The 101,348-nt window shown below is 40.1% G+C and overlaps 5 protein-coding genes and 1 long non-coding RNA gene across 12 annotated transcripts; 2 read left to right on the top strand and 4 right to left on the bottom strand.

The window, feature by feature from the left end:
• Window positions 1-371: 371 nt before the first annotated feature.
• Window positions 372-12,280, bottom strand: LOC102310370 (WD repeat-containing protein 49). The gene is made up of 15 exons (XM_005932816.2): window positions 11,880-12,280; window positions 10,733-10,970; window positions 10,401-10,547; window positions 7,954-8,076; window positions 7,704-7,875; window positions 7,574-7,620; window positions 7,335-7,487; window positions 7,001-7,189; window positions 5,846-6,037; window positions 5,260-5,727; window positions 5,005-5,154; window positions 2,182-2,366; window positions 1,517-1,656; window positions 665-813; window positions 372-587 (listed from the first exon to the last, which is right to left on the bottom strand). The coding sequence occupies exons 1-15, from the start codon at window positions 11,948-11,950 to the stop codon at window positions 372-374; spliced, it is 2,640 nt and encodes an 879-aa protein (XP_005932878.2). The 5' UTR covers window positions 11,951-12,280.
• A 1,609-nt stretch (window positions 12,281-13,889) lies between these two features.
• Window positions 13,890-42,543, top strand: LOC102307140 (myoferlin). Of its 4 annotated transcripts, XM_042225148.1 has the most exons (55): window positions 13,890-14,126; window positions 14,693-14,748; window positions 15,022-15,113; window positions 19,015-19,123; window positions 19,227-19,320; window positions 19,443-19,606; window positions 19,956-20,084; window positions 20,284-20,346; window positions 20,424-20,474; window positions 20,564-20,594; window positions 21,047-21,162; window positions 21,299-21,425; window positions 23,128-23,231; window positions 23,344-23,412; window positions 23,550-23,593; window positions 24,225-24,307; window positions 24,526-24,564; window positions 24,853-24,977; window positions 25,085-25,198; window positions 25,699-25,876; window positions 25,964-26,088; window positions 26,245-26,354; window positions 29,129-29,321; window positions 29,575-29,730; window positions 29,838-29,969; window positions 30,087-30,250; window positions 30,880-30,994; window positions 31,171-31,273; window positions 31,370-31,512; window positions 31,759-31,929; window positions 32,198-32,291; window positions 32,390-32,467; window positions 32,607-32,788; window positions 33,139-33,297; window positions 33,651-33,749; window positions 33,848-34,009; window positions 34,705-34,870; window positions 35,631-35,707; window positions 35,820-35,876; window positions 37,661-37,672; window positions 37,776-37,874; window positions 38,007-38,135; window positions 38,262-38,417; window positions 38,504-38,595; window positions 38,687-38,857; window positions 38,960-39,108; window positions 39,800-39,939; window positions 40,027-40,115; window positions 40,196-40,291; window positions 40,442-40,583; window positions 40,730-40,829; window positions 40,908-41,098; window positions 41,386-41,495; window positions 41,588-41,735; window positions 41,868-42,543. In XM_042225148.1, the coding sequence occupies exons 1-55, from the start codon at window positions 14,039-14,041 to the stop codon at window positions 41,904-41,906; spliced, it is 6,225 nt and encodes a 2,074-aa protein (XP_042081082.1). In that variant the 5' UTR covers window positions 13,890-14,038; the 3' UTR covers window positions 41,907-42,543. The 4 variants fall into 4 exon arrangements, with proteins under 4 accessions (XP_042081082.1, XP_042081083.1, XP_042081084.1 ...); XM_042225149.1 differs by lacking the exon at window positions 24,526-24,564; XM_042225150.1 differs by lacking the exon at window positions 35,820-35,876 and having other exon boundaries at window positions 13,892-14,126.
• A 4-nt stretch (window positions 42,544-42,547) lies between these two features.
• LOC102309756 (alanyl-tRNA editing protein Aarsd1) lies at window positions 42,548-48,131 on the bottom strand. 3 transcript variants are annotated; one of them, XM_042225152.1, is made up of 17 exons: window positions 47,970-48,131; window positions 47,747-47,860; window positions 47,578-47,644; window positions 47,394-47,492; window positions 46,901-46,990; window positions 46,716-46,778; window positions 44,912-45,040; window positions 44,601-44,760; window positions 44,451-44,508; window positions 44,215-44,371; window positions 44,013-44,129; window positions 43,797-43,927; window positions 43,643-43,709; window positions 43,385-43,473; window positions 43,173-43,227; window positions 42,998-43,092; window positions 42,548-42,915 (listed from the first exon to the last, which is right to left on the bottom strand). In XM_042225152.1, exons 1-17 carry the CDS (start codon window positions 48,002-48,004, stop codon window positions 42,777-42,779), a joined length of 1,665 nt encoding a protein of 554 aa, XP_042081086.1. In that variant the 5' UTR covers window positions 48,005-48,131; the 3' UTR covers window positions 42,548-42,776. The 3 variants fall into 3 exon arrangements, with proteins under 3 accessions (XP_042081086.1, XP_005932875.1, XP_005932876.1); XM_005932813.3 differs by lacking the exons at window positions 46,716-46,778; window positions 46,901-46,990; window positions 47,394-47,492; ... (1 more) ...; window positions 47,747-47,860; window positions 47,970-48,131 and adding an exon at window positions 45,582-45,724; XM_005932814.3 differs by lacking the exons at window positions 42,548-42,915; window positions 42,998-43,092; window positions 43,173-43,227; ... (6 more) ...; window positions 44,601-44,760; window positions 44,912-45,040 and adding an exon at window positions 46,290-46,540.
• Window positions 48,132-49,785: 1,654 nt separating this feature from the next.
• Window positions 49,786-56,371, top strand: kat7b (K(lysine) acetyltransferase 7b). Of its 2 annotated transcripts, none has more exons than XM_005932810.3 (14): window positions 49,786-49,985; window positions 50,920-51,070; window positions 51,167-51,415; window positions 51,526-51,608; window positions 52,398-52,481; window positions 52,616-52,714; window positions 52,815-52,925; window positions 53,181-53,372; window positions 53,592-53,681; window positions 53,784-53,924; window positions 54,030-54,123; window positions 54,260-54,406; window positions 54,979-55,085; window positions 55,333-56,371. In XM_005932810.3, exons 1-14 carry the CDS (start codon window positions 49,968-49,970, stop codon window positions 55,432-55,434), a joined length of 1,668 nt encoding a protein of 555 aa, XP_005932872.1. In that variant the 5' UTR covers window positions 49,786-49,967; the 3' UTR covers window positions 55,435-56,371. The 2 variants fall into 2 exon arrangements, with proteins under 2 accessions (XP_005932872.1, XP_005932873.1); XM_005932811.3 differs by lacking the exon at window positions 49,786-49,985 and adding an exon at window positions 49,998-50,483.
• On the bottom strand, window positions 55,993-57,566 carry LOC121815234. The gene is made up of 6 exons (XM_042225147.1): window positions 57,286-57,566; window positions 56,729-56,825; window positions 56,580-56,609; window positions 56,402-56,455; window positions 56,163-56,234; window positions 55,993-56,035 (listed from the first exon to the last, which is right to left on the bottom strand). The coding sequence occupies exons 1-6, from the start codon at window positions 57,397-57,399 to the stop codon at window positions 56,001-56,003; spliced, it is 402 nt and encodes a 133-aa protein (XP_042081081.1). The 5' UTR covers window positions 57,400-57,566; the 3' UTR covers window positions 55,993-56,000.
• Window positions 57,567-92,787: 35,221 nt separating this feature from the next.
• Window positions 92,788-93,672, bottom strand: LOC121815237. Its single transcript, XR_006054923.1, has 2 exons — window positions 93,424-93,672; window positions 92,788-92,818 (listed from the first exon to the last, which is right to left on the bottom strand). It is a non-coding gene; the product is annotated as an uncharacterized LOC121815237 (long non-coding RNA).
• Between the last annotated feature and the right edge of the window lie 7,676 nt (window positions 93,673-101,348).

Genomic DNA, 101,348 nt, shown 5'->3' with positions numbered 1-101,348 from the left:
TGACCTCTTACCCTGTGTGTATTAAACACATTTCTGTCAAGACCACTAGTCACAATAAAAATGTTATTTCCATCTACAGCTGTTTATATCTGGATGTACGGCCCTCTGCTGGGACCTTCCACCATACCATGCACAAGCATGGAAAGATGCAGAAATGAGCAGGGGCATGGGAATGCACGGTAGACCTGACATTGATTAAGTTGGATACAGCATGAACAGCATGAAATGGAGGAGGTGGGTTGCAAGGCAGATTGCAGAGGATGCAAGCCAAAATAACTCAAATAGCAGATCCAGAACCATCATCCAAAAATGCTCTCTGTAATTCTTTATGTGTTTTTTTAAATAATTAATGAAGACACAAGCCAGTTTACCTACCTATGATAAGTTCCTGGGTCAGCGATATTCCACGTCACCTCTTGCCCAAAAAACCCCACATGATTGCCGTCGTCTGTCCATAGTCCAGCAGAACCATCAACTGATGCTGTCAGGACAAACAGTCTGTCAAACACTTCAAGGACTTCCACACATATCAAAGCCCTTTTGTGAGCCCTCCAAGATTGCAGCAGTGGAGGTTGTTCACAAGTTGCCTGTATGAAGAAAAATATGTCAAGTATATGGGGATATGAGGTGCAGTGCACCAGGTGCAATCTTATTTCCAGCACACCTCAGGTTGGATGTCCACTGCAAAGGAAGAAATGTCCCAAATCTGAAGTGAGCCTGTTGTGTCACCTGAGACCAGAATGGTGTTTTTAGACTGATCTGAGTTCAGGCTAAGCACACGCTCACCTGGCTGCTCTGGAGCGTAGAAATGACCTGGAGGGAAAAAACACAGAAAAAATAGACTTGTGCTCGTAAACTCATCCAAGCATAAAGTACTAAGTACAATCTAAAAGAAATTTGCTTGTAACAATAGACTTGGATATATCTTTATAGGCAGTTAAAAAGTCTGCTGGTTCACTCAAAAGTGCATGCAAGCAAATCTATTTATATTCTGCTTTTGTACCATTTTCAAGAATTCTTTCTTCACTTCAATAACAAAAGTACTTCTGAGACAAACTGCAAACCCTTCAACAGATTTTAGTTGTCACCTGCATTCCTCTTATGTCATGATTTCAAATCCCCCTCTCTGCTGGAAGCATGCACAGACACATAGATACATATATAAATCTATACAGACATACAGTTCACTCAAATGCACTCATGCAAGCCTGTACCCATATGCAGTGGTTACAGTGCATGAATCCCACACCACTAAACACAGATGGGATCTGGAAAGAGACATAGTTGTGGGCTGCCAGGAATGGTACCGGCTGGCAGCCAAGTCGACAGTTCAGCCTAACTGTCACTGCTTGCAAGGGCTGTTTGTAAATCCTTCTTATGGGAGGAGGAGAATTAGAAGTGACGGATGATTAAAAGTTTTTATCTTAGATTAATGTTTTCTACTGCAGCATCTTTTTTTTTTAAAGGACCTCACATCAATCTCTTCTTTAAGCTTTTTCATGTGCATCCCACTCACCATAACTGTGATTGTCATCAGTGATGCTCCAAAAGCACAGCCAACCACCCTGGGATGACACTAGGACACCCTTGTTTCTTAATTGTTTCCTGCCAGCTCGATGCTGAAGGAACAAGATGCTATCCACGGGGAGAGCTGACCTGGACGCACACAAGCAGAAAGAAAACCACAATCATGAATATGTCACTATCAGCTAAGGATGCAAGATACTTGACTTCATTTATTCATCATTTAATTAACTGTCAGGAAAATTTATGAGAAATTAGTTTGATTATGTCTTCGTTACTTTAATTACTTATTCTTTTATACCTTTATCATTCATGCATGATGATAAAAGGAATACCTTTTTTGAGTTCTGACATTTTACATCTATTTGATATTTCAATAATAATCTGCATGTTATTTAAACATTTGTTAATCTAAGCTTTTATTGTGTGTTATCGTCAATAAAGACTGCAGAGAGCCAAAGATAAATAATTTTTTACCACGCCAGCAACAAAATTTGATCTGGGATACAAGAAACATGATCTAAATTAGTAGATAAATCATTAGTAAACTGATCCATGCTGATTTGTTTCGTGTCAAAACCTGCAAGTCATACACATCAAGTTTAATAGTAAACCCTCACTGACTGCAAGACAGCACTCGGAGCTGCATCTCCTTACCGTGCCTGCGTCCCTCTCTGCAGGTGGAGCATCGGTCCTTGTGTTTCCATGCTCCAGATCACTACCTCTCCATCATAACTGGCTGTAGCAACAACGCTCAGAGCGGAGCACTGACACACAGCCAAGATGTCTGATTTGTGGACACTGCTGGACTTCCAGGACATGTCTGCTCTCACCTTCAAGTCCTTCAGTGCACGAGTAAAAGAAAAATAAAGCACAGCTTAGTGCACAAGCATTTTGGTTGAAATGATGATAACTATATACCTATATACCTCATTTATAAACTGTGTTTATAAATGAGGTGAAATAACCTGTAATTGTCTCTTCTGTAGAAGCTCTACTTACTTCCCCAGGTTGCTCATAAAAAAGTGTACCATGTTGCAGTAGACTTTTTTAAACAAATTATGGAATTTGAACTTACCAGGGGCGTATATAACGTATGCATATATATATAAGTGCAATTTACTGATTTTTGATTGCCCCTCTAGGTTTTGGAAATGAAAAAAATATATAACGAAACAGACAAGCTAAGTTCTGCTTAAGCGAGGGACTTTACAGTGAGAAATATTATGTAACTGGGCGAAGGAAAGGAAAAAAGCAGCATTAAGAATCTGCTGCAGAAGCATAAATACTCAGTGCTACTACTGTTCGCTTTAACAGATGACTCCAGCCACAGAGCAGATGGCAGCTGAAGGTTGAAAGGTAAAATGTAACACAAGAATTTGAAGCTTGAGAATAATGTGCAAATGCAGACTGTTATATATTTATACACTGAGACCTGTGCAGCAGCAAGCATAGCTGTAGGTGGATGTGGGTTTGTATTTATGCGCTGAAAAGACTTTAGAGACTTTCTTCACTACTGACAGGAAAACACAAGACTTCTGAATTATTATACTGAATATGATGGGACAAGTTAGTAGTGTTACTATTGGAGGAAATATTTTCTGAGCCTAATTTGGACCACAGTCTTCTTAAGGCCAAGTTGTTGTTGGCATTCTTAAGAAAAACACTTAAATGTTTTCTGAGTCTGTACTAGATTAGTCACTATGGTGACAGCTGTTTGTGTAGGACTCATCACGCTGCTTTTAACATCTGGGAAAGAACTTGTAGCAAGAAAAAAAAATATGTCAAGGCTAAAACTCTGTGAGACTAATTTTATAGCATCTTAATATTTCTGAGCTTCTTGGGTGGACTGCATTACCCAGAATCACCTGTCAATCAAAAGTTTATGTAATGCATTTAATACTTTGTTATGTTGTTCTTTCTTGACCCACAGCTAATGAATTTTTTTCACTGCCTTTCCAATCTGAGAACCAGCAGCTACCGTCAGATGACTAAGAGTGTGGAGATGAAGGTCAGTGTTACAAATGCAGGTAAATTTAAAAAGCAAATATAAAAGTTAATCATTATTAAGTTATAGCAAAATAGTTCTGAGAACACATTTTAGCGTGTCTTTTGCTGCCTATGGAGGTTCTCAGTCATCCAGATCACAGTAGTTTTGAGAGCTTGAAAAGCCCTCACGTGCTTCAACTATTTTTCTTTTTTTTTTCTTTTGTCCCTAGCTGGCGGTCAGCAGGGAAGGTCGTCCACCAAGCCAATACGTCGCTGTGGATGCCGCAGGGTTCTCATCTTTGTCAGCGATGCACTTCCAAGACTTGCGATCTGGCCTTGACCTTTTCTTGCTTGAGGATTAGACGTCATTGTTGAAGATCGTCTTCAGTTTGCTTGATCCAAGTCTTCTTGGGAGCGTCATGCTTGATTCCCTAGTGTGTGGCCAAAACCATTGCAGTCGTCACTTCTGGATCAGCTCTTCCATCTAGGGCTGATGGTGACATTGACTACGCATCGTGCTGTTGCTGAGACGGTCACGGGGTGACACCCGGAGAATCTGATGCAAACAGCGCACGTGGAAGACCTCAAGCTTGTTGAGGTCGTGCTTGAGGATGACCCAGGTCTCGGATCCATAGAGAAGAATGGGCAATACTAGTGTGGGGTACAGTTGAATTTTGGTGATGAGGGTGACGTTTGTCTTCCGTGCTTCATCTACCACACCTTACCTATGTTTCTATATATTCATACAAGCAGCATAAGATATAGGACATTCTGCCTTCTTCTTTCAAACTCTCAGTGCTTGTTGTTCTTTACAGGACTGTTTATCTGCACCTAACCAATGCCTGATCAAACCTGATTGGTCAATACTGCAAGCCACAACAGAAAAGTTCCAGTAGCTCACATTCTGCTGTTTGCCTACAAATTCAGCGTGTTCCTGTGACGATTAGACATTACTGCTTTTGGAAAACTTACAGTTATCCCTGTCAAAACCACAGGCCAGCTGGTTTCTTGCTGTGTTGAATATACACGTTACATATAAGTTACGTTGAATATAATAATTTTAGGTGCATTTGTGAATGCTTGTCTCTCTTTGCCGTTTGCCTTGTGATTGATTGGTGACCTGTCCAAGGTGTACCTGGCCTCTCTCACCCTATGACACCTGAGATAGGCTCTTTGACCCTGAAACAGTAAAGAAAATGGATGGGTGGATGGGTGGATGGGTGTTGACTGTATAAATGGCATCCATGGAGCTTTTTTTTAGATAAAAGACAGAGCCGAAAAGGATAGTAAAACCCAGAGTACCAAGTCAATCTTAATTTTAGGATATTTTAGGATGGAAAGATAAACTATAATCCTCCCTGAAAATACGTTTTTTTTCTTCTCTGCAAAACTAGAGCGGGAAGAAAAACATTGTTTTCCAGCCTGGTGTTCAGTAACCCTTAAAACTGTATTTATGTGTGGATTATAACTTTAATGCACCCTTGATTTTACCTTGTCTCCTGCAATGCTGTACTGAGTGATGCACTGGTTCCACCCCACAGCCAGTAAATGGTTGTCATGGAGGCAGGTCAACCCAGTGACTTCAGAGTTGGTGATGGGCTCCAGCTTGTGTAAGTTTAGGCCATTTAGTAGATTCCACACCTGCTTGGGGAGTGGCCAACACTCTGATTTAAGTATTTTACACATTGATGCATTACAGCCAAATTTCTTTCTCTATATAATAATAAGTAATAAGATGTATTGAACCTTAATAGTGCCATTACGAGCTCCCGTGATTAGTCTTCTGTGAGAGGAGTCCAGTGCCATAGAGGAGAGCACCTCTTCTCCATGAGCATTTAAAATGTAAAGCCGCCTCCTTCCTGTCTCTACATCCCACAGAAAGACTGATGAGTCAGCATGTCCAGTCACCACCTGCCTCAGGGTGGGGTTGTACAAGGCACAGGAGAGGTATGGACCCTGTTTAAATTCTGTCCTGAATTCCTCATCAGTCAACCAACCACCTCCTCCTCTTCTCTTTTCTGACAGATTGAGCACTGCCAGGTAATCTTTGCAGGCCACCACTAAATGAGGTTGCATCTCATCAGGAAGAGGAGGGCTAAGCAACAGGAAGGGGAAATTTCCATGTTCTGGGATGCGACCTGGTTGCAGACAGGGAAACTGCAGACGGAGAACTTTCAAACACTGATGGGTAGAAATGTCCCAAACTCTCAGTTCCTGGCAAAAGAAGACAAATGCATCATCATTAATTCGAACATAAACAAGCTCTACTAGCATATATTCACATAAAATATACAATTATGTATGCATTTATGGTAAATCCTAATTCACTCACAGCATCTCTAGAGTAGCTGAAGATCTGCCCGACATGTTGGTAAATCGCAACATCTAGTACCGTGGTGTGGTGACCCGGCAGTGTAGCCACAGGACTTGAAGTCACATATTGTGACCACAGTCTGACTTTTCGGTCAGAGCCTCCTGTAACCATCAACTGTAGGGACGCGTTGTAGTCGAAACACTTGGCTCCCTGACATGAGGCAAAAGCATTAATATCGTATAGTATACAGAAGATGGTGTTTTATGCAGGTGAAAATATAAATGAAGTGATGGTAAATGCTTCTTTCCTTTCAAAGATACATGACTGAGATTTTTGTTTTACAATGTTCAGACAGTTATTTGGAGAGTAAACCTTGGGTTTCAAAAAAACAAACAAAAAACAAAGAAACCCATTGTGAGTGACAGGAAGCATCACCACCCAGTTTTACTCCTTTCACAGCAGCCGGTGACACTGTCTGTTTCTGCATACTGCTGTGTTTGCTCTTCTAGATAAAACTGGCCAGTTATAACAGCATTTACTACACTGTAACACTGTCACACTAGGACATTTAATACTATATAAAACTCTTTCTCACTTAAACAGAGTTTATTTTCACATGTCAACCTGCCCTCGTAGGTCTGTGTCACCCAGTCCCCAGTGCTGTGACACACAGGTCTGACTGACATTGATCCAGATCAGAAGTGGATAACTATGAAAATCACAACAAAGTCTAAAAGCCACAACATGAGAAGTTGATTTGAAGTCAGTGATGTTACCAGATCTTATAAATAAAACAATTCAACTAAAATGCAGAAGGCAAAGGGGAGGATAAGAACACATTTGATTTAATTTCTTCAGGTAAAATAAATGTAGCCGTTGAGGCCTGTTATTCAAAATAAAACAGGTAATGTTAATGAGCTTATCTCCTGACATCAACGGAGTTGACCCTGGCTTGGCTCACTCTAGCATGTAGAGGCCACATTAAAATGAAAGCTATAGCAACTGTTTTCACTGCAGATGACATATTACATGTTCAGTACTACAATAATTATGAAATATTATAAATAAATAATGCTCACAAAAGTGGTCCAACCTGGTGCTGGAAAAATGTATTTTTGAAGTGGCCAATGAGTGTATTATCAGTCAAACTGACCTTGTTACCTTGTTAATTACCTGGTTAAATTTCCAAATGTAAGGCTCCTGCTTCAATGACACATTCATAAAGACCACAGATGTGGTGTTACTTTCTGACGATGTCATGATGACATTGGCACTGGGTTCAAACATTACTCTGGTAATTGGTTCCTGGTGGATGCTGGGGATGTGTTGATAGGACACCATGTCGCTGTGTTCACCAAGATCCTGTGAGGAACGAGGGTGAAACAAGAAAAACAGTGAGTCCAAATGATGTTTAAGGAAAAGTTGTAGTGTAAGCAGCAACACTTCAAAGCTTCTTGCTTCCATGCTTCTGTAACAGAATTCAGTAAATAGAGGAGGGAAAACCTACTTGGAAAAAGATCCTTTGTGGACCTTTGTCTCTCTTTGATGGTTTCTTAAAAAGTCCCTTGGATGAGTTTAGGAACCACATCAGGTGGACTCCTCCTTTTTCATCCCCCAGTAGCAGCAGAGGAGGCTGTTCTAGACTCTTGGAGTGAAAACCCTTTAGATTGAAGTGATGCATTTAGTGCTTTCCAAATGGAGACATCCAGCTAAAACAGTAACATCTCACACAAACAGTTGTCCTACCTGCACATCATACCAGTAACACAGACAGGTCGGCACACTGCGAAACCCTGGGAGCAATTATAGGACAAAGAGTTAACAATATTTCCGGGCTTCACGTGGTTTAGTTGGTTTTTGTTAGGAATAAAAGTACCATATAAGTGAATTTCCTCCAACAAACAGTTTGAAGAAATAGTAACAAAGCGCAAGTCCCTGCAGTCAGTTGCTATGGCAATCTTGTGGACGTTGCCCATGTACACCGCATCGGTGGTCCAACCTCTGAATCTCCTTGTGTTTGCCACTTCCTCTGTTGGGTCTCCAGCAAGCTGGTTTAAATAGAAAAACGTGAGTGAGTGTGCTGTAATTCCACGTGGATATTAAAGTAGCAACATGATGTCACTCACCCCTAAAGTTTTGAGGGTGTGTAGGCTGCTGTTCCAGGCGGTGATCTGACCCCCCTTACTGACGCTAATATAGCGGAGTGGAGGAGGATGGGAAAGAGCAACCACACGAACTGTTGGCTCCCGCTGCAGAGCAATAAGTATGAGACAAGTGTAATCAATTAGAGAAAGGTTACAGGAGGAAAAAAGTAATGGTTGTCGAAAATAACATATAACTCAGGGCAGAAAAATTAAGATGCTTCATCTTTCATCTATTATAGTAATGGAACACTTTATTCATTATAATTTATAGGAGCAGCTGAGTGCACTCTTTTATACTTACATTGGTTAGATTTAACAGACCCTGATGAACTCTAGAGTTATTAAAAAGGTTTGGCAAACTGCCCTGCTTAACTCCTGTAGGGTGAAATCCAAAAGTATCGAATGATACTATAATAATATATGAGAATATCTTCACAGGCCAGGTGAAAATAATTAAAATAATGAGTTCCAAGGTCTGTTTAGCTTCTTTAGCCATTTAGTGCAGCACAGTTAGCCTGTAACCATTATGGCTGAGGCAAGAAAGTCATCACAAATCATGTGTTTCACTACTGTAACCTGTCAAAATGTCTCAAAGGCTACATTCACACTGCAGGTCTTGATGCTCAATTCCCATTTTTTGATCAAATCCGATTTTTTTGTCTGCTTGTTCACACTACAAATAAAATGTGACAGCAAACGCGCTCTAGTGTGAACCCACAAAGCGGCCCGCATGCACAAAAGAAGACGTCACACACAACGTGCTCTGTTTAGACCCAGACCAAACAATATTGTTTGACTGATGGCCCTTAATATAAAGACTTGTTTCGGACTTTACTTTTCCCAATTTTGCTTTAAGTTATAAAGTTATTTTGTTATTTACAAATGGCCTAAATAATTATCCTTATTGCTGTTTTAGAGGAGTGGTGCTTCAAAGGATAGTTGCAGATTTCTGTCAGAATCTGCAGATTATACAGTACAAATAAAATGTTCATGTTTCTCCAACGTTGTCTTCCCAACAGTTTCACTAACATCTACGTTCGCAATGTCTTCTCCGGCGCTGATAATTGGCATCTGTCTTGTGTCAGTGACGTAAAAGACGGATTTAATGCGACATGACCGTTCAAACAGCTTGTTTTTTTTCAAAAACAAGCTTTAAATAGACAAAAAAGGCTTTGTAGTGCTGCAGTGTTGATTTTTTTTATTTATATGAGTGATAATCTTTATATTGAAAGTAGTAATTTAATGCATCAAATAAATTTTGCTTAAACTAGTTAAACTAGCTTAAAGTAAGTAAAAGTGGCTTGCTGTATTGGATTTGCTTGTAAAGAAGCTTGTATATTCATCTCCTACAAATACACGGCATGCTAAAATATTTTGATACATTTTCTACTTTTTTTTACATGAAAGTATAAACAACCTATTAGAAAGCATCAAACGTTTAGGAAATAAATATAGCATTAACATTAGAGAAAGTAGCCTATAATAATGATAGTAGTATATTTGGTATCATATCTATTAATGTATATGTGTATGCCGCTGTCACTCACTATCCTTTACAATGGAGAGGTTAAAAAGAAGAAGCTAAACGACTCAGCAAAACCGATTTCAAAAAGGAGGACTCAGCTTTTTAAATATCAGAAATAACTTGTATTCATAATTTGACTGTTTAGAACATTTAATTTTTTTTTTACTCTTTTTAAATTACATTTTCAAAAAGATTTTGAAAATCTTTTAAAAAGAAAATCTTAATTCTAATTAATTGAAAAATGTTTTCAAAAGAGACTTTTATTGAGTGCTTATTGTTTATTGATTTCCATAAATCAATTTTCCATTTGAATTATTTATTGATCATATAAATATTTTTGTAAAATTTTTTTCTTTTCTTTTAAAATATCTGATAGTGATAGATAGTTTGAATGTCTAAATATACAACAACAATTTACAATTTAAGTAAGTTGTCATTGATTTTAATATATTTATACTGTAAAAATCATTTATTAATGGTTAATTCCATTTCCTCTGTATTTCTTTTTACTGGGTAGTAAAATATAAATGTTCCATTTTGTAATATACTGTTAATCTTAAAAAGTGATTACATATTGTTTTAGTTTTATGTCCTTTTCCAAATATTACTTTGGAGTCACTGACCATTTACTCTCTATAACTGTTTCTCCTTTAGAGCTACAAAATACTCTAATCCATTTGAGTTTCTTTTCCCCAAGTTTGTTTAAGTCATATTATAATGTTGTTCATTTTAGTAGCAGTTTTGCTTTGAGACTGTTTTTTTTTCTGCTGCACTCAGCTTTTGGGAGGTTTTTGAAACTTGAATTCTCTAAATGTTAATTGTGACTAGGTAGTTGCCTAATTCTGGTAAGTAATTAAAAAATGTCTAAAAATCAGACCATCTGACCACGATGCACCAGAGTTACCTTGTTATGAGAGCAGTGTCTAATCTGAGGCTGGGCCTCCAGCAGAGCAGCTGTGGGAATGGAGGCCCGCTGTCGCTCAGTGTACTCCAAAAGCAAGTAGGAACACAGCTGCTGCCATTTTATTTGTCCAGTGCAGCTGATATCTACCTAGACATGAAGAATGTAAGAGTCAAGTCAGCAATACGCCACTGTTGTCTTTTAATAGGACAGTCACTTCAAACCAGTAATAGACTGACAGGATGCTGTTTTATAAACTTTTTTTTAAATCGTGGATTACAATATAACCCGCATCCAGTTTTGTCAAGACTTAAAAAAACTTTATTACTTTTTACCTCATCAAAGAATCTCTTGCACCACGTGTCCTCAATATTTGGGCCGATGACAGACTTCAGAACATCCCAAAACTCCTCAAATGTCAATCCACGTTCTTCACTTGTACCTCTATTGCTTCCCTTCAGCTTGTGTTCCTGTGTCTCAAGTCCAGCCTTTGAACAGGTAAAAGCATTTCTCAGAAGCTGTAGGTGCTCTGGGCTCAGTTTCTCTGCAGGACTGACACCGCAGGCTGGATCACTGCAGAAAGCAGCACATCAATGATCAGTGAAACGAAAAAGCAGAAGTAGAATAAAATGTGGAGGACATTGCCAATAAGGCAGCACCCCAGCTTAACTGAGCACAAAAACATGATCATTTCTTAAGCATTAAAGAACTGTTAAGTTCAGTGTCTAACCCCTATTTTATTTTTTATTTCTGATTCTTTATTGAAGCCATTACATCACTGACAGCTAGTAAAAAGCTCACTGCAGAATGAGTGCAGCACTCCCATGTGGTAGTTTTGATATAACACACTTTTTTTTCAAATAAAGGGAATAAGTAATGAAAGAATATGTAAAGTTAGGGGGATGTGTTTTTAAGAAAAGCGCTCCCTGCCACCAGCACCTCCGGTGTGGGCCTGTTGCTAAGGGAAACTAACAATAAGTCACATGTCTTACCATTGTGAGGTATTTTCTTGGTCCATTGGGGCATGCATGAGTGGTCCTTTACATCATACACATTACTTACAATCAGCAAATGGAACAATAAAATAATTAAGTAATAAAGAAGCTGTTGTCTCTGAGTTTAAACTGTGTGGAGTGGATGGAAGAGAAATGAATGGAGAAATGTGTGAATTTAAGAAGTTATTTGAAAGTTTGATACCAGTGTTCAGCTTCTATTGACTTTTCATGAATTGTTTAAGGTGGAAAAATGGAATGAAGTACAAATAGTGAAAGTTAAAAAATTTTTTTTTGTTTTTTTTAGCTTATTAGAAAATATAGGACAGAATCAGATATAAGAATGTGTTAGCAGGCACTACTATCCAGAGGTAACGAAAATCCATATCAATGTGCAAAGTTTATTAAACAGATTTTCTACATAAAGCAATCCCTAATTAAAAATTATCTTTTATGTTTGCCAAGACCAAACAAGGGGAAAAAAACTTACCAAAACCTGCTGTGTGGCACCTCTTTCTCATAAAGTGTCCACAAATTTTTTTTGTTTCTAAAAGTATCCATAGTGATAGCCCGATTCTACCTTTATCACAGTCTGAACTCCTCCTTAAACTCTTCTTTTATGGTGAGCATGAAAAAAGAAATGAAGAAAGAAGCCAAGATTTCTGTATAAATGAGTTGAGTCGACTCCGCGATCCTGGCTGTGCCTTGAGCCTAACCATGCACAGCCGTTGTTTCTGTCCACTCCTCTCGCTTTTCATGCAGTCCTCAAACAAAGCCTGTTGTCTTCAGACAGGGAAGGAATGTCCACATCCACAGAAGCTATCGGTCGCAAATGTTTGACCACACCGACAAAAGATAGTCAACACATCTCTGAAGAGACTGCCAAGGAGACCTGAGAATTTCCAAAGTCTATTTGGGGCAACAGAGCCACAAACCCCACAGACGTGCCCTCTGTGGGTTAATCATTTAAAGAAGCAAAGTTATTCACCACCAAGAAAAGGCTGAGCTTTCTGAGCTTTATCAAGAATCTATGTATATGGGATATAGTTTCTACCATAAGTAGGACTGTCCAGAAATCCTAGATATTAAATCAGGAACATCTATATTCAAAATTAAGAGAGGGTAAAAGCGAAAAGTCATGATATGGTGGCATATTTTCAGCTATTCTTACCGTTCTTCAACTGATGTAGTTTAATCATTGCCAGGCAACCAGCAGCAGTTTTCTTCCTTATAATGAGCTATCAAAAGTGCTGTCTTACTATGTTTAATGAATATACTCAAGTCCCAGTGTTTCACAGTCTGCTGAGCAAGTCCTTGAACTTGATCTCCTTTTAGGCTTGCAATATCATTTAAAGCAACCTTCGTTTATCCATCTGATAAAAGACTCAATAACAGTCAAGAAGTCAATAATAATGAATAAGCTCAAACTGACCCACTGAGTGTTTTATAATGCACGTAAAAAGTAAAAATAAAAAGGGACAAGTGGAAATGATAACACATATGTTAATAATTATATTATTAAGTACCCCCACTTTGGTTTTGGTGTGTCCAGAATGAATAACCTGCACAGGCAGAAACTGTTAGAGGAAACATTATGTATATGTATTATATATAATTTAAAATATGATATACTGTTAGTAGACATTATTAAAAACTACCCAGAACTACTCATCCATTGTCCCTCACTCATCCTGTCAGGGACACTGGAGCTTAACACATTCACGCCAATTTAAGAATCACCAATTAACCCAACCCCACTAACTGCATACCTGCATAACTACCACCTGGACGCTCCGAAACTGTCAGTTGTACGCCTTGTACCGGTACTGTAGTTCCTTTATCTACAAGGCTTAAACAACAAGATGTTCACACACACACACACACACACACACACACACACACACACACACACACACACACACACACACACACGTAAGATTCTGAAACTAACACAAACATCGACATGGAGAATTAACTACAAACTTGTAAATAGCAATTTAGACCTCAAAAACACAATTAAAGCCATAATTTGAAAAACACCGATGGACTGACCTATGAAAACTACTCACGTATTCACACGTTTGATCCCGATTTTTTTTTTCAGTTAGGTTAAAATCCATAAATACATGAAAATTCGTGTCCAATAGACATTTCGTGACTATTTCAGGGACTGCTGAGAGACCAGGTCGTGCATCCGGGTACTGCCACCAGATGGAGCCAACCACGGTTGCAATGATGATCTTGGCTATAAGAGCTGGATTTTTTTTTTATTTTATTTTTTTTTATTTTTTAAAAGACACTTGCGAAACGTTTTTAAAGATTTATTTTTTAAGTTATTATCCGTTTCTTTTTCAGGAATGTGAATTCACTTTTGTAGCCTATGAAACAACTATTTCCCAGTGAACCGTTTTCCAGCTGCGTTTTCTCTTTTCCACTCACACCAACAGAAGGCAGCAATAGTTAAGGCTGTTGCTCAGCATAATTATAGACCCGTGATCCGCCCTTGTTCCTGAATCCTGGAGCTAGACTTTGTCAGCCCTGCCCTGACAGCTTCTGTGATGGGGCCGTGAGGATGTCGGTCTTGCGTGGACATTTCTTCTTTTAAACTGATTAGTTTAGTTTTCTTTTCATTTAAACTCATTTGGTGTCATGTTGCGGGTTGTAGTAGAGTCGGCTAAGGGTCTACCTAAAAAGACCCTTGGAGTTCCTGATCCAATTACCACTGTGATTTTTAGAGGTAGGTCTCTTTTCTCTACACGTAAAACAGTTTGGGTGTGTTCTTGTCTTCAGTAAAAAGTAAATGTTGCCTAATAATTTGTAATAGTGATTGTTGCAGGGCTTGAAGTTTGAAGGCACCTAATTTAATATTCTTTCATCTGGTTTGTGGTAGCTTAGATACAGAGGTGCTGCTGAGCTCATCAGATGAACTGGCCAGATTACAAATGTTAAAAAACAAAAGTGCTTTTTTTTTTTTTTAATCCAAGAATAATTTAATTTCCTGACGCATAGCTGGGGAGTGACTTGTTTGCATGTGTGTGATACAGTGAAATGAACTCGGGCAAAGAAGTGAACAGACAAGTTTGAGTCTGTACTCAAAGTTGGCTTCAGCCACAGAATTAAAATCATATATGACAGTTCTGCACAAGACAGAGCAGACACAGTACTGACTTACAGTACTGATCCTAGCATTGCTGTTGCTATAAAGGTGTCATTTGATTTAAAACAATAAGATGTGAATGTTACTTTTCTTAACTTTTCAATAAAAAGGGAGCATTAAGGAAAAAAAATGTGTTCCCCTTTCAGATGACAAGAAGAAAACAAAATCGATTGACAAAGAGTTGAATCCAGTGTGGAATGAGGTAAATCACACAAAGAAACACTCTGCAATACTTCACTCCCTTTTACCTGTTTTTATTATTTTTTAAGATCAATTGCCAGGAATGTAGCAATACTTAATGCAAACTTTCCATACTGCAATTGCAGCCCCACACACCACATGGCTAACATACACACATATATGATTATCTGTAATATATATGTTGTTCCTTGATAAAATGTGCTTATTTAAGACATGACAGCAGTTTAGGTTCTGTATCTGATGGCATGCTTTTCTCACATTTGTTCGCTTGTAGTTGGTTGAATTTGATCTAAAAGGCAAGGCACTGGACTCCAGCTCCTTCATCGACGTGATTGTGAAAGACTATGAAACTATTGGGAAAGATAAGTAAGTACACTGCATGCCTGGAAACTGAGATCCCCTCTCAGCTTTGTGCAACAAGTCATGAAAAGCTTTGCCTCACCTTACTGAATTACAATACAAGCTTAGTATTGTCTGAAACAGGAGCTTGTAAGAATTGAGCCTGTTTAGTCAGGTAGCAGATTAGTCAACACAGGTAGAGGTGTGTGTCCCTTTTTCTTTTATGTTGCTTTTAAGAAACTGATTATTCGCTTACTGCAGAGCCATCATAGCTTGAGCTGTGCATGGGCTACCTGCTATTTGCACATGTCACAGGCTGCTACTACCAGTTGCTTAGAAGCAGGATCAGAACAACATAACAGCATCAACATATTGTGTGTGCGTGTGTGTGTGTGTGTGTGAGAACAAGGACACACCAATATAAACAAAAAGAAGTTTGATGTGTTCATAATAACTCAATATTGCAGCTATGTAGTTTGTTTTTTCCAACCCCCTCAGCCTGCTACACCCTTCTTGCCATGCTGAGACTTGCAGAGCTGTGTGGGATGCCTTCTTGTGCAACAATGGATGTCTTTTTTCCCCCCCCGTCTTTGAGATTTGTGTAGCACAGTGTGATAGAGAACAAAGCAAATTCTCAAAGCTAATGTGGAGTTGTTGTAGTAGATGTAGTGGTATGAGCTATTTTAATACTGTCTGAGTGAGATGTGCTGTAATGCCAAAAAAAGCCTGAACCTGCTCCAAAAATACGCTAAAAGGTTTTCACTTCCAGCTAAAGCCAGAATCCCATATGGGACTGATTCAGGCCAACCACAAGGAATGTTTCCCCAACATCACTAATTATCACGATCAAGGTCTTTTTTATGCTAAGAAAACCGATGATGCTAAAAGTTCTTGTTTTGTATGAAACATGTCAGTCCTGAGATGGATTTCCTGTGGATTTATGCACACATATGTGCTAAACTGAGTAAAAGTTTCCCTTGTGCATGGGACAGTCATAACTGAAGGAGGGGCTTTGCAAATGTGTCTCCATACAGAGTAAAGTTTTCCACTGAGCTGGCCGTCTGACACACTCTCTAAAGAGCTACAGAGTGGAAGCAGAGGAGGATTTGTCCTTCTCAGATAGCTTTGCAGATACTGTTATGGGTATTCCCTGTTGCTGTAGCAACAAGAGGGAGGAAAATACGCATTCTTCCTGACTAATTTGATTTTGTGAGGAATCAGAAGATTGTGGGATAAAGTCTCCCAGTGCAAACAGCGATGCAGTCTTTAACATGAAACTGAAGAAAAAAAGAGTCCAAGTATCAACAGCCATCATAGTTCATACCCTGCAGACAATGAATATCTACAGCATATTTCGTTGTAACTGCGACACTGTTTTCCACAGCTTCTGGTTAATAACTTACCTTTGAAGTCCATTTGAAAGCTTGTGGTCTTAACTATCCTCCCTTTACCTGCTTTGCATCCATCCCTGATAGAACTTTTCATTTCCCCTGTTATGCAGTTGAGGCTCAAATAGAGCTGTAGGCTTTTAGAAATCACTGAATGGTTCATGACTCGACAATAAAAAAATTAAAATGTAAGCGTATAAAATTTGACTGTATATTTGAAATGCAGAGATTTCCAGTTTGTCACAGTTTTTGGCTGAGGGAATTCTTTCATATCAAACGCTTAAGTAGTCTCATTTCCTGTTGGTCTGTGCAAATATTTCAAACCACTTTTCACTTGCCGATGAAAGATATTTCTGGGCTTTTAAGCTTTTTAAGTGCACCATGGGTGATTTTCACACTCTTGTCACAAATGTATCTCAGATGAGCCGCAATATTTCAAAGCCGAGCAGTCGTGCAAAGGGAAATGAATGTTGACAGAGGGTGGGTGGCAGACATTCAAGGTTATTTGTACTGTAAGTCACTCATTCCCGTTAACACATAGTTAATTATAGTGATTGAACTGATATAAGTGAGAACGTCATTGTGTCAGAGGCGCCCTTGTATATTTGTATTCTTAGAAAAATTTAACATCCTGACAAAGTGAAAAAAAAAAAACCCTGAGTTATTACAATAATAACTCATTATGGGTTCAGATTTTATCCTGCATGTAGGCGAGAGCAATATTTTGAACATGACATCACCAAGCCTCGACAATGGTCACAAAGTCTGCTGGTTGTTATTTGTTTAAATGGGAAGTTGGCACTCCAGGTATAATTTCCCTACTCTGCACTTACACCAGGGCTCTAATGATTTTCCCACTGCTCAGTGAGGACGCTAACACAGTTAGTACGGCACTACTTAGTATTTGAATGTTCTAAAAACAGCAGATATGCAAAGTCATGTGCTGAACCATGTCAAACTCTCCGCTGAATGGCCTTCATTTGTCGAGAGATTTTGGTCAGACTATGCAAGGAAAAGCTCTAACACAGGCTCTTCCTGCTTGGAAACACTATTTGATAGAGCTTTAAATTCTGTTGTGTAATAAAATACACAAAAAGGGCTGGTTTAATATGAGGTTAAATGCCAGTTTCATGAGTCACTGAATGTCTAGGGAGTACCAGTGTTGGTCTCCTTCCTCATGTGGAATAATGACTGGATCTCCTCCCCACAATAAATTCTGTCCAAGTATTTGTACAGCGTCCTAAAGTCATCTCGACAAGTTAAGTTACTGCTCATCGTATCACCATGTCACACTCACTGCTGAGGTTTTTGGAGTACACTATTATAGTGCATGGATAGTAGTATATTTAAATCTCTTTCACACGAGATGTTTAAATGCTGTAGCCTTTGGTGTCAGATGTAGGTCAGCAGCAAGTTTATGTTGCAGGAATTCCTCCGCCAGGAATGCTGCCAAAATAAAATGACAGTGTCCACCCAAAGAGAGACAACTTACACGGTGTTCATAACACTCCATTGGGTTAGCTGTATTCCTTTTGGACACAGTAATGTTTTCTCTGTCTATATCAGGAGGAGAAAACATGGGTTTGAAATTCTGGCCTTTTATACGTTTAGTTGCAAGTTTTGCAGTTTTAGTAGTTTCTGTCAAATTTCTTGTAATTGTGAAAGAATAAGCAAGATAAACAGGAAACAGTGTAGTTTTTGACTGCGCGCCAAGGCAGACACAGACACAATAAGCAATGAAAGGACAATGCTGGAAATGCTGAGATACACTGTGTGACACTGGTGTTTTGGGCATAGCTCACATAGCTCACATAGAGTTTCATTTGATTTGTTTTCTTTAAAACATTAAAGGACACATTAACTGAGGAACACAATTCTGTTTTTCCCAATGAACATTAATCGGGTTAATAATTACTTGACTTTGGAGATGAAATAATTGGGTAATGCTGTAAGTAATATTACTTTTAGTAGATGTTTGATGCCTTCAAAGACGCATGAGATTTATCAGAAAACCTGTTTTATTCGATCATTGCATGATACATATGGCAGTGGTGTTTTTCACATTTTAATACTGTAGAGTTGTATTGTGTTATTCATTTATTATTATTTGGAAGTTTAAACTTTATCACTCCCACTTCTTAAAGGTCTCCCAAATAGGAAGCGTTAATTCATTTCCGTCCTCGGTGCAGAAAGTTGTTGCTGTTTAAAACAGAGGCTGGTAGTATTGAGTGTGTGGTAGCTCATAGTGTTGTGTTTGTGCATCTGAACAAGTATGGTTTGTTAGCTCTGGGTGGTGACCTTCTCCACGGCTTTTTGTGTGAATGTAGGCTTCACTGTGCACACATGCAGCTTTTAATTTTTGTGTAATCTGTGTAATCTGATTACTGGTAAATTTGCCGACTAAAATGGCAGCACATGTTTTGCCCGATTCAATCAGGACATTGAAACAGAATGGTCACCAGGCAAAGTCCTCCAAGTTGTGTGTGTGTTGTATGTATTGAAAAGTATGCTGTCTGACACTGTTTGTTTTTTTCCAATAGATTCCTCGGGTCTGCTAAAATCTATTTGAAAGACCTCGCTTCAGGTCAAGCGAGATCACTGCCATGTAAAAATGTTCCCCTGGTCAGTGAAAGTGGACAGAATATTGGAGTAAGTTTTCATCCTTTGATATGAACTCAAAAATATAAGCAAAATATAATTTCATAAAAAATATATATTTAAAATAGAAGACTAGCCAATAATTTCCTTTCAGGCAACAATCAATCTTTTGGTTGGCTATGATGCTCCAGCAAACGCTGTACCAAACCCCAATGATCCTCAGTCAGGAGAAACTACAGTGGATGCTGGTATGTTTATGTAATTTCCAGTAATACTGCACAATAGAGCATGTGTCTACTGAGAGTATTACATTTGTTTAGAGGTTTGTCAGGTATTTGACCTGTGATCGCCCTGTCTTTGTGCTTTTTAGGAGGTGGTGGTGGCGGCGAGGAGGGCAATGAAACTCTTCCAGATGGGAGCCAAAGCGGCCCTGCAGGGACGTCCCCATCCGGTGGTCAGTCGGTTAATCTTCGTCGGGGTGTGGCCAGGGCACAGAGTCGATATCGACTTGCAAATAAACCTCAGGACTTTCAGGTCAGTTTGATTATCAATAAAGACCAATAACTGCAGAAAAAAACTTTGGATGTGCTGGTGAGGATCAGAACATGAGGATCGTGAACTTTAAATTAAGCCCTTCATGAGTGAGATGTTACTAAAATATTTATGTAGTTGGTGGTGTACAAATTTGTACAGTGCATTGATTCTATGTTCATGGGAGAAGATTGTTTATAGACAAGATATATATTCCTCAGACAAAAATCTGTGAGGAATATTTTCAGCACCTTGTTAAATTTGTACCACGAAGAATTAAGGCAGGTCTGAAGTCAAAAGGCTTCTTGTGTGGTGTACCTGTAAATTTATCCTCCCTCATTCTGTCTCTCAGATTCGAGTCCGGATCATCGAGGCCCGTCAGTTGCCTGGCAATAACATCAAACCAGTAGTCAAGGTTTACGTTTGCGGGCACACCCACAGGACCAGGATTAAGAGGGGAAACAATCCTTTCTTCGATGAGGTACTGCCATTTATTTGCACAGAGTGACTACACAAAACTCAGATATGGATAAAAATATTTTTCTTATTCTATCAATCTCATTATAACTAATTAAAGTCGAGTCTATCCAAACATGCCACACCAGATTCTACAGAGATGTGAAATGTTTTGCTTTGTTTGAACCTTGTATGACGTTTTTTTCCTTTTTCCTTTTTTGCAGATATTCTTCTACAATGTCCACATGTTACCGTCCGATCTGTTTGATGAGAACATTAGTTTTCGGGTTAGTATTAATAGGAAATGTTGAAGTCCTCTGTTAGCATTTATACCACCTGCTGATGGTTGCACTCTTCTCTGCAGGTGTATAACTCCTGTTCACTGAGGGCTGACAGTCTTATGGGAGAATTCAAGGTACCCGGTCTACTCTCCTCCATACAAAATGCTGAAACATCTAAAATGACAAACAAGTCTGGCTAATCTCATCTTATTCTCTCAAACAGGTGGACGTTGGTTATGTTTATGATGAGCCAGGTAAGCTGGTTCAACCACAGATTTGAGTGTCATTTGCATCCACACAGACGGTACTTTAGTTTATTTTGTGGAGATCATAATGCAGTGGGCTGCTGTCAGTGTCGCATGGTGCATGGTGGAGGAGAAAATCTTAGACAAAGTGACCAGTTTAAAGGTCAAAATCAAGACAAAAAACTAAGACCAATTACAACTTTGTAGGCAAAATGTCAGTATTGTGTTACTGGTGCCAACAAGGGGCCAAAAAGCTTGTGCCAGATTTAGTAACCACTATGTTATTTAATGTCTCCACATCTAAAATGCTGAAAACTAATTTTCTTTTACTTTTTCTGAGATTTTTTCAAAGTTACAAAGTCTGAAGTGCTTTTTAACTTCTCCACACACTCTCCCTGATGGTGCCCTAGTAAAGTCTGTTTATCCTATGTGGTGTTTTTATGTGTGTGGTCCTTTTACAGCCCATTGTGTCATGAGGAAGTGGATCCTTTTGAATGACCCAGATGACTCCAGCTCTGGGGCTAAAGGCTACCTGAAAGTCAGCCTCTTTGTTGTCGGGACTGGCGATGATCCTCCGGTATGACCGATGAGCTGCAGCTCTCAGAGGACTTTGACTGCAGCTCTTTGCTTCCTCCTCCACAATGTAAATAGGCTGCTTACACGATTCGCTTTCTCTCATGCATTCTTTCTTTGTTCTGCCTCAAACGCTGCAGGTGGAAAAGAGAGAGTCCAATGACGACCATGATGACATAGAGAGTAATCTGCTGCTTCCAGCGGGCGTGACTCTTAGATGGGCCACGCTGTCACTGAAGGTGTTCAGAGCTGAGGACATTCCCCAGAGTAAGAGCAGATCTAGATCAGCATTCACTCTGCATTTATACCAAACCGACTGGTCATTTAAATCATAATAAAATGAAGTTTAGTTCTCCTTGTTAACCCTATTAAACTGATGTTTTTATTGTCTTAAATAAATTAAGACTGATTCTTTCTTGCACTGTGTTAAAAACGGTTCTTTTGATTCTTAGGGCCAAAAAGACACAGCTCAAAAGTGGTCTTTTACTTTAAAAAAGATCTTTATTTACATATCCCGGGATATGGAGGCTGAGCACACACAGAAACGCCTGCTCACATCAGCCAGTCTCAAACAGAAAACAGGAAGCCAGGTTATTTATGTACCTCTCGACGTCACATACGTCACACACAGTTTCATTACCAGTGTTGGTCAAGTTACTTGAAAAAAGTAATCAGTAACTAATTACTGATTACTTCCCCAAAAAAGTAATCCCGTTACTTTACTGATTACTTATTTTCAAAAGTAATTAATTACTTAGTTACTTAGTTACTTTTTAAAAACACGATTTACAACCTGAATAGGTGATAAAGCGATAGATCTTTCAGCCCAATTCTACTTTTTCTACATAATCCATCATACAAAATGTAATCAAATGGAAAAGTCCTTTTTAAAACTTGTTTTATTAGTTTTAATCTTTTAACTTTATGCATCAAGCAAAAATTTAATTATATGCAACATTCTCTGACTGGAAGAAATTTGTTTAATATTTAAACCTATTTTCTGCACATTCCAGCACATAAAATAAAATATTTTTTGTGTTTACACTCAGTCTTTCAAATAGATGCAAGTAAAACACAGCAGAAAATAAATAAAGTCAAAGACTAGCGGTCCTGTTGCTCTATTTTCACCTGTAAAGCAGGAGTGGGTAGGCGGAGGTTTACCCTGGTGCAGGTGTGCCGCAGCGGTCAGTGGAAGAATCCGCGAGTTTCTCTGTGAATTTCCCATTACGTCGTTGCGCACTCGGTGCTTGCTTGGAAGTTTAGGGTTTTTTTCGCTGTAAAAAGAAGTTTTCTTCCCACGCACAACGGACACTAATGTTTTTGTCACTTTTTATGGAATCAAACTCAAAGTAAGGTCAGTACTTCCACGCTTTAAACGCTGCACGCTCATACTCTCTCCCGCACTCGATATATGATCCACTGTTGATCTGCACACAGCTGTTGTCACGAACGTCGCACTCGCTTACGTCACTGTCATGAGACATTCTCGCAAAAAAAATCACGGTTTTAGTAACGCAGTAACGCAGCGTTCCTACGGGAAAGTAACGGTAATCTAATTACCGTTTTTGCAATAGTAATCCCTTACTTTACTCGTTACTGAAAAAAGTAATCAGATTACAGTAACGCGTTACTGCCCATCTCTGTTCATTACACACAACACTTCTTCTATTCAGTTCCTCTTTTCTGTGTCTGATTTTATTGATATGCCTGTGCACTAAAACTTCCTGTGCAGCTGCAATAACCTCCTCTTTCTAAAGTCTGTTGAGAGGGCAACCTGTCACCCTTCTGTCTGAACTTAGTTTCACTCTGTCTGGAGCTCATATTCTACAAAAGAACATGCAGTTTCTGGTCAGCCTGTAACCTAGTTTTACACTGAAGTCTGGGCCTCTCTCATATAAACCAATAATAATCAGCATATAAGCATTTAAGATTATATATTTATTACCTAACAACTGTTTTCTTGCTACAGTGGATGATGCATTTGTCCAGAATTTGAAAGAACTTTTTGGAGGAGAAGCAAACAAGAAAAACCTGGTGGATCCCTTTTTGGAGGCTAGCTTTGCTGGCAGAAAGGTTCTCGATTTTTCTCCTTTTTTTGGGCTATTATGTTAGATTAAGAAAATTAGATTTTTTATTCTTATCCTATAGAGAAAAAATGCTGATGTGCGTTATTCTGCCTCTCCAGTTGTGCACACAAATCATTGAGACGAATGCCAACCCAGAGTGGAACGAAGTACTGAACCTTCAAGTCAAGGTAGTGCTCCTTAAGATAAAAGCTAAATAGCAGAAAGTAACAGAGAAATTACTGTGTTTAAGCTTTTTTGTGTGTGTGTGTGTGTGTGTGTGTGTGTGTGTGTGTGTGTGTGTGTGTGTGTGTGCGTGTGTCTCTAGTTCCCCTCCATGTGTGAGCGTGTCAAACTAACGGTGTTTGATTGGTAAGTTAAATACAATTACGGTTTAACTGTAATGTTCTGTTCTTCTCCTTTTTTATATTATTACTAAAGAAAATATGAAGCACTTGCTTTTGGCTGAAACAGTATTGCACAAAGTTTGTGTAGTGTGGTCAGTGTGTGTGTGCACGCAGGTGTGTGCATATCCTTGTCCTAATACTAGCTTTAAGAGAATAATGCTGTGCTAGCCACACCCTTCCCTGAATAACATGCTCGGCTGGCACTGACTCTCGGGTCATCATTGTGTGTTTCTGAGAAAAGCAACTGTCAGATAACTCGGCTCCAGGAAGGCTGGATAGAAAAAAAGTGCCAGAGGAAAAGGTTAGAAAAAAGTCTGTTAGGTGTTGAAAATATACTGAGAGGGCAATAAAGTCCACTGTGAAAAAAAGGAAGAAAAAACAGAAAACATCCCAAAACTTCCAACAAAAACCAATAAAACGTGAGCCATTGTTCAATGTCCTACTTCATAGTGGTAGTGGACAAAGCAGAGCGTAGCACCGCAGATACACTGTGACATTTGCATGTCATTTTACTGTTAATCGCACGAGTGCGGGCTATGTGTCTATGTGTGCATGTTTGTGTGGACTGGGCCTGAAGTTATTATGTGTGACTGCAGGGATCGTTTGACAGGAAATGATGCCATCGGCACCACGTACCTGAATCTGGCCAACATAGCCTCCTCTGGTGGAGAGATAGAAGGTAATCATTTATTTATGTCTACTTTATCCCAGAAAACAGGACCAAGACGTAACATTTTAGCTTTAAATTAAAACGTCAGCAGAGAAGTTGATTTTTTCTTCATCTCACATATCTAGATGTTGTTGTATGAGTGTATGAAAGAATGCATTATACCAATGTGCCTCATTGTGTTCCCTTCTAAATGGTACTCGACTTGTCCTTTTCTTCTCCTGGAATAGAGGAACATCCGGAATATGGGGCAACGGCGTCTTATGAAGGTTTCTCTTTTTGCTCTGTGTTGCATGGGTCATAGCGCATGACGCTCGTGCTACAATGTTGATTATGTCTAACTTTCTTTGTTCCCTGTTGCCAATATAACTGTGCGTTGCTCTGTTTTCATATTGAATGTTTTGCTGTCACAGTCTCTGCACCTGCTTGCCCCACCATTCACTGCCTCCACCCGCCACCTCCAATAGTCACCTAGTAACACCTAGTGGCATCAAACCTTTCGCTTTAGCTTGACTTTGCTTCACTATATCAGCTTGACTGCCATTTTCTCTCTCCAGGTAACTCAGGGGAGTCTGAGGTGGGCTTCCTGCCTGCGTTTGGGCCCTGTTATATCAACTTGTATGGCAGCCCCAGAGAGTTCACTGGCTTCCCAGACCCCTATGAGGATCTCAATTTTGGCAAGGTAGTGGAGAAGACACGATAACTGCTATCTTATGAATTTCTCTTTCATGCTTTTCTTCAATCGCCTTTGTTGGGTTTTTAAGATTTCATTATGTTGTCCTTGTAAAGGGAGAAGGCGTGGCGTACAGAGGCAGGATTCTGGTCGAGCTGTCCACTAAGCTAGAGGGGAAAGCAGACAAAGCAGTAGACAAAATCCACAGTGATGACGTCCTGGTGGTACAGGTATTGGCTGTCGTGTGGCTGGTTTCAATTTTCACTTTTCCTGTTACTTTTTTCATAGGTCAAAACCATAGACTGTATATAAAAGATGGATGCATATTTGGATATCACCCTTATATGAGTGACTTGTCAATCTTGGCTTAAGGCGTACCCTGCTTTATCTTCCATGTTATTCTGAATGAGCCCATAAGTTAGAAAATAAACAACAAGATTATAAGATAGTTATTGAAATCATAAGATCTTTAGAAAAATGTTTAATGAGCCAATGAATCGTGTGGAAGGCTGACTAATTTGGTCAGAGACTTCTCATGGACATAGAATTGGGTTTCTTTTTGGAACCAATAGTCACCCCCTGCTTTCCATTAGGAAGAATGCATTTTTAAGGCACCTTTAGCGCTGGGTTCAGTTTTTAAGACCAGAAGCTATGGCCATCTTTTATATACAGCCTATAGTCAACAACTTTCTACCTCTCTTTCTCTGTTCTGTGTCTCCTCCTTAATCAGAAATACCAGAAGAGGAGAAAATACTGCCTCTGTGCAGTCTTCCACAGCGCCTCAATGATTCAGGAACCTGGAGAACCAATCCAGTTTGAGGTCAGCATCGGTAATTATGGCAACAAACTGGACACCACCTGCAAACCGCTGGCCTCCACCACACAATATAGTTGTGCTATATTTGATGGTGAGTGGTGAAATCTGCACTGAATACATGATGTTCTCAAGCACTGAATGACCACATGATTTTTAATGGCATGTAATGTTTCTCCAGGTAATCATTATTACTACCTGCCCTGGGCAAACACTAAGCCAGTGGTTGTGGTTACCTCATACTGGGAGGACATCAGCCACCGTCTGGACTCCGTCAACATCATCCTCTACATTACTCACCACTTGGTAATACTGCAATGAATGCTTTCAGTTGAGTTTAGGATTCATGGCCTGTACAGAGCCTGCTTTGAAACGGCTCTGCTAATGTTTGACATGTGTTTGTAACTCCGTGAGGTGGGAACATAATCCAACATAATCCTCACCACTGTTTTGTTGTTGCAGCAATCAAACTTGGAGGAATTTAAAACGGCAATCTTGGCAAAAGTCTCAGACAACCAGCTAGCTGAGGTGTGGCTGAAGTTACTCAATCAGCTGATTGAAGACCTAGAAAGGTAAATGGAGCATGTTGTGAGAAATACAAACAAATCAAGCACAAGTACATCCTGGTGATTCACAGGATGGATCCCTTGAATATAAATAAATAAATTAAAAAAAAAAAAAAAATAAATAAATAAATATATATATATATAATATATATATATATATATATATATATATATATATATATATATATATATTATATATATATATATATATATATATATATATAAAAAAAACACCCAGCACGCCCCTGCGGGCGGTTTATCCTTCAAGCTCGGGTCCTCTACCAGAGGCCTGGGAGCTTGAGGGTCCTGCGCAGTATCTTAGCTGTTCCCAGGACTGCGCTCTTCTGGACAGAGATCTCCGATGTTATTCCCGGGATCTGCTGGAGCCACTCGCCTAGCTTGGGAGTCACCGCACCTAGTGCTCCGATTACCACGGGGACCACCGTTACCTTCACCCTCCACATCCTCTCGAGCTCTTCTCTGAGCCCTTGGTATTTCTCCAGCTTCTCGTGTTCCTTCTTCCTGATATTGCTGTCATTCGGAACCGCTACATCGATCACTACGGCCGTCTTCTTCTGTTTGTCTACCACCACTATGTCCGGTTGGTTAGCCACCACCATTTTGTCCGTCTGTATCTGGAAGTCCCACAGGATCTTAGCTCGGTCATTCTCCACCACCCTTGGGGGCATCTCCCATTTTGACCTCGGGACTTCCAGGTTATACTCGGCACAGATGTTCCTGTACACTATGCCGGCCACTTGGTTGTGGCGTTCCATGTATGCCTTGCCTGCTAGCATCTTGCACCCTGCTGTTATGTGCTGGATTGTCTCTGGGGCATCTTTACACAGCCTGCACCTGGGGTCTTGCCTGGTGTGATAGACCCCAGCCTCTATGGATCTTGTACTCAGAGCTTGTTCTTGTGCTGCCATGATTAGTGCCTCTGTGCTGTCTTTCAGTCCAGCTTTGTCCAGCCACTGGTAGGATTTCTGGATATCAGCCACCTCCTCTATCTGCCGGTGGTACATACCGTGCAGGGGCCTGTCCTTCCATGATGGTTCCTCGTCTCCCTCCTCTTTCTTGGGTTTCTGCTGCCTGAGGTATTCACTGAGCACTAGGTCAGTTGGGGCCATCTTCCCAATGTATTCTTGGATGTTCGTTGTCTCATCCTGGACTGTGGTGCTGACACTCACCAGTCCCCGGCCCCCTTCCTTCCGCTTAGCGTACAGCCTCAGGGTGCTGGACTTGGGGTGAAACCCTCCATGCATGGTAAGGAGCTTTCTTGTCTTTATGTCAGTGGCTTCTATCTCCTCCTTTGGCCAGCCTATTACCCCAGCAGGGTACCTGATCACGGGCAGGGCGTACGTGTTGATGGCCCGGATCTTGTTCTTACCATTCAGCTGACTCCTCAGGACTTGCCTGACCCTCTGCAGGTACTTGGTGGTTGCAGCTTTTCTAGCGGTCTCTTCATGGTTCCCATTTGCCTGCGGGATCCCCAGGTACTTGTAACTGTCCTCTATGTCTGCAATGTTGCCTTCTGGTAGTTCAATCCCCTCAGTTCTGACTACCTTCCCTCTCTTTGTTACCATCCGACTACACTTCTCCAGTCCGAACGACATTCCAATGTCATTGCTGTATAGCCTGGTAGTGTGGATCAGTGAATCGATGTCTCGTTCACTCTTGGCATACAGCTTGATGTCATCCATGTACAGGAGGTGGCTGACAACTGCTCCGTTCCGTAGTCGGTATCCGTAGCCAGTCTTGTTAATGATCTCACTGAGGGGGTTCAGGCCTATGCAGAACAGCAGTGGGGACAGAGCATCTCCTTGGTAGATCCCGCACTTGATGGTGACTTGTGCTATGGGCTTGGAGTTGGCCTCTAGTGTTGTACGCCACATCCCCATTGAGTTCCTGATGAAGGCTCTTAGGGTCCCATTGATCTTGTACAATTCTAGGCATTCCAGTATCCAGCTGTGGGGCATTGAGTCATAGGCCTTCTTGTAATCAATCCAGGCAGTGCACAGGTTGGTCAGTCTGGTCTTGCAGTCTCGGCTGACTGTTCTGTCTACCAGTAGTTGGTGTTTTGCGCCTCTGGTATTCTTGCAATCTTTTGTAAGTACTATTTATATATATATATATATATATATATATATATATATATATATATCTCCCAGGAACAACATCGGACTGTGCTTATTCTCCTGTTTTGAATTGCATTTTTTAGTTCAAGTCTTATTTATCCTCTACTATAGCCACTCTTAGATATGTGGTAGTACTGGTCATAAGACATAAGCATGGAGGGTTGTTCAAAAAAATTGTAACATTTTATGGATACATACACTTGAAAAGTTTCCCTTTAGACTCACTAGCTTAGATTAATTTGTGAATGAATTCTCTGTGTCATATCTCTAATGTGTAGCAACTGTTTAGAGATCATGGTCATTTTTTAACTCTAGAGTGACCTACTGCCTAAGAAACATGCAGTGTATAATGACTACTCGGCCTGATTCCTAAATGAAGTACACAAACTATTGAGAGTACATGATTTATATATTAGGTAAAAATGGGGGGGGGGGAGAGGATTTTACATAAAACACTGTCTTAATTTGACAGCAATTCATAACAGTTGAGATATGCCACATATTTGCTTGAGAGGATTTTGAGTATATAAGATGATAGTAGGCTGAGAAAGAACCGGCTTCAGTTATGAAGAGTTAACTGCTTAATTATTTAACTTTTTTGGCCGCGCTGAAATGAGTAAAATTGTGTCTGCTTTCCTTGAGTTTCCCAACACCTGAGCTCGAGGGCCACTCCAACCTGACAACTCTGGACATCCAGATCAAGAAGCTGCGAGACAGGGCTTTGACCAGCATCAAAGATGGAGCCAGACGCATGAGAGAGGAGGCCGGAGAGATCCGTGACACTTTGTCCGACTTGGAGTCCTGGGTAGAAAAGCTCAAAATGCTGGCTGAAGAGGTATAAACACAGCAAAAATGCTTCTTTGATTTAAAAAAAAAAAAAGTATTAGTAGGAAAAATAGTATTTGTAGGAATCTGTACAGCATTGATTATATACACTGTGTCATGCAAAAGCCTCGTGATGCAGTAACATGTCAAAAGAATGCAAGACATTCATCCTAATTATTGGACAAATCTGTGTGCTAAGGCATGATACAGAGTCTTTCCATAAGCACTGCATAAGTTCACATGGTTTTTCTAACTGTGTCCAGCCCCAGATCAGCATGCCTGATGTGATCATCTGGATGCTACGGGGTGAGAAAAGAGTGGCCTGCAGTCGCATCCCAGCTCATCAGATCCTCTACTCTACATTCAGTGAGCAGGCCTGTGGGCAGCATTGCGGCAAGACACAGACTGTGTATTTACAGGTACACATGAACTGTCAAAAACAGGCAAAAAAATAAATAAAAGAAATGTTTGAATGTTATGTAGTAATCAGCTGCTTTTCTATGCTTTTTATTCTCCATCTCCACAGTACCCCATGGACAAGAACAAGGGCTTAAAGGTGCCAGTTCAGATTAGAGTTAACATGTGGCTGGGTCTGTCTGCACATGAGAAAAAGTTCAGCTCATACTCCGAGGGAAGCTTCAGTGTGTTTGCCGAACTGGTATGCTTCTCCCACACATACCTGGGATTCACACACAAGTATTACATTGTAATACATGTGTCTTATTACAAGTGTTCTCAGCTCCTAAAACCAAGCCCGTCTTCCTGTGTATTACAGTACGAAAATCAGGCTCAGGTGTTTGGGAAGTGGGGGACTACGGGACTGGTGGGACGCCATAAGTTTTCTGATGTAACCGGCAAACTGAAGCTAAAAAAGGAGTACTTCATTCCACCCAGAGGATGGGAGTGGGAGTCTGAGTGGTTCATTGATCCAGAGAAAGCGTGAGTGTAATTGGAATTGGTCATCTAAGCAGGATTTGTTTGACGTTTTCACCACTACCTTACCTTGGTAAACACTGAGTGGCGCAGTGTGAAGGAAATAAGCCACATGGACTCTCTCATGTTTACATTCTCCTCATGCCACTGAGCAGTCAATTAATGGAAATGTATCAAACTGACGGAAGTCATTCACGTAATCTTTTTAACCTATCTGTAAACTCAGAGGCGAACTCATTCTGCACTCCAAGTGTTACCAGCCGATTTTTGCCTCTCACTGTATACCCAAACTTCTAGCTGTCAAAAAAGCAGAGTAAAGTGGAAAAACAGAACTCCCAAACATTGTTTGATGGAGGGTGTCAGACGTGAGTCTAACAGTAATAATATGGAGCACATACTTTCAGTAAGATGAGCACAGGGTTTGTTAGGCTAACTTATCGGTTAGGAAACTCCCAACATGTAAACACTGCTTGACAAACTATGTAAACGCTTCCTTGTGTTTCACACCACACGCACACACACTACAGTGCACTGATGTTGCCGCGTGTTTTGTGTTTTTGATACTGACGTTTGCAACGGTAGATATTCTCATTGTTGAATTCTCTTTTTATATTTAGTCTTATTTGTTATTTCAGTCTGCTAACAGAAGCTGATGCAGGACACACTGAATTCATGGATGAGGTTTTCCAGAATGAGACCCGCTTCCCAGGTGGAGACTGGAAGGCTGCTTCTGAACCCTTCACTGATGTGGTGAGAACACAGTTTTCTTTTCTTCTTGATAAACAAATATTGAGGCATTAATGTAACCATACATGTTAACTGCTGACTCACCCAAATGCCTGGAATAGATAATAATCCCACACTCTTAATATAGATACATTTATAAGCATATATATACCACTAAGTGACTCTTTTTGGTTGTGCAGAATGGAGAGAAAAGTCGCAACCCTACAGAGTTTGATTGTCCCCCAGGTTGGAACTGGGAGGATGAGTGGACTGTGGATATCAACAGAGCTGTGGATGATCAAGGTGCAGACACTCACCTCACAGCATAACTAAAAAAAAAAAATTTAAACCATATAACTAAGGACATTTTTGGTATGAATGCCTGTGTGGTGTTTAAAGGCTGGGAATATGGAGTCACCATTCCTCCAGATGACAAGCCTCGGTCCTGGGTTCCTGCAGAGAAGATGTACCACGTTCACCGCAGAAGAAGGCTGATTCGACCCCGCAAGAGGAGTAAAGTCCCCGGAGGAGCAGCTGTGGAGGTCAGCACTGCACAGTAGGGCAGGACTATGTACTGCTTTGCCATTTCTTTTATAATTGATTCTAATTTTGTAAAATACAATTGCAACTTCCATGCGTATTGACACATACATGAGATAATCTACCAGGGCTGTGGCTGTGTTTGACTTGGTGGCCTGCCTGAACTAATGCTATGCTCAATTTAGTTCTTAGATCCAGGTAGAACAAACGTTTCAACCTGTTAACTATAAGTCCCTTTTTGCACGCAGAGGCGGGATCAAGGCAACCCTGAGGGCTGGGAATTCTCTTCTCTGATTGGCTGGAAATTCCACAGAAATGAGAGGTCATCAGATACGTTTCGGCGAAGGCGCTGGAGGAGAAAAATGGCACCGGAAGGTCGCCTCGGAGCAGCTGCCATCTTCCAGCTGGAGGGAGCATTGGTGAGAATGAGAAAATCGATTTTTTGTTGATGTTGAACTACTTTTTTTAACATCTGATTGACAATGGCATAGTAGTAATAGTGCAAGAATAAGCCAGAGAGGATGGGATGTTATACAAAGCTGGAAGTCAACCTGATCTTGCTGAGTCACCAAATATTTGCTTATGAATTAACCCCATCTACAGAGCTGTCATGTGTGTGTGTGTTTTCTTTGTTCCTGGGAGCGTGTGAAATATGAATCTGTAATAACTGTCTGGTTTTCCCGGCAGGGTATTGACACAGAAGAGAAAGAGAAAGATTCCAAGGGTGACGCTACCAAGCTGTTTGGTGCCAACACGCCTACTGTGTCCTGCTCCTTTGACAGTGAGTGATGCACATACAAGTGAACATATGAATGCATTTTGCATTTGCATAGAATGATTTTTGACTGTCCGCTTCATTCATGTTGTGTTCCTCTTTAGGGTCATATATGTACCATCTCCGTGTCTACGTCCATCAGGCACGCAACATGACCTCCATGGACAAAGATAGTTTCTCTGGTAAGATTAAATCAAGAATGAAATTTAATGCATATAAAACCTAAGACTTCGAGTGGATTTAGATTTGAACTTAAATAAGTATCACTGCAAAAGCCCTTTGTTAAATAAAATGGTAAAACTACTTTTTTTTCCACCACAGATCCATATGCACATGTCTCCTTCCTGCATGTCAGTAAGACAACAGAGAAGCTAAGAGCAACTCTGAACCCAACCTGGGACCAGACTCTGATTTTTAATGATGTAGAGATTTACGGAGACCCCCAGAAGATTGCTTACCGCCCTCCCAATGTTGTCCTGGAGTTCTACGATAGTGACCAAGTGGTACGCTGAGGGATATAGACCGTATATAGAGAAGTCTTCTGCACAATGAATCTGTTTGTTCAGTGCTTACAGTGTTGTAAGATCCCTGATTGATGATTTTGTGCAGATACTTACAGTAAAACTGTATTTTGAAATCACACTGAAGTTGACTTCAGTGAAACTTTTTACTTTTCCAGCTTAAGTTATAAGAAAAAACATTTGACATCTTCCTTTACACAGTTTTAATTGTCTTTAAAGCAATATACACCATTCATCTGTTACTCTTACAAAATCCTCTGTAAAACTCATGTTTATTTAATTATGCACACATATCAGAATATGCATGGTAATCTTGGAAGTTTCTGTTTCAGGGGAAGGACGAAATGCTGGGCCGCAGTATTTGCACCCCAATAGTAAAACTGAATTCTGCTATGGATCAGACACCAAAACTGTTGTGGCATCCCATCATCCAGAAGGGGAAGGTGGCCGGGGAGGCTCTTGTGGCTGCTGAACTCATTCTTAAAAACAAGGTTTGAAAAGAAAGTAGTGGACAATAGTCTGTTTTATAGCATTTTTTAAAAATTGTTCTCTGGGCCTTCAGGTCTGTGAGACGTCCTCAAAACTGTGTTACCTCCGTCGCACACAGTCTGTCATACATACATACTGAGTAATAAATCCTTAACTTAAACAATGTTTTCATCTTTTCGTCTCCTTTTATCATGTCCATGTAGTTTTGGTGATTACTGTTGATATTTCTTATATGAAATGTAAGGTGTAATGTTGTTTTCGTCATTCCTTTATAACTCCCATGGAACCAAGTGTAGTCTTGTAGGAAAAATAACAAGAAAAAAATAAAGCCTAATGAATGCCTCTGTCTCTGTAGTCAGGAGACTCAGATCTTCCACTAGTTCCCCCAAAGAGAGAGAACATCTACATGGTACCTCAGGGCATTCGCCCTGTGGTGCAGCTGACTGCTGTGGAGGTAAAATACAGCCTTATATATATACTTTCCCTTCTAAAGTGATGGACACGCATGGAATTTGACCTCATTAAAACTCCCCAATCTATAATTGATTTCAGATTCTTGCATGGGGCCTGAGGAAAATGAAGCCATACCAACTGGCAGCAATATCGTCACCCAGCCTCGTGGTGGAATGTGGGGGGCAGAGGGTAGAGTCGGCCGTCATCAAGAACATGAAGAAGAATCCAAACTTCCCGAGCTCTGTCCTCTTCATCAAAGTGGTAATGGCAGTACTACACAAGCTCTATGTTATGCATAAGAATTAGGAAAATAAGTGTCTGAAAGAAAGAATAATTTAACTAAATTAACTTTTAATTTTGAAACTTTTTTCGATTCATTTCAGTTTAGTTTTGTTTATATAGCCCGAAAGCACAACAGTTGCCTCAAAACACTTTATATTTTAATGTAAAGACCCTGCAATAAAATAGAAAAAACAGAGAAAACCCCAACGATAAGAAGACCCGCTATTAGTTAGCACTTTTCCAACCGTGAGAGGGAAAACTCCCTTTTAACAGGAAGAAACCTGGGGCAGAACCAGGCACATCTGCTATTATGTGTCGTGGGTGAGGTGAGGAAGACAAAACAAAGACATACTATGGCAGAGAGCCAGAGATTAAAAGTAAATAATGATTAAATGCAGAGTTGTGTATAAACACTCAGTGAGTGAAGAAGAAAACCAGTGCATCATGGGAAGCCCGTAGCAGCCTAGACCTCTTGCAGTGTAACTAAGGGAGGTCACCCGATCAAGCACCAACTATACGCTTTGTCAAAAAAGGAAACTTTACTCTTGCTCTGAAAAAGTCTAAAAAAACACCAACACCCGAATCATTCAACTTAATATTCAATTATTATTTATTATTTATTATTGATTTAAACCCTGATTATTTATTCCATTTCCTCTATACTCTCCATCCAGCTTCTTCCGAAGGAAGAGATGTACATGCCTCCAATTGTGCTGAAGGTAATAGACCACCGTCCATTTGGCAGGAAGCCCGTGGTAGGCCAGTGCACTATCAGTTCTTTGGAGCAGTTCAGATGTGATCCATATGTCATCACCGCCGAAGGAGCAATGTCATCTAAAAGTAAGAGCAGATCATAGACTGCAGCAACCTGCAATGAACGTCATGTTGAAAAACTAGCAGTTAACTTTTGCTTTGCGACCAGAGGAATTGGTCCCTACGGCCATTAGAAAGAATTTAAGTTTAAGGCACTTAAGCTGGGACACTGTGCAACCATGTAATAGAAAAATAATGTGATGATTTCAAAATCTCATCACAACAGAAAATAGAAAACTTATCAAGTGTTTTTCAAATTACTTTTGATGGCAGCAACTTTCTGCAGCTATAACAACAGCATGGATTCCTAGGAGAAGAATCTGGGGTCTGGATGTGGCCTGCCTGCAGTCCAGACGTTAAAAACATTTGACACATCATGAAATGAAAAATTCCACACAGAAGATTGAGAACTGTTGATCAACTAGAATCTAACATCAGACAAGAGTGGGACCACATTCCCCTCCCAAAAGTCCAGCAGCTGGTCTCCTTAGTTCCCAGATGTTTACAATCTGTGTGTTAAAAGAAGATGGGATACTATACAGTGGTGAACAGTGCTGCCACCAAATTCAAAAGGAACAAATTTTCTTTCTTAAATTAATCCATTTGATATGTTTTATTGGGCGTATGAGATTTCTGAATCTTTATTTATCCTTTTTTATTCCCGGCATCCCATCTTTTTTGAATTAGGGTTGTTATACAGCCTGTAGTATGTTAATAGAGAAACACTAGGTACAAACTTTGATACAGTTTATGCACAGAGATAAAAGTAACTGCTCAATGTTAACAGTGGCTCTGATGATGGCGTCGCCTCACAAACATGTCTCTATCACCATGGAGGAGACAAGGCCACTGCTAGAAGCTCAGGTACGCCCCACCACCTTTCCTAACACTCAGACGTTTCCTCTGTTCACCTAAGAGCAGAATTTGACTATCAAGTCAAATCTGACAAACTTACTCTGATTACTCTGGCTTACAGTTTATGTACAGCATGTCAGCTGCTGTCGACAAAATGGCATCCCCTACCTCCCATTTTGTATGTATGGTTACTTATTATGGCTTTCTAATTCACAAGGCGGGGCTCCAATGATGCTGAATGGCTGACAATCACAGAGCTAAAGAAAGCTGAACAAAAATCCTATCACAAAGCCATGAATCTACAGGGGAGTTGCCACAATAACTGCAGTCTTATCTGGCATATTTTATTGAGCACATTGTTATTGTAGCATCGATTGTAGCATAGATGTTCAGGCATCTAAACTTAGAAGCTAGTGCTGCTACTGAAACCTCAAAAAGAACATGCCTACAAGTTTCCTACTTAAAGAAAGTTTGATACTTTGGGAAATACCCTTATTTTTCCTATATTTTCCTGCATAGAGATTGAAAAATGAAACTGCTCTAAATGCTAAATGTGATGCTACTGCTAGTACTCAAGTTCAGACTCAAATTAGGTAGAAAAAGCTAGTCTGGGATTGTCCGTGGGTACAGTCTAAGTGCTATTATTAATTCATTCAACAGTTCAAACAGTAGCCAGTATTAAATCTGTAAAAAATACTACTACTACTAACAACAGCAGTCTTTATGCAGAGATAACTGGGTGGTGGCAGTAGACTCAAATTTAGCACATAGACATGTGTGTGGAATCATAATGATTGTTTGCATCTAACTCGTGTGACTCAAGAAAATAAAGGTACAGTATTGTGCAAAAGCCACCTCTCATTCATATATGAGGCTGTTGCTGATTCAGTGCTTTCCACATGCTGTTTTATATGGGAGCAAAATCAGAAGCTACATTTCTGCATTTATAATTCCATCAGTTTTGACAGGATGCTCAACCTGACTGGCTTAAATGCAGCTCCAAACCATGTTTTACAGATGGCTGTAGACAGCCACTGTTGTACCTCTCTCTTGTTTGTGGTGACAAAGATTTGAACCAAATGTTTCAAATTTGGATTCATCTTTCTGTCAGACCAATCGCCCCTGTACAATTTGGCATAACGCAGCCTTTTCTCCCTGTTTCCCTTCCTTAAGAATGGCTTCTTGACAGCCATCCTTACATCGAGACCATTTCTAATGAGGCTTCGGATACTAGAAGAGGCATTGCACCTAGTTTTTTTTGTATTCCACTTGTCCAGTGTCCTTAAATTTCTTTAAGGACACAGCGCAGACAATTATCCTTGGAAGTAAAATATGCAGAAATGAGGGGTGGCTCAAGACATTTAGACAATACTGTATTTCCCAAAATGTCTTTTTTTTAGTTGACCAATAAATAAATTGTTGTTCTGACCACAAATGAAACTTAGTGAAAAATGAAATCTATGAATGACGTGAAAATTTAGTCCTTTGATTTATTTAAAAACAGATGTCAGTCATGGCAGGCAATGGGCCTCACCACCAGAGCCACGCTACCTGCTATTAGCACCTTTTTCACAGCAGACATTTTAAACTGGCATAGCATGAAGGGCATATATGAAAAATAAAATCAATATTGATTCAGTAAGTTAACACAAGATATTAAAACAGCAATGTCGAATATTAAGGTATACACTAAATGAAATGAATCATTTAGATCTCAGTTTGATATGTCAAAATGTCTGCTGTGTTAAAAGCTCATTGTTGTTGCTACACCCTTTCACAGAATCACTGTCAGTCATCAAACTGTGGCTGATAGCACTTTATCAACTTCTTTGCATTTCGATTTTCTGCTATCTTTTCAGTTTTGTTCCATTTAATGTTTGTCTTCTTACTGTTTTTGTTACTGTTATAAATATTTTTGACTTGTTTTTATTTTTGTTTTTGGTGCATCTTCAATCACCAAAGGTTGCTGAGAAGGTAAGACTTATTAGTAGTTGATGAAATAAGATTTAATAGCAGACAAATCAACTTCTTTTCCCAAATGCAGTGAGATTAAAATGCAGGACAATTCCATCTTTAGGAAAAAGAGACAGTTGATTGGTGGAGTAAATTCTACGTCTCGCTAGGAGACCAGGAGAAATGTGGTCCTTACCTCAAGAAAGGATACGATACCCTCAAAGTAAGCCAGCTCCATTTCCTCACACAACACTCATAAACTAATCATTCATCTTGGTCTATGTATTTCAAATAGTACGTACGCTCCTCTTTGGTTGTTACAGACAACTTGAATGTGAGTGTTGTTCATTTTCAGATCTATGACTGCGAACTGGAAGATGTCCCAGAATTCAAAGGGCTTACTGATTTCTGCGACACCTTCAAACTCCAGCAAGGCAAGAACGACAATGGCGATGATGATCCCACTGTGGTTGGAGAGTTTAAGGTTGTCTAACATCATTTAGAACAATAATATTTGGAGATAGAGAAAAACGTTAATTAACTACAACGGGGGGACTACAGTGAACTTGATTTCTTTGTTTGAGTGTGGGGTTTACTCTTGTACCTGCAGGGTTCATTCAAAGTGTACCCCTTGCCAGATGACCCAGGTGTAGCTCCTCCACCGCGTCAGTTCAGAGAACTCCCAGATAGCGGACCTCAGGAGTGTCTGGTTAGGATTTATGTGGTTCGGGGCATGGACCTCCAGCCCAAAGACAATAATGGCAGTGTGAGTGTTAATCTGCATTACCTACAGTAATACAAATCTTGTCAAACATAGTACGGTCAGTACCGTTTCTTGTCTTTTCTGCTCAGTGCGATCCATACATAAAGATATCACTGGGAAAAAACACGATCGATGACAGAGACCACTACCTACCCAACACCCTCAACCCTGTGTTTGGAAGGTAAACCTTATGTGTCAATGGATTCAAACAGGTATAAATAGAAAATTTATTACATCTTAAGATTTCTATAACCGTCCTTTTTGTTGTTTAGGATGTTTGAGATGACGTGTTTCCTGCCCCAGGACAAGGACCTGAAGATCTCTGTTTATGACTATGATCTGCTTACTCGTGACGAGAAGGTCGGCGAGACAGTGATCGACCTGGAGAACCGCTTCCTGTCTCGATATAATTCATACTGCGGCTTGCCTCAAAGCTACTGCATGTAAGGAAGCAGATGTGCCTGAGTGGGAAACCTTTTAATATTTTTTGGAAAACATGGAGTCAGAGCTGAGGAAATATTAATTCCAACTGTCCTGTCATCTAGTTCTGGCATCAACCAGTGGCGGGACCAGCTGAAGCCATCTCAGATTCTTGAGAATCTGGCTCGTCTTAAAGGACTTTCCAAGCCCAGGACGGAAGATAATGGAAATTCACTCACCTTCAATGGAAAAGAATACACACTGGCTCAGTTTGGTAAGGGGTTAGAAGTATAATAGTATAAATGAGTGATTTAGATGTTTTGTGTTGAAAAATGAGCAACAATTAAGCCCTATTATGCCCGTCTACATGCCCTCATTGTTTGGCAAAGATTAACAGTACGTTTTGTCTTTAGCACATTTCACATTGCTACATATTGTTATAGTTTAATTCCCTAAAACATCTAATACTAGATGTTTTATTAATTAAACAAAATTCATTTGAATGCAGCTAAAACAGCAGAATTGTTTTGAAATTCAGATGTGTCTCCAACTTTCAGATTTCAAGAAGATGAATCAGTTCATTTGAATCTCTTACTGTTTAAATGATAAATGACTGATCATCATACAGCACATTAGTATCCTACTTCAGCTACCAAAGTGCTTTGTACAGCATGTCTCATTCATCCAATCACATACACATTCACACAAGCACTTTATTCTACATTTAAGGGCTTTATATCGAACTTTCACACTCCGATGAATGTACTGGGAGGAAATTGGGGTTCATCATCTTGCCCAAGAATACTTTGCCATGCAACGGCAGGCATCGAACCACCAACCTTCTGATTAGTAGATGCGTAGGTCGCAACAACAATACAATATTGTTGTGACTGAACTGTTTTGCCCCTATAACACCAGATTGTTTTAATACCAATCTAGTGATCGATTTCTTTTTCTACATTAAGAGAGCAACAAGGAAATTCATCAGCACTTGGGTCCACCTTATGAACGCCTCTGTCTGCACGTGCTCAGAACACAGGGTCTCGTCCCTGAACATGTGGAAACTAGGACACTTTACAGCACCTTTCAGCCCAACCTCTCTCAGGTTAGACATCTCATACTGTACCTGTTTCTGGCTGCAATGACTCAGGCTCAGTTATTTTTGTAAAATGTATTTATTGCATTGGTTTAGGGACAACTTCAGATGTGGGTGGATGTTTTCCCCAAAAGCTTAGGCCTCCCCGAGCCTCCCTTTGACATCACACCACGCAAACCAAAGAAGTAAGTGCTGTGTTTCTCTTCAGTACTTCATCGCTGCGGATGTCACTGAGAGCTAACAATGACTGTGTTCAAATATTCAGGTATTTCCTGCGTGCTGTCATCTGGAACACCACAGATGTGACTCTGGATGAGACCAGTATCACTGGAGAGCGCATGAGCGACATCTATGTGAAAGGGTGTGTTAATTCTGCATCAAAGCCCTTGTTTGTCCAAATCTATTGTTGTTTACTTTCTCCAAAATCTTCCTTTAGGAGGTAGCAGCACTTTGTGTTAGAGGGTTACTGTTAAAGGCCAATGATTATTCATGCTTGTTGTTTATGTGCTAGCTGGATGCCAGGAATGGAGGAGGACAAGCAGAAGACTGATGTCCACTACAGGTCTCTGGATGGCGATGGTAACTTTAACTGGCGATTCGTCTTTGGGCTTGACTACCTGCCAGCTGAACAACTCTGCCTTGTATCCAAGAAGGTGAGGCTTGTTGCCAGATGGTTTATCATACTGTAGATCAAAGATTATTTTAATACCATTTAAAAAACAAAACAAAACACAGGTATTGTTGGAATTAAGTTAAAGCATGTTTGAATGTCTTCTTCTTCTTCTTTTTTTTATAACAGGAACACTTTTGGAGTCTTGATAAAACAGAGTTCCGGATTCCTCCCAAACTGATTGTTCAGATTTGGGATAATGACAAATTCTCACTGGATGATTACCTAGGTAAGAAACTTTCAAGTCCAACCTGTGTGTCTATGCCTAACCTTTCTAAAACCTGAGTACAATGTGCTGTGATCCCAGGTACTGTGGAGCTGGATTTGCGTAACCTGGTTGCTCCTGCGAAGACCCCAGAGAAATGCTCTCTGGATATGATGGATAATGTGGAAATAGGTCCACACAAGGCAGAGCAGAACAAGTCTCTGTTTGCTCAGCAGTCAGTCAGAGGCTGGTGGCCTTGCTCTATTGAACAAGATGGGAAGAAGGTCCTGGGTGTAAGTATGAATAGAAACTTCAGTTTTCATTTGATAAGATGGAACCACAAGACATTTGGAAATGTAGAGTTAAAATACAATATTCCCAAAGTGCCATGAAGAGAAAAGATTAAGAGCTTTGGACAACAACATTATACTTCTACTTTATTTTCTATTGACTAGTCCTAAATTGGAAATGTGTTACTTGCAGAACATTGTCAGATAAATTGGTCTTAATTTAGTTGAAGTATTCCAAAAATATCACAGGTCCTTGTCGTCTTGTCACTCTGTTTGTGTTGGGTTTTCAGGGCAAAGTGGAGATGACACTGGAGATTGTGAGTGAAGTGGATGCAGACGAGCGACCTGCAGGAAAAGGTCGGGATGAACCCAACATGAATCCAAAACTGGACCTTCCAAAGTAAGAGCCTGCTTTACAAGATTAGCTGGGCTGAATTTTGAAAGGTATACAGGCTATGATGTCTACTAAATACATTTTCTGTCAACTACTAGTCGCCCAGAAACATCCTTCTTCTGGTTCACCAACCCATGTAAGACCATGAAGTTCATTGTGTGGAGAAGGTTCAAGTGGGTCTTTATTGGACTTATCATCCTCATCATAGTGGTCCTCTTCATCGCCATCCTGTTGTATTCTTTACCGGTAAGGACAGACAAAAGCGAACCACTGGACAACAAAGTTTTCTCATATTATAAAATTGTTCAGTCTTATCATCTTTGTACTTATAGGAAACTTGTCAATGTGTGATTGATTGTTCTTTCTTGCATTTTACAGAACTACATCTCAATGAAGATCGTGAAACCCTTAAGTTAGCAATAAGGACCACCAGGAGCAACGAACTCCACACAGATACTGCCAGATTATCTCAACTTGTACCTTTTTTAACTTTAGTTTTTTTTAACAAATGGGAAGGGGAGCTTGCACATTTGCACTATTTCAACATATGAACACATTTTCTACACCACCAAACTGTGACAATACAGTCCATTACAGTCTAGTTTTGAAAGGGTTTTGTTTAAGACACTATATGGAAAAGGTGTTTCCCATTAGCCCAGTTTGGGTGATATTTAGGGATTACTTTTATTAAACGGAATATTCCTTTTTATTAAAATGTTTCCATATTTGTGGATATTATATATAAATGGGATCACAATTAATAGCTCAAAGTTTCTTTAAAGTGTATTTGTATTACTTGACTGCTCAAAAATTGCAAAATTGCAATGTGGAAAATTTCATCTTTCTCATCTTGCAATGGAGACCTGATCGGATCGCCTGGAGCATTCTTTAGGTACCTTCCAAGCTTTGACAATTGTCCAGCTGGAAGTCACTTGAACAAGTGATGAAATGTTTCTCCAACTGAAAATGCTACAACCACAAAGACAGAAACAACTTTCTGAGATTTCCTTCCTGGATAAAAGATGGGATTAAAAAAATAAATTGTTCAAAAATTTGGATTTTGACTGAATAAAGCCAGCACTTTACATTTAATATTGAAATATGTACAGCACATGTTGTACAGAAGTTGAATTATATACATTTTCACAAAATGGTCACTTTCTCATGATGTGTAACCCAACACATCATTTAGTGATTACCACAGATTATGGATGTATAAAACAGCCATGTAAGCCAACCTTAATGTTCCCCTTTTGGAAGTATAAAACGTTTCTTTCTAATGAAAATTTATTCTTCCTGTGCGCTGCGTTGATTGCAGCGCTGCTTCAGTAAAGCCTCCACCTCTCCTCTCCGTGCCAGGCTGTTGGCTTTACCTTGGAATCGCCCGTTCTTCCCTGCTCCCTTCCCTTGGAGCAATTCTAACACTCTGGAAAGTAAACACACAGATACAGTGCCAACCTACATTAATATTTTAACAGTAGAAGCTACATAAATATGAAAACTCTTACTGTGGTCCCATCTCAGTGACTAGTTCACTGGGTCCAGCCAGCAGAAACAAACCAGGTCCCTTTTCCTCTCCAACAGTCAGGAAAACCAGTGTTTCCTATAACCAGAGTAGGGATTGAAAATAAATATACTGACGTGGTAATGCCTAGCAGTAAAGCAGTGAAATTGTGATCTTACCTCAGTGTTTATTTCATTGGCAATGATATTCATAAACTCATTGTCTCCCTCTTTTCTACAAGAAGAACAAGAACACCGTTTTGTTATTGACATACTCACCTTGATGCCAAAACGTCACCAGGTTGTAAAGAATGGATCATTTCTGAGGGTTTTTTTAAATGGTTAACTGGTTAGTGCAGTGTGCAATGACATCTCTAAGCAGAACCTCTTACTTGTGGAAGGTGAAGAAGTCTTTGTGAGGATCATTCTTAAAGCTCTGAGCAATGAGAACCGCCATATCACGAAGCAGGCCCAGGTTAGTCTGCCAAAGACAGTTTTGTAGTAGTTGAGGAGCCTTATATGCAATATCTTAAGCTGAAGCATATTTACCCTGTCAAAAAATGTAATTCTACTATTATTAATTTATTATTACCATACCATTTTTTTTACCAAATCTGTCAAACAGTAATCTAGAAAGAAACTGTTCTTACTTTCTGTAGCAGCTTAACAGACTTCTGCAACTTGTCGACTGCCTCAACGTGCTCATCTGGTCCCGTTCTGATGATAAATGACCAAAAGGAGTTTTCACTTCAAATTTCTGAATGATTCAAAGTTAAATTTTGACTATTCAGATTTAGAACTTACTTTAGAAGTGACACCAGTGAACGCTCTGTGTTGTAGCTTTTCTCTGCATACTTTAGTACCCTTTTTCCTGCCAGGAAAATTAGGTTGGTTTTGTTTTTCTTTCCTTTCTCAGTTCCCAGCAGCTTTATTACCTTAAATTTGAATACAAAGAAATTAGATACACAACGGTTAATGGCACAAACACTAAATATAATTGTGAAAGTGTCAATGTTGTACCTGTAAGTGACCGAGGTTGGAGACGTGGGTTCCACAGCACATGTTGGCATCTATGCCCTCTATATCAATGATCCGAATGGGTCCTGCGTGGTCCTCTGGCAGCCCTCGACTTCTCACCTGATTTGTACAAATACATATTGTGTAATACACTTAACACAGGGCAACAGGTCTCTTTTACAACCAGTAAGTGCAATATCTGTACCTTCTCCACAGCTGGGTCATCTATAGAGAGAAGCTGAACCATGACAGGAATGTGAGCTCTGATCTTCTCATTTACACATTCTTCCAGTTCCTGAAGCTGGCCAGGTTTCACACACGGAGTGTCCAGCTCAATGGTGCTTCTTTGACGACCCAGTTCCCTGATAAAAACCCAGAAAATCTGTAATCCTACAAGGCTTAGTGGCTACATGGAAAAGAACATATGCAGTGGTAAAGTACCAGGATGTGGTCTTGTATCCAAACATTGTGTCTGCCAAAGCTGTAATCAAATGCTGACCTAAGAGTCAAGAAGAAAACAATTACTGCTTAGGCAACAGGTAAAACAAAATGCGCGATGGCGTTTTTTCCTGTCTCTGTGGTGATTATTACCCGAGTGCTGCTGCATATGATCAAATCTCCTTTCCCAGTCTACCTTCACTTGAACCTCCTGACCCACCTCCAGAGGTGAGGCCACAAAATGCAGGGCGTCCGGTCCCTGCCTTGTCACTCTCAAAACTGGGACATCTCCAAGGAATCCATGGTCATCTGGCTGCAGGAGGACAACGTAAAGCATGCAAATTTTGCAAGTGACATTGTACAGTCTCGCATTTGCATAAACATTTGCAATGAAGGAACATGTGACGTACACATTTAAATAATGGAGTAAGAGCTTGAAAGAAAAAGAAAATGAACATGCTTACCTGGCCACCTCCCTCAGGAAACAAGATGGTATCTTGTAGCTTGATGTGGAATCCTTTAATAGTTTCTTTCTTTCCATTTACTTCATGTTTTAGTTCCGCCGGGCAGCAGGAGACTACAGAGGTAACAAACTGGAAGGGGACCAGAGAAATAACGATAATAATCGTGTCATATAAAATTTACAACCAGAAACATTACATGCTTCTTAAAGGACTGCAGTTGTTTAAGTGTGTGCAAGATTTCAGTCTCATACAAGACTTTATAAAGGTCTGGCTTTGTAAAGGACAATTTATGTGACAGCAAGTACAAAGACTGAAGACTTAAAAAAGGAGACAGTATCCTAAATTCTCTAAATGCATAGCATTTAAGGTGATTTATTACTTTTAAGCGGCGTTTTAAAGGAGAAAAATGATACGATCTGAAATATAGAGTGTGGAAATTACACAATTACAACCTCTAACAAAGTAAAACTGAATAAATCTAAGGTTATGTAAGATAAAAGTGCGACTCGTAGACTATATATAAACGAGCTATAAATCAGTTGCCAGCCCTTGCTCTGGTTACAAAGGTAGCTAGCAGGTGCATCAGTTAGCAGGCATGCTAATCACTTCTGCACCGAACTGCTGATAAATTTCCGGGAGGTCTTTTCGGATGCTTTTAAAAGCTTCGCACCTCTTTCATATAGCAGTCTCGCTGACACTGAAAAGCCATTTTGTCCTGTTTTTGAAAGGAAAACTGCGCCAGCCGGTAGCACGAGCACGGGGAGGAAGCCTACAGCTGTCAGCTGACGCCGACGGGTACCATAATAGCCCAAACTTAATGACTTCGACTTTCGCTTCATAACTTTTTTAACTTAAGCGAAAAAGATTAATTAAGCCATTATTATTTAATCATCTTTTAAATGCACTTTTTTTAACAGGAGGAAGAGAAAACCTTAGGATGTGCTCTATAAAATCGAATAAACTGCAACCCGAATTGTAAAATGTAAATAAAACCAGAATGCAATGATTTTTTAAATCTGATACAGCTATAAATGATTCTCAGTAGAACGCAGACAACATACCAAACGTTGAAAGTGACGAAATGAACCGATTTAAGAGAAAAATCGGGTAATTTCAAATTAGACAGCATTTCAACAAAAGGCTGGAAACGTTTTTGGTTTTTTTTTACAACTAGTTATGTTAACCGGCAACAGGTCACTAATATGACTACGTATAAAAAGCGAGGCTGTGTTTTTAGTGCATTACTACGAGTGTAAACTAAATTTGGGCTACTGATTGAGACTTTTAAATTTACTGCAACGTTACTGCCATCTTCTGGAGTTACCGACACAATCATGTTCTATATCCCCCAGTTCATTCAGCTAGTGTTATTACCTCAAGCAACATAATGCAATTTTGTGTTTAATAAAACTTTTATTATCAATCACATGCCGGTGTACAGTAAACAATTACAGAGCAATAAATAATCTCACATAAAATATCATCATACATTTAAAAACAGCATTTTGGACAATAGCACATCCATTTTTAGCATATAATACAGCTTTCAGTAAACAAACTGTTGTCCTCAGTATCCTGAGCTAGACATTTACAGCAGGCTTCACCAGAGAGGATAAAGTATCAGTCAGACTGTTGAAAGGGAAAAAAATGGATGAATGGTCAGTCTCCGCAATAAAATGATCAATATAAGTTACAGATTTTCAGTCGGCATTGATTGTAGAATACTTAAATATAGACTATTGCAGAAGCAATTCCCAATTTTACATTGTACACTCCTCACTTATATGGAGAACACTTCACTTACATCACTAAGATCCCCCATATCTGGAGCTTCTCCTTTGTCACTGTTAGCCATCTCTCGGATCATCTGTAAAAGGAAAGCCATTTAAACAAAAAATAATGGAAGGTATTGCATATTACATGCACTGGGATCAGAAGCAATATTGGAATTTGACTAATCTTATTACTAAGAAGACTGAATTCACTCACATCCACATAACGGTCATATTCCTCCTTTCCCTCATCATCTTCGTGCTCCCAGTCCCTCCAGTTATCAAAGTCAACTGAAATCCAACTGGCCTGTGGAATGAAGACATAACAGCACCATTTTAGGTATTATTTACTAAAAGTAAAGTTGCAAGGATTACAGAACATCCTACTTAGTTAGTTGTAATATCCTCAGGCACTCTATTAGTAGCTTTAGATAAATACTTATATAAAGCTTCTCTTTGCTTATATAATGCATTTTTATGAGACGGAAACAGTGAGCTAAGACTTTTTCAACTTAGGGTTTGGGATTGAAACTGGTAAATGAATAGTGAGGAAGTATCATTGGTAAAAAAAAAAAATTCTTCAGCCTCATAAAAACAGTCTTAACATGAGCCATGCTATTTTTATGAACCTGAGTAAATACCAGATGAGAAGAATAGAATACCTTGATACTGATCGGTTTAAGGACACAGACACAAACACGTGTGCTTACCTTAGCTGGATCTTTCTGAAGACGAGGCCAAGCACAATCAGGTTTCATCTTCCTTAGCAAGACATTGATGGTGCGGTCATAGACCCTTTCTCTGGAGTCCTTTCAAGTGATGACAAGTTAAAGGAGCGTTTAACAGCCTGCTTTCTGTACATTGAAGAATACAGAATATAATGCGGATGCTTACGTGGATCTGGACTTTGTCATAGAAGTGCAGCTCGTTGTAGTACACATCATCTGTTTCGTTTTTGCAGCTGTTGCAGAGAGGCAATGGGGTTGTCAAAGAAACCATTTTAGACATTTTCTAAACTGAATCACATGTGACTTCAAGAGAGGGAACGTCTTTAAAAACTCACCACAGAATCAGTTTGTCTGGCTGGATATCAACTTGGACATCTTTAGGTTTCTGAACCATGAAGTTGATGGTGACGTATTTCTTCCTATCAAACCACAGCGCATGTGCTGGCTTGCTGTTAAAACACCAAGAAACTGCTTAGGAATCAAACCTGAAACCTTTTCATAATGAAAGATTTAGGAAAAAAACATGCTTTGTTGCTCAGTGAGTTTGGCAGCACTTACCTTTCCTCTGGTCTGACAATTTTAGGTTTGTTCATTCTTGTTGTTGTTTTTAAATAAAAGAGAAGTTGCTATACAATTCCTTTTTACCAAGAGAAAGCTAACTCACACGTGTCCAGCTGAGTTAGTAGTGTGCTCTGATGCAGCGGCCAGGCCCTAGAAGCTATATATAGACCATCTGGTATCAGCTGCTAGGAGACTTGCCTGCCACAGCCCCTTCCGTGCCCTTTATAGCCTGACTGTGGAACACTCGGGAAAACAGATGCATTTTCTGGGTTCTCAAAGTGGTTCAGCCACCTTTAATTGATTGTTTAAGAGGATGGAGGTGGGGGCAGGAAGAATCCAACAAGAAAATTACCTAATGGGACCCACTTCAACACTTGGGAGGTTGTTGACCAACATTGCCTGAGGGATGCAATGGAACTTTAATAATTTTGGACAAAATCTTGACGCATTGATAATTTTAAAATTGATTTTGCTGAATTTATGAATCATTTACCAACATACACATACATGAATAATCAAGTGAATTTCATTTGACAGCGTTTCATTAAGTTTAAATCTTAGTTATGCAACAAAATTAAATTACTTAAAATCAGTATTTTGGCCATCAATATTGTTTAAAGAGTAGAATTGTAAATGTAAACTTTATATATAGGAAGGTAGATATAATAAAGATAAAATACTTTATTCATTTTCCAAAAGTTAAAAAAATCCTGTGGTAGACCAGCCAGAACATCCACTACATATATATATAAAAGTTTAAATAAAGTAGAATATTTCAATAAAGTATGTGTCAAATACACAATAACTTAATAAAGTAAAAAAATAAATAAATAAAAGGAAAAATACAGTCAAATGAAATAACAGGGCTCAATAAGTAAACATGTTGATAAAATACAATATATGATAATAAAGATATGACCAAATTGAAGTTAACCAAAGAAAATATGAATATACAAGAACGTGGCTCTTCTAAGTGAAACAGCTCAGTAAAATCAGTAAATTCGACAAAGCAAAATTTAATAGATACAATTTAAAAGTCTTGAGTCAGCCTTTTTTTATATTTTGGTAAGGAAATTGGAACTATGTGCAGGAACTGACTGGAGCATGTGTAAACATAGATAGGCCAAAAACAGAGTTGGTAAAAATCCAACAAGTTTAAAAGGCAGCTTGGATAATTTTTACGAGTTTGAAAGTCAATATTTGGTATGGCCATCTTTATTCTCCAACACAGCCTGAACTCTCCTAGTCAAGCTACTGTATCTTGTAACTTCTTAAAGTAACCTTCAGGATGAGTTCTCCGGGGGTTTTAAAGGCTTCTTCTTTGGATAAAGGCTGTTATCCAATACTATTCCTTAAGAATAACTTCTTGACAGCCACCACAGCACTAAAGCAATTTCTGAGGCCAACAGTAAATGGATCCGCCGAAGTAACAGATATATCAGGTCTCGTGTCAGGTCCTTGATGGATTCCCCCTCTGCAACCTATTTCTTAAGCACATGATTTTTCAGATACTGTTCATCTGCTGTAAATCTCAATTTTCAATGATTTAACAAACAAAAAAGCATTCCTCTGAAAATGGTCAGGTACAAGGACTGAACTGAAAATGTCCCAGCCTTGGGATCTATTGAACAAGAGCACTTTTTTCAAAATGGCAAGAAAGATTGGCTCTTTGGGAGTCATATTTTTATTAAAGAAAAAAAAAGACACGACAGTGCATTTCAAATTAACCCCCACCCAGCCCACTTCAGATTTTAGACAGGCATTAGTAATAAATTTATTTTATCCGGAAGTCGCCCCCTGCTGGTCTACTGGTTACCGGAAATTCATTTCTTCGCTCTGTCTGAGCGAGGAATGCAGCTCGAGCTACTAAACGCTGTGTACATATAAACTAATAAAGTAAAAAAATCTATAAATCATTAAACAGTTTATTTTTTAAACGTAACGTTTACATTTGCTGCTTTAGACCATCGTGAAGTAGTAGCCATCAAGAAGAACATGCCTCGTAGAAGACAGGTAAGAGTACATGTAGGTCGCACAAGAGGGTAACGTTAGCTAAGTTAGCACTAATGGTTAACCCGAAGGTTCCACCATATTTCATTCAATATTCTGACAGTGTAACGCGCTAAAACACGGTGTTAGCATCAGCTGATAAATCTGCACAGAATAATTTAAACATACTGACTTTAACTGCATTGCCACATTCAGCTTGTGACGGTATTGTTCGAGCTCAATAAACACCCAGTGTACAGTTGAAAGCAGCTAAAAGAAGCTAAAACTTTTACTTCACGTTTGGTGAAATGTAACGGCGCTTCGCGGTTCATGTATATGTAGGCTTTGCCCTAAGACTAAAACAAGACCAGTCCTGCTTAAATTGCTGTTTGTGAATACAGTGTTGTGCCACATTGGCTGGGAAAAAAACAAATACTAAAAACCAAGAACAGAGCTAACCGTTATCGCTAAGCTAACAACAATAACAGTTGACGTGCTAAGCAGACTGGTTACTTTGTCGTGGTAATTACTACACGTGTGACAGTATTTGGCCAGTTTTTAATACTAGCTTGGCGGAATATATTGCTTTGGTATTAGTAAGGGGTAGATGGTGTTAAGACCTGTTTATGCTGATGATAATAATTAAACAGCTAATGGAGAGCTATCATTTGATTGTAGCCAGTCAGAAATCTAAAAGAAAAATGGCCACAAACAGCACTTTTACAGTGTTACCTCAGCTACGCTTTTAATTTGGTGGATTTATGACTCAACAATGAATAGATACACTGTGAATGCTGAATTAACTGCTCTGTAAAACTGTAGTTGCTATCGCCAGAACAACTCTGTCTTTTTGGCTTGTGGACACCATCAGTGTTATCCATGCTTGTTTTTTTCCGCACCTCTATTTGACATTATTTAGTAAAAGGTGCCTTTCATTTACCGTTTGTTCCCCTGACAGAGACACATGGCTGGGAGTGGTTCAGATGGAACTGAAGACTCTGACTCCTCTGCTGAAAGAGAACAGACCAATAGCTCAGAAAGTGAAGGGACTGTGCCCAAGAGACAGCGCCTCACCAGAGCCTCTACTCGCCTTAGCCAAAGCTCTCAGGGTTGGCAACATAGCCTATACATATGCACACACACACATATGTATATATATACTTTTACAGTGATTTGAAGATTTCTTTTATTTTATTTTCCCTTAGATACTCAGGAATTAAAGCGAGCTGTGGATCACGATGAATCTCCACCACTGACGCCCACTGGAAATGCACCCTCCTCTGAATCAGAGTTGGACATCTCCAGTCCCAATGCCTCACATGATGAGAGCCAGGCCAAGGACCAAGCCAACAGAGATTCGGATAAAGATCTCTCCCACCGACCTAAACGCCGCCGCTGTCACGAAACCTATAATTTCAACATGAAATGTCCAACCCCGGGGTGCAATTCCCTTGGTAAAATATATTACTTTTTTTGCCAAACGTCAAAAGTGTTATTAAAAATTTGAACATGGGAAATGTGGCATATCAGCAAACATCATGCTTATTTTTCTCTTTTTTCTTAGGTCACCTCACAGGAAAGCATGAACGTCATTTTGCTGTGTCAGGCTGTCCTCTTTACCACAATCTTTCTGCTGATGAATGCAAGGTGATTATTATAAATCATGTTCAGAATACTTTACAATATTATGTGAATTTACTTTATCTATACAGTTATTAACCTGAAACACTGGCAGTGGCTGGACTGTACAACTTTCTTTGGGACATAACTGATACTCCAAAGGTTGAGTGTAGTAAATGACAATTTCATCTGTAGTACAAGTACACAATGTCTTTTGCTATCAGTAAAAACAGCCACAAGTAACACACTTCATCACTTAAACAGGGATGTTCCCAGCAAATGTTATTAATGTTGTAGGTTGAAGTGGCTGGTATGAGTATTTGGCTGCCTGAGCCGTATCAGAGAGAAATGAGAGACCAAGAAGAGATATAATCCATCCATCCATCCATCCATCCATTCGCTTCCGCTTATCCTTTTCAGGGTCGCAGGGGGCGCTGGAGCCTATCCCAGCTGTCATAGGGCGAGAGGCAGGGTACACCCTGGACAGGTCGCCAGTCTGTCGCAGGGCCAACACACAGGGACAGACAACCATTCACACTCACATTCACACCTAGTGACAATTTGGATTAATCAATTAACCTATCCCGACAAGCTGCATGTCTTTGGATGGTGGGAGGAAGCCGGAGTACCCGGAGAGAACCCACGCAAACACGGGGAGAACATGCAAACTCCACACAGAAAGACCCCGGCCTGATGTTGGAATTGAGCTCAGGACCTTCTTGCTGTGCGGCAACAGTGCTAACCACCGTGCCACCGTGCTGCCCATGATATAATCCATGCTTTATTTATTTATGTATTTATTTATTTATTTGTCAGGTAAAAGCCATTAGCCGTGAGAAACAAGAGGAGGAGGTAAAGGCACAGGAGGACAGCAACTCGCGCCATGCAACTCGTCACCAGGTAGGTCTGCTTTAGAAATGAGAGCATGACATTGAATTTTAAACACTTTGCTTAATTATCTGTTTATTATTTTAACTACTGTCAGTAATTTCTCATACCAGGAAAGTGAATTGGTTATTTATCCTTATTTGTAGACACCAACACCGAAACAGATTCGATACAAGGAGCAAGTGGCTGAGATAAGGAAGGGTCGAAACTCTGGCCTGCAGAAGGAGCAGAAAGAAAAGCATGTGGTACGTCACCAGTACTTTTGTTTTGCTATTTCTAAGCTTATTCCACCTCATAGCTGGCATGTTACTTCATTTCCTGCTTGCCTTTTCTCGTGGCCCACAGGAGCATCGGCAAACACACGGCAACACCAGAGAGCCTCTGCTGGAGAACATCACCAGTGAATATGACCTGGAGCTGTTCAGGAAAGCACAGGCCCGAGCATCTGAAGACCTGGTAATGATGAGGTTTCACATCTCCATAAGTACTTTCTTTTTAGCATTTTAGAATAAGATAAAAGGAAATGAAGCTAGAACTGGTGCCTTTCATTGTTCCAGGTACATTATTTTTCTTTAAAAACTGAGTTGTCACTATTTTGTTTTATTTATTTATTTATTTTTTAAACTGTCAGTATGTTAGCATTCTAGTTTTTTGATTGATAACCTCATCACACACATTGGACATTAATGTTTCCCATCTTCATGCCTGCAGGAGAAGCTGCGCATCCAGGGTCAGATCACCGAGGGCAGTAACATGATCAAGACTATCTTGTTTGGTCGCTACGAGCTGGACACCTGGTACCACTCGCCCTATCCTGAGGAGTATGCGCGTCTGGGTCGTCTGTACGTCTGTGAATTCTGCCTCAAATACATGAAGAGCCAGACCATCCTCAGGCGACACATGGTGAGAGAGACTAATCCCAAGTCATTGGAGTCGTGCTACACTTAGAAATGATTTTTATAAAAACATTCTAAACATTCATTTTTTAAAGTTCCGTTTTGGCAAACAGCCGTTGCTCTTATTACATTATATATTTTTACTGCACGGTAGCCTTTAAATAAGAATAATTTATCTTTATGAACTCACTGGTTTGGAAGTACTGTATATAATTTGTCTTTTCAGGCCAAATGTGTGTGGAAGCATCCTCCAGGAGATGAGGTGTACAGAAAGGGGTCTATATCTGTTTTTGAAGTCGATGGCAAAAAGAATAAGGTAAGAGTCTTACTTAGTAAACACTGGCATTTCTTTTCTTTTTAAATTGTAATCAAATATATAAGCCACTTTTAAAGTAATCAAGGGCCATATCATCCCCAGATCTACTGTCAGAACTTGTGTTTACTTGCCAAGCTTTTTCTGGACCACAAAACACTTTACTATGACGTGGAGCCTTTTCTCTTCTATGTCATGACTGAAGCTGACAACACTGGCTGCCATTTAGTAGGCTATTTTTCAAAGGTAAAGAAGAACAAGGTTATTTTTTTTACCCACACAATGATTGAATTTATGTTCCAGAACAGAAATGTCTAAAAAGTGTTTTTTCCTTCTATTTATTTATTTAAGGAGAAAAATTCCTTCCTGAACTACAATGTATCCTGTATCCTGACAATGCCACAGTACATGAGACAAGGCTTTGGAAAGATGCTCATTGACTTTAGTATGTATATATGTTAATTTATTCTATTCTCAATGTAATCATTAAATTGCATTTTAGTCTTTTTGCATAATGAAATACAGATAATTCTCTCTTCCTTCTGAAAGCGTTCATTCTGACTGTCCTGTGCTTTATTTAGGTTATCTGTTGTCTAAAGTTGAGGAGAAGGTGGGCTCGCCAGAGAGACCTCTTTCTGATCTGGGCCTCATCAGTTACAGGAGTTACTGGAAGGAGGTATTACTCAGATACATGTACAACTTTCAAGGCAAGGAGATCTCCATCAAAGGTAAGTGAAAGCACAAACCCTATAATTTGGCAGCTTAAATTATATGTTTACAAAAAAAGCTGAAAGTGGCTCTGTACTTTGTTACCAGTTACCAATTACCAGTTTAAAATAATCTTAATTTTAGCTTATATTGGCCTTGGTGAAGTCCCAAAGTCCATCTTCTGTCTAGTAACAAGCCAGTTTAGCTTCTTTCCCTCTTAGCTCACCTCTTAAGCTATGTTTTTTTCTGTTTGGCTGTCCCTTGCAAGTAAAAGATTTGCGCAGCAGCAGCTGGGTGGGAGTGCTGTGCTCAAAGTCTGAGCTGTGTGCCTCAGATAACCATATTAAAGAAATTCCCTCTCATTGACAGTCAAGAGCAGGAAAAAATGCCTAAACCAGAGTGTTTAGAGAAGTCTGAAGCTTGAGCTTTAGGCCCTTAAAGATTACTTGTACATACACTGATCTCAGAATATGTATATCGATGATAGATAAAAGGAAGAGCATAATGAATCCACACAAGAAGATTCATGCATTTAATAAACAAGACAAATGCATACAATGAATATTTGTTTTAATATTTGCGTGCTGCACAGAGATCAGTCAGGAAACTGCTGTCAACCCGGTGGACATTGTGAGCACCCTGCAGTCTCTTCAGATGCTGAAGTATTGGAAGGGAAAGCACTTAGTACTGAAGCGTCAGGTAAGCTGGCTCCTCTCCGTTTTATTTATGCTTGTATTTATTTATTGAAATAATTGCTTTTGTATCAAATTATTTGGGTTACTGAGATCATTTACTTGTCTATTTCTAATATTTTGATTAATTTTGGAAGTAAAATTTTACGTTAATGCTGTAAAACACGTTTTATACCAGGCCCTTCTTTCTATTTCTATCTTACTGGAAAAATTAGATGTGATAACCTAGCTCGTTACCCTGTTTCTCATCCCAGGACCTGATTGATGAGTGGAAAGCAAAGGAGATCAAGCGAGGCAATAGCAACAAAACCATCGACCCAAGCTCGCTAAAATGGACCCCTCCCAAAGGGACATAAACACTGAGAAGCTCAGGCTACTGAAAACACTCGCCTCTAGCCTCACCAGCCACAAGTAGCCTAGACCTATGAACTGTCAATAAAGATCAGTGTTTTTTTTCTTTCATCCCTTTGACCCTGTTTATTTCTTCTTGTCTGTAATGTGAATTTTTTAAATACCTTTTTATATTTTACTGTCATTTCTAGCCAAACCAGCATACGTTCCAAGTCAAATGCTTTTTGTCAGCATTGTGAAACATGAGTGTCGAGGATTTGCTTTAAAACTGCCTTTGTGTGCTGAATGTTAAATGATGAACGGTCCAATGTGATGGATAACATTAATGTTAGAATAGCTACATTTGAGTGCATTTAGAGGTTATTTTTATTTACTATGAGAAATGTGCTTTTTGACAATGGTGGTTATTCTTTTTGAGCGTTAATACAGTAACTGTTAGCATGAATCGAAACATGAAATTGAGCAGGGTGTACTTTTAATGAGTATGATTTATGGCAACACGCCTTTGGTTGGTATAAAATTGTATAGATCTTCGTCATAATGTCTCTTTTTTTTTTTTTTTCTAATTCCATCAATACAGGATTCTGATCCATTCCTTTGCTGAACCTGCCAATGATGAGGGGAAAGAGGAGATTTTTAATTTGCTGAGGATATAAAATACAAATGTAACACCACTATATGAATGCACATAGAAACAAAACAGCCTCAGGTTTTTATACTGGTACAATCGTACCTTGCTTGTATGGGTTCTCTGAATCATGGATCGCAGTGGTCTTTGCAGAACGATTTACTTTGGGTAGAGATTCTGTAATAAACAGGAAACGTTTGACTAGGATGGTTTTCGGCTTGTACTTTGAATCATAGCTGTGTAATGTGTATTAGCACTTTGATATTTTTAATATCAATAAAGCTGCCTTGATATTTTGAAATATCTACAATTTACATGCGGTCTATTGATGATTTTATGCTTACCACCACTGGAGATGCTTCTTCCCATCAGGCCCACAAACATTTCTCCTTTATTTCCTATAAGAATAAGAAATATGCAATGATGCTGTGATTAAATAATAGATTCCAATTTCTGGAACTACTAGTTTTCAAAACCGTTAGTATGATAAGAGTTCTGCTTCAATAAGGTCAAGCCACTCACGTCTCTTTACTTGGTAGGGTTTTTTTGCATCTGTGAAGAGATAAATCTATTGTCATGCAACAGGCTTTAATACTTATTATGAGACATAAAAATGGTGATAAGCACAAAAATGAGACATTATGTTATGCATGGATATGTTTCAAGGTTACCTGAGCGTTTCCCCATGAGTCCGTAGAATCGAAGGGCTTTGGATCTTTTTATTACACTGGACATTGGACTGGTCAGGCTTGTCTGCAGTGATTCATCCTGCAAGAAACATTTCACTATTTTATTTAAAGTAAACCAGTTTTTATATTTAAAAAGTATATCTACATAAGTCTACAAGCAAACGCATTGTTAATGCAATGGTCATCTAACATTTTGAGTTTTCTTTCTGTATCTTCTTTCAAATTAATAAAGAAAAACAAAATACAGATTTATTTGCAAAAATGTTAAAAATACATATGCACCATTATAATATGTGTTACTTACAGAACTTTGCCTCTTGTAAAAAAAAAAAAAAAACATGCAGAATTTTAAAACACACAGCTTTCAGACTTCTTTGAAAGTATATTTTTTTCTTGTATATAAGCAAGAAATCTCAACAATCATCTAAGATTTTCTCCTCTTCACCTAAGCTTGAACAGAATAAGTGAATGAACTCAATGCTTTGATATTTAAATTTGTCCATTGCTCAACCCATTATAAAAACAATAGTGCTTCTCACCTTCCACTCTTTCAGAAGTCCTCTCTGCTCTTCTGCACTGCACGAGAATCTCTGATAGGTTTGCACCAAAGCACAAAAAGTCACAATAACCAGCTGGATCTTCCAGTTATCCATTGCTATCTCAAAGAGAAAAGCTCTGCTTCTACTTCTTTTTAATCAAATATATTTTTTATCCCAGCAAAAGCTAATAATACATTACAGATGATGTTAGCAGGATGGGTTTTCGTATTATTCAGTCTGTGCGAACTGCATCCATGGCGCCTTTATACCTCTAAACCCCTGCTAATAGACCCCTCCCCTCTAAACAGGACTATTCACTTGCCACCATTCAATTTATTACAACTCCCTAATTTATTGTATTGGAGTATTTGTAAAAGATCAAGTTTTTAAATTCTTTCCCTCATACTTTGTAGTCATTAAATGGGAGAAAATGTGATTGAATTAACAATTAAACTTTTTTTTTTTTTTTTTTAAATAGTTGGACCTATAAGACGTCATCTAAAAACTTACAGGCAGGGGTCAATTCTAAGAAAAAAAACCCACCTCTTCAATATCAAATATTTACATTTGAGAAGGTCGCCTTTCATTTCCATCTTTATTAGACGTCTAGATTGTGGTTGGTCTAAAAATATTCTCCTCTTGCTCATTTGTGACCTTGTGATGTTCACATGCTTCTTTGATATTACAGAGGAAGAGGGCAGGTGTGTCGGGTCTTTGAGTGATGCTTTGTAAATATACCCGTCTACTTTGAAGGTTTTATTGGGTTGCCAGTTGACTTGGTGAATGTTTAGCTGGGAATTTATTAAGCAGGAGAGCACAGCTGTGACCTCAAAGGTCAAGTAGACTGAAATAAAAGTGGTTGACTTATTACGATTTAACACACGTGGAAGCGCTGAAGGTTGTGTAGTGCACCTGATGGTCAGAAGTCATACACGACAAGGTGATGGATGAAATCTCAAAAATGCAGATGAAATTCAAGCGCAATGAAGACTGTATGAATTGTGTTACATGACATTTGTGACCTCAGATGTGTGGAAAATGCTGACAATGTCAATATTTGTAACTTTTCCATTAAGGGATATGTCAGCAGGGTGATTTATTTTCCATCTCCTGAGATAATTACACTGTTATTAAACCTTTTGATACTCTTTACTTACTTAGCCATTTAAATGCTCTGTTTTAATGAAAGCTGACCCCCCCCGCACACACACACACTCTGGTCATAGAAATTTCTGGAGGGGCAATTACTTGACAATCTGTGTGCTGCAAAGACACCCACTCGAAACAAAGCTGACACACACATCAAATGCTTTGATCCACACACAGGTGCTTCTGTAGGAAGACGAGCCCAGGACAATTATCCCTGAAAGGCAATTACACCTGAAAAGCCCTCGTGTGCACGTAGTCTAAGCCACGGCTAACGTGGAGAGGCGAATCAAAAGAAATCAGAGGCACGGCATTTGCATATGAAATGGTTGAGTCACAAAGAGCTCCCGTAATGACAGAACGCTGCATGTGACGCAGTGGTAGAGGCCTTTTCAGGATCTGCGCTGCTCTGACAGTGATTCACTGCGGGGTGCTGAGTTTGAACTTTACCTGTGATCCATTTCACCTTTAAATAAGTGAAATATGGGTTAGGACTGTTCTCATTGTTCTTATCTTTTCATTATATTAAAAGAGACATACAACTACAACTTACATACACACTGTTGTTAGTACTACGCAGCCTCTGAAAACCATTTTTAATGTCTTCTGTGTCTCTGGTGGGAGCTTTCTACAGCAAGTAACCATGCTGATGTCATGTTTACCCAGGCCTCTAATTGTGCATTCAGCATTTCCCAGTAAATCCTCTTCATCTACTTCTTTATCCGCATTTCAAAGACTGCTAGAACTTTCCTCACATGTGTAAACATTGTTCAATAATCAAAAAAGTTCAAGCAGTAATCAGAGGGGGCTATTCCTTATATTAGCACTGAAACACATCCACTGTATTACACTAATCAACATCAGGCAGGGAAATTATGCATGACAGAAACCAATATGCTGTGTCTGTGGATAATTTATCAGTGGTCTGAACTAATGCAAACCATACTCTTTTGTATTGTTGAGTCCATTACATAACTGGTTTCATATGGTGTTCACATGTCACCACGCTCTTCTTTTAATAGGGATGGTACTTTCTGAGACAGCTCAGATAGACTTTAAAGTGGCTTTAAAAGGCTATAGGCACATACATAAATGCCAATACATGAAACAAGGTGGTGCAACCTGACAACACCAGTTACGGATCTCTCATTAGAGCTGGGGGTCATAATATCCTGCTGACAGACACTGTATTGTAAGATGTCTCGCTGTGGTAACTTTAGTCATCAGGACTGATACTATCTCTTCCTGCCTTGGGGTGGTTTTATGGTTGTCACAGTTCTTATCTGCATATCTTAATCCGTCTTAATACTAACAAGTTGGTCCATTCATTTGGAACTAAGTGGGTTTTGTTGAACTGAATGAACCAGTGAATGCATTTTTAAAAAATGTGGCAAAGCATGGTCACTGTGCTGGAATAAAATAGTGTATAATATGTGTAGGAGCTACAATAGTGTGCAAAAGTCTTTGGCTGCCCCTCATTTCAGACTTCTTCAAAGGTACTCTCTCTCTCTTTCTTTGGACTTTTGCTGCTTTTTCACTTATTTTCAGTCCAGTTCTTGCATTGATCATTTCCAAAGGAAAGATTTGTGCTTGTTTGTTAAGCCATTTAACACTGATCTATGAATCATTCAAGTATAAAAAGGCACTTAACTCAAGGGGCAGTTATTGTTTTAAATGTGCTATATAAATAAATTGGACTTTCATGAATGTTTGCATATTTCAATAAATCATTTCACCTATTTCTAATTTTTTGCACAGTACTGCACATCACAATGTATTTTTTTCATGAACCATGTAGCTCCATAAAAAAGTGATGTAATCAAACTGAATTCATTGAATTAAGATGGTTAGTTTATTACAAACTACCTCCTACAAAATGATCATGCAGTTACATTAGGATTTGGAACAATTTGACTAGAAAGCAGAAGTATGAATTTGGAGAAGTCATGTTATGCTATATAAACGTATGTGTACCTGTATACAGTGAACATCTTATCCAGCAGGTGTCAGTGTTGTCTAACACATAAATTCAAAGCACCAGAACCTCACTGGAGAGACCAGGCTTGATGAGTATATTTTCCTCCCCATGGGCTTGTTTTTGTCTATTTATATGACATAGTCAAAAATGAAAGAATGTGGCAGTATTGTTTTGGTCAGGGGCATCATCACACATGTTATGATTTGTCTTTAATTTTTGTGGTTCTTTTTTGTCTTTTTTTGTGTCTTTTTTCCTTTTTCATTTTTTAATGAAAACAATATTTTACCACTACAAAGACATCTGCTTGTGCGTTGTTGTACACTGTGAAGTGGCATTAAACCACATCCATTAAAACATGAAACTTTTGCTGCTGCGAAAGTACCCATTTTGCATAAATAAATGCTTGAGACTTTGTGTGATGGCATCTGCTCAGGCCGCAGTGTCGATAAATGTGAAACACATTTCAACACTTTCCGAGTCAGAAAGTTTCAAAACTGGCACTGGTAGGAAATTATGTAATAATGCTAATTATTCTATATATTTCGCTCAGATTCTGAGCACACTAAGGCACAACTAAAAGCAAAAACACAAGTGCATATAAAAATATTGTTAAGATATAAGAGAGATCAGGTTTTGTCAGTAACTCCCACACAGACCTGATGCCCATCATTTTCATGAATCACACAGGAACAACCTTTGTGTGAAAGAGTCCACGCATACGTTAGGCATTACAAAGCAGTATACACGTAACTATAAATAATATTAAACATTTCACTATTTCACTTAGTCTGAACGCCTCTCTTAACTCTCTTGTTCCCCAAGTTGTTTTTCTCGTTTGGTGCCCTGTGGCACTTTACTGTGGTTTCTCTAGAGAGGCATAAATTTGGCTCTTCAAGGCTCTCTGAGAATGAAATACCACTGTCTGCCTTTGCATGTTCAGACTGGGGGCTTCAGGCTGATCGTGGTGGCTCTAGCTTTCTCCAGTAGTGTGAGACAGCCTGGTGTCATGGGATTGAACCAAAAGAAGCATAAGATGTGTTTGATTCTACCACACCAGCTGCTCCAGCACTGTCATCTCAACTTTCTTTTGAAAAAATTGGAAAAAAATAAAAGTACAGATACCTTTGCCATGATTGATGGCAGCATTTCACACAACTTAAAAAGTAAGCAGTCTTCAATGTAAACAGATTATAAAGAGCCGTTTCCTGTTTGATAGATGATAAAGGCATTCCACTGCGTCACACATACATCTTATCGCAGTGGTCACGCTTTTTTGGAAGTGATGTCAGGTGGAGAAATTTTGTCAAAGACAGAAACATGTTCTCTCTGAGAGGCGTGTGCTGGAAGCAGCTGATTGTTTACTTTGGAGCTCCTCAAAATCACAACTAGAGGTGTTTCAGTGTTACCGCATAAAATCATCAAAAAAGAAATCATCACTCCCTTAGTGTTATGAAAATCCTCACATTTTTAAAAAATAATTTTCCTTTGCATAGCTTGAACATAGCCGTTGTCTTACCGGTTTAGACCAGTTCCACCCCTAACTTCTGTGGGCCATGTTAGCTGATTTTGACATTACACAACTGGGTTATTCTGATCATTATAATGATTAACCTTTGTTGGAAACAAAGTGTTCTTAATACTAGTTTTCAGATGTGTCCCATATGGAAAAGATATATATAAATCTTATAAAGTTTGTATTTGTCTTTTGTGAAACTTGTATGAAAAGCATACAAGAGTGAAAACAGATATAAGATCCCTTGAAAAATTATATAAATCAAACTTGTATGTTTTGGATACTTTACTAAAACAATATATGAAAGTAATGAGAAAGTGGCCACTTTCATGAGTAAATCATATAAGCCTTATATGATTCACTATATGAAGTAGGCCACATCTTATGCAAGTCTTTTACAAGTTTTTACTATTTCTTTTCCATATGAGGTAGGTAAAATCATTAAGATTCCATTCAAAATTGGTTTGTTTTACTCTGTTCACTGGATTTAACTACACATCCTTTGCCTTAAGGGATAAGCTAACATTTTGTCAATTGTGCCCTGTGAAGAGAGGATAAATGTCACACTCATCTGTATGCTTATTGTGAAAGTACAGATACTTCATTGATTTTAATTGATAATACATTTTATGTCACTTGGACTCAAGCTGACCTTATTGGAATTCCAGATGTGGAAAGTATAATTTAGCTCTTAGTTAAACACAAGGGAACCAGTTTACTTGGTTCTGTTCATCTACAACAGAGGGATGTTGCTAACATAAACACACTTCAGATAAACCCAGGTATGCAGATACCTTCTAATTCACGCTGGAAAGCTATCTAAACAGCTCTTTAGAAAAACATTAACCTCTGAAGAGTTTTTATGAAGTTTTCTTGTGAGCCATAGATTTGGTGACAGCTTTGCACCAGGCTATGTATATAGCATTTTAACTTTTTAATACTGTAAAACTTGAACATGAGAGTCTATGAGATTTGTCTTCTCTTGACACCAGCCCCAAGTGGCCACACAATGAACTGCAGTTTTAGCATTTGGGTTGGTATCTATTAGCCTAATTTTTGAGCCTCAGCTCTGCTCGGTCCGAGACAACTAAATCTACATGTTAGAACCTCTAAAATTGATATTTTTCATGTTTTACTCATATAAACAAAGAGGTGTGCTCATGATATAGCTCTGGCTTGAAAGCATGCTAGCTGTTTCCCCATTCACCAGTGGGGAGAACTGGAAATTATGCTAACTCTGACCTGAACTGGATGCAGAATAGCTTCATTTTTAGTATTAAGGCATTAGACTTGTACTGAACTTGTCCGTGTCATTTATATGTTGGATTCCTCTGTCTCAGTGTGATTATTTGTTGTCTTTTCCCAGCCTCTCTTTAGCATTCGCCAACATCAGTTGGTCGATCAGTGCCCACTGGTCTCCAGAGGCCCATAATAAACAACGTTACTGGTCTTCTTGTTTGCTGGGCTCTTGTGGCTTCTTTGACACTCTCAGCCTATGGCAAGGCCTCTTTTGGTCAGATCTGCTTACTTTGTCGGGGAGCCAATCACCAATTCATTCCCAAAGCCTCAGAGGTTCAAAAGCCAAGTGCATAATTGCTCCTTAAATCAATCTGCAAATTTCGTGGTATCCGAGCGGCAAGTTGGCCTGGAATCGTTTATTCACAAGGAACAGCTGTTCATAGTATGCATTTAGAGTCGCAGAAAATATTACAGCGTCCTGGAGGAAATTACATGTGAATTGGGGATGATACATTCAATTATAAGCCTGTGGTTTCCATGCATTTCATATTAGCCTTAGTACAATTCATCCTATTTGTTAACCTTTAAGGGCATCATTGTGTTTTTGCGGTTCTGATTGTGGGAGAGACCACACAGCTAGAAAAGTGTCCCAGCTCTGTGTCTGACAGGTTTCCCACCACATAGTTTGAGATGTGTCCCTAAATCCCTCTTCATAAACTTCACTCTGTTTGTGTGCGAGACAGAAGATGCAGCCAGCACGGTTGTCACAGTGTCACTTTAAAAAACAAAGAACAGACAGGACTCATGTCAGTCTTTCCACCTTAATAACAGCTCCTCTTCACACACACACTTTGATGCCCACGGCTTTATGAGTCCTGCTTAATTCACACTGTCCTGCTTGCTGCCTCAGTCTCTCTCTCTCTCTCTTTAGCTTTCTGTCTCCATCTCCTTCTTCCTCTTTCCCTCCCTCCTTCTGTCTTTCTCTGTCTCTTCACTCCTCCCACTCCTCCTCCTCTCCCTGCTGTATTTGCAGTCAGCTTTAGTGCCAGACACCCTGAGGCAGCGGTAGCGCCAGCGAGTCTTCCCACCTCTGTTTTTGTGGTGGGAGATGACATGTCGAAGCTTTGAAGGGCAGAGGAAGGGAGGGAGAGGGGGAGGGAACGGGAAGGGAAGGAGCACATCACTCGGCGCGGAGGAAAAGCAAGGGACCCAGAGAGAATGTCATGTGGCCTGCAGTCCGCCCAGATATTCTCTTTCTCTCCCTCTCTCTCTCTCCTTCTCGGGCTGTCTATGTGGGCAGGCAGGAATGGCGACAGGAAGCAACCCCTCCTCCTTCCTCCCTTCATCCTCTCCTACCCTCCTTTAGCTCTCTGCTCACTCCTCATGTCTTCCCCGCTTCACCACCCCTTTTTCCTCTTTCCTATTCCACCTCCCTCTCTGCACCTCTTCTCTCCCTTCTCAGGGCCAAGTTTCTGTTCGTAAACTGTCTTTTTTTCCCCCTTTTCATCCCCTTCTTTCGCTTTGTCTGTTTTCCTCACCCACAGGCGTGCCTGTGCATCATAACTCACTTGGTGTTGAAGTGTGCTGAGGTGTGTTGAGGTGTGTTGAGGTGTAAACTGTCAGTGACTAGCAGACAAAACATGTTTGATTTTGGTATTACTCATCTTTCCTTTAAAAAAATCTAGGTGTATTTTTTTCCATGCATACATAGCTACCATACATGCCTTACACTGCATTTTAATACGCTATGTTTCACAAAGCCGGTGCCATTAAAATAACTGTAAAATTCCCACAGAGCAAGGCTAATAAAACAAAATCCTAATAAAATACCAGCAAATGTGATCTGGGCTTTCAGGTATTTAACTGTTTATATTCCCACTGGAGGAATGTGGGGTTTGTGTACTAATATGTGTATTGGAGCAATGGGATTAGCACTGAGGTAGACAGGATGGGGCCGCACACAAATGATCAAACATCCTGTCAGATATGCTCTGGTGAATGAAAGAGGTAGTCTTGCCTTTGTTTGTTTCACAGAGAAAACAGAAGACGCTCACAGTGACTCTCCAAATCAAGCTAATAAAATGATGAAAGGAAGACAGAAGTCTTCACCGTGGCATTAAAAAAATCCCACTAACTTTGATATGTGCTTCTAACAACCACACCACCACTCTTGTGGCTGCCTTCTCACCTGTGCTCTTTCAAAGCAGTGACATATCAGTTACACATGTAAAGCACACATGAAAACACAGACAGAGTTTTAAAATGTCTGAGCTGTGATCAAAGATTTACTGGTTAGTGCCCAAAGAGACACTGACATGCTTTTAAATTTATCCAAAATTACTGAGTGTTTTGGTTGAGCCTCAGTGTACTCACTAGTATGTTTGTATTTTTAAGTGTAGCTCTTACTACATTTAGCTCTAGCTGACTCTATTATGCTTTGATAAATTATAATGCAGACAGCTACAGTGGCTTCATTTTTGGCTCTCATCATTCATAAAATTAAGCATCATCTTTATCTATTTTGTCAGGTCTAAAATCATGCTGCATTTCCTTTGTGGTGACTCACAGTCTGTTTTTCTGCAGACCATATGCAACACCATATATTATGCCAAGCAGCAAAACTGTATTTCCGCCAGTGGCCACTTGAGGCTTACAAAATCCATATTGACTATTGTGTTAAAATATCTAACGTCAGCATTGAACTAAACCACCTAGCACAAAAAATGTATAAATAAATTGTTTTCTCCCTAGTTAGAGCTGATAAGTGTACCTGGCAACTCTTTTGGTGAGTGAATTTTTAGTTTTTTTTAGCATTAGCCCACAGTTCTATGGATGTAGCTTGCTAACTAAGCTAGCTAATGCAGCCTGATAACAGTTCATCTGATCTAAATGAGCTCCAAAGAAAGAAAATGGCTTCAAAATGCTGGCATGTGCACACAAATTTGGCAACCTTGTTAACAGAACGTATTATTAGTATTATCTCAAAAAACAAATACAAATACATTGTTCCCTAAATTTTCCATTTGCATATCTTAAAAGTGAGTTGAGATAACCAACTGAGATATACTGGATCTAAGATGGAAATTTGGTTTTATTCTTTTGAAGTGAAGTGCTTTTAATGCAGATTCTTTAGTCAACATGCAAATCTGAGTACATGCTTTTATACATACTGAAATAAAATAAAAAACAGATAACTACTGAGAGTTAGATTACGACAATAACACTCCCGAGGATACAAAACAAAATAGGCGTCACTTGTTGACCAAAATATGTGGCCTTCTCTCATCAGATGAGCTCACTTGCAGCTAAAACACTCACATGTATGTGTGTGTGTGCGTGTGTGTTTATATCATTGAATGACATACTATTTGTGTTTACATGCATTTGTATGGATTGTTTCACTGCAGGCCAGTTTGATATTTCAAGCCATTGCGAGCGTCAGAAAGGGAAGAGATTACAGGGTAGAGCAGCAATAACACACACTATTAGCAAGACAAGGTGTTATTATGCCTCTGGTGTCAGGTGAGATGTCAGAGCAGCGGCTGTGTGTCATGCTTACAATTGCTAGATCAGCAGACTTACGAGTAACGAGTCAACCTGCTCTCTGAAATACATTAACAAAGAGGCAAATATATAAATCTTTTCTAAATGAAAAGTAATGTTTTGTTTTCATAGCTTGATTAGTTGATATTTTCTGGAGAAAATATGGTTGGTTTTGGAATAAAACATTCAAAGATAAATCAAAATTCATACAAAATGACATTTTGAAATGCCTAGTTATGAAACCTGTCATCGCATTGCAGCATATACAGAGTCTCTTGATTGTTTGGATAAAGTCACAAACCAGCCTGCTGTTACAGTGCACTTTTATTCTTTCACTTTCAGATTTGAAATTTCCTCTGTGAGCTTTTCTCTTTACAGTAAGTGTGTTAAAAGCATTAAGAAAATGCCCGTGGCCGCAAATGTGAATGAGCACATAAATTTTGCCGGCCTCTTTTTTTCTCTCCTTCTTTCTTGTTGCGTCTAAATTTTCCATGCCTGGCCTCCCTACTGCTGAGAGTGCTGTTCCTCGAAGCCGCAGTGTATTTTGAAGCAAGGTCGGGAGAGAGCCAGAGGCTCCAAAATCAGTCACAAGACTCCCAGTGTTCCACTGTTCGGCTTGGTCTTGGCATCGACTCCTGACCAGAGAGGTCTAGCTAGCCACAGCCACTGTGTGTGTGTGTATGTGTGTGTGTTTGTGTGTGAACATATATACCCTTTCCCCCTTCCAGCTTCTAAGACTATATAGAAATAGCTACGGTTGCCTCGTTTATGGGCTCTCCCACATAGACACAGTACCCAGGTGTGAGTCACAGAGGCTCGAGTAAAGTTTCTTTTGGAAGAATTTTCAGTTTTTGTTATAACCCCCAATCCATACACACAGTCTCCGCAATAGTAAAGTATGCATGTAACTTAAGTGGAAGTGAGCCCAGATGTATTGGAGTTTGACAAATATGAACACAGGCAATTCAGGGGAGCTCCTCTAAATTGCTTCCATACAGGCTGACAGTGATGAGGTCATCCCTCACAGAAAAAAAAGAGCCAGTGATTCTGACAATGCTCAAATTTCATACTTTTTGCAGTGCTGTTATTATAGACCATCATACAGCAAGAGGATAGTCTGTCGTCAGCCATAAGCTTGTCTTAAAGATAGACCTACAGCATTCTGTTTAGAAAAAAAAAGGATGGCATTGGTGGATGAGGGTGGACCACACATCAAATGCTCACACTCGATTAACACATATGGATCTGACATTAATCCTCAAGGTTCCTTTAAGTATGTCAATGGAAAGCTATCCATCTGTCTTCGTCTTCAGACGGAATATCCACCCGGGGTCTGGAAGTCTAGGACGCAGCACGCAAAACCACAGTGAATATAAATAAATGGCTGTATTTCTCTCTCTGCTTTTGTCTGGTCAGGACACTCCATGGAGAGCCTGCCAAGTTGAGCATCTACATTTGGGTTTGGCTGTTCCCCTCTACCGACAGCTCAGCCCAGGCCAAACCACAGGAAAAGGAAGCAAAAAGGTTCTCTCTGAAGGGCTTATAAAATATTGTCCCGGGTAAAAATGGCCGAGGTGAATGGCAACATTCAGTTTCTCCACTACAAACAAAAGGGTTTTTGAAGTACAGACACTGGGTAGTCATTGTTATTTTTTCTTCCTTTGCTGCTCAGGCGCTTATGTTTTGCTTTTCTCATAGTTCATTTTATGTTGTTAGTAAGTGCTCTGTGCTTTCTTGCAGAGATATTGTGCATGATATGGTTTAATAACCCCAAAGAATAGTACTTCTAACTGTTTAGTATCACCTCCGTATAGTAATGATTTCAAATTATTGGAAATATCATCACTTATAAAATTTGGTCTGTGAAATCCACGTGATTGCTTTTTTAAAACAGTTTTATATCAGTTGGAAATATAGTAAAAGTATATGATAAAACCCGGACTATTTGCATAACAGCCAAATGTGTTTGGGAAAAATTAATGATGTAGCTTCGTGGTGCTCCTTTAGCCAAGCTTTTCAGGTGTTACATGCTAATGATCGAACTCCAAAAAGTATTACATATTATTTACCAGTATCATTGTGACAGGGCAAGCAAAGTCAGCTGTGCTTGTCCAGTGAAATTTAAAAGGCATCAAATTAAAACCTATTAAAACCTAAGTAAAAATGATCTCCTTTCTTAGAGCTCAAACATGATCTGGTCATAAAAGTTCTAGTTTCATTATTTGAACTACTGCCATTTTTTTTTATGACTGTAGTTGGCTAATGTTTGTGGAACTGAGCCTGACTCTGACACACTAAAATCTATCATATTTGTCATTTGATGGGTTACCAAAGAGACACAAGTTTTTGTGGATAAGCCTCTGGTCTTTCACGTGAAATTCATGGGAGACTAGCGTGCTAGACAAGCTGCTGCTGGCACAGCTTTCACCACTCTGAGATCAGTTACAATACAATCTGCACATTGTGTGGAAACTGGCCCAGCATTAGCCGGTAAATGAGTGCTCTGTGACAAAGATTTTTCTATTTTGTTTTTTACAGAAAGGCAGACATTGTCTCTATTTGCCTTTCTGTAAAATTACCACTAATATTTTCCATAAAAACAGGACACAAGTATTTGTCTTCTCTTATAGAGAGATATTGCTATTTAGTAGCATCCATAATGGAGGGTAAAACAATTCATGACTATCTTTCATCCCTCAGAAACACCACTGGAACCTGTGCCTAATCAAAACTGTTTGTGTTAAGCAGTGTTTATGGTTTGATTTTACGTTACAGTGATTTATTATAGGATTACTTACCTGTAGGAGGAAATCAAGGCTTCCTTCTGCTGCCTTTCTTTTCAAATGGGTGAATAGTTGTTCAATAAGATACATTTATAAGCCAAACCGTTTATTTACAAGTATTACATTATATGCAGGAATGCTGTTATACTAGCATAAATCTCTCCTTCTCCAGAGAATCCCAGTTTGTTAATGGTGAGTCATACTTACATAAGAAATAAGTATTATCATATCCTATTATTATAGGAGTAAGTCATATTGGCATCTTGTCACTACTACCCCAAGCACTCTGAATGACAAATGGATGAACATTTGATAACTAGCTATGCTTAGCTAATTAGCTTTTACATTATTGACACATCCTGACAGAAAATATGCATGACTGTTTGTACTTTGCTTTTATCTTAGTGACAGTGTAAGAAGTGGGATTCTTCACTCCTCTGGCAGTAAATTTGTTTTTAGCTATGGAAATGCTTTGGAAGATCCAGTATGTGGATTATAAATACTTAAATGTTGCTCTTCTTTCAAGACGTGGTCTAAATATGCTTGTTTGAAACTGCTGGAGAAATTACTATCCAGCATTGGCCAGTTAGCTGTAATGGTGTTTTTGCTTTTCAGGGTCATGTAAATGTAAACTATGAAGTCCCTCCAGTGGGCGTAAACAAATCAAAGCTTAGTGCTCAAAGTAGCAGTGTAAATGAAACATATGAAACCAGAAAAAATTGAAAACATTGTCAGACTTTAAAAAGTTAAAGTGCCAGTAATGAGTTGAGTTACCAGTTTTACCAGTGTTCAGCATACCTGCAATGTGAACATATAACCGTAAAGTTGAAGCGATCTGTGGTGGTGGTGGAAAGAACCTCTTCCATTCCAATGTTTTTCCATCTCTCCTCTGTGGAGATTTACCCTCACAACAAACACACATATATAATACAAACCAATGTCAAAAATAGTTAGAGTCAAAAAGTAAAGCAAACTAATCACCTCCTACACTCACAGATACAAACCAAACACACAAACATGCACCACATGCATCCTCCCATCTTCCCACCCACTGTTTCCTTGACAGTGTCTTAGACTGAATGTAGTTGCATATCTTTTGTGCATGGATCTCTGTTGCATGTCCCACATATTTCCCAGTAAGCTTAACAACAGATCAGAATTAATGGGTGTTTAAAGACTTGAAGACATGAAGGTGCATGAGTGCATGGCTAAAAGCACCGGAGCATGGAGCGTATGCACGCATGAGGTGTGTGTGAGGGCTCAGGCCGCCTTTGTCATGTGATGTGCATGGAGGGCCATCTGGTCACCCATGCCATGCCGTGGTCCCTGTGAAGTGCTGTCAGCGTGGCTGTTGTGGTCTCCCGTGGCGACTGGAGGCTTGCTGCACAGCACTTCCAGCCCAGGCAGCCGACCTCAGAAAAGGAAATTTGGGTCGCTGAAATGGAGGGGTTGCTCCCGAGCTATTTACAGAGCCCTCTACCGGTCCAGCACCACCCACGATATTCCATATGAGAATCAGTGTGTGTGCGGTGACTTGTGGTAGATGTGAGTGTTGGGGGTTGAGGAATAGAAGGGGGTGGTGGGGCAAGTTTGTATGTGCCTGTGTGTGTGAATACTTTTATGAGGAAATGCTAGCTTTACACTTATATGTGCTGGCATGTGTGGCGTGGCTTAGCATACAAAAGCATTTATATTTAAAGCGTTGTTAAAAAACAATGCTATTCTATAATCAGAAACTTTACACCTTGTCTACGTTACACTTTAATTATACCCTGAAACAAACAAAACAGTAACCTTCACTTATTCATGTGGCACATGCTACGCAATATATAGGAGCTACAAGTTGGTATTTTGTGAATGACAAATCATCAGTCCCTCTCAAATTTATGGATACTGTATATAAAGAGACAATACTGGAGCTGCAATCGAGCCAATCCTTTTCTAACCTTTCCTGCATAAACATCTGGGGGCGTCATGGTTGCTGAGCATGGAAATACGATGAGGATATGGAGAAGAGCGGAGCCTCAGATTAATGAGAAACCTGCCTGTAGGAAACTTTGGTTCAAGTGAGATCATGGGCATTCTCTTTTGATGCCCATCACTTTGGTTTAGTGGTTTTCTGGTTGAGACTCGGGAAATAATGCTGAAACGGAGCCTTGGAGCCATTCACCGAGATGCAGAGAATGCGATATACTGTATTTGCAGTAAATCACATCACGCCTACTTCTTTCAAACATGACTTGTACTGAGAAGTGGGAAAGTCATTTGATTTTTGTAATAAATCAGTAGTTCGAATGAGTACCTTGCCTTTGTGCTTTTGATGTATCTGAGATAGGTAAGCAAGTAAACAATCTCTTGACGCCCACAGGACGAGGACAGTGCACTGCCACCCAAGGGGAGACCTCCAGCATCACTCAAAGTCTTCTTATGTTGTGAATATTAGGTTAAGGTTATTTTAGGCCGACCCGCTCCAGCAGCAAATTACAGTGCAAGAAAGGGGGTGAAAAACCAAGTGGGCTGTCTAGTGTGTAATTTTCCTGTTTCTTTTTCAAAGGATGAGGTATTCCTCGAGGAAGCCCTGTTAAATTTACAAGCCATGACCCCACATCAGCGGGAAGGAGACTCCTCTGACAGGGAAGAGGAGGCATGGACGGAGGTTTATGACTTGATGTCTAGCGCTTGATGGAGCTAGCTTGTTGTTTTTCAAAAATCTTTACTGTCTATTAATCAGATTCAGAGCAAGTAATCAAAGTACTGAGTTTGGCTCTGAGTTCAAAAGAAAAAAAAAGTGATAAATCAGACACGTCAAGCACCTCTGTCACGGTTTAGCGCAAATGTTCGTACATACCAAACTTGGCTGGTATGAGATTCGTGAATAAAACCCTGATTTAAAGAAACCTCACCCTGAATAAAGGTCTTTCCTGCCTGAACAAGAGATCAGCCTTTAGAAGAATGAAGATGATCACTGCTTACTCTTTAAGTGCAACTCCAGACGTCTCAGTCATAATTATGCCAGTCTAGGAGAATTACAGGCACCCTGGCATTACCTCTAATACACGCTAAGATACACACACACTTGCTTCTTCTGTATCAAAAGGTTCTACACTCTTGTTTTCTCATGATTCCAGTTGGTAAACTCTTCAGAAAACCATTTAGCTTTGCGACTTTGATCTCTGCCAAGATTGCTGGCTATAATTATGAGTTAAGCAGCAGAGGCTAAATTACAACCAGGGAATTTGTGACACCCGAAGGCAAATGACTGAGACTGTTGCCGTGTAAGGATGTTAATACACATATATATGCATTATGGATACCTCCACTTCTTCTCCCCTTCTTGCAGTATGAGTCCATATAGTCTTCCTCTGATTTTCCAAGGGGCCCTTGGCTTACTAGTGTGGGGAGGGGGCGGGGATATGCTCTGCAGTGCGGCTTGCTGGTTAATTATGGGTCGCGAGCTGCTGCTCGGCTGGCCTGGGCGGGTGTTGGAGCCAGTGGGTCTGGCACAGGGAGGTCTGGCCACAGACCCCGGCGGTGACGGCATGAAGTCTGGGACGAGTCAGAACACCAGCCCGGGGTTTGGAGCATTCCTCACATTCCCTCCTCCCATGGCTGCCTGCCTGCCTGTATGTGTATGTGTGGATATGAATAAGACAGAGAGCAAGGGAAGGAGATGTGTGAAAGATCCAATATGTTTGCATGTTCATAAACATATGTACACAGGATGTGTGCATGTTTTACATCTTTTGCTGAGTGGATAATGCAGCAAAGGCAAAAACAGGGCCAGATCAGTGACAACAAGCAGTAACTGTGGTGATATCTGAGGCTGAGAAGGAGAAGACCAACTTGATTAAATAGCCACTGTACAGACAAACATCTTTAGAAAACTTACATGAGTTGCTCTTGAATGTTTTTGACTAGACCAAGCAGTCTATTATTGTGCAACTTATTTAAAGCAAAGCAGTTTAGTTTCACTCTTAGTGGATGAAAAACTGTGCTAAAGACAGAAGTCAGAAAACATGAATTTGTAGCATCACGAATCCTCTGAAACGTGGGCTTTAATTTAGCAGATTTAACATTTAACAGACTAAGACACATTGTTAAATCTGGAAAGCCCCTTTCACATAATGCTGCTGCCACCATGCCTATATGTTTGTTTTAAATTGCCGTTTTAATATAAAATCTTAGATAAGTAAATGAACAGGAAAGGCTGTTGTTTGAAATACTTTTCAGATTTGTCCTCATCTTTCCCCCTACTTTTTAAAATCGTTTGTAAATAACATATAATTTATATTTTAACTGTCCTTGGTGATAGCATTTTGGCTTTATTTTATGATATAGCTTAAGATTAAGGCACTGAATGGAAATATAAATATAATATGAGTATCAGCAAATCATTTAAATCACTGGAAATAATATTAAGGGCCAAATGAATATACATTTGTAGTTTTTGGCATAGCTGCCATACCGATGTTGCCTTTCCAGGTGAAGCCTTGCTTGTTTGGAAAAAAAAGAAAAGAAAAAAGCCAAACCACATTCTGTATGTCTTCCAACAGCATGGCTCATAGTAGTACTCAACTGGGTACTAAACTTGCCTTCCTGCAGTCCATGATTTCAATCAAAATGGAATAAAAATATGAGAATAGAAGCTTTAAGACTAGAAGTCCTAGATTGTGCAAGAACGCCCAACATTTGATGTCCTCAGTTGTTGAATGCTTACAGAGTGCTGTTAAAAGAGAAGGTGATGCAACAGATGTTAAATATGGCACAGTTGCAGCTTTTCTGAGATGTGTTGCTGGCATAAAATTCAAAATTCTTTTTTATTGGCACAATTTTATATCATTTATACAATGATACATTTTTTTTGTTTGCTGTTTTATTTACTACTTAGCATCCCACTTTTTTCCAGAAGTGTAACGAGTGCAGCTGAAAGATAAAGTACGTTGATATTTGACATATTATAAACTGTAATTGTGATTAGCATCAATTTTACAGCTTTTTTTTTTTTTTAACATTTTCAGTTTCTATCATTTTAATCAAAGTGTGTGAGTTTGTATTACAGAAGGAAGAAAGTGCTTAAAATCTATCAAGGCCTACTTTAACCATTTAACATCAACCTGTCTGCATCTAAGTGCTACGTTAACAGGTTTCCATACTGAGCTGGCAGGTCATGCAGTGTAGACAATGCCTTGTTAGTGTAACATTTTCTGATCTTAATCTGAACCCTGCTGCTTGTGACAGACAGTGACTGCAAGTTTGCGCCCCACTTGCGGAGCTTTACAGCAGAAGTTAAACAATGTGGTTTTAGTTCTGAGACACCTGGTCTGAGACTACATTGGACAGGTTTCTTGGAGAAGTTTTTGTTTTGAGAGAGTGTTTGGAAGAGACGAGACCTGCTGTAGACACAGACAGGTGAGTGGGCTGGAAAGACAATGAGGAAGTCTCGGCACACTGAAAACGTAGATCAAAGCTGGCTGCATATCAACAGGCTGCACTGTGTACATAGTTCAGGCATTGGCTTACAAATCACTGTATTTCTTTCTTTGTCACTGTGTCAAAGGATTTATACCTTTTTTTTATAAACCTGTCACATCAGCTCACCTGTGTGTTGTCCCACAAGCACCATGACACGTACTCTGAACTGCCTGTGTCAACATATTTACATGCAGTCACCTTTCTCGTGCAGCTGTTAAAATTTCTCGACTCCAAGAGAGGGACGCAATTTTATTTTTAGCTCTTATGATGCTGAGCTATGCTTTAAAAATACTCACACACAGAAGGAACCTCCTCACTTTTGTCTTCAAGCATCATATTCAATCTGTGCAGCTTCACCCAAAGGTAAAGAGTTAGTTTACTCAAAATAGCTCCAAAGTGGGGGAGAGGGCCACCAAAAAAGCCCTATTTCTTTCTCCCCACATAACCTTTATTTTGACAAGGCTGGGAGAATAGAGTATTTATATATGGGGCTGTGTGCTGTGGTTTCCCCACAATTACAGAGTGGCAGTGCTTAGACTGAGAGGCGTGCTGGAGGTTTATAGAGGGGGACATGGAGGAGCGGGGACGTGAGGGAACCAGCCCTCCTGAGGCTCTTACAACCTGATGTATATAGTCTTAAATGTCACGCTTTGGTGCAGAAATATGACATATACCCAAAGACTTTTTTTTATATTTTCCAACAAATTTCTCAAAAACTTTAAACTTAAAAATGTGTGTCTTAATATTTTTACGCATTTAAAAGTATGAACAGAATTTGTGCAAGGGTGAGCCAAATCTCCATAGCCCCAAACCTTTACATTGCAATGAGGCTCAATTTCAGTGTTTAAAAGGTGGTCAGTAATGTTTTGAGTGGTTCTGGCGTGGGCCGGAGTTTCTCTTTGTAGATCTACTGTTTTATGGTTGAGATATAAACAAGGATTTTCTACCAAACGTCTTGCACAACCGCTGCAAGCCACGTAGAGGAGAACAGTGGGAGTTTGTGTTTGTTTCGTGGATGCTGTGTTGAATCTGGCAGCGGCCTCTGCAGGGGTGAGCAGAGAGGGGGGAAGCGGGCTTTGCGGTTCTGCCGGGAGCCTGGAAGTCAGTTAGGGCGGTGGCTGAACCACCTTCCCTCCGCAATCCAGCCCACTCCCCAAACACACGTACGAGTGAGCGCATTTCACAGAAAAGCACATGAGTACACACACACTTGCACAAATTCACCAACTTCATCTCCTCCTCTCTTCTTACAAGTTCCTCAGCACAGTGGATGCAGAAAGATGGCGTGCCAGCCAGGCAGCAGCAAATACAAGCCAGCCTTATTTACAAGGATAGCACGTGATGGCAGCAGCTACACGCACCAGAGAGGCCGATGCCACAAGAGAGTAAATTTAATTAAACACTTCACATTCAAAGAAGAATAAGTTGTTTGATGATATCCACTTTTAATCAAATTTTCCCCCCTTGCTCACCACTGAATTTCATTTTGCTTCAGACTTGCTCTTGCCTGCCTATATGTCAAGCCTGGCTTTGAAATGCAATACTTCGCCAGGGGTGTGAACAAGCTTGTTGTGTCTCTAGTGCTAGAATGACAGATACCTGCAAGGGGCTAACCAACAAGTAGAGCTGGTGCTGATAGGAACACATACAGGACAGTGTGTGCTGTGAAATAGGCATTTCTCTCTTTGGCATAATGTGCCAGGCATATTCTGCAGTGTGTGATGATAACAGTCTGATCCTGTGTTTTTTATATAATGCCAAACTGATCACCTGAGTCTCCCTGTTCCTGTTTCCATGCTTGTTCATGTTCCCTCCTACGCCTAGATTCTGTCACTATGGCGGCAAAACAAATACTCGCATTAGAGGTAGCATTTCAGTCACAAAAGCGGCGTCTTTTACCCACATTAAAGGATGTTATGGTTTGCGAGCGGAGACAATAGTGCATTAAGGTGTACAGAATGCATTGTGGCACTGCTTGCATTTGTGGTTGTTGGACTTAGAGTGCATTGTGCTGTACACAGTGCGGTTTCAAGCACAACTGACGATAAATGGGAGAATTTTGTGATGTCACGGCCACGGTGAAATGTTAAGATGCTGCTGGCAGAGTTGGTTAAATGACTTTCTGAAACGTGAGCTGACTAGAAGTACCCACACGTCTGGCTACGAGGAAATATAATTGTTGGATCAGTTTTCAACCTTGTAAGTGTTTATGTCCAGTCAGTCATTGTACTGGTGCATTCAAAATGCAACTGGAGATAAACAGCAAAATGAATAAATGCACTCATGTTGAAAGACCAAGTTCTGGGTTATATTTTAGGTATGTTATTATATATTACCACTGTTCCATTGTTCCATGTAAGCAGACTGTTTTGTTGTACGGGATCAGAGCGGTCATAATGGAACATTCATAGGGTAATGTAATCTGTAGGAAGATTTTAGAATAACAAAGATAGCACATAAATTGTCACATTTTTATCTGTAGGTCATTATATATCTATATATTTACATATTTAAAAGTATAATATGTAAATGAATGTACTTGGGTTTTTTTGTTTTGTTTTTTTTCCTCCACTAATGACTTAATGCCAGGATACAGACGTGTGGTGGTGAGTAATGCTATCTTAGACCAAGAAGGCTCTGGGTTTTAGTTTCAGCTGGTTCAGGCCTTTCTGTGGAAGTTTTGCATGTTCTCCCTGCGCCTGCATGGTTCTTTCCAGCCACTCTGGTGTTCTTCCACAGGCCGAAGACATGCTCGTTAGGTTAATTGGTGATTCTAAAATTGGCCATGAGTTTGAATGATTGTCTTCCTCACTGTTTTCACCCTGAAAAACTGGCTTCTGGTGCAGGGTGTACTCTGCCTCTTGCTTTATGACAGCTCGGGTAGACTCCAAGCCTCGACCCTGAATTGGATAAGCAGAAGACAATGGATGCACGGATATAATTTTTAATATAAAATAGCAGAGAAAAAAACAAAACAAAATTGAAACATCTCACACTTAGCGTGATTTGTAGCATGAATTGGATATAATTGGAGATTATGTATCAAAATTTTAGTAGCGGGGCCACGCCTCCAAACCAGGCCCGGGAACCGTCGCCAGTCCCTTTTGAGGCCTTCCCCAAACCGCAGCTCAATGCATGTTCAAGCATTGACCTTTCCCTACTAAGACGCTGTCAAAACTAAAATGAGGACGTGAGGCCAGCTAGTGAAAAACAACTTTGGGGAGAGGCTGGGTCTTTTAAAACTGAAGACAAAAATGGGAAAATATCTTGTTTAACTCATTCCGGGCCATCTACATTGCATAATACGATGAAAAGATTCATGGAATCCAGAGAATTAGACAGCATATGTCACATCACACGTCGAAGACATCTGAAAAATAAATGCTTGCTCTGAATCTGATGCCAGAGTGGCACAGCATGGGCGGGCACATTAATGGTGCAACTCTTTGAAGGCCCCGCTAAAGTTGACTGATATATATACGCGTCCCAACAGGTTCTAATAAACATGCTCCTCTTTCAACTATTTTGTTTTTTTCGAGTATGCAACTGGCATCAGTTTCAGAAGGACGTGACATTTTCCGAGAACAAGTGCTACGTATTTTCAAACACACAGAGGCTTTTTAAATGATCTGCAAATCACTGCGCTGTGTTTTTCTTAATATTTTATACAGCAGCCCAATTTTTTGGGGGGGGAAAAACTGGGTTCTATTTCACTTGTCATATCAGCTTTCATCGACAACTACTGAAGATCAACATGCTACCACCCAACAGGTTTGTCATTAGATTTGCATGCAGGCCAGCTTTATTTTCTCTGCCTCTTCCTCTTCTCTCTGCACTCGGTGGCAGATCAAATAGGAGTCGGTCCCGTCACCTGTCAGAGGAATGTGCCAGCACTCCCATCCATCAGCAGCTCAACTAGATCAGGCAGAGCCGTGGCTCGCTGTAGGCCCCAGAGAGCCTTCGGGGCAGCAGCACCTTACCTGGTTAATCAGCTAGAATGCTCATGCGCAAGTGTGTGTGTGTGTGTGTTTGTCGTGCAGGTAAAGATCAGCACACAAGTCTACACTCATGCATGTTTACAAGGCATCGACGCAGGCAGCGGTTCCATCACGTGACCCGACATGTCCTGCCCTGCTTTAGCGGCCTATGTGATGTCTGCGGTTTAGACAGGGCGTTCCAGCGCGTTCACCACCAAGCTGGGAGAAAGAGGGGGATTTGGCATGTGTCAACAGGCATACCTGTAACCAGGGAGATGTGCCCTGCAGGCACCTAGTGATTTTCTCATGATTGTGATGGCCAGACGCAGACGACAGGGCTTGCAAAAGTAGACTCCTCAGCAGGACTGAGGTGGCTTAGCGTGGCGTCAGACGCACACACCACTACATTCCACTGGGATGCTTTTTTTGCCCAAAGGGAGGGGTGGTACACCGAGTGTGTTTGTGTACATGCGCGCTACTGTGCCTGTTTGTGTGACTTTATCACAATTACTGTTTGTGTTTGTGGGCATTGAGGGCCAGTGTCATGATAGCACTCAGGGAACAGAACACAGGTCCAACCCTGAGAACCTGAGGAACCTGAGTAGACGTCAGGGGACTATTGGAGTCTAAGGGGCTTAGCCTTGCCCGACACAAACACTTACTTACTGTGTCTGCTGTCTCCATCACTGTGTATTGTAAAACAAGAGCTTTAGTGGAGACAGTGGATCTGACAGGTAGCCCTGGTCTCCTACCTGGGCCTGAGCTTTTCGTTACATATCTCGTGTTTATTTTTGGTTTTGCTCATGTTGAAACGACAACTCCATCACTCACAATATTCCTCTTGTATTTTCTCTCTCCCATGTCATCCCCCAGACTTTTCTGTGAAGCGTTCCCAAAGCCAAGCCACAACAACAACAAGGCCTCAAATGTGGGGAAAAAGGTGGGTGAAGAATATTAATCTAACTTGGCAGTTGAGAGGAAAGGCCCGTCCTGCGTGAGAATTTGCGGGGTCTTTAAGTAATAGCTGGCAAATAAAAGTGAATGATTGCCATCAGCTGTCACGAGGTACAAGAAGAAACACTTGCTCAAGAGAGAGATGCCAGAGCAACTCCTACAGTTGCACTTCTAGGACAGCCACACCTAAACGCTGCCTTCTTTGTGATCTCAGTTGTCACTTTTTGGCTTCATGAACAGCAGCGAAAGTGTTCTTTACTTTCAGTGTTACACACTTTTATTCAAGAGTTTCTCTGGCAGTGAGAAGGTGATTAAACAGTGAAAATAACATAAAAAACAAAAATATATAGTCCATTAAAAAAGTTACATACACTGATTACGCCTAGACTAACTTAATGTAATGTATCCCCATATCCAGTCTCTTGCCAGTTAAAATTAGATAAGTGTTTCACACATTTCCAACCTCATTTACCTCGTAATAGCACTCATTATGCTGTAATGGCCCCACATCCTTTTGTCAATAATTTACATTTGGCTAACAGGAAAGCTGATATGATAATTAGCACGAACTAGTAACAGACCCTGAGGTAAGTCTTTCCTAGCTGACTTGTGTAATAATAATAATAACAGGGTTCCTCCATGACCAGTGATAGTTGAAGCAGGGGGAATCTCTAATTGCTCCAATTATCAAGGGAAACCTGCATTCCAGCAGGTGCAGCGTGAGCCTGGATCTGCCTACTGTTATGACTGCACTTATTAGATTACCCTGAAAAACAATTTAAATAACTGCCTCTCGCTTTTTCTAGAGCAAAAAAAAGAGTTTCTAATAGTCAATTTTACATGAGAAAGTTATTTAATATTTAAGATGTTTGTTTAGGGTGTGTTGAGGGTGTTAGTAGAAGAACAGGGTGGCACTCTGGATTAAAACGAATGCACCGATGAATGTAATCAGCTATTCACCTCAGACGAACTCGTGAGTTTACAGAGCGCTCAGGGCACAATTCCAGTGACAGTCTTCTCCTTTGTTGTGCTGCCAGCTTGTTACTGCAGATGGACTCAGTCCATGTTGAAAATGAGATTTGTGATTTCATCTATTATGCTTTCTTTTTCTTTCTGCTTATTCTGGAACAAGGTGCACATACGCATGCACTTCCAAGGCCAAGAGGCGCCAGAGCGCAGGACGTTGTCAGCGGCTGTCACGGCTAAGCCTGGGCCATCTCGTGTCAAGAGCTTTGGATTAGTCACACACTTAGGTATGCTGTGTGAATTATTTATTAGCGAGCATCACCACATGCGCACTGTCAGTGACAGCTAGGATTTATATCTCCGGTGTCCATGGCAGGAGCAAGAAGCGCACATTAATTAGGGAAATGGAGACAAAGTGTAGCTGGACAGCATGGCACTTGATTTATACTGGCGTTCTACCCCCCATTGTGCATGTTTAATTGGAAATATCATTGAAAATGTGCATTGCAAGATCACACAGCTGATGAGTGGGACCCAGAGTTGCAAGCAACAGCTGATATTAGTCACTCTAAATGTAAAGCCATGGGAAGACACACTCAAAAGTTACAAAGTAGTGTTAGGCCAGAGGTCTTAGAGGAACTAATGGATGGAGGTGAAGGGGTTTCAGAGTTGTCATGAATTATTAAATAGGATCAGGTTTCCGGTGCTCTTGTATACATACAAATCCTCCAGTGCATGGGGAGTAGGACCTTAGTTCTTCTTGCACAGTGGAAAGAAAACCAACACCTGTAATCCCTACAAGGTGTCGAGCAGGAGGAGGACGACGCCGCTCTGAATTTCATGTGTTTTTAAATGTTCAAAACATGCAAACATTCAGTATCTGTGCATGCAGGCCTGTAGATTTGGTGTCCATTGCATATGGAAATTGCGGAAAAAGGTTGATAGTTAAAAAAAAAAAAGTAAAAATAACAAAGAAAAACTCAACAAAATAATTGCAAAGTTATATATTTATAATTTCTTCTATTTCGCCAAGTGATTTGTGTGAATTATTATGGATTTATTTTCTAATCCAAAAAGGCTCTTTACAGGATAGTGTAGGTGTATGAAAATAAAACTCACAGCGAGAAAGCGACAGGTAGGTTTTTGAATTCAACCTTCCCACTACCGATAACAACAATGACAGCTGTCCCAATGGTATTCAGAATAGTTTATGACTTTGTATGTCGCCATTGTTAATAAAGTGTATAACTTACTGTTCTGTCAAGTTCTTTAACGTGTGAATGTTAGAACACCCATCTATTTGTGCATGCACGTTTCTGACCTGCATGCTTGGGTCCCCATTCATCGACTAACAAGTTAGGCAGGGGTATGGGGAGCAGCAGCTTTATTGCTGTACTTTGAATTATTTAAACATCTTTACAGACACTGCCGCTGATCTCCGGGAAGTACGATGCCCCCCGTCAGCTCCTGTTTCCACAGCACTAATTACATCTACATTTTCATGGTATACCTTGTCTTCTCAGAGGAACCACTATTGAAAGGCTCCCTGTTAGGATAATAGCAGAAGATGATAATCTAAAGCACTTTGGGTACGGGGACAGTTTGTTAATGCCTCGCAAATTACTTTACTGGCCTGTTTAAAAGTGAAGATTGCCTGTTATTACCTTTCAGTGTGGAGTAACATCTTAGCATGTTATATATTTAATTTTAATGACAACCTTTCATCCACATCATCGTGATTTAGTTGTATGTCTACTTTGGAGGGAACAGTCACTTGCACAGTCATCCCTGAGATATGACCTATTTTCCTGGAGTGGTTTGTTTGTATACATGACAGATGTAAATATATGTTTCGTGCCATTCAACCTTCTGGTGCTGGCGCCACTGATGCACTTTTTTGTTGCATATCACACTTGGCACAGACACACAAACCTTCCACTGCGCCTTGGAATAAATCTGAAAGCAGCGTAAGGAGATGTCTACCTTGATTTTGGCTTTTGTGATGAAAGGGTTTTTTTTTGTTTTTTAAAGACTGATAGAAGGACGGGAAAGAAAATCAGAGCAGCTTCAAGACAAAAAGCAGCTCTGTGGTGTAAATCACATTTTCAGACCTTCATAGGTGTCTGCTGCAGACTTTTCTGGCTGTGTCAACCACTTCTCTGCGTTAGCTCATCATTTGAGGATTGAGAGGGGTCTGAGCATACTCCCTTCAGGGTGAAATGGAAAATCCCAATCTGTCCTGTCCTCTGTATTTCCCTGACAGTGAGGTCATGTTGTCTGCCTAACCACAGACCTTGGAACTGAAGCCCGCTGGTTTGGATCACTGGGTGGCAGTGTTGAGCCAAAATGGAGGGAAAGATGGAGGAGGGAAAAGATGAGAGGAGGACTGTGGCTCCATGCACATACAGCACATACAGTACAGTATGTTCTCAACAGGCGAGATGTGAATGTTGACAAGCAACAATAAGTTCATTAAAACAACGCTACGGGGAGAAATTGTTTTAGATTTCCTATTTTCCTTTTTTCTGTTTTCATTAAATGATTTCTCAGCCGTAGTTCACCTGTTCATTTTCAGGTGTAAGGACAGGCCACCCTACTCACAAAACTTTTTTATTCCTAAGTGACCCAGTTGTTTCCTCGGGGGCTGCTAGAGACTGAAGGCATTGTGAGTGCTGGGTCTGAGGGACTTGCCTGTCACCAGCTATAGCCCTAAGAAGAGGGCCTCTGTCTCTACTTTGTTATAACAGTGACACGAGGACAAGGAGATACTTCCAAGGGAACCTTGTTTTAGAGATCGGTTGATGATGAAGTGTCCTGCTCTGGATTCACAAGTGTTGATGGCAGCTGTCAGCACTTCTTTGATGGGTGTCCCTCAAAAATGCCAGTAAACTGATAAATATTACAAACAAGACAGGAGGCTTTTCTGCATGGCATTTCCTTTTCTCTGCATGACTGTTTTGTAATCTTAAAAAAGTAAATTCCAAAATGTCTTTAACCTGCCTTTCTGAAGCCTTGACCCTTTGAATGCTCTCCACAAACCTCTCTGTTTCAGTCATTTTGGAGTGGAGACATACCCAGCGCTCCTTAATGGCCCTTTGTTCAACCTACAGGCTTACAGGTCAGGGGTCAACTGCACCTGAGGCCGATTCCCACAAACAAAAGCTCTGTGTTTACTGGCACCAAGTGACCACTTCCCTGTCTACCCCAGGGGGAACACACAGAAATATAACAGACAGAATAACAGAGAAGCACGTAGCTGTGGTTATTTCTCATAATGCCATTTGGATGTTTGCTTATAATTGCTGTATCTACTAAGAGCAATTAAAGTAAAACAGTCATTGTATCATGGTACTGCTAAAACAACTAAAGGGAAAAGCAACCTTCGAAAGGCATGAGAACCTAGAAGTCAGGATGTTTTCTTATCATCAAGGACTATCCCAGAGTTTCTTTGTGAGAAGATGAAAGTTTTTCATAGGATGACATATAAAAAGCAGCTCCACCAGGGTGGCATTTAAGAGCAAACGTGAAACTGTGTCCAAAACCTCTCCACAACCACCCAAAACCAAACCATATCAAGTTTAATCTAACTTCAACCCCAGGGATATTAATCCAAACTGAAGGGTTGGGTCAGCATTTTCAGACCTTCACTCTCTTAGAAAAATAAAATAAAAAATGATGTGGAGACAGAATAGACAAAACATTAAAACCATCTGTCTAATATGTCCCCGTTGTGCTGCTGAAACAGCTCAGACCCATTGTGGCATGGACACAGGACCTCTGGGGCACATCCTTTTTTAGATGTCTGGCACCAGGAAGATCCTTTGGGTGCTGTGGTGGATGAGGCTTATTCCTGTGCATCTCATGGACCTGGGCAGTTTGGATGCTGGGTCATGGGTTTTGGGCTCTTTTTTAAGTTTCAAGTTCCTCAAAGCCATTTCTGTGTAGTTTTGGTAATGCGGCTATGTGTGCTTGCAACATTGTTTAAAGGCTTCTTATTGTAACAAAAATGATAAGTGTTATTGACTTTGTCAGGTTTTAATGTCTCAATACATTCATCACAGACACATCAGATATTCCAAGCATCTTGATTTTTTGTTTTTCATCATCCTGCTGTATTAATGTCCTGAAATCCTTGCTGACCCTGTGTAAGAAAACAATTCCCTGTACCTCCTGCAACAGAGACAGCCAATTCCCAGCTCCTCTGGCACAGCGTCAAGGACAGCAGATGGGAATCCTTAAGCTGCCATCTACATGCTTCAGAACATCTGCCCACGAACCAGAACATAAGGGGGGGCTTTGCTGACCAAACTGAACCCTGAGAAGAAATAAAAGAAACCGTGGGGTCTGGCAGTAGTTGAGCTGGGGGTGGGGTCTTTGGCAGAAAGGGGATCTTACCTGTCAGGACACGAGCAGAACAGGTAAGAGCCCCCCCTCCTCGTCCCTAAGGCCCTGCCTGCTCTTGTTTTGTTGCATTCAAACACACACAGCTCCACCTGTCACTCTGTCACTTGGACTAAGAACCAGCAGGGTGCTTCCCTCCACCCTTTCCACCCTCTATTACATACTCCATCTCTGTTACACCCACCCATTCTCATATAAGGCCAACTGCTTCGCTGCGCTGCAATTTTTATTTATTTTTTTTTACCATAAATTGTTATTTGTTCTTCTGCAGGCTTTTAATTTAATAGTAAATTTTATAGTTTACTGCTGCCTTCCAGACATCCAGCTTTAGAGCTTTCTGAAGGTGCCCAGAGTTTTCTTTCTGCTGTTGAAAACTGTCCACGGTCTGCTCAGCAAGTATACCATTTTCCTTCCTTTTTCCAGAAGCAGCAGCAGTGTTTTGATCTGTGCAGTTAGCGTGAGCAGCAACATCTGCCACTTTTGGACAGACAAATAAAAGAAACACAAACAACATTAACAGCAAATCCCAAAAAGACACCGCAGTCCTGCCCACAGCCTTTGATTAGCAAGTGATCTCCGAGTAACTGCAGTACACAAACACTACAGCTACTTAGCGCAACAGGGGCTAAAATGTGGTAGTATTAATTGCAGGGAGGTGCGGGTTTGTGTATGTGTCGAGGTGCTGGTGGTGGTGTGTGGGGGTTGTTTGGCAAGACTTGGGTCCATTATTTCTCTGCAAACTTTAGGGCTGGAGTATGGAGCTACTGCAGTTTAGATGTGGATGACCAGGGGATCAGGAGAATAAGTGGAATGAATAAATAAACAAAGAAGGTGGTTGCTGGTCATCTTGGACCTTTTTTTCTCGTTGTATTATTTACTTTTTAAAAAGTAAATTGTGGGGCATGAATTCTTTTGCTTTCTGAAGTGGGGCTAGAAAGAAACCACTGGCTTGGTGGGAACGGCTACTGCAAATGAAAATAACCTTTCCCAATGGTGAAATATTCCTAACCTGATGGGAGTAGTCCTTTCTAGGATGCCAGTGACATCATCTGAAGGGCATTAGGTGTCATCAAATAGTACAATATGAAAATTGTATGAATCATAATGCATGGTCTTCGCAGTCTACACCCAGTTTTGGAAACTTCAAGATTCAAGATTCTTTATTCTTTATAAAACGCAGTGAAATGTATCCTGACACGCTCCTCGAATGTGCAAAAGGGGAGAGAAGAACATTATGTACATTAAGTGAATATACATGGGGGACACTATGTGCAGTAAGTGGCATTGTGTGCAGCAAGTGGATGAATTATGGATGAATTATGCTTTTGGGTTGAACTGCATTCGCTACCATACACACCAAATGCAAAACTGTCATTTGGACGAAGGGTGTTAGATCTCACCAATAGAGTTCCAGAAACTTGGAGACTCATTACCAAGAAGTACTGAAGCTGTTCCTTAGCACAGAGTGACCAAACATGCTACTGAAACGCTCTATATCGTTTTTTCCTCATCTTTAAAACTCATTTCTACATTATTTCTATAACAAAACCAACTCTTTCCTATATTGTTGGGTATAGATTATCCAGCCAGCTCTGGTAGATGGATGCTACCTTTCAGCATCAGCTAAAGGTCACATAGCGAGCAGCCTGAGGGTATGAATATTACATAATTTGAATAAGGAAAAGTGAACATGCTTGGTTAATTTTCATTAAGTAACTACTATTTTTAAAAGGAAATAAATGTTTTGGTGGAGAAATGACAAGCAGTGAGTCACCGTGAACAGCATGACTCTGACTCACGGCCGCGGTGCCAAGCAGCTGAGAGCTGCTGAAACCTGTTATTGAAAAGTACGGAGCTGCACGCAACGCTTTAAATCTGTAAAAGTTTACTTGCAGAATTGCAGGATTTTAACAGAGTTTTTAAGACTATAAACTGAAGAACAATACTGCCGTTACACTTACATGACATGGTGGCTCAAAGGCTTTGTGGGAGCTGTAGTGTTCACGCATGTTAACATTATGGTAATGCATGTGTGTGCAGCTACCTGAGGGGCTCGCTGTTTTACATGGCCTTTTAAAAGTTCCTGTGGGATTAAATGAGGTTAGATGCACACAACACACTGCTATTTCCCTTAGGCAGAAGAGGAACCTTTCCACTCTCTGCTCACACTCCCTCACTAGTCACGCAAGCCCTGTCAGAGATAGGTGCATGCACGCACACTTGCACAGTCACAGGAAAGCTCGCAGACGAAAACCTCACACTTAAATGAAATGAGTCAAAGGAGTACCTCAGAATGGTAGTTTTACATGCTGTGTAAGGCCATATTTGTGGCTTGTGTGGTTATGCGGAATTCTTGGAAATTCTTGTGTTCTCTGTGGCCGTGATTTTTGTATTTCTGAACTTCTCGGCTGTCTCAGGCTCAGAGAAGAAGTGAGAACTGTGTGGGGATAATTAGGATTTGTGTATTTGCATGAGCAGTTGAGTTCACACATCTACTGGAAGTACTGTAACAACGACACACTGCTACTGTGATTTCCCTTGTGGAGCGTTGCTGAGCGTGCTGCATAGTTTCACTAAATGTGTGAGAAGCACAAAGTGTGAGAGAGGAGGGACTGTTCTAGCAGGATACATGCTTCAGAACAGGCTGCAGGGCATTGCTGAATGACTGATAGGAGACACATTTAAAACAAAGCTCCAAACACACACTCACTCTCTAACACAGACACAGTTTACACGGACACACCCGCTCATCTGCACAAACATAAATACATACACTGCCACATGCTATCCAAAATAAATAAGAGCAAAATCCTTACAAATCTTCACCTCAGTTCAACCTTGTTTGGTGTCGGCTCGTCTTGCGATGACAATTATTTGTTCACAGCATTTCATGACACATGCAGTCTGCCATGGCAACACACAATACACAGCGGTCACGACTTGACAAAGGCTTTCGTGCCTTGTCTCTCAGCGGTGCATCCACCCACTGGCAATTGCCAACCAACTGGCAACTGCCATAGCAGGCAATGGGTGCTGTTCAACCTGTCACAAACTAATGTTTTCTTTTTCTGCCCTACCCAGTTTAAGTCAGACATGAAGCTGTGGCTTTTGAAGAGGTCAGGAAGGTGTTATTTAAGTCTGAATGTCCTTGGTTGCAGATCCTAATTTTAGTTGCCAGGTGTGGGGTTTAGACCCTCTGAATTCCTAAGCTGTGTAAATGCTCTCAGATGCTTGGGGGTTAAAATGGGCAGGGGGTTAGATGCGCTGCACAGGGTCCTGTGAGACAGCAAGAGACAGAGATGGAAAGCAAAATCCAGGCCACTTCTGTACATGAGAGAACGTCTGAGTTGTTCCTCATGCGATTGGTGGCATTGGCCTGGAGACTTTCATAACACAGGCAGAGATTTTGGATTATAATTGCCACAGACTGTCACCGCCAGTCAAACCACACGGTTTGGTAGATGCAAATAAGGGCCTCGTAAGTCTCAAGCACGGCAGAATTACTGTAACTCTTCATGGTTGCTCTTCCTGGAACTCCCACAGAGTGCTGTTACATGTTAAAAGACAATTGTGCAGCTCTGGACTTTGATATATTTTGTTCTTAGTGGTCTATAAAGCAACACAGAGAAATATTTCACTCTTTTAACTATTTTGCCGTCAGACATTTTTCTTTGTTTGCTATTTTCACTGCATGCTAACATGTACAACTACACGAGGTATTCTACAAGAGGAACACTATACACTTCTTGCCCTCTAAACAGAGCTATCTTTGCGACATGGGCGAAAAGGAGGATGATTCATCCTCAGCACCGATGATGATGCCAATGCTTCACTATATAGAAAATTGGGCCACACCTCTTCATCTTTGAATTCAGGTGTTTGCACTCCCAAACACCTGAATTCCAATAATAAAATTGGACACTGTGCAACAAAGTCTACCAATAGAAACATTTGTGAACAGATGAGTTGAAAGAGCTCATGGAATTTGAATTCAACAAGTGTCTTCTAAAATTTCGTGATCAACTGTACCTGTTTTTACTGCAAAATGAAAGTATTTAGCCCAGTAACTCAGCCACAAAGTTAAAGAGCCCGGTCACTGAGTTCTGAGGCGCCTAGCTAGCTAGTAAAGGCCACCAACACTTTGCTTAGTCAATAAATGTAGAATTACAAACCTCCTCTGGCATTAACATCAGCGCAAACACTGTGCTAGAAGCTTCATGCCATGGCCAAGCTGCTCGTCTAGGTGTATTTTTATCCATAGCATATCAAGCTAGCAAACATCCGGAGATTTATTTTCAGGCTTTGCAGATAAAACTATAGACTATATTAGTTGTGGGATTTCTTTTAGTATTTACAAGGGTTTAAATCTTATCTTTGCCACAGAATAGTTGAGTGTTATGTGTGGTCCAATCTCACATAATACTCAATTTCCAAATGTTCACAAAGCTGCTGCACAAAATTAGCAACTAGGGACAGGCCCAGTCAAAAATTGTGCAAAACTGAAGAGTCTAATTTGAGACAACACTACCGTGTTGAAATTCATGCACTATGTAAGGAAGTACATTGTGTACATAGTGTGCTGCATGAAAATTAACATATTAAACAAAGTATACAAGTGAGTGCGGAGAATATCCAAAAATCCTCCACTTCCTGTCACTGGTGGCTGTTTAGTTCATATACAGTGTGCAGGAAGTGATTAACAGTAAAAGATCAAAGGAGGTGGACAGGATAAACATTCTTCCCTAGGACCCTACTCCTCCGGGGTATACAGCACCACTTCCTCTTTTTGCAGACTGGCTGCTGCCTCCACCACCACAGCATAGTGCACACATTGTCACCACATGAGGTACTGCCCCGCAATTCAGATAGTGTGTGTGTGTGTGTGTGTGTGTGTGTGTGTGTGTGTGTGTGTGTGTGTGTGTGTGTGTGTGAGAGAGAGAGAGAGAGAGAGAGAGAGAGGACGATGGAGAGATAGAGAGAAAGGAGGGGTGTTGTGTTTATATGTTGTGTGGGTGCATGCATGACGACTGCTGAGGCAACATTCAGGCTGCGCTTGGAGTTTGAAAATTATTATGTTGTGCAGATGCACAGATGATCTTAGACGCTCAACTTATGCTAATTTCCCACAGTGGTGCACAGCTGTTCTGCTACAGGACTGCCATTGGGAGTTGATTATGTGACCCGAGCAGCTGCAGGTGTAAGAGAAAAGGCAGGAAGAGCAGGAAACCCTCTCTGATGTCAGCAGTCCTGGACATGGAATGTAAATTTTAACTGACTGCTATGCAGAGCATGTTCAGCTTGGGGAAGGAGTAGAAAGGAAGTAGTTTGTATGTGTGTGCAAGCATATGGCTGTGTCTGAGCAACAATAAAACAAACAGAATATAAAAAGGAAGAAAACTAAAACCTCAATAAAACGTGCATTTTACTAAGTACCGGTGACTTTCAACCTGAATAATTCCATGAATCACCCTCTTCTGAAGATCGTGTGCAATGTTTGGATCATCAGTCCCAGATGTTAACTTTTCTCTTAACATTCCAGGTTTGCCATATTGGTGTTGAGTCTGCTTTCTTAATAATATCAAGGCATTCCTGTTTGAATTTGAAATCACTGCCTTCCAATAGCACCCTGTCCAACCTGAGGTGAAACATAACCCCCTTTTGGGCTGAATGGATGGCTGATCACAGGCGCTCAAGATCTAAAGGACACAATTATCCTCAATTGAAGGCTGACAAGGAAGAACAAACTCCTCATAAGAGGGTAGGGGCAGCTAATCTACCGACAGAGGACCATGAGAGTGACTGGGCCACCACATCTTCAGGTAAAGAACCCCAAATCCTACTCCCTCATAATAGTGCAATGAGTGAGAGACGTGTCTGTGTCTGTGTACATGGAAAATCAATGTGAGGTCCAGTTGGCCCTACAGCGTGGCCCAGAACCAACAATTAAAACTACAGTGTTTGACCTTGCTGATCCTTTGAAGCTCCAGCCTCAGGGACAATGTTTTCGTCTTGGGTTCAATGATGGCTCCAGCAGCCTTTGCTGTGGTAGGAACTGAGCGCCGAGTCCAAATGTGGGTTTAAAAATAGAGAGGCCTGTGATGTGTGGCTTGCTCTCACTGTTTCTCTTAGCAGATTGAGGTCAGAGCATATTACCCATAATCCGCTTCATATGCAAAGCTGCATAATATGATTCCGTGTCACTACAGCCTGCCAGTTATTCTCACAGTCAATCAAATCTGAGAACATGCAGATGAGGCAGCAATATTGACCAAAGGAAATAAATTGTTACATTGCTGTTTTTGTGTGCTGTCCCCTTCTGAGTTAACAAACAAGAAATTTTCCTCTGCATGTCTGCCAGAACTTAGCCTTTCATTCACATATTGGTTACAAATGAGCCTCATTTTGAATGATAACCCAAGAAATGCACATATGGCTTCAAGTGAAAGACCCACGTTTGGCCTCTCTGTCTGCCATTAAAAAACATTTAATCTGATAGAATCATTTGTCTTTGTGTCTGGAGCCGGCAAATCCAAGGGCAGGTTCCAGCATCTAATTGGTCGAGAGGATCATTGACATCACAAGAGGTGAAAGGTCAATCTGGGACAACCTTGTATGTTCTCTGGTGCCAAGTTTTGCCTGAGAGTTGCCATGTGTGAGAAGCTTTTCTTGTTGTTCTTGGGCCTTTGTGAACATCTGCGTCGGACTACTAGCCAGTGCAGAGAATAAGAGTCACGCTGAAGCTCAAGACTTTGAAATCCCCTTAAACACACAGTAATTTTGAGAAAATACACTTATGGGTGGAGAAATGGCTAGGGAATTAAACCTCTTTGCATTTCTTCGCTAAAGTACTTTTTGACACTTTCACATAATGCAGTCTTCACAGGCATCGAATAAACTACATAGAGATGCTCTTTGGTGAGCTACAGGAGTTTGTGTCCTCCAGTGGCATTAGATAAATGACTGGTTAATTGTGATGGGTACAGTGTGACGATCTGCTGTCAGCTTTATACTGTCCACGCCTATCCTGAAAGGATATAACCATAATGATACAATTTCAATTCAATTCAATTCAATTTTATTTATATAGCGCCAAATCACAACAAAAGTCGCCTCAAGGTGCTTCATAGATACAGAGAAAAACCCAACAATCATATGACCCCCTATGAGCAAGCACTTTGGCAACAGTGGGAAGGAAAAACTCCCTTTTAACAGGAAGAAACCTCCGGCAGAACCAGGCTCAGGGAGGGGCGGCCATCTGCTGCGACCGGTTGGGGTGAGAGAAGGAAGACAGGATAAAGACATGCTGTGGAAGAGAGACAGAGGTTAATAACAGATATGATTCAATGCAGAGAGGTCTATTAATACATAGTGAGTGAGAAAGGTGACTGGAAAGGAAAAACTCAATGCATCATGGGAATCCCCGGCAGCCTACGTCTATTGCAGCATAACTAAGGGAGGATTCAGGGTCACCTGGTCCAGCCCTAACTATATGCTTTATGTTACACTGTTGAAATGATGGGCCAACTCATCTCCCGTGCAACATATTTATTTTTACAGAAAACTGTAAAAACAGAAAAATAAGACAATCAGTTCTCTTTGGCGCGCAGGCCGTACGCTGCCTCTTCGCCACTGACACTACTTCTTCTAGTGTAGCTGACATTACTTTATACAAGTAACTTATACAGTTTCATATTCACATGCACCACCTTTGTAAACTGGTTAAATCACACAAATACATTTTACTATACACATGAATAACATAGTGAACTCTCATTACAGTTTTATCTTGTTTTTACTACTGTTTTAATCTATTTATGAACCTGTCTTCTTAACTGTATTTAATAAACTAGATCTCTTTCAAATAAATGTTTTTCTTAACATATTTCTATAGCATTCACTCTTCATGAACTAAACATAAAACAATTCACACTTTCTCTTATTGTGCAAAATATATATCTTATGGCTTTAACCCAAAAATACACCTGCACCGAGCTCACAGAGTTTCGGTACAGTCTAACACTTGGATCGGCACAGGCTAACAACTGGACCAACTTGGAAATTAGCTCTTTAGCTTAACATTCGCCACACACAGACATTTATCATTAATCGCCACTGCTGTCTGTCACTTTTATAACATCTGTTTATATTATCAACCACCCAGCTTACCTGTAAAAACAGAAAAATAAGACAATCAGTTCTCTTTGGCGCGCAGGCCGTACGCTGCCTCTTCGCCACTGACACTACTTCTTCTAGTGTAGCGTCAGCTACCGATGCGTACAGGACCGAGCGCCCTCTGCTGGCGGAACTTATGCAACAGTAAAACTTACATTGCAGTGGCCTTACTAAAAGAAAATGTCTCTGAGCATCAAATAAAATGGGGGGCTACTATTTTCATGTCTCTGTCTTTAACATAGTGCCACATTTAGCAAAAAGGAAAGTTTTAAGCCTAATCTTGAAAGTAGAGATAGTGTCTGTCTCCCGAATCCAAACTGGAAGCTGGTTCCACAGAAGAGGGGCCTGAAAACTGAAGGCTCTGCCTCCCATTCTACTTTTAAATACTCTAGGAACAACAAGTAGGCCTGCAGAGCGAGAGCGAAGTGCTCTAATAGGGTGATATGGTACTACAAGGTCATTAAGATAAGATGGGGCCTGATTATTTAAGACCTTGTATGTGAGGAGCAGGATTTTGAATTCAATTCTGGATTTAACAGGAAGCCAATGAAGGGAAGCCAAAACAGGAGAAATATGCTCTCTCTTTCTAGTCCCTGTCAGGACTCTTGCTGCAGCATTTTGGATTAGCTGAAGGCTTTTCAGTGAGTTTTTTGGACATCCTGATAATAATGAATTACAGTAGTCCAGCCTGGAAGTAATAAATGCATGAACTAGTTTTTCAGCGTCACTCTGAGACAGGATATTTCTAATTTTAGAGATGTTGCGCAAATGGAAGAAAGCAGTCTTACATATTTGTTTAATATGTGCGTTGAAGGACATGTCCTGGTCAAAAATGACTCCAAGGTTCCTCACAGTGTTACTGGAGGCCAAGGTAATGCCATCCAGAGTAAGAATCTGCTTAGATACCATATTTCTAAGACTTTTCAGGGCCGAGTACAATAACCTCAGTTTTATCTGAATTAAGAAGCAGAAAGTTAGCGGCCATCCAGGTCTTTATGTCTTTAAGACATTCCTGCAGTTTAACTAATTGGTGTGTGTTATCTGGCTTCATGGACAGATAGAGCTGGGTGTCATCTGCATAGCAGTGAAAATGTATGCTATGTCTTCTAATGATGCTGCCTAAGGGAAGCATGTATAATGTAAACAGAATTGGTCCTAGCACTGAACCCTGTGGAACTCCATAATTAACCTCAGTGTGTGAAGAGGACTCTCCATTTACATGCACAAACTGGAGTCTATTAGATAGATATGATACAAACCACTGCAGCGCAGTACCTGTAATACCTACAGCATGTTCTAATCGCTCTAATAGGATATTATGGTCGACAGTATCGAATGCTGCGGTAAGGTCTAGCAGGACAAGCACAGAGATAAGTTCACTGTCAGAGGCCATACACACTAAAGCAAATACTAAGGCCCAAATGAGAAAAGTGTTTCACTCGTTAGATCTTTAATCTGACAAGTAAAAATATCAAATATGAAAATCTAATATTTGATTTAATGTTTAAAAACATTTACCTACTGCAGTAATACTTGCACAGCAACCAACTTCATGGTATTTAACAGCCGATACTAGGAGCTGTGGATGTTGGCTGATATTTTCCTAATTTTCTGTCTCATTGTTCTAACCGAGGATATCTGTTTTAAAGTTCTTTTGCCGGACTGCCAAGCTGTTTTCACACATGCTCTGCAGCCCTGACCTTTCCCAGAAGTTTCCCTCCTTTCATGTGAAAATGCAAATGTCTGATGCAGGAGGTCTGGACACAAGACGCTCATTACCTTGCCAGCTCCAGAGTACAAATGTAATATCTGATTGAGTCCACATGAGAACGGGGCACGTATGTGTCTTCTGAATTCAAAGTGTGCAAGCAGGCGTCGTGCTTGCTGCCTCCTGTACGTCCCATCCAGGAAGCACCGCTGCTCAAACCAAGCTGAGTAGTTCCAGAAGTGTGAATGCACCTGACTCACATTTGCCATTGCCTGTTGTGTGCTGCATTTAAAAAAAAGGCAACTTCTGGCAATGTCATGACCTGATTCTCTGAACAGTTTCTGGAATTCATATGTGAAACTAGTTCAAATGTCTGGACATGTCCTGAGCTGGAAAGGAAGAAGGCGATATAGTTGGTTGTTAAAGAATTGTATTCTGTTGATTATTGGACCCAAGCCCTTCATGCATATTCTCTTACTTGCAGGGATGTTTCATAGCCTATGAACTGAGCCTGGATTCATTCACATTCTGTGTCACTTTATAAGAGAAACCAAGTCTAGGACACATGACAGTCAAATGTGTGGCCTCAAACACGCAAAGAGCACACAGGGTGAATAAAAGCATCACATAAAAGGATACAATATGTGCAGTTACATTACAAATCTCTTAAATTAGTAACTTGTAACTAAACTCCAAACTAATAACTTACTTAACTGTAACTTTAAACCTATTTTGCAAAACAAGGTACAGGTTTATGTATGCAAAATTCTGCAAAGGCTGGTGTTCATTGAGTTAGTACTACTTGCATTGACGAGAACACATTGAATTATTATGACAGATCTTTATGTAATGGCTAGTGGTAATGTTTTTGTTGTTTTTTATTTTAATACAGTGAAATATCCTCTAGCAATAGGGTCCACAGTCCGGTCAGAAGTGTTGACCACGCCCTCTTACTGTTGGGTCACAAGCAATCTAACATTAACTGTGTTATGTGGTTCAGATGGCTGTGCAGCAGTTACACCTGTGTGCATGTGACAAATAATTAATGCATGGCATAGTTTAATTTAATAATTCATATATCTTCACTTAGTAAACAACTTGGACAAGTTCGAACTTGCAGACAGCTGGTGCAACTGTTGCATCTTGGATCCTAAGCACAACAAGGCTTTATAGATTCCTCATATGATATAAATAGACAGTATTTACTCACACGTCTAGTTTACCCAACAAAGGCCTACCTCTGTGTCTGACCCTTAACATAAACACTACAGGGCTCCTTTCCCCAGTGACCCAAGGGGATGCAGGTGGTCCACATGGACACCTCTATATGGGTTCTGACCCAGGTTCAAAGGTCAGACCCTCAAATGACGGCCTTCCTTGCCGCCTCTAATTGCCCTGTTTATTTTTAGTCCACAGTGGGCCATGTTGAGCTATTAAAAGAAACATGAACATGAGGCCGTGTGCTAATTACTGTTGGGCCGGCAGACCCTCACTTTCTCTGATTGCTACCATATGTTAACCCACTCAGAGAGGAGAATCTCATCTGTCACCTTCACTGTCTCTCTGTTTTTTTCTGTTTATGCAGCACTGCATGGTGTAACTATGTGCAAGCGTGTTCTAAAATATCTTCAGTGAGGATTTAAATAGAAAGTTTTGTGGAAAATGGAATCTTATAAACATTATAAAGAATGTATAACCTCTGAGTTACTGTGTGAGAGATTAATACATCCGGCATCTCAAAGATGTGCACAAGTGTCCGTCTATGTTGGTGGCCTAACACAATATCCCCATGGTTAAATGCAGTTAAAGTCCGTTTGCAGAGAGGACAGTAGAGTAAGTCTAGAGTACGTTTTTTTTTCAACTAAGCTACCTTGGTTCAGTTTCCAGTTTGAGAGTTTATTTGGTTGGTGTTTAGTTATATTTGGGGTGTAGGTAACAAAAACAAATTGGTTAAGTTTAAAAAAAGGTTGTGGTCTGGAATTTGACAAACCCATTCACAATAGTATGTTCAAAAATTAGGCTTGTTCAACACATTTTAATGTGACCCTTGACAAGTGAGGTGTAGGATAGATGCCAAAGGAGACATGGCTGGTTTTGTGACAAAGGTATATAGATTAAACATGTAAGATTACGGCAAGTAAGTGCATACATTTAAGCATTTAAGGAAGCAGTAAGTAATTGGGTTGATTTAGACCTATTTGTGGTCACAGAGAGGTTGAGATAAAACAGCAGAGGACACCAACTTGCTTAAGTTGTAAAGTTTACAAAGGATTGATTGCAGTAGGATCCTGTGGATTAGCAGTGCCTGGATAAAGAGGCAGTGAGAGCTGTTGCAAACATTTTAAATTACAATTAGTAATCATAATAGTAAGTCATTAAATTAGCATTTTAATAAACTGCTCTCAACCAGTTTTATTAAATAGCTTTATGATAAAACACATTATTAGAGGCTGGGATAGTTATATATACCCTCTTTGTTTCAATTTCTAAATTAACAATTTAGCTATTAATTTGTTTTAGCTATAATAAAGCAGAGTAAGATAATGGTCAGTCCTGATTTATGATGGTTTCTTGGTGCCCTTGTTTCCCTCAGTGTCTGCTGTTAGTAACACATGTGTCAGCTGTGAATCCAGATTTGTCAAGAAGGAGTCTGGACTATGTCACACAGCACAGGCCCACCGGCCTCACCCTGCCCTGATGGATTGGGTTTCCGTTTCACCTAGATGCAAACAAACTTGCTATGTCCTGCTGAGATTAATCATTTACTGGGAGAAAATAGATATCCACTCGAGAGCAATGCATTACACTACTTAAACTTTTTAAGGTAGCTATTATGATGTTAAGTTTCCTAAGCCAAAACCCGTCTTGTGTTCATGGTCAATATCTGAAAAGAGACGGCTAAATGGATAAGATCTGGCAACTTTAGGAGTTATTGATTTTGACTGGCAATTCATTTGCATGATGAGCTTTACACTGTGGAATCACTAATCTGTTTACGCAGCAAGTATGGTATAATCATTTGTGGCGAAAACAATTAAAAACCTTTATTGATTGTTTGGGTTTTCTAACTAATTGGTCTTAAAATTGTATCCCTTGGATATGATTTATTGGCACACAGGTTATGAATGCATCACTTTAATAGACTTAAAGTCTATTACAGTCTATTACCGTACAGTGAAGCTGTGAGTCTAAGTACTTTTTCATGCTTGTAAATCTAGCTGCACCTTACTGGAATTTAGCATGGACATTTATGACACATTTTATTAATGATCAGACAAGTTGAAACACAATTAATCTTGAAAGAGGCAATAAAATTGATGCTTTTATTGTAAAATAAGTATATGATGTTCCAGCTATTTACCTCATTTTTAAATGTATAATTATGCACATATAGCCTTCAAATGAGTGAAATTGAATCTCACTGCTTTATGTTCTATATTATAATGTATGCTGTTCAGTGGCTCACTTGTAGGAGTGCAAGATTATATCTCAGCTTAAAAAAGATTCCTTAAATCTTCCTACAGTTCACAGAAAGATTGAGAAAAGTGCAGACTATTGCACAATTACTAGTCAGAGCTTCTCCCTCGATCACTGAAATGTACTTAGTGTTATTATTATATAGCTGAAATGTATTCATGTGAAGCTATGCTTAGGAAACACCAGAACCCAGTTTCATATTCAGATCAAACTGCTACCAACTGAATAACACTCAGTTGCTGAGGAAAGTGTGAGATGAAAAAACTTAAAGTGCAAAGATGTGAGAACAGATGATCACATTGTCTGGTCTGGTAACACTTTTGCTATCGGGAGCGAAGGATGTGGATTACTTTTTTATCTCAGCGCTGGAATTTCAGACATTGCAGTTTAATTGTGGAAAACTCTGAAGTTTGGCTCCTTGGTTTGGTTTGCTGAGGTAACACCCAGCTGTAGCAGCGATCTTAAAATCTGGAGTTCGCTCAGTTCGCTTTTCTTGCCACTATTGCTGTTGTTTGTCTTTTCGCCAGTGTGTAACATGGTGAGACTTTATATGGTTGAGGTAATCCTTAAATGTGCCGTGCAGATGTAAGCAGATTTCCTTACACCACTTTTCCCCCCCTTGCTCTTTTAACATTAAGGCATTTTGTTTTTAACATTTTTTCGACAAACTAGAATTTTTACTTTACTAGTCAATGACATCCAGTAGAGCATTTTGAAATTTATAGTCACAAGGAAGGAAATATAAGTGGGTTTTAAAGTTAATAAGAATTAAACACCCACGCACTCTCACACACTGACTTTCCTGTACATGCTGTCCATACATGCTGTGTGTGTGTGTGTGTTCTCATTTCATGCTCAGCACACAGTCTGCGGGGGCTGAGGATATGCTGTCATGCTCCCTGTGTAACCAGCAGTGCTCATGTAATGTCAGCAGTTGGTGGCCCTGTGTTGCCACCCACACAGCTGTTGTGGAGCCTCAGGCCACCTGATGAGTGCCTCAGCACGGTGAACACACCTGATGGTGCTCCCTGTGGTTCTTTTCTCCTGGGAGTCTGGCAGACGGCTGGAACGTTGGTTTTGAGCAACGCTCCAACGCCAACACGGAAGTCAAGGGAAACCAAATTTGAAAGCAAAGCCCATAAAATCAGCAATCACACTTTTATGTTTGCTAACAGTCTGCTGCCACTGAGGAGAAGCCCCTTTAATGAGGCTGTGTTCAGTTATTCATAATGGAAAGCTCAGTAATAGAAAACTGCTGTGTTGCAGTTGCGTTGGTTTCGCATTTTTGAATGGTCGCCAAACCAGTGAAGCGGAAAAAAGCCTACAAGGTTGTTGCAATACAGCATGAAATTCAAGACCTGAGAATTCCAGACTTGGTCCTTCTCCAAAAGGTTCTCTAAGTGGGAACAACAGCGAGCTTCGCTGGGACACTCCCAGTTCCTCTACCACCTCCTAATCTTCCTGAGAAACCCAGGTGGGACTCCTGGGGGAAAGGGCTGCTGTCCCTCAACATTCCTGACCTGGCAGGGGGGCAAGGATTGGGTTGAAATGGTGGGGCAGGGTGAAGCATTGAGGCAAGTATGGGCATTGTATATGTAGGGGCGGTGACTAAGTCGCATCTGGCCCTTTGGCTTTTGTGATTGTTGTTTTTTTTGGTCATTGTTGGCCAGTCTTACTCCAACATTCCTCCTGGCTCTGGAGTCAGTGTGCACTAGAGAACAGTAGCAGGAAAGGATAAAGATGACAAAACAACAGGATTTTAAATCTAATGGGAAACAATTGAAGGTGACCTCCCTCGGGGAGTTGGGGACTTTGTGGCCTTCAGGACTTCAAACACAAAAAATAGATTTAAAAAAGTAAACAGGGAAAAAGGCTGCCTAAAAATGATTTACTAAATATGATATTTCTCTCTGAAATCAACAGTTAATTATTTCACTGTTTAGCTGCAGTGTCATTATTTATATTAACAGTTTAACATCACACTTTTCATATTTGCTCATCTTAAACACACACTCCCCTTTGAAAATGTCTATCTGTGCATCAAAAAAGGTTGATTTGCCTTTAGAAAATGAAAATGGCACCCTGCCAAAGACACTCAATAAATGGGACGCACACTGTAAACAAAAAAAATCAAAGCAACTGGCTTAAAGTGACAAACTTAAGAATTTAAACATTTTGCGTACATGTCATATGTCCTATTTGAGTACAGCCGAATCACGTAAGCACATAGTTTCAGTTCGAAAAGCGAAGCCTTTGAGCTAATTCAGGAAGTCAAATCAAGCGTCATACAACAGGAACATACCTCCCTCTCCCCACGTCATTTAAGCTGACATGTCAGTGCTGCTGCTCGCGTGCATACCTGCCGGCTCTTTCAACCCTTCACTAGCCCAGCATCCCAGTGGGGAGTGATCTCAGAATGCAGACGTCAAACTCCAGCTATATTCTGCTGCTGCTGTAAATATTCTGCGTAAACCAAGCTGTTGTTGTTGTGTTTAATTACCTTACATTACGTAGCTATAAGTAACATAATTGCTACTCAAATCAATTAATTATTACATTTTTACAATATTTACAATATTTCCATAAAATAATTTTTCATATTTTACTTACTGAGCAATAACCGAGTTTGTATCAACTTCCATAAGACATCTTACCTCAAATACACAGCAAATTCAAAAGTGTTAAATGTTTTGGTGTTAGTAGTCTTCTTGCAAAAGTAGAGTTAATTTTACTC

This window comes from Haplochromis burtoni, unplaced genomic scaffold (assembly GCF_018398535.1).
Source record: "Haplochromis burtoni strain Fernald_Lab_line unplaced genomic scaffold, NCSU_Asbu1 Contig_162, whole genome shotgun sequence".
NCBI classification, from domain to species: domain Eukaryota; kingdom Metazoa; phylum Chordata; class Actinopteri; order Cichliformes; family Cichlidae; genus Haplochromis; species Haplochromis burtoni.
The sequence above is the reverse complement of the archived record's forward strand: the minus strand, read 5'-3'. Positions and strand labels throughout refer to the sequence as shown.

Excerpts from the sequence above, each read along its gene's own strand:
- kat7b (XM_005932810.3), top strand. Across the intron at positions 51,071-51,166 it reads CCTTAGCCAAAGCTCTCAGG|ATACTCAGGAATTAAAGCGA; the intron begins GTTGGCAACATA and ends ATTTTCCCTTAG. Across the intron at positions 53,682-53,783 it reads TCGATGGCAAAAAGAATAAG|ATCTACTGTCAGAACTTGTG; the intron begins GTAAGAGTCTTA and ends TATCATCCCCAG.
- LOC102310370 (XM_005932816.2), bottom strand. The coding sequence starts at position 11,950 with ATGGATACTTTTAGAAACAAAAAAAATTTGTGGACACTTTATGAGAAA. Across the intron at positions 8,077-10,400 it reads GACACTGCTCTCATAACAAG|CGGGAGCCAACAGTTCGTGT; the intron begins GTAACTCTGGTG and ends ATTGCTCTGCAG. Across the intron at positions 7,621-7,703 it reads GGAGGAAATTCACTTATATG|GGTTTCGCAGTGTGCCGACC; the intron begins GTACTTTTATTC and ends AATTGCTCCCAG.
- LOC121815234 (XM_042225147.1), bottom strand. The coding sequence starts at position 57,399 with ATGGATAACTGGAAGATCCAGCTGGTTATTGTGACTTTTTGTGCTTTG. Across the intron at positions 56,610-56,728 it reads ACTCATGGGGAAACGCTCAG|ATGCAAAAAAACCCTACCAA; the intron begins GTAACCTTGAAA and ends ATCTCTTCACAG. Across the intron at positions 56,456-56,579 it reads ACCCTACCAAGTAAAGAGAC|GAAATAAAGGAGAAATGTTT; the intron begins GTGAGTGGCTTG and ends TTATTCTTATAG.
- LOC102307140 (XM_042225148.1), top strand. The coding sequence starts at position 14,039 with ATGTTGCGGGTTGTAGTAGAGTCGGCTAAGGGTCTACCTAAAAAGACC. Across the intron at positions 14,127-14,692 it reads TACCACTGTGATTTTTAGAG|ATGACAAGAAGAAAACAAAA; the intron begins GTAGGTCTCTTT and ends TTCCCCTTTCAG. Across the intron at positions 24,978-25,084 it reads AGGATCTCAATTTTGGCAAG|GGAGAAGGCGTGGCGTACAG; the intron begins GTAGTGGAGAAG and ends GTCCTTGTAAAG.
- LOC102309756 (XM_042225152.1), bottom strand. The coding sequence starts at position 48,004 with ATGAACAAACCTAAAATTGTCAGACCAGAGGAAAG. Across the intron at positions 46,991-47,393 it reads TTCAGAAAGATCCAGCTAAG|GCCAGTTGGATTTCAGTTGA; the intron begins GTAAGCACACGT and ends TTCATTCCACAG. Across the intron at positions 43,474-43,642 it reads CTGTTAAGCTGCTACAGAAA|ACTAACCTGGGCCTGCTTCG; the intron begins GTAAGAACAGTT and ends TGTCTTTGGCAG.